This window comes from Sus scrofa, chromosome 8 (assembly GCF_054392235.1).
Source record: "Sus scrofa isolate SSC_HxYL_T2T_F1_AM1 chromosome 8, Sscrofa_HxYL_maternal_Yorkshire_Landrace_v2.0, whole genome shotgun sequence".
NCBI lineage: Eukaryota > Metazoa > Chordata > Mammalia > Artiodactyla > Suidae > Sus > Sus scrofa.
In genome coordinates, this window is record NC_139390.1 from 45,022,105 (window position 1) to 45,166,283 (window position 144,179).

Consider the following 144,179-nt stretch of genomic DNA (forward strand, 5'->3'; position numbering starts at 1 on the left):
CAATGAAACAACATAATGGAGTTGTTTTTTTTTTAAGTCAGGAAGGTGACTTAAAACATTTATGTAAGAACTCATTTTTCTGTGCTAGGATACACACACACACACACACACACACACACACACACACACACACACACCCTACTCACCCAAAAAACAGAACCAAAAGTTCTGAAGCAAGCAGAAGCAGGACCTTACTGGAGAGATGAAAATGATCTGCAACCATAGAATTGCATTTGCAAAAGGAGTAGATTGGTTTTAACCCGAAAACCGGGACAAGAAAACCATCCATGCAGACATCAATTTCCCAGCAGGAATGTCGGAGTTTCTAACTACAGTAAACCACAGTTTTTCCGGACCAGTGCACAGTGGGGAAAAAAAAAAAAAAAAAAAAAAAAAAATTAAATCGGCTAAATTTCCCTTGAGTCCCCTCCCTCCTTTTCCTTTCTTTTCCAGTGTCCCTGTCCCCTGGTCTCTTTCTCCACACAGAAACTGCTGAGAAGGCAACTAGGCGGCTGGAAAGCTCAATGCCCCTGCCCTAGTCTGGTCGCGGTGGGTGGGACTCAGCATCGAGCTGGTTTTCCACGAGTAGGTTTCATGCAGTTTTCCTGCTCTTTGGTTGCCCTAGACTTTAGGCAAAAAGCAGAGAGTCGCCGCGGGAGCCATACCAGGCCATCAACACCTGCGGGGAAGGGCGAGCCACGAGGGGGCAGGGGACTGTGTCCAGAGTGACCTCGCCGTGGTGTGTCTCAGCCGCTACTTTCTTTTTCAGTCTTTCGGTGCTGGGAAGGGGAGGGGTTCCCAATAGAAGTCAAAGGCAGCTGGGAGAGTCTCTGCGGGGGATCCTTGGGGCAGTCCAAGAGGGAGGGAGGAACGGACGGAGAGAGAGAGAGGAGAGGGAGAGACCAGGGCCAGAGCTGATTGAGCCTGGGGCGCAGCGCGGGAACCGGGTTTGCTGCACGTCGCGTCGCGCCCCGCCTGTTGAGCCGGGAGACCGGAGTAAGCGCCAACGCCGCACGGGCAGTGGGGGCACTGGCACAGAGACTGGCAGGTGCCACCGCAGGGTCCCCTTTCCCGCCCACCACCTCCTTCCCTTGCCGCCCACTCTTCCTGCGTTCTCAGTGCGGATTTGCGGGGTGCGTCCTGGAGCTGCTGGCGGTTCAGGAACGAAGCCCAAGGTCGGGGAAGCCATAGGGTAAGCAGTCGCCGCGTACCCACGAGGGTCGGGGCTTCCCGGAGGAGCGACCCACGCCGCGGAAGCCCGGCCGGAGCATACCCCCCTTTCCCCCGGGAAGCCCTCCTATGCTCCCAGTCGCCCAGCCCGGGGGCCGGGCCCGGTTCCCACGCCGGGGAAGGGCGAGGGAGCAAAGGAGACGACGCCGGGGGCAGCTCAGGGCCCGGGGGACCCGTGGCGGCTGAGGGCGGAGGGCTGGCCGGGGGTGGGCGCCCAGCAGCGCCGTGTTGGCGGCTGCGCTTGCGGGGCCCGGGCGTGAGAACGTTGGGAGCCGGGACTCTCTTCTCCCACGGCCGGGGCGCTGAGGCCTCAGGGAGCCGGGGCCGCTGAGGGCCGCCCGGAACTCAGAACCCGTGGGGACTGAGGCCGCACCCGGCGTCGCCGCAGCTTCGTCCTGCAGAGCTGCGCTGGTGAGTGAGCGCATCTCGCTCCTGGAGAGCAGAGGACTGTGATCGCGGCGGCACTTAGCCAAGGCAGCCTGCAAACTTCCAGTGGGGCTGCTTGGGCTCCCCAGGTGTGAGACTGTGTGCCTGTGTGTATGTATCTGAGCGCGTATGAGCGCGCGTGTGAATTTCTGCTTGGCGGTCTGATTTCTCATTGTGACTGCAACACTTTGGAGAACGGCGAGCAGAGGGGGCACCACCATCTCTGCGTAGGGGCTGTGCGGGGAGATTGTGCTTGGTGGGCTGAGCAGCCTCGCCTGGGCATTTGTTTGGGGGCTGCGTTGCCATGCGGTCATGTGATTTCAGGCTCTGAATTTTTGTGCATCATTCTTTTGCTCACTCATTTCACAGGGTTGTTCCTGCATTCTTCATCCGTGCACTTGATAAACAGTTTTTGTTTTCTAAAGTAAACCAGAAGGTTGAAAGTGTCGCTTAATTATGACCGAGGCATCTTGGCTTCCAACATACTGAAAAGCCCTCTGAATTTTAAATAGAACACGTCTATGTGTAGTTTACATTAAAGCTTCATGTATAACATATCAGAGGGGAATTTTCAGGGTCTGAAAATTGGTGATGATGGAGATTTCATTAAATGTTTACCTACTTACTAGAACTGGACTTAATAGGAACGTCGTTAACCATCTGATGACACATAGATAAACGCTGGAGCGTTCAGTGATGGGTAGAAATTTTTGGTTTGTAGTGTAGAAGTGATCTGCTGCTTTTCCTAAAATGGCTATTTTTTTTTTCTTTCAGGAGTTGTTATTCCAGGCACTATATTATAAAGAGTGGTAAAAATCAATAATAGTAACAATATAACAAAAATATCAATGTCTAAAGTTTCAAAGTGAACCTTAATTTGTCAAAAAGCTGCATAAACTTTATTACGCTTTCAGTTGGAGGTTGCCCCTGTTGACTGTACTCTCTATCTGAGCAATTATTAAACAGCTCCGTCTGTGGATTGCTTCAAGGGGTCCTATAGTCCCTAAACTTTTATTTGAACATTTGAGTCACTGCATTTTTAGGGAGATAATCCAGAGTTCTCAGATATCCAGAGAGATCCTTGACTCAATAAGAAAATAAGAATCACAGCATTAAAATATGTAAGCTATACTTTCTCATGTCAAAAAAGTAGGCTCTCTCTATAAAGCCTGTAGACATAAAATAGTATGAAAATTTAGAATAATGAAAATATTGTTACAGTAATTAAACATCTCATATGTAAAAGATCCACTTGTATTTTTTTCCCTGCACTCTGGGCCAGAGATGGAACCCATGTGGCCACAGAAACACCAGATCGTTAACCCGCTGCTGTACAGTGGGAACTCCCCACTTACATGTTTTTAAATGTATCAGGAAACTTATGTGGCTGAAGTTTATTTGATAGAAATTTGTAATGAATAGAATAGTACCCTCTTTTTCTCCTTGTGCTGTAAGATCTTTTTTTTCTAGTGTATGACAGAGAAAGTAAGAATTTTATTTTTCTCTTTAAAATCCAATACAAATACTTATGCTTGGTGTGGTGTTTCCTAGTGTATGCATACAAAAAGCCTCTTAGAGTTCCTGCTACGAGATATCCAGGTATAAAATAACATGTCCTAGATAGTTTTCTGTCATTTATGAGCATGCCGAAGGAAATGTAGCTTCACAAAGTTTGGTCCTCCTATCTCTTATAACTATCGTTTATTAAATAATCTTCTTTTAAGGTACTATTTTGAAAAACCTTTTGGCATTAATATTGTACTAAAAAGTAAAGAAGAAAATGATAAATTGTTATTTCCATTATGACTGTCAGATTTGCCAGGAAGTAGCTTAGTTTTCTTTTCTGTTTGCGAGGATATTTAACTTTTATGTCATTGATTTTTATACCACTTAATTATAAATAATTACCCAAAACTTTTCTTAAACATTACTGTTTATTAACTTTCTGCATATTTGTAGAAAGCTATTTTTCCTTCCAAAATACCAATGCTTTCAATGGTTTTTAGTTTCTAGCCACCTAGATATGTTCAGTAAATATTTGTTTGGTGTCTGTACAAATACTTTTAGTTGAGTATCTCCCTCTTGATACAAGAAGAACTTTTGGTAATTTGTAGTTATTTAGTTGAACAAATTTAGTTGCTCTTAGATTAGCTGACTTATTTGGCATTGGCATTTTTTTGTTCATCCTAAATCACATTTGTTTCTTTTGTTTCTCTCAAAAAGTTTGGAAGTGTCTGACCTACTTCATCTATTTTTCTGTCCTCTGAGTGCAAGCCAACAGGCTTTTTCTTCCTATAGCCTCGAGGCTTGCGGAATCTGAATAGGATTATTATTTGTCAGGAGTGAAGAACATTAAGCCAAACTCTCTTGGCAGCAACAGGAGAGAGTGACTACCTTATAAAACTAGAGGGGCTCTGGGACGTAATCCACCCCCACCCACCCTGCCACAAAAATCTAATTCTCAACTGCTTGTAGTTGCTTACCTGAAATCCTTTCTGGCCAACAATATAATCTTTTTATTAAGATGAACTCTCCCTTTCAGAAACTCAAAGGCAAGTCAAGTTAATTCACTCTCATACAACTAACTCCTTCTCATCAAAGTGGCAATTAGCAAGAAGCCAACAGGAGACAGTGGCTTTGGAAGTGAACACCCAGGCAAAGGGATCTGGGTAGTCTAGGGAAAGCCTCTTAATCCTGAATTGTTTTCCAGGCCTAACATAACTTCACGTCCTCTTTCTCTATGCCACCTTACATTAAAAAGACCTGCTGTATATAGCACAGGGAACTCTACCCAATATTCTCTGATAATCTATATGGGAAAAGAATCTGAAAAAGAATGGTTGTGTGTACATGCATAACTGAATCACTTTGTACAGTAGAAATTTTCAAAATATTGTAAATTAACTACACTTCAATAAAATATAAAATTGAAAAGATGAAAAACAATACTAATCAATTAAAAAAAAAAAAACTTGTTCAGATGTCTATATCACTACCAAACTCTGTTTCAAGATATTTATCCCTGGAGTTCCCGTTGTGGCACAGTGGTTAACGAATCTGACTAGGAACCATGAGGTTGCGGGTTCGGTCCCTACCCTTGCTCAGTGGGTTAACGATCCGGCGTTGCCGTGAGCTGTGGTGTAGGTTGCAGACGCGGCTCAGATCCTGCGTTGCTGTGGCTCTGGCGTAGGCCAGTGGCTACAGGTCCAATTCGACCCCTAGCCTGGGAACCTCCATATGCCGCGGAAGCGGCCCAAAGAAATAGCAAAAAAAGACAAAAAAAAAAAAAAAAAAGATATTTATCCTTGTCTGGCACAGAGTGGGTGTCTAATAAGCTTAATTGTGTTTGTAATTATTGAATTCAGTTTTTGATGTCTTGGTGCTGTAGGTTATTCTGTTCAAGCATATCATCTTGGCATCAGTATTTGTTTTGCAAGAAGCCTACGTGAGCTCTCATGATCTTGGTCCTATGCACACTCCATGGCCTGCAGCCTGTTCAGAACCGCTTGTAACTTACTCCTTTCACCATGGCCTAACTACCATTTACCTTTCTACATTTATACCCTTCACTAGTGTCACCCTCTCCCTGGGACCAGTGCTTATTGACCTCCTGAATATTCTGCTTCCCTTGGGAATCTAAATTAACAGAGGGTTTTCTTTCTACACTTTCATCAGCCATCATTGCTTAGAAGTTCACTCAACATCTACACATTAGATCCACAGGACCTTAGCCTATGCTGTTTCCCTCTGGGAATCCATGGGTATTCACCCACCTGGGCCTTCGCATCATTTAGAACTGCCCAGCTGAAGAAGCTGAGAATTTCAGACTGTCTTTCTGACCACCACCTCCTGGCCTTCCAGTAAGTTCCCTCCCTCACCACCCTCCTCTCCTGTGACTGCTCCTCAGCCATTCCCACATTTCTCATGCTTTTCTCTCTTTACTCACCACACTTACTTTGGATAGCAGTGGCTCAGATCTCTTGCCACTTGACCTTCCAGAATCTGATTCATTCTAACTCTTCAGCTGCAGGGGTGGTTAACAACACTAGGCAATTCCTTTATTCTTTCTTGGACAATTCCTATCAAATTCTCCATAATACATGTTCCAGAGTTTCCCAGGTTAGCCACTCAAAATTATTTTTATTTTTCCATTCTTAGTAGATGACCTTGTTTCTAAATTCAAGGAAAATATTAAGATCAATTTAGAAAGCTAGCACAGGGAACTGTATGCAATCTCTTGGGATAGAACATGATGGAAGATAGTATGAGAAAAAGAAGGTGTGTGTATGTATGACTGGTCACTATGCTATACAGCAGAAATTGGCATAACACGGTAAATCAACTATAATTTTAAAAAGATTAATCGGGAACATGGGAGCCATTCCTCTATTTGATTTGTTCTGAGCATAAGAACTCTTTTCTTATACTGACCTCTGCTATTTGCCTCAATAATATTCATATCCTAACTTTTGCCTCTTTGAGTACTTATACAGAAAGCTTTTATAGATGACAGCTGAGATATAATATGAATATGATATCAATGGTAATCTTCAGTTCCTTCAACTCATCCTTAATTGGCATAGTTTGAGAAGGTTATTATCATCAGTAAATTTCTCCTCTGGCTGCACTCCTGTTTTTCTGAAAGTATGGTCCAAAGAGCTGAACAAAGAAGAGTATCCTACCACTTTTGGTTATACCCAGTTTTCTCCTCTGGGTGGCAAATGGTAAATCATCCTAAAATCTAACCTGTCCTCATCTCATTTTTTTTTTTTTTTGCATCTATTCTACACTTTAATTATGCATCTTTTTGCATACTCTTCTGCAAATATGCATCTTCTCAATTTGTCCATTTGGCCACTAGATTTGGGACTTTTAAAAATACCTACTGCAGGAGTTCCCTTCGTGGTGTGGTGAAAATGAATCTGACTAGTATCCATGAGGATGCAGGTTCGATCCCTGGCCTCGTTCAGTGGATTAAGGAACCGGAGTAGCCTTGAATTTTGGTGTAGGTCACAGATGTGGCTCGGATCTCGCGGTGCTGTGGCTATGATGTAGCTCCGATTCAATCCCTAGCCTTGGATCTTCCATATGCCTCAGTTCATCCCTAAAAAGCAAAAAATAAAAATAAAACAATAAAGTACCTACTGCAATTGAATTTAATCTTTACTTTCAGTTAGCCTCTTGTTCCAGAAGGTCAAGATATTTTTGGATTCTGATTCTATGATACAGAGTAACCATTCTTCCCACTTTAGAGGCATGAACAGATCAGATCACAGTATAGGTAATATCCTCATCCAGTAACTGTGCAAAATGGTGAACAGGAAGGCTGTTTGGCATGATCCCTGCTTTACAGGAGCCCATGAATTAGTCGTCTTTGTAAGGCTGTTCAAGAAGCTTTTAGTCAAAGAGCTCTCTTTCCTCAGAGTTTATATTCCTTTGTGTGGCCCAGGCGTGTATTGTGACAGACTTGGTCAGATTCCTTGCTGGAATGCACTTCCACTTTCTGCAAAATAGCTGTCAAGTAACCCTGTAGAAATAAAAGCAAACAATCCCCCTTTCTAGATTCCCTTGCCCCAGCTCCATCTTTGAAGAGCCTGAATCTACTCAGCCTTTAAGTCTCAAACAAGGCTCTCCTTCTCAGAAAACTTCTCTGCTCTTTAAGTCTGAATCGAGGGCCTTGTCTTGTTTTCCTGCAACTAACTCCCCTTGGGAATCTATCCCATTATCATCCTATGCTGTAGGGTAGTTTGTAATGATAAGGTCCTTGTGACCTCTTGCTAGCTGGTAGGTAACAACACTTCACACACTTCACATTTTGAATGCTTACATACTGCAATTTTAAAAATCTTTTAGGAATTGTGTCTGGAGTCAGTGTTAAGCTCTCTAGGTAAAAGTTGTTGGAACCCACCTTTTCTGTTTTGAAAATTAAGACCAGGACTGGATCCTTTGCTCTCTATCAACTCTTTATCAGAATATTTTAAAAGATGATTTTGACTATTTTCTTAGCACATCTGCAGATGCTTTAAGTGCTTTGTAACGAAATGTCTCCAAATTAATGGACTTAAATTCGTTTAGAATAATATTTACCATCATACTGTACCTTGGGCCTTGAATTTGTTATTTCTATTTTTGTCTTGCTTTTTCTGATCTAATAATATTTTCTTGAGGAACTGAGATTAAGCCAAGCCAGAATAAAATAGTTCTGCATGTCTAGTCAGGTGCTTGAATTTGAATTTCTTCATCCCCAGCAACCAGTGGTTTCTTCCTATAGCCAATAAATGCTGTTATCACCACTGTATCTGGAAATAATAACAAGAATTAAAAGAATACTTTTTTTTTTTTGCGTTTGTGATCTTTGAAAGCCTCAGCTTACTTTATATTTTTTGATACTCCTCAGAGGCTGGTCATTTCTTTGTCCTTCTCACAACGAAGTTTGGTATGGATTGTGCTTATCACTGAGGAAGACATTTCCTCAGTTTATGACATTTCCTAACTCGAAGGAGTTTAAAGTCTGTGTATAGAGGTAACAGAACCCAGAAACAGTCTCAGAATTATATATGTTAACACTTAACCTTGAGTGCAATATTTGTGGTGCCATTTTAATAAGTTTTCAAGAACTTGAAAGGCCAGAGTTGCACAGAAGGGAACTATGGAGGAAGGCTTTCTAGGGACTGTCTGGCATTTAGCCGAGATTTTCAAATAGCACAAAGATGATGGATTTGCAGGACCTTGGGATTTAACAACCACAGAGAAGAGTGGAGAGTGTCCTAGATGGAGGAAAGGAAGAGGGTGGTGCAGGAAGCCTGTGAGTGTGTGTGAGTGAGACCAACCTACTGAGGGGGAGCTGGCAAGGCTATCCCTTCTCACCCCCCACCTCTGTAGCGTTCCTTCCTGGGTAACAAAACCCCCTGCCTTCCTAGATTCCCTTGCCCTAGCTCCATCTTTGAGGAGCCTGAACCTACTCAGCCTTTAAGTCTCAAACTAGGCTCTCCTTCTCAGAAAACTTCTCTGCTCTTTAAGTCTGAATCGAGGGCCTTGTCTTGTTTTCCTGCAACTAACTTCCTTTGGGCATCTATCCCATTATCATGCTATGCTGTAAGTTAAAAAATGTGGTTATTAGAGTATAGTCGACTTATAGTGTTGTATCAATTTCTGCTGTATAGTAAAGTGACCCAGTCATACATATATGTGTGTGTATGTATATATATATACATACACACACACATACACACACATTCTTTTCCTCATATCATCTTCCATAATGTTCTACCCCAAGAGATTTTTTTAAATTAAGTATAAGTTAATTTATAATATCATGTTAGTTTCAGGTATACAGCAAAGTGATTCAGTTATACATATATATCTCTATTCTTTTTCGGAGTCTTTTTCCCTCAGAGGTTATTATAAAATATTGAGTCTAGTTCCTTGTACAGTATACAGTAGGTCTTTGTTTATCTACGTTATAGATACATAAAGTGTGTATATGTTAATTTCAAACTTTTAATTTATTACCCCCCTTCTCCTTTGGTAACCTGTTTTTTTTTTTTTTTTTTTTTTTTTTTTGTCTTTTGTCTTTTTTTTTGTTGTTGTTGTTGTTGTTGCTATTTCTTGGGCCGCTCCTGCGGCATATGGAGGTTCCCAGGCGAGGGGTTGAATCGGAGCTGTAGCCACCGGCCTACGCCAGAGCCACAGCAACGCGGGATCGGAGCCGCGTCTGCAACCTACACCACAGGTCACGGCAACGCAGGATCGTTAACCCACTGAGCAAGGGCAGGGACCGAACCCGCAACCTCTTGGTTCCTAGTCGGATTCGTTAACCACTGCGCCACGACGGGAACTCCCAGTTTGTTTTCTATGTCTCTGAATCTGTTTCTCTTTTGCAATTAAGTTCATTTGTATCTTTTTTTTTTTTTTAGATTCCACATATAAGCCATAGCCGGTGATATTTGTCTTTCTCTGTCTTATCTCTGCTATAATTACTTGCTGAGTTGTCCGCTTTCCCCAACGGGAAGAGATGCCATTTCTGTTTAGTTCCCATCCCTTTCACAGACGTAATAGAAGTGCTCCATGCATCATGAAACTCTGGTAAAAATGTGTGCTATGACTTGGACTGCTCAGAGCAGTGAGGCTGTGCTGGAGAATATTTATAAAAAGATTTAAGGTAAAAAGGGGTTAGGTAACAAGGCCATGATGTCACCTGAGCCTTTCTTATTTTTTTTAATTTTATTTTATTTTTATTAAAGTATAGTTGATTTCAGTGTTGTATCAATTTCTGCTATACAGCATAGTGACCCAGTCATACATATATACACATTCTTTTTCTCATACTATCTTCCATCATGGTCTGTCCCAACAGACTGGATATAGTTCCCTTTGCTGTACAGGACAACCTCCTTGCTTATCCATTTTAAATGTAGTAGTTTGCATCTACTAACCCCAAACTCCACCCACTCTCTGCCCCCTCACCTGGCAACCACAGTCTGTGTGAGTCTATTTCTCTTTTGTAATTAATTTGTGCCATATTTTAGATTCCACATACAAGTAATATCATATGATATTTGTCTTTCTCTTTCTGACCTCCAGTATGAAAATCTCTAGTTTCATCCATCTTGCTGCAAATGGAATTCTTTGTTTTTATGGCTAAGTAGTTACTGTTTGTATGTATGACATCTTCTTTTTTTTTTTTTTTATTTTCCCATTGTACAGCAAGGGGGTCAGGTTATCCTTACATGTATACATTACAATTACATTTTTCCCCCAGACTTTCTTCTGTTGCAGCATGAGTATCTAGACAAAGTTCTCAATGCTATTCAGCAGGATCTCCTTGTAAATCTATTCTAAGTTGTGTCTGATAAGCCCAAGCTCCCGATCCCTCCCACTCCCTCCCCCTCCCATCAGGCAGCCACAAGTCTCTTCTCCAAGTCCATGATTTTCTTTTCTAAGGAGATGTTCATTTGTGCTAGGCCATTCATATCTCAGTGGACATTTAGGTTGTTTTCATGTCTTGGCTGTTGTAAATAGTGCCTTTATTTATTAGGAAATGTGGAACCATTTTGTTCTTTTGAGTTTAGGGGAAAGGATGTATTGCGTATTCATTACTTTTAATTAGAACTTCATAAATCACTTCCAGCTATTCAGAGTTTGATATGCATTTCTAGACTTTGCCAATATTTTCTATCATTATTTCTTTTTTATCGAAGTATAGTTGATTTACAGTGTTGTGTTAGTTTCAAGTGTGAAGCAATGTGATTCAGGTATATGTTTCATATTCTTTTCCTTTATAGGTTATTATAAAATATGTACTTCTAGGCTTAACATGGAAATTGTTTTGTTCCTCACCTTGCATAGTGTGTTTCCATCCACAAAGCTGACAAACCCTTTAATATAGTGTGTTTTTACCAGAAGAGTTTTGTTATGTTACTAATCTCATTTTATATGTATACACTGAAATTGTTAGTTGCTTATTCTTAATTTTCAATCATTCTGCAGCTTCAGTTGCTCTATTATAAGTAGTTAAATGACAGGTGGTTCATATTGTTAAGTTAGTTAAACATAGACCAAAAATTTCAGTGTTTCATTAGTATAATATGAACTTTTAAGTTGTATAGTTGTGAATATAAAACTTAATCCAGTATAGGTGAATTCTTCCTGTGGGTGAAGAATTTAGAGGATTACAGATGTAACATGGAGGATGTTAAGATGAATGTGCTAATGGTGTCGAGACTTCTTTTTTTAAAAAATTAATTAATTTATTTATTTTCCATTGTACAGCATGGGGACCAAGTTACACATACTTGTATATATACTTTTTCCTCCCATTGTTGTGTTGAGATGTAAGTATCTAGACAGTTCTCAATGCTACACAGCAGGATCTCATTGTAAATCCATTCAAGACTTCTTATGTCAAGATTCAAAGCAAGAGATTCTTATGCTGGGTCAGCACTGGGACATTTACAAATGTGATTAACAAAAGGCAGTCCTCCCATTGAAAATTCAGGATAAAATTTCATTTTTTCAATGTCTTAAAATATTTGCAGTCACTCATTATAATTAACATTCTTCTTTATTCATCTTTACTTCAGATAACAATTTAATATGCCGTTGCACCTGTTTCGGGTTCTTTTCTGTGGGGACTGTTTAGAGTAATATTCCTAAGCTTTTGCTGTGTCATCTTACACTAAAAAGTTTTCATAGTGGTATGTGAGAGAGCTGTGATATTTGACAGTCTGTTGAATAGCAGGTCATCCTAACTGATTTTGCTCTTCTTCTCCCCTTCCTCTTTCCCTCTAGCTTCCCCTTTGAGGCTGTAAGGGTTTATCCTGACTTTAGGCTGTATTATCACTTACACACACCTATCGGCTTGTCCAGGAACAAGAAGATTGAATATCATGGGTATCATAAGGCCATGCATACTCCACCCAAATTTCCCTCCCATTGGACCTGCCCAACATTTGTGTATTGACACAGTCCTTTGGAGGGTACCTCTAGGAAGCCACAGGATAACTCTTTTACCCAGAAGAGTAACACAATCTTGTGTGTCCAAGAGAAAAATTCACTTTTATTATATTGCTGTCTGCCTTCAATCAAGAGCATGGTTTTACGGGAAACCCTAGCATGTGGGGCTTTGATAAGAAAGGTAAGGCACTTTGGATTAACAACATGGCACTCAAACAGGAAGGAGGAAGTCAACAGGAAGGAGAGAAAATCCTGAAAAGAGCTATTTGCTCATACTTTTGGTTCCCTCTTATTTTTCCTCATTGGTGACGAAGAAGTATCTTTACTGGAGTTCCCATTGTGGCTCAGCAAGTCAAGAACCCAACCTACTCTCTGTGAGGGTGCAGATTCAATCCTCAGCCTTGCTCAGTGGGTTAAGGATCCTGCATTGCTGTAAGCCATGGTGTAGGTCAAAGGTGCAGCTCAGGTCTGATTGTCTATCTCAGAAAAAATGGAGTAATATCTGTGTAGTTATTCTTAATATTGGCTGTCTCAGTGGTTAGTGGATGTTGGGAACTCTGTGCTGTTAGTCTATTTTATACATAATGAAGTGGTATTTGGCTATGTAAACATTAGCTGGCCTTGATAAATGATCACTGGTCGTTGCATGCATACCATGAATTTTTGCTACCTGCTGTGTCACACACCATTTTAAGTGTTCACAACTTCAGGGGGGTAATCTGACAGCCCTACTTTACTGTCTAATTTGCTCTCAATGTCTCAGTTATTTTCCTACTTGAATTCTGTGTTATTGCCATTTGTCTTTGCTGCAATTTGCCACCAAATTCTTGTTTTGCCTTTCTTTTTGCACATATTTTTCTGCCCCTTGGAATACCCTTTCTTCTTTTCTTTACCTTATTATTTCCTACTTATTCAGTAGGGCTCGGCTTAGTGTCATTTATTTCAGGAAGCAATACCACTGTACCATGTCAAGGTTAGATGCAGATTTTTTATGTCACCATCGCATGCCATGATAGATCACAGTTCACTTAATTTGTGCTTTTTTTTTTTTTTTTTTTTAGGGCCACACACAAGGCATATGGAGGTTCCCAGGCTAGGGATCGATTCAGAGCTGTGGCTTCTGTTCTATTCTACAGCCCCAGCAACACAGGATCTGAGCTGCATCTGTGACCTATAGTACAGCTCACAGCAATGCTAGATCCTTAACTTGAATTTGTGCATTTTTATTCTCTCTACTCACCAACCCCTACATGAGACAGTCTTTTAGGGTCCACTGTTGGCTTGTTTTTGTTTATCTTTGTTTTTAATTCCTAAAAACAATATATAATTGTTTGAAATAAAACATAACATGTTTTCAATATTTAACACATTCACTTTATCTTGTTTGAAGCATATGAAAAAACTCAGCCTTACAGCAAACAGGTAGGAGTGGCTTAATATGTTTCAAGACAGCTGTAGATATTCTTTTGGTACAAAAATTTCAAAATTTGATAAGTGCCCATTTTATAAAGGTTACTTGCCATACGGGATCTGAAACCATTAAAATCCATTGTTCTGGAGTTCCTGTTGTGGCTCATTGGTAACAAACCCGACTAGTATCCATGAGGACATGGGTTTGATCCTTGGCTTCACTAAATGGTTAAAGGATCTGGCATTGCCGTGAGCTGTGCTATATGTTGCAGACACAGCTCAGGTCCTGTGCTGCTGTGGCTGTGGTGCAGGCCAGAAGCTACAGCTCTGATTCGACCCCTAGCCTGGGGACCTTCCATATGCTCCAGGTGTGACCCTAAAAAGACAAAACAACAAAAATCCATTGTTTTGTGAATGGATCCTTTATCTGTGCATGAATTTGTGATACCATGTTCATTAGAAGATACAGGCTCAGCTTGTTTTGCAGATCTTCCAAATGTTGACAGATTTTGTACTTTATTATATGGTATTAAAATAATCACATTAATTAATATCGTCACTACTCTCATCAAGAAACCTTTGAGTATTAGCTGTCAAACTATCATGGTAGATGTAGATGGTGTCACTATGGATTGAGCAAGTTTTCCAGTTCTCTCTTTTTAAGCCAAAAATCTGTTCTTAAATATAAGGGAAATATAAATAAATTTTTCTTTGAAGTAAAATGTATATTGTTCAATTTTAAAATCATAACTGCTGAAGTGAAAATTTAAAATTTAGAAGAGTTACTATCATTTAATATTACTGCAAAACAAAACACCAAGTGTAGTTATTTCTCGTGTTTACAAGTAGGTATAGTATAAAAAAAACTTGAAAATTCAAAATGGTGATTTATTGGACAATAACAAAGTTACAGAGATCATAGCAAATATAACCAATGATAGATAAGCAGAGCACAGTAAAAGTTTTGAGAACAAGTTGAGTTAGTCCCTGAAAATACATACATTTAGACCCTAAACTTATTGCCTTAGAAAATTCTACCTGTGCACACATTACATTGGCTGTTGGATGAAGACAGTGTAGAACTTCTGCAAGGCTAAACTGTAGACTTTGAGAATGAGCATGGAAAGGGCCCATAATATCTGAGTGCTGTTATGAAAGTAGTTCTTACCTTGCACATCCTATGAAAGAGTCTCAGAGCATACCCCAAGCCAAGAGCGTGCAGTGCTTTGCACAAGTTGACAACTACTGCTTCAGAGTTAATCAGGCTTGAACAGAGCAACAGCAAGGTGCTAGAATAATTTACACTCAATTTCAGGTAATTATAACATTCATTAAGTAAATACTATATTCTAAGCATTGTTAAAATCTAATTACCTTTATTGAACCCCTCTAGAAGTGTTTTACATTTATTATTTAATTTAAAGATGAGGAAACAAATCAAGAAAAAGTAATTTGCCTAAATGTCATATATTGCATTGGTGGCAGAAACAGTATTTTAGCCAGGTAGAGTTAACCTCTATGAAACTATGCCTTATCACCTTAACTGATTATCTACAAATTTTTCTGATGGTTTATAAACAGTTTTGTATATGATCAATAGCATTTGTTTTTACAATAGTCAGATGGGACTCTAGCACAATATTTTAAGGTTAGGTTCAAATGGTCTGTGAACCTCCAAATAAAATACATAAAACAAGAAAAAGTAGTTCCTGGGAGTTCCAGAACTGTTGTGGCTCAGCAGTGGGTCAAGAATCTGACTAGTATTTATGAGGATGCAGAGTTGATCCCTGGCCAGGGAACTTCCATATAGCATGGGTATGGCCATGTAATTTAAAACAAACAAAAAAATAAGAAAAAATAATACGTTTAATACTAATTTAGTTAAATTAAAATAAAGTATTTTAAAATTCTCCACCAGTCTAAAGTTGTTATGAATGTAATGTTTAAGGAATTTCTTTTCTTCTTTTTTTTTTAATTTTTGTTTGTATTAACTCATGAAGAATGTTTTGTTGGATATGTAAGGTAAAGAGGTTTGTTTTTTCTTCTTTCAGCCCATACATTTTTGTTCCATTATCTGCTAGCTCTATTGTTTTGATGAACAGTAAGTAAAAATCATATCATTTTCTTTCTCTTTATTCCCCCCCCCGATGTTTTTTAAAAGTTTTCTTTTTATCTTTGAATTTCAGTGGTTTGATAACAATATGCCTAGGTGTAGTTTTCTTTGTATTTATCACATGTAGGGTTTAATTAGCTTCTTGGATCTGTGTGCGATCCTATCCTCAAATATGGAATATTCCCAGCCATTATTTGTGCAGATATTTTTCTGCTTCCTTTTCCTCTCTTTCTCTTTTTTTCCTGAACTCTAAATACATGTATGTTAGACCTTTTGATATTGTTAACAGATTTCACATGCTCTCCTATTTTATAACTCTTTATTCTTTGTGTTTTCATTGGGGTTATTTCCATTAACCTGACTTCATGTTCATGGATCCTTTCCTGTCATGTTAAATGGAATTTTTTATTATTGTTGTTGCATTTTTCATTTTTAGCATTTCCAATTGTTTTTTTTTCTTTACATTCAATTTCTTAATAGAAACTCCTATTTATGCATACTATTCAACCATGCCACTGGATTCTTTCATATATTTATCATGATCGTTTTAAAGTTCCCGTCTGTTAACAACATCTGGGTCATTTCTTGGTCTGTTTCTGTTGACTATTTTTTCTTGACTGTAGGTCAGTTTTTTCTTCCTCTTCATGTGTCATCTATCAGATGTGCATGTGTTTTATTTATATATTAGGTGTGAAAGAAAAGTCAGTCCTCGCTGTGGGGCTCTTCAATGTTCTAATCTGTCATGCAACATCTAAAAGTCTGATAAATGTTTACCAGCTGCTCTTGACCCCCGGATTCTGTTACCTTCTACCCCTTCGTCTTGGATGAAAAAGTCCGGGTCTCATTTCTCCATGGGCTTATTATTTATGTATTTTGGAATTTATTTCATTTTGGTTCTTTTAGTCCTCCAAATACAAAAAAATATATATAATTGGAAAAGATTTTACAGATGTATACACCTATGAAAGCACCACCACAATCAAGATAAAAATCATTTCTATTACTCTAAAAATTTTCTCTATCCCTTTCCAGTTAGTGCCTCCATTCTATCCCCAAGCAGTTGTTGATCGGCTTTCTTTACATATAAGTTTGCTTGCAGTATCTAGATTTTATGCAAAGTAATATTACAGTGTAGACTCTTATATGTGTAGCCTCATTCACTCAGATAATGATTTTGAGAGTTACTTTCTCTGTTGCATGTGTCTGCTGGTAACAGTTCTTTGCATGTATGGCTATACAACATCTTTTTCATTCATTCACTTAATCAAATACATTTAAATTTTTTCCAGTTTTTGCTTATTACAAGTAAAGCTGCTTCATAGATGTTTGTGTGAAAGTCTTTGTTTGAATTTATTTATTTATTTATTTTTTATTTTTTTTAATTTTATATTTTTAATTTTCCCACCGTACAGCAAGGGGGTCAGGTTATCCTTACATGTATACATTGCAATTACAGTTTTTTCCCCCACCCTTTCTTTGTTTGAATTTATATTTACATTTCTCATGAGTAAATACTTAGAATAGCTAGGTGGTATGGTAGGGTATGTTAAACATTTTAAGATACCACCAAACTGCTTTCCAAAGTCTTTTTTACTTTTTACATTCCCACCAGCAGTTTATGAAAAATTCCGTTTATTCCCCATGGTCAAGCCTTGGCATTGTCAGATCTTTAAATTTTTGACATTCTAATGAGATTTTATGTCATGACTAATATTATTGAAATTAAAGAAATGTTCATTGGCTAGTATTAAGTTTAGATGAGGTGATGAGGGCAGGACTATTATCAAGTCTATAGTCATACTGCTCACCACAGAACAGGCCAGTAAATTGAGAGAGAAGTTGTTGGGATAAGGAATATTGACTTTATTAAGAAAGCCAGCAGACCCAGAAGATGATGGACTTGTGTCCCAAAGAACCATCTTGCCAGGGTTTGGAGGATATTTTCTTCTATAAAACAAAGAGGGGGAGGTGAGGAGATAAAGTAAAAAAAAGATGTTGCAATATTTCCTAGTTACTGCCAGACTCTGAGTGGGGATGTGCTAATTTGTTCTTTCTGCAGCGAGTCATAGGTAGGCCTGGTCAGGAGGTTTCCTGTGTGCTAAGCAAAGCAATTCTGGCTTAATGCTCAGGCATGTGAGGCAGGGTTCCCAGAGATGGGCCATTATGTGTATTTTCAGTTATAGGCAACATCCATTTAGTGATTAACTTTTAGCAAAAGCAGTAGAATACAAAAGTTAGAGCCAAAGAAGCAGATACAATATGGAGTCAGATTTATTCTTCCCTGTTACAAGACCTCATGATGGGATTAGTGCCCTTATAAGAAGAGACACTGAGAACTAGTGCCCCTCCCTCCTCAATACCATGTGAGCATACTGTGAGAAGGTAGCATCTGCAAGCCAGAAAGACAGCTTTCACCAAAACTCAACCATGCCAACTCCCTGACATTGGACTTCCAGACTCCAGAACTGCAAGAAAATGAGTTTCTATTGTATAGGGCACCTAGTCACCTAGTTTATGGTACTTTTATGGCAGCCCTAACTGACTAACAACCCCCTTACCCTCTTCAGGCTCCCAAAACACACCACTTTTTGAACATGTGTCTTCTTCTTTTTCATTTTCATCATATCTTTCTGATTCCTGCTTTTTCACCCGAGTCATAGCATCTCTCTTCAATTTTTAAATGTAAACATCCCCCAGAGTAATCAATATGACCATCTTCTCTCTTTTACAGCCCTTTGACATTAAACAGTTTGAATTAAATTGATTTTAATGGCTTGCTTTGTGTGGAGGACCACAGATTCTTCCTGCTAACCAGTTCTTTGCTCCTTAATTAAATAATACAATTTTCAGATACATCACTACCTAGCTGTCCCACTAACAATTCAGGATCTGTGTATACAAAGCACAGTTCCCCATCCCTTTTCTCAAAATTAACTTCCTTCTGCTGCCTCTTTCTATTAATAGCACATCGTCCTTCCAGATGGAACCTCAAAGTCATCCTCGTCCTCAGACATAGTCAGTCACCACTGATGCCGGCTCTAATTTTGTAATTATCTCTAGCACCATCCTTTCCTGCCCTTCCCACAACTTCTTGCATCCCTCACACTCACTTACACTGGTCTTCCCCATGCCATGCCCTTCTGTTCATGACTTGTGTATTCAATTTCTCTTCATTGTCAAATGACCTCAGTGAATTCACCCATTTCTGTGAATAGTGAGATTTTTCTCTGCCCCAAAAAGGTAAATAAATAAATAAATAATAAAGTAATGAAAATGATAAAGGGGAAAAGAAAATAATCGACAAAAATAATAAAAATCAGTGGAACAGCTTAATTCAAAATGATAAAATAGAAAAGGAAAATATAGAGGAAAATCTTTTGGAAATTATTTCTTCTCAAGTTGTGTGTTATCTCCATAAGTGCATTTGTACTACACATACAGAAGATCCAGGGGAAATAACGGAAAAGTGAACTGTGTAGTAAAAACTTAATATATCTCTATCCCATCCATGTTTATACCAGATGGCTTCAAGCTGGTAGTCCTGTCTTTCAATTTCAGTATAAAATAACATACTGCAAGTCTAAAGTTGGATAAATTGTGATCTGCATTGGGTAGATAGATTAAGGCTGGAAACATACTTAACTTTCATTTAAGTGGCAAAGACAGGATAATGAGGATGGGGATTTAAAAAATATGTTTAGAGAATTTAAAAAGGACTAAAGATAGCTTCTTGAGAAAGTGCAAAAGATGATGATAAAATCATGAAAAAGAGCCTGGGGAAATGTTTTAAAAACCGTGGATGGCCAAAACCATGTTACTGGGCATATTAATATTAGTATAACATGTCCATGAATTCTAAGTCTCCAGTTGGACTAAAATAGAGCATGTTTGATAACTCTTGAATGATCAAGGATGGAACTTTAAATTACAAAGGGTAAAATTTTTATCAAAGAAGTTGCAGCAATTGTGGGGAGGGGGGTCCACAGAAGGGAGGGCTTCTCTGCATCTCTGTTGAGGAGGCGATTGAGAATGTGGGAGTGAACTCTAAACTCAAGGTCAAATTAATTGCCTCAGTTTCTGTCTGACCCCTGTACCTCAGGAGCCTTGCAGTTTGGGCCAAATCATAAGATTTATGTTCTGCCATCTGCCAATGGGAAGGCTGGCAATAAACAGTCTCTAATGTCTCTTAGAGTTTGAAACTTCTGTTATGTCAATGCCCATGTCTTCATGTTGACTTTGATGTAAGAGGTACTGAAACAAGGAAGAAATATTATTTGGGTTTTCTCTGAGCAGGGAAGTTTCTTTGAAAGCTCTGTATTTTCAGTCAGAGAGGAGAAGCCAGTAAAACAATATGGTTGTGGTTTCAGAGTTAATGGGAAAGAACTCAGCCTTCTCAGCATGTATGTTGTGAGTATCCAAATATATGTTCCTGCAGTGTCTATGTTCAGAAGCCAAAATGGCATTGCTGGTAATGATTTCTTCTGAACTAATCACCATATAAAAATTCAGAGTGAATTGAATTTGTATCTGAAATTGTGGCATTTCTTTTGCTGGCCTAATTCCAGTAGAGGCTTCAAGGATCTGTCTATGTCAGCCACAAAATACATTTCTGATTCTGTCTCAAGAATCAGAAAGAAAAGAAAAGAAAAAAGAAAAAAGGGATCAGAAAGAGCTGTACTGTTGAAAACTCAAGAAGGATCCTGACTGGTTAGCCTGTAGACTGGTTAGCCTCTAACCAATCAGAGTCTCCTTCCCCCTTGAGCTGCTGAGAAACTTCTTCTCCTGGGTCTCCTGTTGAAGCACTGAGTGAATTGTAGGAGAGGTCTTACTCAAGATGTAACTTTCTTCTGTGTAAGTGTTATTCTAATCCAGCTCTTCTTTTCACTTTCATTAGCCTTTTCCCTAGGATTTTAAAGGAAAATTTCTCAGAAAAATATTCTTTCCCAGAATTCCCACTGTGGTGCACAGGTTAAGGAGCTGGTGGTATCTTTGCTGTAGCTTGATGTTCAGTCCCCTGCCTGACACAGTAGGTTAAGGATCTGGTGTGGCGTAGGTTGTAGCTGCAGCTTGGATTCAGTCTTTGGCCCAGGAACTTTCATATGCTGCAGGTGTGGCTGAAAAAAAAAATATGTATACTTTCCCATAATGTATTCCTCTACCATAACCCTCCTTTTAAATATGTCACAAACACCCACAGTCTTTCTAGTTTTCTTCTTTGATTCCTAAAACCAGAGAGGCTTAAAGTAAAATTTTGTAAAAGGGGATCTCCTTAAGAGTTCAGGGGGAGTTCCCGTTGTATCTCAGTGGGTTAAGAACTTGACTAGTATCCTTGAGGATGTGGTCCAACCCTTGGCCTCGTTCAGTGGGTTAAGGATCTGGTGTTGCCACAAGCTGCAGTGTAGGTGGCGGATGAGGCTCAGATCTGGTGTTGCTGTGGCTGTGATGTAGGCTGCAGCTGTAGCTTCAATTCGACCCCTAGCCTCTAGCAGGTATGGCCATACATTAAAAAAAAAAAAAAAAAAAAAAAAAAAAAAGATGGTTAACGAATCCAACTAGGAACCATGAGGTTGCAGGTTCAATCCCTCACCTTGCACAGTGGGTTGAGGATCTGGTGTTGCCATGAGCTGTGGTATAGGTTGCAGATGTGGCTTGGATCTGGCCTTGCTGTGGCTGTGGCTGTGGCTGGTGGCTACAGCTCCAATTAGACCCCTAGCCTGGGAACCTCCATATGCCATGGGTGCAGCCCTAGAAAAGACAAAAAAGACCAAAAAAAAAAAAAAAAAGGAAAATGAAAAGAAAAGAAAAAAGAAAAGAAAGGAGCTCACTGGGATCCCGAAAGGGCCTCTAGCATCTGCCCTTCTGAAATATCTAGGTTCATTCCCTCAGTTCATAGGAACAATAATCTGACCTTCTATTTTAGCAGATAAATTTAATCCTTGTTTTCCAGATTAAATTTATTGGTAGAGGAATTGGCATAATAATCCTTATAGTATAAAAACAGCCCCCATATTTCAAAGTCAGTAGAATGTTGGCCTTATTATCAGACAGGCTCCTGGGTTTACTTCCTATTTCTGCAATGACCAAGGATGAGTTACTTAATCTGTGTTTTAGATTCTTCTGTAAAAAATACACACTCTCACTCCCCATAGGATGGTTGTGAAGATTAAACAAGATAATGTATGTCTTATGAGATCATAAAGTAAAGACAGTAATATTTTAGGCTTTGCTGCACCTTGGGGTCTCTGTGACAATTACTCAGCTCTGCCATTGCTGTTCCAAAGCAGCAGCCTTCAGCCACAGGCAAATGAATGAGTTTGTAGAACCTAAGAACTCCTGTTTTCCATCTACTCTCAGGCCTTCACTGCTGACACCAAATGTGTATTTTCCTCATCAAGCAATCCCAAGCACCATCTGGGTGTCCTACAATTTAATTCAGTTCTGAGACCCCACACCTAGAATTACTGTCTGATCACATGGATTAAGGACTCAGTCCCACAAGACTGCTCCCACCTCTGATCCTAATCACAAGTCCACAACCCTGGTCCTTCTAACCAACCAGCTATAAATGGAAGGTTCCTACGACCTCCTCCTTGGGTTCAATAATAGACTAGACTTCAGAATTCACACAGGATTCGGGAAAGCAGCTTACTTACTCTATCATCCGTGAGAATAGCCAGATAGGCGAGACACATAGGGACAGGCATAAATTAAAGGATACAGAACTTCCAAGCCCTCTCTGGGAGTACCACCCTCCTAACACCACCTTGCATTCACCAGCCCAAGAGCTTTCCACAACCCCTTAGGTTAGGGTTCTCTACGCAGGCTTCATTGTATATGCATGGTTGATTAAATCATCAGCCGTTAGTGATTAACTTACCCTCCAACCACCACCCCACAAAAATCTGGGTAGGAGGCGAAGTTCCAACCCTCTAATCCCATGTTGGTTCCCCTGGCAAGGAGGCCCCATCCCAGGCTATTCAGGAGTCTGAAGCCACCTGTTGCCTCATCAGCACATAAAAAGACCATCACCTTGGAGATCCCCAGGGTTTGGGGAGCTGTGTGCCAGGAAACAGAAAAGGGAGAGCGTGGGCAGGGACCAAATATATCTTTCTTATTATGGCACAATATGGCTGTGTTCCAGTGAAAGTTTATTTATGGACACTGAAATTTGAATTTCATACAGTGTATTTGTATCATGAAACTTTTTTTTTTAATTTTCCTTCACTTCATAATGTAAAAAATATTCTTAGCACAAGGGCTGGACAAAAATGGGCTGGATTTGACCCATGGGTCATTGTTTGCTAGCCCCTGCCTTAACGTGTCTCGAGTGCCCAGAGTCCTCCTCAGAGGTGTTTAGCTTAGCTGACCCTCCTGGTTGGCCCAATGCCAGCATCTCCTCCGCTGCCCACACCTTCACCACTGATGCATTGGTGCATTTCTGCCTATTCTCCTGGGTTTTCTCTCTGTTGTTTCCTGAGTGGCCAGGCCTACAAGTCTTGATTAATTTGTTCTTGGTTAGGGTGGATAAGGTTCCATCTCCAGCACAACTTACCAGTCTCAAGTTTTCGTGACTCTTAGTGTGTGGTCTTTTTCTCAAGGATCTTGGGAAAAGTTCCAAGGGCTGGATTAGAAGAATAGAGGGCCACTATCGTGTCTTCTTCCAGAGTCTTCCTCGCAAATATGACAGAACAGAGCCCAGATATTTTGACTTTCCTCTACCATAGAATGAATTCTGTGTTCACAAGATCACCCCTTCCTTCCCATCAAACAGAAGCCACCTTGATTATATCTTTATTGTTCAAAATGTTAATTAACATTGCAGTGGGTGTCTCACATCTCCCTCACCACCCAAACCTTTCTACAAAATAAGGAAAGTTTGAGAAGGTAAGTAGATAAAAGGGTTAACATTGAATCAACTTTGAGAATAATAGATAACTTATAAAAGCAGTGACTTGAGATAAGATCCCTTGTATAACAAACACTTAATCATGTGTCAATCTAGCATTCCAGGAAAAGAAAATCAGATGCCATGGAATTTTATTTCAGCTCAGTGGTTATGAGTTTATTATGTTTAAAATTTTTTCCACATTGGGAATAATGTGGATTTATAGAAAATAGTATGTACTCCAATGACATACAAACTGCTTGACTGATGTGAGGAGTTTGGTTTAATGAGTGGAAAAAGAAATTTAAAATCTATCGTAGTTCTTCAGTGTTTATTCTAATATTTTATTAAAGAAATTTGGCATGCAACTTATTTGTTAATAGAATTACATAAGATGAGACCAAAATAGAATCTTAGTGCTCTGGGCTGTGCTGTAAACTCTATTATTTTGTAATTCAATAAAAGAAACCCTAACTATTGGCATAGATACTACTTTCTTGGTATGCAGTCATGTTCTTCAAGTGCAGAAAGTTTTTTGTATTTGTGGGGCACCAAACACCTGCTATAAATCAGAGTTCCCTTGTCTTTGAAAAGTAATGAGAAAAAGTGTCAGAGATTTAAAACATGACCAGATCTTTCTGAGAAGATAGGATACATTTGTCAGTCATTTATTCAGTGACCTGCTGTGAGCATGAATGTCTTACAGGATGCCTTTGCATGCACATATTGTCTCTAATCCTCCATGTATCCCTGTTTCATCACCATTTTACCATTTTATGGGTAACAGAAGCTCGATGAAGTTAGAAAACTTGTTCAGTGTCTCACCCCTGCTGAGAAGTAATTTGATGGTTGGCATTTATTCATCACATCCTGTGCCAGGTGCTCTCCTAAGTGCTTTCTATTTATCGATGTTTACTTTCACAACACCTGTAAGAAATAGTTGTTGTTAGAATCCCTATTTCCAGGTGGAGATAGTTGAGGTAAAGTTAGACTCAGAATTTGACTTAAGTCACAGAGCTGGTAAATGGTAGAGGCACAAGGCAAACACACAGCCTTTTGTCCTAGAGCCTGACTCAGCTCTTTACATTCTGTCCTGGAGCCTGACTAAGCTCTGCCGTGTTGTGCTAACTACTTCAGAGAACAACTGCATTTATGCAAGCTGATCTCTCCAAGTCATGAAGTCTCTCTCATACTGTACTAATCGTCATCTGCAGAAATCAATCAATCTAATCAATCTCTCTATCCACACACACATATGTATCAGATACTTAAAAGACCATCATTACAGAACAGGACAAATAAATGCAGATGTGTGTATGCATCCGTATGAAGTCAAAGATGTGCTTCCAGGATTTCCTGTTGGGCTAAAATGCAAAAGAAGAGAACATGCAAAGGTTATGATGTCATTAGTCATTACTTTATCTTGCCACTTAATGAAATTTATCTCTCAGTCTACTTGTTTGATCATCATGGATTTGTTTTTGTTTGAAAATTCCGGCAGGGTATATTATGACCTAAGTCATAATGAAATCTGTAGAGTCTTAGAGAAAGTGATCTCATTGGGTGTCTTTCCCAGATGTTTAATTAGCCTTTTCAACTTTCTTGTAAATCAAGACATTTTTAAGAATACAGGCATTTCTGATACAACAAGATACAAGTGTTCCTAAAAAATCTTCTATACCACAAAACTATGCACTAAAAATAAAAGGACTTATGGGAAGAAAATATATTGGGGTGCAACCAATCAACACTTATGACCACTAACAAAAGCTGTAATAATCCTAACAAATATATAAGCTCAGTTAAGAAGACAGGATGAATTCTGATGAATACTACACTACTGTAATTATAGAACTGATGTAAGAGGGAAAAGGTAGCTCGTTTGGAAGGATTATAGGGAAGTTATAGGAAAGTGCAGAGCTTGCTGAGTTACAGAGACAGCACATAAAAGAAAACTGGATAGCAGGCTCTTCCAAGACAGGATGTATGTTCAAACTGAGCTGAGAGGAAGGACAGGGAGTGGATGAAGGTCTGTGTGAATGCCGATTTACATTGACATTATTCCCCCATTTATAACTGAGTACAAACCAAGTCACATTAAAGAAATGTGCGGTATTTACCTGCAAATAAAAACAAAATGGCCTTTTTTCTCCTTTTTTAATTAGCGTATAGTTGATTTACAGTGTTGTGCCAATTCCTGCTCTACAGCAAAGTGACTCAGTAATATGTATGATGGTTTGTTGAAAATAATATATTTTTAAAAGGAATGTCTGTGTGTGTATATATATACTCATATGTATGCACATACATAATCACTTTTTTAAAATATTATTTTCTATTATGGTCTATTCGAGGAGATTGGATATAGTTCCTTTTGCTGTACAGTAGGACCTTGTTGTCTACCTATTCTAAATATAATAAATAGTTTGCATCTATTAACCCCAAACTCCAAAGCCAAAATGGCTTTTTATAGAGTAAAAAGGAATTATCTTCCCCCCTTAATCTTTTTCATAATAATTAGTACATTTTTAGTAGATGTATTTTTAAATGATTAAGTGTCAGCAAGAAACCATTTGAGCAGTACAACTAGGGTGGGAATTATAAGAATAGCTGAAAAGTAATTTCATATATTTCAGAAATAAAATATTAAAAAGTTTATCTGATTTCCTCATGACCTGCATGACCTACCGTAAGTGGTAGTGATATTGAATTTAAAAAGATACTAACTGTATATATTCAGATTTCAGTGATCATCATTCTAAAGAGCTTTAAAAACATAGATATTTAGGATTTATAATCCCAAAGGTTTTGGTCCTTAATGAGTTATAAAATACTCTATAAATATTTCGTTGCAAAAAATAATCAGGAGTTCCCATCATGACAGCAGAAATGAATCCAACTAGGAAACATGAGGTTGCGGGTTCGATCCCTGGCCTTGATCAGTGGGTTAAGGATCCGGCATTGCCGTGAGCCGTGGTGTAGGTTGCAGACGCGGCTCGGATCTGGCATTGCTATGGCTCTGGCATAGGCCAACAACTATAGCTCTGATTAGACCTAGCCTGGGAACCTCCATATGCTGTGGGTGTGGCCCTGAAAAAAATGAAAGACAAAAAAAAGGAATCAAAATACGGTAATTCTGGAGTTCCCTAGTGGCCTATTGTTAAGGATCCAGCGTTGTAATTGCTGTGGCTCAGGTCACTGCTGTGGCTCAGCGGGTTAAGGACCCAACATATTGTCCCTGAGGATGTGGGCTTGATCTCTGGCCTGGGAACTTCTGCATGCCACCAGTGGCCAAAAAAGATAATTCTTAGAATTAAAACTCCCTACTAAAACCTTTCTATTGCTTCAAAGTTTTCACTGAATTGTCCCCTAAACCCAATGAGAAAAGTATGAATCACATCTTTTCTTTAAGAAAGAATTAATGGGGTTCCCAATGTGGTGCAGTGGGTTTGTGGCTCAGGTCACTGCTGAGGTACAGGTTTGATCCCTGACCTGGGAACTTCCATATGCCATGGGTGCTGTCAAAAAAAAAAAAAAAAAGAATTAATGTAGTGTATTAAACACAATTTTTGTCCAGTACTGTAGCTTTAGTGAGGCAGCTGTTATTAGGAGGGTTTCCTGGTATTCCTAGAGCTGGGTGGCCGTGGCCTTCAGAGCTGACCTCTTTGTTTGGGGAGGGTGATCAGTACAGGGTCAGTATGGGATCTTAAGGTAAGCACTCTCCACTCTTGATGAGAGCTGGGGACTGATGTGCACCAGTGGTCTTTTGGGAAGATGAATGCTCCAGTCTATAATCTAAATCAGACTTAGCTCTCCTGTATCTGAGCTTTAGAAGAGGGAAGAATTGCTTCCCCAAAGGAGGTTTCACTAGGAGGATTGACGTTTTCCAGCTTCCACAAGGTGTTATGTAATATTGAAAACCCCACATCTGGGCTTAGTTATGACTGGATAACCAAAGTCCTGGGAAATGTACTGTGGGCTATTTTGGTTGTCTTCCATGTCCCTAGTGTGTTCTCTTGTCTCTTAAGAAGGAGAGTCTGGGGCCATGTGAGGCCCTTTCCTTCAGCCTCACGTCCTCATATAGTGAAAGCCTGCAGATTCTCTCTCTGAGATGCTTCGGGGATTGATCCACTTTTTATCCTCAGGGTCACTTTTATTTTATTTTATTTTTTTATGGCCACACCTACAGCATATACAAGTTCCCGGGCTAGGGGTTGAACTGGAGCTACAGCTCAGGCTTATGCCACAGCTACAGCAATTCCAGATCTGAGCCATATCTGTGACCCAGCTTGTGGCAATGCTGGATCCTTAACTCACTGAGGCCAGGGATTAAAACCCTCATCCTTAGGAACGCTATGTCAGGTTCTTAACCCTCTGAGCCACAATGGGACCTCCAGGATCACTGTTTAATTCCAACCCAGATCAGCCTCCTGTCCCTCTCTGACCCATCTCTCATTATGCCTTCCAAATCATCTTTCAAAAATGCAATCACATTCTCACTTCTTAGTCATTTAGTTGATTGGCTTCAAAGATCGTTTTAGCTTATTTAGCATGTTTTACAGAACCCTTCTGTCTGTAACATCCTGACCTCAGCCTGTCTCACCTCTGCTACCTTTCTCTGGCTCTCCCTGACCACACCCTGCAGCCAGGCGGGGGTTATTTCAGTTCCTAGAACGTGACTGGGTCTGTCCTGGCCTCCAAGCATGCTGCATGCCTCTTGTTCTCCAAGATCACTCTTCACCAGGCTCCCAGTCATTGTTCAGCTTGGATGTTTCTTCCTCCTGGGACTAGGTTTAGATCCTTGATATGCATACCTGGAGCACTCTGGATAGTATGTCACACTTGGAACTATCATGTCAGAAGTTGTTTTCTTGCTGGATGGTAAGCTTTACACGATCCTTTATGCATTTCTGCCCTTGTGTCTGGAAGAATGTCATACAAGTAGTAGTACATCCATAGATCATTGTGAGTTAACAAGTGGAGGGATGACTGAATGAAGCAGGAAGCAATCCAGGGTATCAGAGAATCTAGGGGAGTGGAGGTTATGAAAAGAAAAATGCAAACGGCATGGGGAAGTCAGGTGTGTTAAGAGACTGAACTTTCAAGAGCTCATGGTTGAATTCAGCCAGGAGGTTTGGGTGACACATTGGAACCAAAAGCCAGGGCCTTGTAGGTGTAGGAATAACTATTGTCTAAGGGAGTGAACGCAGAACATGGGGCCTGTGACTAGGAGGAGTTGCAGAGCCCAGTGAAGCTGAGAGGAGTGACAGATGAAGGAGTGTGACCTTTGCCCACATTTTTCCTCCACTCTGGTGATGGAGAGACTTCATGTTCTCACCAGTTTTCCTCCTACTTTGTCCTGCTTTCCCAAAAGGGGGAAGTGTGACGAACATTTCTTACTGCCAAGGGAAAAGAAACACATTTTAAAGGGCTGACGTATGAAGTTTGTTGTTTTTTTTTTTTAATTTTTTTATTGTTATTTCCCCAATGCAATTTTTTTTCTACTGTACAGCGTGGTGACTCAGTTATACATACATGTATACATTCTTTTTTCTCACATTATCATGCTCCATTTAATGTTTTTTTCACTTTTGAGGAATGAAAATGTTTGATTTTCAGACTACCTGAAAATGAAACTGTCTTCTTGACATTTGTTTATGAAAATGGTTGCTCTGTTTTGGGCTGGAATATACACACTTTATCCTACAGTGTGTTCTGAAATTCTCTTTTCTTTCAGCTGCTCTTCAAAATCTGGACTTGGGATTTTAATTGGAAAACACAGTTCTTTGAATCACAGATTTCAGCATGGATGGGTGCTAGATCTGGTGTATAAACAGCTGGTGTAAAATAGCTTTCTCTGTTAGAGAGTACCTCAGGGTGCGTGTTGCCTCAGGATTTTTTTACATGTGGGAAACAAGGATTTTGTGCCTAATTCTTTCTTAGTGTTCATTACCTGAATAGCAGTGCATCCTGGTTATTAATATGAGGCGGGTGGATGAATCCTTATTCTCACCATTGAGGAGTTAATCGCTTACCAGTAAAAGGGAGAGAGCATTCAGTATATTTGGAGGCTGTTTAATCATCAACCTTGGGGATGACAAATACCTCCCGAGTTTCTGAGAATATAAAGCCTACTGCCTGCCAAGGCTTTGTCACCAAATTTATCACTTTAATTAATTTGTTTTTTCCTTACTACCATTTCTCCACTCAGCCCTGTACTGGATTCAGGAACTGACCAAACCATTTCTGAAGTTACTGCTAATGTTACACCTAAAAATCATCACTCATTCAGTTGAAGGACGTATTCTGTCTTCCTGGCAGGCAAACCCATGACAAATGCAAGTTTCCAAGGTATCGGCACTGGGTGCATCTGTTCATAGTGTAATTTCATCAGCTGAACAGATGAAGACTGCTAATTAGTTTGTTTATACATATGTGATTTAATGAGACTAAACACTTAACTGATCTTGAAGTAAGCACAACTTGTTTCCTGTTGCTGTTTTTACTTTAATTAAAAAAAAATGGTAGGCACATTTTCTGGAAATTCAAGCACTGTGCAATCTAAAAGAAGAAAGAATTTCAGGGAAGATTGACTGGCAAGTTGTATCTATCCTGCTCTAGGGAGATTCAAGAGGAAGATGTAAATTGAAATATTGGGTTTGGGAACAAGGGTTGAAATTCAATTTAAATGAGAAGATTAAACATCATGGAAGAATTTTCATAAGCTACATTATGCCAATCTTCTAAGTTCAAGGCTAAAATTATAATATGTATGGAGTTCACTTTGTGGCTTAGTGGGTTAAGAACCTGACATAGTGTCCGTGAGGATGTAGGTTCAATCCCTGGACTTGTTCAGTGGGTTAAGGATCTGGCATTGCCACAAGCCGCATAATAGTCTGTGGCCCCAATCTGATTTTGCCATGGCTGCTCGCATCTGCAGCTCTGATTCAATCTCTAGCCTGGGAATTTCCATATGCCTCAGGTACAGCCCTAAAAAAAAAAAATATATATATATATATATATGTGTGTGTGTGTGTGTGTGTGTGTGTGTGTATTATTAATTGACCTGTGATTATATCAGAATAGTTTATTTTAGGAAAAAGTTCCAGGCCTTCATCAACTCCAACATATAAACTTCTATTTTTGTAATGCTTTCCTTTTTTTTGGAGTGCCCTCTTTCCTAGTTATTATATTTTTATGTCACTGAAATCATGGCATTTAATTAATATAGTTCTTAAAATTTATATAAAATAACAGTACTATTGTTTTTATAAATATTTACTTAATATTATCTAATGTGCTTTCCTTGATTACTTTCAAGTTGTACAGACCTGAATGCACAGAGAGAGGCTCTGTATTTGGGGATGAGGTGGGTAGAGGAGATCAAGAAGTAACTCCCACAACAATTGTTGAAATTATATTTGGATTAAAATGCTTCCTTTAATTTGCTCTGCTTTTTACAAACTGGAGTCAGCACACCATGGCCTGTGGGCCCAATTCAGGCAGTTTTTTTGTGAACACGTCCATGGCTGTTCCTTTGTGTGTCAGCCGTGGCTGCTTTCCTGCTGCAGTGGCAGAGCCGAGTCTTGGACTGCAAAGCTGGTGTGACCTACACTCTGGTCCTTTACAGGAGGGTTTCCTGACCACGGATCTAAGCCATGGATGAGGACAGAGATTCATAAATAGTAGTAGTTATGTTGAGAGACATCACGACTAAGAAACAGACATTGGTAGAATTGAATCTTAACTGAATCCTGGTTGAGAGCCTTGGATTTCTAGGTCTTTCGGAATCCAAGTAACCATTCCTCCATCACCACATTACCTCTGGACTGGTCAGTAGTCTGCTGCAAGAGACAGCATCGTATTCTATCCTGGCAGAATATGTGTTTTGCTCATGAGTGCATAGAATCTTCCTTAGTACCTTCCTAAAGATTCATAAATTACTTGTGATCACAGATTTGGGGTTTGACATTAAGTCAAAGAGGGTCTTGGCATCCATCATCTTCCCCAAACCTGATAACCAGGAACTTCCCAGGGGCTGTCAGAGGCAAATTTAGCTTCCTTGTTTGTCCCAGTTTGATGAATTGACCATTGTTCTAAACTTATTAGTAATTGATCTGGAATAAATTACAGTCTGTTACCTTTATGTGGTAGGAGCATATTGAGAGTATTGAGGTGCATAGAGAAGAAAAAAGACATAATTGAACTCCGACTCCAAAGACTGAAATACAAGTCTTTATCCTAAGTGATTCAAGTGCCACCAGCCAATGAGCAGGAGAGTTATATGTTCTTGCTCACTTTCTTTTTTTTTTTTTCTTTTCTTTTTTTTCTTTCTTTTTTTTTTTTCTTTTTTTTTTTTGTCTTTTATCTTTTTAAGGCCACACCTGAGGCATGTGGAGGTTCCCAGGCCAGGGGTCTAATCAGAGCTACAGCTGCCAGCCTGTGCCACAACCACAGCAACGCCAGATCCGAGCTGCATCTGTGACCTGCACCACAGCTCATGGCGATACCGGATCCTTAACCCACTGAGCAAAGCCAGGGATCGAACCTATAACCTCATGGTTCCTAGTTGGATTTGTTTCCACTGCACCATGACGGGAACTCCTGCTTTCTAATATAAACTTAACCATATCTTTAAGAAAAAACTAATCCTAGTGTATAAGCTGAGCCTGATGATTTAGAAACTAGTCTAACTAGCTTATATGAGTTTGGGTTAATAGAAGCACATTGGCTGTGATTCATATGTGATTCAGATGGATTCAAACCCTAGTTCTGTCACTTTCTAGCATTTCAAAGGAAAGAAAATGACCTAAACTTTGAGCCTATTAGAGATAATAATACCTATTTCAAAAGGTTGCTATGAGCCTTAAATGTAAACACAGAGCTTAAAGCACTATACCAGGCACTTGCTAGGGGATAAGTAAATGTGGGTTCTTTCTCCCCCTTTTTTCTATGCTTTTTTATTTTACCAGTATGGAAAAAGTTGGTGGATGCCGTTAATTAAGATGATTGTATTGGTGATAGGCTGGAGTTGTTACAACCACCACTGAAAGTAACTAATGAGATAGGGGCTGTGAACTGTGAGGGAATCACAACATCAACAAAAACAAAAGTACCAGGAAAGGTGAGCCAGAACGGCCAGGCATGTGACTTTAGGAGACCTCTAGGAAGGGGGGCCTTCCTGGTCTCCTCCAGGGTTGTCTGAGTTCTGATGACATCTTCTTAGGAATCAGATGGCATTTTCTTAGAAATATATATTATGTATACATATATACATACATATGTACATACACATATGTATGTTTTTTCTTTCAGTATGTTTAGGAGACATTAGTTGGGCTATTCTGATTGTTCAGAAAAGACAAAGATTCTGAGGAGAAAGGAGTAATGATAGCAGTGATATGACATAGGCTGAAACTGGCTTCTATCATAAGACCATAGTGTTCCACTTTTGTGGAATCAAATTAGACCAAATGGGGTAAAAAAGAAAAAAAAAGTGGGAATCAGTAGTTTGTGCTAAAATCATTTTGAAGAAAATCAGACATTCCATTTGAAAACTATTAAAATACTCAAAGTAAGTATCTCACTAGTATTCTAGAATACATATATTAAATAAAGATCTTTACTAAAGGCCCCGTGCAGCATTTTTTCCCTTTTTAAATTTAATTTTTTTATTAGAGTTTAGTTGATTTATAATGTTGTGTCAGTCTCTGTTGCACAGCGTAGTGATCCAGTCACACATATACACAGATTCCTTTTCTCATACTGTCTTCCATCATGTTCTGTCCCAAGAGATTGATTGGACATATTTCCCTGTGCTGTACAGCAGGGTCTCATTGCTTACCCATTCTAAATGTAATAGTTTGCATTGGGCATTTACAACAGAATTTTTTTTTTTTTTTTTTTTTGTCTTTTGTCTTTTTGTTGTTGTTGTTGTTGTTGTTGCTATTTCTTGGGCCGCTCCCGCGGCATATGGAGGTTCCCAGGCTAGGGGTTGAATCGGAGCTATAGCCACCGGCCTACGCCAGAGCCACAGCAACGTGAGAATTTTTTTTTTAACTTGAAAATGACATAGGACTCTATGGCCTTGGCTTTTTCACACCTGTCTTTTTCTGTTTTCATAGGCGGACAGAGTCACTCCTCTTTCTGTTCTGACTTTCCACTGCCTCTGGATGCCCCAGTCACAGTGCCCCTGATCCCATAGTAGTTTCTGTCCGTCCGTCCCTGTACGAAGAACAGCCCCTGGGAGGCGATCACCATGTTCTGTGCGAAGCTGAAGGACCTGCATATCACAGGGGACTGCCCCTTCTCCCTCCTGGCCCCGGGGCAGGTCCCTCAAGAGCCAGCGGAGGAGGTAGCAGGGAGCTCCCAGACCACAGCCCTGCCTCTGGGTCAGAGTGTCCCGGAGAAGAACCCACGAGGACGTCTTCCTCAGAGGAAGACCAGCCGCAGCCGGGTCTATCTTCACACTTTGGCAGAGAGTATTTGCAAACTGATTTTCCCAGAGGTAAGTGCCTGCCCTTTCACGATTGTACTGATATTTTGAAAATGGTGGAAGAATATTTTCTTAAGGAACATGTGAACACTTGCTTTCTCACTTTCCAGGCTATAGTAGATATATAATATTTTCTGGAAACATTTAAAAACATGTTATTTTCTTTTTGGCTGCACCCGCATCATTAGGAAATGAGGGATCAAACATGTGCTGCAGCAGCCACCCAAACTCCTGGGGTGATGACGCTGGATCCTTAACCCACTCCTAAGTCCTCAGGGAACTCCATAAAAACATTCTTTAAAGCAATCATATTCTTTAATTGTGTTGAATCTTAAAATGCTTAAGATCTTGCATTCTTTCCCAAAGCATCCTGAAGTCTGATGAGCTTTATGACTTTATGACTTAACCCCTCTTAGTCTTGGCATCCTTACCTGCAAAATGGGAAAAAAAAAAAAAATCGCAACACCTACGCCCTAGAGCTTGAACATGCATTCAGTGAAATAATTTGTAGTTGTAGCCAATTTTAAGTACCCCTTCGCTGTTGGCTAATTTTTTTTAGAACTAAATTCCTTGAAGAGTAACTATTTTCTGCTGGGTTTTCCTCTTCTAATTCCAAATAACATCATATATTCCCTGCCAATTTGTTAAGGTGGGAAATCCCCCCTTGTCCTGCTGGCTTTGAATCTGACATCTCCGCTCACACCAGGCTTGAGCTGTTTCCCAGGTACAGGGTCATGGGCCAGTGCTTGCCCATGACACCCACATGTGGTGAGCTGGGTCACGTCTGGAGAAAGTTCTGCCAGCAGCACATCCTAATGTCCTTTGGAGATCTGGAGCACCACCTTTACAAGAACTCTGGAAAGGCAAATCCTGTATGATCTCACGTATATGTGGAATCTTAAAACAAAAAAATCAGAGAAAAAGAGAGCAGGAGTTCCCACGTGGCTCATAGGTTAAGCATCCAGCATTGTCACTGCAGTGGCCCAGGAACTTCCGCATGCCATGGGTGGAGAAGGAAAGAAGGAATGAAGGGAGAGAGACATGAGTGAGAGAAAGAAAGAGAGAAAGAAAGAAAGGAAGGAAGGAAGGAGGAAGGAGAGGAAGAAGGAAAGGAAGAAGGAAAGGAAAGAAGGAAGAACAATAGATAATTGAATTTCTGTTGTGACTCAGTGGGTTAAGAAACTGTCATAGTGTCCATGTGGATGCAGCTTTGATCCTTGGCCTTGCTCAGTGCATTAAGTATCTGGTGTTGCCACAAGCTATGATGTAGGTCATGGAGGTGGCTCGGATCTGGTGTTGCTGTGGCTGTGGTGTAGGCCTGCAGCTGCAGTTCAGATTCGGCCCCTAGCTCAGGAACTTACATATGTCACAGATGCAGCCATAAAAAGAAGAAAAGAAAAGGGAAAGGAAAAGAAAAAGATGTCATGCTTGTGGCTCCTACAGGAAGAGGGTGTGGGAAGGGAATTCAAGGTGAAGAAGGTAGTCAAGAGTGATCAGAAGGTACAAACTTGCAGGTCTACAGTAAAGGAGCACTAGGGGTGTAATATACAACATGATGATTGCAACCAACACTGCTCTATGATGTGGAGGAAAATGTTAAGTAAATCCTATGAGTCCTCATCACAAGAAGACATTTTTTTTTCTTTTTCCTTTTTTCCTTTTATCGTATCAGATGTTAGCTAAACCTATCATGTAAATTATATGTAAATCAAACCATCATGTTATACCCTGTAAACTTTTTTTCTTTTATAGTATCTAAAGACAGATGTTAGCTAAACTTATCATGGTAGTTATATGTAAATCAAACCATCATGCTATACCCTGTAAACTTTTTTCTTTTTCAAAATTATGGTGGTTTTTTTTTTTTTTTTTTTTTTTTGTCTTTTGCCTTTTGTCTTTTTAGGGCCACACCTGCAGCATATGGAGGTTCCCAGGCTAGGGGTCTAATTGGAGCTGTTGCTGCCGGCCTAAACCACAGCCACAGCAACGCCAGATCTGAGCCACATCTGCAACCTACAGCACAGCTCATGGCAATGCCGGATCCTTAACCCACTGAGTGAGGCCAGGGATCGAACCTTCAACCCCATGATTCATAGTGAGATTTGTTTCTGCTGCACCATGACAGGAACTCCTAAAATTATGTTTGATTTACAATGTTCTGTCAATTTCTGCTGTACAGAAAAGTAACCTAGTCATAAACACACACACACACACTCTTTTTCTCCTACTGTCTTCCCTCATGTTCTATCCCAGGAAATTGGATATACTTCCCTGTGCTGTACAGTAGGACCTCATTGTTTATCCATTCTAAATGGAATGGTTGAGTCCACTAACCTCAGTCTGTCCCACTCCCTCCCTTGTAAACTTATACTGTGATGTATGTCAACTTTCTCCCAATAAAAGTGGAAAAAAAAAGGGGAAAAAGAGAACTCTGGGAAGAGAGCATAAACCTAATTCAGTCAAATATCTTTGGAATAGACATAGCAGGTGGGGAGCTCCTCTCCCCGTGCGGCTAAAATAAAAAAGCCAGTGAAAATGTTCATGGTGTGTCTTCCTTTGTCAGTATTCACAGTTTCATATAAAGTCACTTAATCTAAGAGATGGGGCATTGATAGAATCAGACTCCAGCTGTTATAATTCACTGATGATTTTTAACTGTCCCAACGCCAGCCCTCTCCCTGGTGTGATGCACTGAAGAACCAGGGAGTGGAAGGAACATTAGAGGTAATCTTGTTTCACTCTCAAGAAGGACTAGAGAGGTTAGTGACTTGACCAAAGTCACAGAGCTTTTGAAGGACAGGGTGGTTAGTGTGTCAACAATAAAGGCTCAAGTGAGGAAAAAAGAGGCTTGAATTGAAACTTGAAGGGTTGGTAACTTAGAAATAGCAGGTGAGGGACTTTAATGCAAATATATTAGCACCCAGTAGTACTTTGGTTAATGGGTTTTGAGATGGAACTATTTAATTATTCTCTTCCTACTCTAGTCACTCACCAGCCAGCTTTGCTGGCATGAGGGATGCAGCTCTTCTCAGGCCATGAGTTGGCATCCCAGTCTGGGAAGCAGATGGTCCTCTCATTTCCAAGGGCAGAGCAAGGTGCACAGGATGAACAGATGGTGGGGATGGGGAAGCTGGAGAGCACCCAGGCTTTCCCTGAGTCCTGTCATTACCATGGTGGCTTCGTCATGCGGTTTGATAAATGTTGGGTGCCTACAATACAAGTTGTACACATGTCGGAATCTCTTTAAAAAAATTATGAATACCGGAATTTTTCCCCTTTTTTCTTTTATTTATAACCCATGTTGTTTGTTGGTGAATTCACAGGGATAATCGTTAAGATTTGCAGTGCCACATGGTAGGGAAGGCGAGGCTATGGGAATTTTGGGAGGTGGAAGGGGTATAGTTGATGGATGAGGACTCTTTCCCACGGCTGAGGCCATTTACACTAGAACAGTAAATATCCCAGTGCTGGATACATTTGGGCAGTGGAATGACATCTCTAGCAACATAGATTACTTCATCAGCAGTCCATACATCTGTGTCTTTGATTAAATAGGGCTTTTTCTTTTTTAACTGAATCTTTTTAAGTGGTCATATTTCATTCTTCACCTACTGTTCATTAACTCAAAGGAAGAGACTCCAAATAGAATTTTATGACATCGTCATTCTTTTTTTTTTTTTTTCTTTTTTTCTTTTTTTCTTTTTTGGCTGCCTTGCGGCTCGTGGTGTTCCTGGGCCAGGGATAAGATCTAAGCTGCAGTTGTGACCTATGCTGCAGCTGCACCAACATCAGATCCTTTACCCCGCTGTGCCATGCTGGGGGATTGAACCTGCATCCTGGCACTGCAGAGACACTGCCAATCCATTGTGCCACAGTGGGAATTCCCATAGTTCTTATTTTAGATAATCAGACTTAACTCCCCAGTTATGTTTTATGGGGCCCAAGTATTATTCATTATTTTTAGCAAATATGGAGTGGGAGATGTCATTACAGTGTCATGGAATAGTAGGTTACAGAGGCCTTTTTGCTCATCTAATGCCAACTTTTCATTGTTTTGAGGCACTTAAAAGGCCACTTGCTTTGAGTAAGAGATAACTGGAGTGCTGCAAAGGTCTCTGCAGCTCATTGATAACCCATCACTCTTTTTGTTATAATGTTAGCTCATTTTTCATGGATTCTCTCCAATAATCCTGTAAGCTCCTCAGGCACAGTGTCCTTAAAGAAATCACAGTATGATATTAGCCACAGTAGCAAATCAGAACCCACTTACTGAATTGAATGGAGTCAGATATGCTTCTATAGAGGAGATTATCCCAAATCAGACCTTGTGACACTAAGAAGATCTGAGAAGACTCCAGGAGTCTCTAAATGCTGCAAAATACTGGACTGCAAAAAGAACAAAAGAAGCAGTGTTACAGTATCCTTATGAACTGAAATACCCTTGTTATAGAAAAACAATAAAAACTGTAGAAAAGGGAGTTCCCATTGTGGCTCAGTGGGAACAAATCCTACTAGTATACATGAGGATGTGAGTTCCATCCCTGGCCTCTCTCTGTGGATTGGGGGTCCGGCATTGCCACGAGCTGTGGTGTAGGCTAGCAGCTACAGTTCTGATTTGATCTCCAGATTGGGAACTTTCATATGTAGCAAGTCAGCCATAAAAAGCAAAAAAAAAAAAAAAAAGAAAAGCAAAAAAAAAAAAAAAAAAAAAAAGAAAAAAAAGGAAAAGGAAAAGAAAGCAAAACTGTAGAAAAGTAAAAAATCAACAGAAATCACTTACACATAAGCCATAGCAAAGAAATCCCATTCAGAGTGTTCACAGCAATATTTTGTCCAATAGCAGTTAGTCCTGAAGGATTAATAAATGGTATATTTGTGTGACAGTGCTTGTTTTAGCAAGGAATATATATCTGTCTCTATCAAGTGAAAAGATAATTAAGTAAAAGTGTTTACCTGGTGCTTTAACCAAAAGGTCAAGAGAACAGTGGTCTCTACTGGTGCTAAGGGTAAGGAAGGAAAATATCTTTAGTGGCAGAACTGGATGGATTTTCTTTCCTCATTGCTCAGCAAAAGTTCCTGGCCAGGAACAATTGGAAACAATCTAAATGTATCTGTGAGCAAGCTGAGAGAGTTAACACCTCTGTACTGGGTTGTACTGCTTCACTGATATAACTGTTAAAGACCAAGCCTTCAAGACATAAGATAGATGATGGGGATTAGGGGGCAAGCAATGCTTATCCGCACAGCTATTCATTCATTCATTCACTCCTTCATTCCATCAGTATGTTGTGAGCATCTCCTGTGGCCAGGTACTGTCGAGGTCCCAAACATGTAGTGGTGAGCAAAACAGGTATCCCCTGCCCTTTTGGAGCCTCTATTCTAGTGGAGAAGACAGTTAGTAAGAAAAAGAGTCTAGTAGCAAATGCTTGAAAGACATCTGAGAGCTCATGCAGAGGCAGTTATTCTCACTTCATTGCTGATCCCTCTACTGCATGAGTATGTTTTACAGAAATACACATGGCCCAGAAATCCAGGGTTTCATAGGTTTTAATCTACACTGACTTGCTGGTGTTAGTAAAGGCAGAGTAACTTTATACAAAATAAAAGGCCCTTGAGCAATTGAAGCTTCTTAAGTTCACCCCAGGCCGATCTGCCTCCTTTATGGTCTCCAGTTTAATGTTCTCTTCCTCTCCCCCTGATATAAAAGACTGCTGAGAAACAGGCTAGCGTTTCCCTTCCCAACATGATCCCCACCTGCCAGGCATCTGGCTCTTTGTCATTGCACACATCCCCAGGGCCCTTGCTCAGAATCTACCCACTGGCCCAGCCTCCTGCCAACCTTTTTTTTTTTTTTTTGCATCCTGAGGCAGATGTATCCTACCCATCTTTATCTGAATTCTAACCACAAGACCACCAGGGAAGGTACCATCCTTATCTGAACTGTCAGAAAAATTTTTCTATGTGCTCAAAGAACGTTCTCTTCTTTTTGGCTCTTGCACTTTCAAGAAATTTCACATTTCTTTTCTAAGCTCCAATGCACTTTAAAAATCAAAAGTTCTTTCATAACTCATTTTATTAAAACAGGAGCCTGGTCTATTTTGCTTAACTCTACTGTCTCACTTGACCGGTTAGAAACTCCAAGAGAGATATAAATAGTTCTTAAGGAAAAAGGAATTTCACAACTTGGGACAGAGCCAGAGAATTCTCCACTGTCCTCTGGGTAAACTACAGAAAGAATCAGTGGCTGTATATACACATAGATGCATATGATTTTTTTTCATGGAATGCAAAGAAATTGGCAGCACTGCTTTACTGACAGTTTACTTCCCACTTATCAACTGGTTAGAGAGAACGAGCTGTTAAGAGAGATTAATGGTCAACCAGTATTTGAAACTATGCAGGCTGACATACAACTATTTTGCAATCTAGGAAAATTCATGAAATACTCACAAATCAATCAGAGAGAAGAACACCGTAAGTATTGGGCGAAGACTATTAGTTCCAAGAAAGGAAATTAGTACAAGTTTGGGGAAATCCAGGATTCATTTCAAATCAGTGATCAGCGGACCTTGGTGACAGATTGGATTTAAGGGATAAAAGAAGGGAAAGACAGATACTTGGGAGATTTCTAAAGCAAACGTGAATGGTACGTGAGAGGTAAGTGTGCACTTAGGGGATGGGTGGTCTGTCGCTGGGGTGGCTGGTGGAAGCTCTGTGGAAGGATTTGGAGTCACTTGGCTAGAGCCCTGCTGAGACTGAAGTACTTGGCAGTGCATCCAAGGGATTTCCTGACCCTGAGGAAATGATGCCCACAATCCGTCCACAGAAAACGTGACTTTACCAAACAGAGTCTCCTATTTGGGCTCCAGCTCAGCTTGATTCTGTTTTGTTGTTCATCGAGCCCGCCCCTGCAAGGGCCAAGCCTGTTAGCCACACACCCCACATCCCCACTCAAGTTAGTCTGAGCGCTTTGCTTCTCCCTGAGCAGGAATATCCTAGAGAAAGTCAGTTCCCTTCTCCATAGTGTCAAGCCTCTACACTTACCATTAAAGTAATAACACTTCTGCTTCCTTATAAGAAGGGTACAGGACAAATTTTTATAAAGTTATGAATCTTCAAGAAAATAATTATTTAAGGGAACATATAAAACTTTTCTTTTCGATTTGCAGTTTGAGCGGCTGAACCTTGCCCTTCAGAGAACACTGGCGAAACACAAAATAAAGGAAAGCAGGTAAATTGAATCACTTCAGTTGTGTGACTCTCCTGTTACAATAGCTGGCACAGCTACTGATAACCAATGCTTAATGATGTATCAGTGTAATTTGTTTTTTTTTTTTTTTTTTTTGTCTTTTGTTGTTGTTGTTATTGTTGTTGCTATTTCTTGGGCCGCTCCCTCGGCATTATTGTTGTTGTTGTTGTTGCTATTTCTTGGGCCGCTCCCGCGGCATATGGAGGTTCCCAGGCTAGGGGTTGAATCGGAGCTGTAGCCACTGACCTACGCCAGAGCCACAGCAACGCGGGATCCGAGCCGCGTCTGCAACCTACACCACAGCTCACGGCAACGCCGGATCGTTAACCCCCTGAGCAAGGGCAGGGACCGAACCTGCAACCTCATGGTTCCTAGTCGGATTCGTTAACCACTGCGCCACAATGGGAACTCCAATCAGTGTAATTTGAATCACTTTGGTGTACCAGGAACTAGCCTAAGTGTTTTAGCTGCCACTAGTCTGAAAGCAGGTGAATTCACTTTTTACATTTTATATATCAATAAACCCATGGTTCTATAAAATGTCTGGGATCATATAGCTGTTTAGGAAAAGGCAAAACTGAATATCAAGCCTGGATTTTTCAGAGCCCATGATTTTAACTTTATTGCCCTGTGCTGCTGCTTTTTAGTCAGCTCCCAGATGGCCTATTCTTTCCCACTAAGGGGTCATTTCTGAAATATTTAACAAAGGTAAGGCATGGATCAGAACAGACTCCTCGATTGAAGAGCACTGCCAAGAGATTGGGGCCGGATCTCAGGGCTACCTTCATCCTCCTGTTCCCCTCCAGCCTCCCGGAAACCCTCTCACCTCAACCGTAGGTTAAACTTTTAGCTGCTGGATCAGGAGAAGGGAAAGGGTGGGGAAAGCAGGAGGAGGGCAGTTCAGGGAGATTGGGCAGCAGCTGTTATCAGTCCTTAGGAAGGTGTTTCACTGTTTTCCTAACTAGTCTGGTTATACTGGTTGCACTGGCTGAATATCAGTTCCATTAATACTTTTTCCTTCTACTCTGTCTGAAATTTTCTTTAAGAAAGCTTTTTGTAGAGGCATCATATATAAGGTGATTTTTTGTAAAGCCTGATTTTTTTTTTTTTTTTTTGGTCTTTTTGCCTTTTCTAGGACTGCACCCACGGCATGTGGAGGTTCCCAGGCTAGGGGTCTTATCGGAGCTGTAGCCGCCCGCCTACGCCGCAGCCACAGGAACACCAGATCTGAGCTGTGTCTGTGACCTATATCTCAGCTCATGGCAACACCGGATCCTTAGCCCACTGAGCGAGGCCAGGGATCGAACCCGCAACCTCATGGTTCCTAGTCAGATTCGTTTCCACTGCACCACGACAGGAACTCCTGTAATTATTTTTTTTAATTGCAAGTTCCTATGTGGTGCAGCAGGTTAAGGACCTGGTGTTGCTGCAGCTGTGGCACAGGTTGCAACTGTGGCTCAGGTTTGATCCCTGGCCTAGGAAGTAATTTCCACATGCCATGAGTGCAGCCAGTAAAACCAAAACTATATATATAATTTGTATGTATACATATATTTATGTGTATATATGTATATTTATATATACACATTTGTATATATACATGCATTTGTATATATATATTTGTATATGTACATATACTTGTATGTATATGTATTTGTGTATATATATATATATATATATATATACATTCGTCTATCTCTATATATACGTGTATGTGTGTGTGTGTGTGTGTGTGTGTGTATAGCACATTTACTGCTGGTGGATAACTTGATTTGCCCTCATTTTTGTTTTTCTGAAATCAAAGGATTATTTCATTTGCAAACAATAACTACTTGAGTTCCAATGTTCAGAATTAAACTTTGAAGCTTTGCAGACTAGTACCATTGTTGGGAATATTGTATAAATTCATTCATCTGTCTACTGCTCAGGAGTGGATAATCTGCTCTCTGGATTATCTGTGTTTAATTTTGCTTGCTGACTAACTGGTCCCAGACTTTAGGCAGCAGGCAAGCTAAGAAGGGGTCACAGACAGGGCCAGAAGGAGAGAGTGTGAATCTATGTGTCTGACAGCAGCTTTGTTTACAGAGTCATCTGGAAAGCATTCCAAAACGCCTCTGACCTTAATTCTCAGTCAGTCTGATAAGATAGCCAACGGGTCCTGCAGCTCTGCTACTGGGTCTGTCTGCCTAAGTCCTTGGCAGACAGTTTACCCAAAATTCATTCTCAGGGATTTGTGTCCTGAAAACGTTCCTAAGCTAGATGCAGATATTCAATTAGGGTGTGTTCCCAGAGATGTAGCTCTTAAAAAAAAAAAAAAAAAAAAAAACCCTCAAAACTCAAAAATAATTGGAAATCTTGGAAAAGATTTTGTCACCTTCCTGACTCCTTAAAGAATTGATCATACTTTGAAATTATCCTAATGATGATTCCACTGTTGAAGTAAGAGGAGGCATCTTTTTTCTTATAAAAAGAAAACATTCTGCTGATGTGCTAAAGGGCTTCTCTGCTTTTTTTCTCTAGTTCTTGGTTATATTGGGCTTTTTTCCCCCATCCTTTTGGCAGGTTGTCTGAAATTTCTCCTCCTGTTAGTTTGCCCAAAGCCAAATATACTTTATTCCTTTTTCTACACTGCTTATTATTTTACATGACTTAACAAGCAAAAAAGCCAATATGTTAAACAATAAACTGCCCCTAAGGAAGGACTGGAGACCGTCCCCCCTTCTCCCCCACCCTTTTTTTTGGCCACACCCACAGTATGTGCAAGTTCGTGGGCCAGGGATCAAACCCACGGGCATCACAGCAGTGACCTGAGCCTCTGCAGTGACAGCACCATATCCTTAACCCACTGCATCACAAGGGAACTCCCCCACACCACCTTTTCTAAGTGAATGAGTTTTAGTACAGTTGTGATGATACCTCTGTGGGTTGGTTACACAGAGAGCTTTTGCTTTTCTTCTGTTTTTAGGACCTTTTGGTCATATCACAACATCATGTATGAACTCATGTCTGGTATGTGTGTGCCTGTGTGCACAACACACCACACATTTGCTGGTGGACAGGCAGGCTTACACCTTCTCCTTTTGAGAAAAAATTTGAAGGTAGAGATAGGGAACTTACTTTGAAAGGCAGTAGGATTAACAAAGCTTTCCTGGAATTGGCAAAACAGTTCTCTAAGCAGATTTGCTCTCAGTCTTTAGGAAAAAAATCGAAGTTACTGAAATGAGAAAAAGAAGCAAATCTAAAGACTAACTAATATAATATATAATGAGGGGTTTTGGGATAACTAGATTCAAACTAGACGTAACACCATATCATAATCCTCAGCCTATTTAGATAAGGATACATTTTAACTAGTATTTTATCCAACAATCCCACTCCTGGGCACATACCCAGACAAAACTATAATTTGAAAAGATACATGGACCCTTATGTTCATAGCAGCTCTATTAACAGTAGCCAAAACATGGAAACAAATGTCCATTGACAGATGAATGCATAAATATGTGGTACATACATACAATGGAATATTACTCAGCCATAAAAAATGAAATAATGTAATTTGAAGCAACGTGGATGGGCCTAGAGATTATCATACTAAACAAAATAAGTAAGAAAGAGAAAAATACCATATGATATCACTTATGTGGAATCTAAAATACAATACAAATTAACATATCTACAAAACAAAAACAAACTCACAGATATAGAGAACAGAGTAGTGATTTCCAGAGTGGAAGGAGGTATGGGAGAGAAAGTTTGGTAGTTAGGGATTAGAAGAGGCATGCTATTTTAATATATAGGATGGATATGGGGGGTGGGGGGATGTGCTTGGGCTGTGGGATGAAAATCCTGTGAAATCAGATTGTTATGATCATTATAAAAAATTTAAAAAAAATAAAGAGATGTCAATTAATATAAAAAATATATATAGGATGGATAAGCAGCAAGATCCTACCATATAGCACAGGGAAATATATTCAATATCCTGTGATGAACCGTAATGGAAAAGAATATGAATACAAATATATATAATGTGTATATATATATATATGTATGTGTGTGTGTATATATACATATACATGCATACATAATATAAAACTGAACCGCTTTGCTGTACAGAAGAAATTAATACAACATTGTAAATCAACTACAATAAAATTAAAAAAATAATAATTATAAGAAATATACTTTTTTTTTTTTTTGTCTTTTTGCCATATCTTGGGCCGCTCCCATGGCATATGGAGGTTCCCAGGCTAGGGGTCTAATCGGAGCTGTAGCTGCCAATCTATGCCAGAGCCACAGCAGACATCTCTTTATGAGACATTTATGAGAAGGAAAATTGCTCTGTTGGCTACTTAACACATAAAGGTATATTGCTGGAGTTCCCGTAATGGCGCAGTGGTTGGCGAATCCGACTAGGAACCATGAGGTTGCGGGTTCGATCCCTGCCCTTGCTCAGTGGGTTAAGTGGGTTAAGTTTCCTTTTGAAACTTCTCTAAATGTATCGTACTGTACTGAAATCTGTTTAATATTTTAAATTTATGCTTATTTGTAATCTTAGCTTGTCTAATAGCAAGCTGAAACACAAATAGAACTTGGATGTCTTTCAATATGCTTTAGTAGTTTGGCAAATTTGGTCATAATCAGTTATCACCATCAGAAATCATCAAGTGTCTTTTTGAATTATAGTTTTGTCCAGATATATACCCAGGAGTAGGATTGCTGGAACATATGGCAACTCTATTTTTAACTTTTTGAGGAACACCATACTGTCTTCCATAGTGGCTGCGCCAATTTACATGTCTACCAACATTGTAGGAGGGTTCCCTTTTCTCCATACCCTCTCCAGCATTTATTATTTGTAGACTTTCTGATGATGGCTATGTGACCAGTATGAGGTAGTACTTCATTGTAATTTTGATTTGCATTTCTTTAATAATTAATGATTTTGAGCATCTTTTCATGTTAAAAAAAGAAAGGAATCATCAAAAAACAATTAGGCAGGAATTCCCGTCGTGGCACAGTGGTTGGCGAATTCGACTAGGAACCATGAGGTTGCGGGTTCGATCCCTGCCCTTGCTCAGTGGGTTAACAATCCGGCGTTGCCGTGAGCTGTGGTGCAGGCTGCAGACGCGGCTCGGATCCCGCGTTGCTGTGGCTCCGGTGTAGGCTGGCAGCTACAGCTCCGATTCGACCCCTAGCCTGGGAACCTCCATATGCAGCGGGTGTGACCCAAAGAAATAGCAAAAAGACAAAACAAAACAAAACAAAACAAAACAAAAAAACAATTAGGCAAATGTGAATCAAGTTGTCCAGATGAAATTACTAAAACCTTCTATCAATCAAAGTGTATAATAATATACTGTCAACTTCTATACTACATAAAGCAGTGCGGTAATTGAATGAGGAATAGATTTCATTAGTTACTAGTTTTTATATAAGATCAAGAGTAAAAGTTTAAGGTAATGATGTCTGAGAGTTAAATATATAGAACCTGAAACTCAAAAGCAGGATATACTATGTATTTGGTTTAGAAAATAAATAAACTACTTAAAAGTGAATCCATCAATACAGTGATGCTTCTGCATGGCTGGGTAATCAGAAAACCCTAGGATGTCTTATTACAATCCTTTTTTAGGCCATTTCATACCCCTGGTTTTCTGCCAGTGCAAACTTCTTCTACCTTTAGCCTATGTAAAGCTAACTTAAAAGGTAAATATACTTTATAAATCTTTTTGTTTTTTGTCTTTTCTAGGGCTTTACCCACGGCACATGGAGGTTCCCAGGCTAGAGGTCTAATTGGAGCTGTAGCCGCCAGCCTACGCCAGAGTCACAGCAACGTGGGATCCGAGCCGCATCTGCAACCTACACCACAGCTCACAGCAACACCAGATCCTTAACCCACTGAGCAAGGCCAGGGATCGAACCCACAACCTCATGGTTCCTAGTCAGATTTGTTAACCACTGAGCTACGACGGGAATTCCCCTACTTTATAAATATTGATAAAGGAATCTATATCAGGTGTATTTGGGGGTTTCCCAACATTATTTTGGGTTCGTACTGTCACTGCTCCCTTTCCTGTGAACTTGACACTCAAAATTTGCCTCTACAGAAAAGGTAATTTAAATTATGTTCTGTCATCATTTCTATATGTTATAATCTAAAATTTTAGCATTCACTTGTCAGTTTATAATTTGAGATATTGAAATAATTTCAGGAAATCTTTGGAAAGAGAAGACTTTGAAAAAATAATTGCAGAGCAAGCAACTGCAGCAGGTAATAGAGTTAAATGCATGTGATTAGGAAATAATTATACTTGTAGATCTAACATTTTACCCTTAAACTAAGATTTTTCTATTCCTGTAAAATATTTACCTGTAGAACTAATATTTTCTTCTAGAATATTCATATTTATTTGTTGGTAACTTCCGATGAGAATTATTAAATATCATGTTTTGTGTTAATGTAAAGAATAACTCTTTTTCATAGTATATACCTTTGTTTCACCTAAAACATTTCCTCTTCCTATAATGTTTATTTGCTGAGAAGTAGATAAAACTGACTCGGAGGCTGACTCATAGACATTCACATGCTTTGGTCTTGAACTTAACTAAATGTCCCTCATTTATGCCTGAAAAATCCTATGAAACAAAGTAAAATAAGTAAATTTTAATAGGTTAGAAGCATTTGTAGGGAAAAAGGGTGAGCAGTGCTCTCATATTAATAATTAGTTTCGGGGAAACAAGCAGGTGAGTGACTTTTTCCTACTGTCTTTTTCAAAGTTTGATTTCGAGAGGTTAAATTTTTCTAAAAGTACAAAATATTAAGAATTTGATAATGATGATGATGGCTGACTTATACTGAGCCCTTCCTCTGGGCTGGGCACGATTCTACAGGTAGACCCCAGGAACCACAGCAGTGCTGTGAAGAAGGCACTCTTGTTCTTCATGAGTCACAGATGAGAAGGGTATGGTACACACAGTTTAAAAAATAAAGGATAGAATTAAAAATTTTTTAGATAAAAACTATTAAAAAATAAAGGAGACTAGGCAAGGAGAAATCGTAGAAAGAAAATAATGTATTCCAAACACATGTTCTTTCAGGTAGCACTGATCAATAAGTATGCTATTTTACTTGAGAAAAATTGCTTTATACCATCGCTAAGGAAAATTACAAAATTAAGTTTCACTTCCAGTGATTTCAAATTAATTCCTGTGTCTGATGCTTATACACCTGGAAGCTCTCCAAGGGGGCCAGTACCTCTTCACCAACATGCACTACTAATTTTGTTGTTAACAAGATAGGAGAGCTTTTTCTGAAATGGACTTGATCCTATAATTCCAATTGTTTCATAAAGTTTCAGGGAGATAAAAAGTCATATACTATCTCCAATTTATCATTCTTTCATAAATAACTGATTTGGGATTTCTATTCAGACTTATTAGAATTTTAGAAATTAATTCAGGAGATCATTTGAATATAGGTGGTTAATTTTGGTTCAAATTCTTATTAGCAGATAGAAGGCAAATTAAATCGTCAGATAAAACAATATTAAAACTAGTAGTTAACAGCACAGCCCTTCCAAAATGACGCATTTGATATGGCAGAAAATGTACTATATACTTTCAGGAGTTCCAGTGGAGATCATCAAAGAATCTCTTGGTGAAGAGCTTTTTAAAATATGTTATGAGGAAGATGAATACATCCTCGGTGTGGTTGGAGGAACCCTCAAAGATTTTTTAAATAGCTTTGGCACCCTTCTGAAGCAGAGCAGTCACTGCCAAGAAGCAGAAAAGAAGGGCCAGTTCGAGGATGCGTCCATCCTCTGCCTGGATAAAGATCACGACTTCTTAAATGTTTATTATTTCTTCCCTAAGAAAATCACTTCCCTGATTCTGCCGGGCATCATTAAGGCAGCTGCTCACATACTGTACGAAACTGAAGTGGAGGTGTCCTCCATGCCCCCCTGCTTCCATCACGACTGCAGCGAGTTTGTGAATCAGCCCTGTCTGCTATACTCTGTTCACATCAAAAGCACCAGACCGTCCCCATCCCCCGGGGGGGCCCAGTCTTCGCTGGTGATCCCTGCCTCGCTCTTCTGTAAGACGTTCCCCTTCCATTTCATGTTTGACAAAGACATGACAATCCTGCAGTTCGGCAATGGCATCCGAAGACTCATGAACAGGAGAGACTTTCAAGGAAAGCCTAACTTTGAAGAGTACTTCGAGATCCTGACTCCAAAAATCAGCCAGACCTTTAGCGGAATCATGACCATGTTGAACATGCAGTTTGTTGTTCGGGTGAGGAGATGGGACAACTCTGTGAAGAAATCATCAAGGGTAAGAGAAACAGAAAACTGTTTTGAATAATATGGAATAAATGATTTCATATTTAAAGACTAGAAGCAAAAAAAGCTCAAACTGTATGTATCGCTTCAAATGTTTTAATAAGATGTTTCAGTTTAAAACAACTCTAAAATACTTTTAAGGCTGGAATAAATATAAAACATGATTATTTTTGTACTCATTGCTTACTTAACCCATTACTCCCACAAATATTTGTTGAATACAGTCTACCTCTTAAAATCCTTATGGAGGAGTCCCTGTTGTGGCTCAGTGTGTTAAGAACCTCACTAGTATCCATGAGGATGCAGGTTCACTTGCTCAGTGGATTAAGGATCCGACATTGCCCTGAGCTGCAGTGCAAGTTCCAGATGCAGCTTGGATCCAGTGTTGCTGTGGCTGAGGTGTAGCCTGGCAGCTGCAGCTCTGATTCCACTCCTGGCCGGGGAATTTGCATATGCTGCAGGTGGACCCCTAAAAAGAAAAAAAAAAATCCTTATGGAGTATTTGGTAACTGAATCAGAAAAAAAAACTTTATAAAAATAGGGTTTCAATCATCAGGAAATAGCTGACTTAATTTGGAATAATAGGAGGAGTTTTACAGCAAACAAGAATGTCTTGTTTCTTATAGGAGGCAACTAAATGGATTTTTGTAGTCAATATTTAATAGACATAGAAAAAATCAATAACTTGTTTGATTAACTCTTAGAAAATATGGGGAAAATGTTATGCTCTCATCTTAAAATAGAGTACCATGGTAATTAATTAGAAAGTTTGCAAAATCATAGTCAATAGTACAAGCAGAGCTCAGAGAGAGGCTTAATACACATCTAACTTTTAGACACACGTAACCCAGCAGAGACACTGTTTTGTTACTTTTTTATCAAAAAAAGTACAATTAAATGTTTAAAAAACAGGGAACCCTTAAAGGTCTTCATTGCAAAATCAAAAACTTTAATTTTATACATTTTCATTTAAGACAAAAAATGCTATTTACGACTTCTTTTTTTAATCCATGAACAACATATTTGGGCATCCTTCCATGTCATCAGATACAGACCTGGTTCACTTTTTCAAAGGCTGTGTAGTATCCCGTTGTATGGTTGTTCTGTACTTTATTTAACCTTTCACTACTGAAGGGTTATCTGGCCTGCTTTTGACTCTCTGCTGCAGTAAACACACATATACACATTTGCTGCACTCATACGAGTAAACCTTGTGATCCAGGATGGTCACATGAAGCTTCCCCTTGCTCTGGGCTCTTTGGTACAGTCCTTTCTGCTATTGTTGCTGACAAAAGAATGTATTACGAGAGGCGTCAGTGTGCCACATAGTTAAAAAGCTTTGAAGCAGGAATTTTTTGCATCGTTGATCAAAAATCATGATTTCTATGTAGTGTATATTCCAATATATTCTTCAAATGTCTGCATGCATTTTATTTTATTTTATTTTATTTTTATTTTTTACTTTTTATGGCTGCATCTGTGGCATATGGAAGTTTCCAGGCCAGTTGTTGAATTGGAGCTGCAGCTGCAGGCCTATGCCACAGCCATAGCAACACCAGATATGAGCTATATCTGTAACTTATGCTGCAAGTGTGGCAATGCCAGATCCTTAACCTACCAGGGATCAAAGCTGCATCCTCATAGAGACTACATCAGATTCTTAACCCACGGAACCACAATAGGAACTCCCCATTTTAAAACTCATAGTAAATTCGAACTATAAGGAAGCATATTGCTTTTTTGTTGACAAGTAGAAAAAAAATCAGGCTTAAAAATAAAAGGGTTATCACTGTATCTACTTCCTCACTGTCTCAGAAAGACATTGGAAACTTGAATAAGCCACAACAGTTGGTTCTGCTTGGCTACACAGGTGATGGACCTCAAAGGCCAGATGATCTACATCATTGAATCCAGCGCGATCTTGTTCTTGGGGTCGCCCTGTGTGGACAGACTGGAAGACTTCACGGGCCGAGGGCTCTACCTCTCTGACATCCCCATCCACAACGCGCTGAGGGATGTGGTTCTGATTGGAGAGCAGGCCAGGGCTCAGGACGGCCTGAAGAAGAGGCTTGGCAAGCTGAAGGCCACACTGGAGCAGGCCCACCAAGCGCTGGAGGAGGAGAAGAAGAAGACAGTGGACCTGCTGTGCTCCATCTTCCCCAGCGAGGTGGCCCAGCAGCTGTGGCAGGGCCAGGTCGTGCAGGCCAAGAAGTTCAGGAATGTCACCATGCTCTTCTCAGACATCGTGGGTTTCACGGCCATCTGCTCCCAGTGCTCGCCGCTGCAGGTCATCACCATGCTCAACGCACTCTACACCCGCTTTGACCGGCAGTGTGGGGAGCTGGACGTCTACAAGGTAGGGGGCAGGGCAATGTCCCTGTACAGGCCCTTAAGCCCCATGCTGGGAGCAGGCATCATGCACTAATCATGCGAGTGTTCTCCGGCCAGAAGTCACTCTGAATCTGCCCAGAGACGGATATGATTGTTCCATGAAAGGACTGCCACTTAGTCTTCCCAAAAAGTAAGCACAGAATGGAGGGGGGTGGGCGGTGACAGAGTGAGACCCGTGGGAAGCTGAAGTTTAAAAGTCAGTAAACCTCACACGACCTAACGCTGAGTTGTGTTACTAAATTTGAAACTGTTCCAAGTCTGACTTAGACAGGAAAGATGTATAGCCTTTCTGTCTGCAAAAGTGCAGAAGTGTGAGGGTTATACACATTGCCTTTAAGCAGATTAATTAAGTACAGAGTAATGTGACACTTTTCATGGCCAGGTAACAAATCCAAACCACCTGCTTAAGAGGTTGTTGTACAGAGGCCAAGGACAGAAGGAAGCTGGTCTTCAAATTTTGTTTTCTGCCTTCCAGCTCAGTAAGGAAAGGAAGTTAACTTCTCACTTGTAAAACTGAGAAAATAGGAGTGCTCTGGTGGCTCAGCAGGTTAAGGATCCAGCATTGTCACTGCTGTGGCTCTGGTTATAGCTACGGTACAGGTTCAATCTCTGGCCCGGGAACTTCTGCATACCATGGGTACAGCCAAAAAAATAACAATAAAAAAGATACTAGAATATCTACCCACAGAATTTATCTGCATGAATAACATGTATTATAAACCATAATCTCCATAAACAGCACTGTTATAAAAATTATGGTAAATAATATCTGTCATTCACCAGTGGCAGGATTTACTGAGTCCCTACAGTGTACCAGGCATCATTTTAATCACCGGGGGTGCAGAAATTGTCCCTGAAAGGTAATAACGTATTTTTTTAAAGTACATTATTTTTTAATGTAACTTGTTAATAGGAGAACTAATGAAGAGATTTTGTGTTCGCCTGTTTCTTTAGAAGTACATTTTTTTACTGATATATTTTGCATTGTCCCACGTATTGGCATTAGGAATAAAGCATGCTTCTCATTTATGTGGCTTGAATCATCTTTTAATTTGCCACATAAAGATCTAACATTTCAGAGCCTAACCTGATATGACATGAATAAATTATTGAAAAGGAAGCAAAAATTATTTATGGGAGTACATAAACCCCTGCTTGGTTCCAATCTAGATGCTCAAAGTAAAACTTTCCTTTTTAAAAATCTCTAACAGGAAATTCCAGACAGAGCTATGATTCCCTTGTGGGGGGAGGGGTGGGAAGAGGTTCATGTATAATTACAGATAAAATAATTGGCTTCAGTTAGGTTCAGCTGGATGGCCTCTTGTGGAATTCACTCTATTTATTTGTAGACAGTTTACATCTTGAGATGTCTCCTCCCTCAGAATTGTGAGAAGGAATCTTCACTCTCTTTTTTCCAAACTGCTGTGACTGCTGGCAGAGGCAGCTCACTTCTACAAGTTTCACTGTGTTGAAACTGAAACATTGAGTTATTCCTCTCAAGTGCTCAGAATCTCTGCTTCTCATTACAAGGCTGGGAGCACACAGGTACCCTGGGTAACCCAACTGCCACTCCACTGAGTGGGTCTGAATCCTCACTTCATGAAGAAAGCATGAAAAAACCTGGAGATGCTGTGAATACACAAGGAAGGATGCTCACCATGGAATAAACTTAAGATACAAAGAATGTTTATCATGGGCTGACCTGTGCATGCTTCAGCTTCCAGTGCATAGCCAGGCTTATTTATTCCAGGCCCTGATTGTACCAGGACTTTACTCAGTTTTGTTTTCTTTGTCTCAGTCAGTCGTTTCCGCTTATTTTAGTATTTATTTATTTTTTAAATTTAAAGTATAATTGATTTTCAATGTCGTGCCAGTTAATGCGGTACAGCAAGGTGACATGTACATTCTTTTGTTTAATGTTATCTTCCGTCATGGTCCATCCAAGGAGGTTGGACATAGTTCCCTGTAATGTATAGTAGGACCTTGTTGTCTATCCATTCTAAATGTAATAGTTTGCATCTACCAACACCAAACTCCCCATCCATCCCACTCCCTCCCCCCTTGGCAACCACAAGTCTGCCTTCTGTGTCTGTGAATCTGTTTCTGTTTTGTAGATAGGATCATTTGTGTCATATTTTAGATCCCACGTATAAGTGATATCATATGGTATTTATCTTTCTCTTTCTGACTTACTCCACTTAGCGTGATAATCTCTAGTTGCATCCATGTTGCTGCGAATGGCATTATTTCATCCTTTTTATGGCTGAGTAGTTTTCCATTATACATATGTGCTGCATCTTCTTAATCCATTCATCTGTCTATGGACATTTAGGTTGTTTCCATGTTTTTTCTATTGTGAATTGTGCTGCTGTGAATATTCAGGGACATGCATCTTTTTTATTATGATTTTTATTACTCAATGAATTTATTACATTTATAGTTGTACAATGATCATCACAATCCAATTTTACAGGATTTCCATCCCACAACCCCAGCGCATCCCCCCACCTCCTGCACTGTCTGCTTTGGAAACCATAAGTTTTTCAAAGTCTGTGAGTCAGTATCTGTTCTGCAAAGAAGTTCAGTCTATCCTTTTTTCAGATTCCACGTGTCAGTGAAAGCATTTGATGTTGGTGTCTCATTGTCTGACTGACTTCACTTAGCATGATAATTTCTAGGTCCATTCATGTTGCTAAAAATGCCAGTATTTTGTTCCTTTTAATGGCTGAGTAATATCCCATTGTGTATATGTACCACATCTTCTGGATCCACTCCTCTGTCCATGGACATTTAGGTTGTTTCCATGTCTTGGCTATTGCAAATAGTGCTGCAGTGAACATTGGAGTACATGTGTCTTTTCGAGTCATTATTTTCTCTGAGTCGATGCCCAGGAGTGGGATTGCTGGATCAAGTGGTAGTTCTATTTTTAGTTTTCTGAGGAATGTCCATCCTGTTTTCCACAGTGGTTGCACCAATTTACAATTCCCCCCAACAGTGTACTAGGGTTCTTTTTTCTCCACACCCTCTCCAGTACTTATTGTTTGTAGACTTTTGGATGATGGCCATTCTGGCTGGTATAAGGTGGTACCTCATAGTGGTTTTGATTTGCATTTCTCTAATGATGAGTGATGTTAAACATCTTTTCATGTGTTTTTTGGCCATCTGTATGTCTTCTTTGGAGAACTGTTTGTTTAGATCTTCTGCCCATTTTTTGATGGTTTTTTTTTTTTTTTTGGTATTGAGCTGTAGAAGGTGTTTATAAATTTTGGAGATTAATCCCTTGTCAGTCGATTCATTTGCAAAGATTTCCTCCCATTCTGTGGGTTGTCTTTTCCTTTTGTTTAGGGTTTCCTTTGCTGTGCAGAAACTTTATAGTGGTACCTCGCTATAGTTTTGATTTGCATTTGTGGAGCAAATTACGTGGAGCATTTTTTCATGTGCCTGCAGGCCATCCATATGTCTTCCTTGGAGAAATGTCTCTTTAGGTCCTCTGCCCATGTTTTGATTGGGTTATTTGTTTTTTGTTTTTGTTGAACTATATGAGTTGTTTGTATATTTTGGAGATTAAACCTTTGTTGGTTGAATCCTTTGCAACTGTTTTTCCCATTCTGTAGGTTGTCTTTTTGTTTATGGTTTCCTTTACTGTGCAAAAACTTCTAAGTTTTATTAGGTCTAATTTGTTTATTTTTGCTTTTATTTCTATTGCCTTGGGAGACTGGCCTAAGAAAACATCTGTAAGATTGATGTAAGAGAATGTTTTGCCTAATGTCTTTTCTAGGAGTTTTATGGTGTCTTAAGTCTTAAAGCCATTTTGAGTTTATTTGTGTGCATGGTGTGAAGGTGTGTTCTAACTTTACTGATTTACATGCAGCTGTCCAGTTTTCCCAGCACCATTTCCTGAACATACCATACATTCTTTTTATATCATTCTCCATCGCAATCTATCCTAAGAGATTGGATGTAGTTCCCTATGCTTTACAGTAGGACCTTGTTTTTTATCCATCTCACTGTAATAGTTTGTATATACCAACCTCAAATTCCCAGTATCTATTTATTGATTGTTTTAGCTAATATTTGCTGGTCCTCCAGCATTTGCCACTGTGAGTGGGTACAGTCCCTCTGAGAAGAGTCCAGTGGTCGTGGGCAGAGGAGGGACACATTGACCAATGCACAGGACATATTCCCTATGACATGACAGGTGTGAGTCCATTCTCACCTGTGTAGGGGCCATAGCAGCACAGAGAGCAGCACCAAACACCTAGCAGAGGTGATGGTACCCCTTCTCCTAGTAACACTTACTCAGCCTCTAGGACATGTTACCCTGCACTGAGCATGTCTCTCATTGCTCCTGGGAAGCCTTGCTGCTGGGTTCACCCACCCATGAATGTTGTGGGCCCCAGTGATGTAGAAGTCAATAAGACAGGCAAACACCAAGAGCTTGCATTCCACTGAGAGAAAGGAGGACGACAAGTGTATGTGCAGATTTACACACTCTGGTTGCCGTGCTATTCTGGAAGGATTACAGAGCAGGTGAAGGGTGAGATAGGAGGGGGCATTTCACACAGGCCAGCCCCCAACAGGCCTTTCTAGTGAGGTGAGCTTTCACAGAGCCTGATGAAACCAGGGACAAGCCAAGTGGTTATCAGCAGGGGGATTGTTCCAGGCAGAGCAATAGCAAATGGGAGCGTGTTTGGTATGTTTAAGGGGAAACAGGAGGCCAGTGACACAGGGACAAAGTGAGTGAGGAGGAGGATTAGGAGATAGAATCAGGGAGCAGTAGGAAGGCAAGGAAGGAGCTTCAGGGGCCTTTTAAGGGCCCCAGGATTTATTCTGAGTGAAATATCACTGAAGGATATCCCCCTTTCTCCGTCCCTCCCTCTCCTCCTCCCTCCAGATTGGAGGCTTTGGACAAGAATGATGATTTGATCCAATAAGTTACAGTAAATATTTAGAGGAGAAGAAAAATGCACCAATTGCAATTGGGTGGCTTATTTATGGATTTAACTTAACCATTAGCTTTCTGTACTCAGTGTGCCAGACAGATAAAAATCACTCATAACAACAACAATCACAACAGTGATAATAATTGTACATGACATTTATATAATTCTTTAATTTCCAATAGCTTCCTGACACAGTTGTTTCTGCTTCCTGGTTGATATCTTGGTTTCTATACCCATGATTAATATTCATGCAGATGGATTATTCATGCAGATGGATTGTTGCCAGGAGAATCCCAAAAGTTCTCTTGAAGGAGCTCCCACTGTGGCACAACAAGCTTGGCAGCATCTTGAGAGCGCTGGGACATAGGTTCAATCCCCAGCCCAGCACAGTGAGTTAAGTATCTGGCATTGCTGCAGCCTCAACTTAGTTTGAGGCTGTGTCTCAGATCTGATCCCTGGCCTTGGAGCTCCATAAGCTGCAGAGCAGAAAAAAAAACAAAGTTCTTTTGAAAATCTCAAATATCAGTTTTAACCTGGCACATCCTTACTAAGTTCATAGGACATTGATTCAGTAGTGACTTTGTTTGAAACATTGCTTCATGCTGAGAGGATATAAAAGCATCCAGTATCTTAAACAGCTTATTTTATTATTTTATTTTTATTTTATTTTATTTATTTTTATTTTTATTTTTTTGCTTTTTAGGGCTGCACCCGCAGCATGTGGAGGTTCCCAGGCTAGGGGTCAAATCTAGCTGTAGCTGCTGGGCTACTCCACAGCCACAGCAACACAGGAGCAGAGCCACATCTGCGACCAACACCACAGCTCACGGCAACGCCGGATCCTTAATCCACTGAGCAAGGCCAGGGACTGAACCTGCATCCTCATGGTTGCTAGTCACATTCGTTAACTGCTGAGCCATGACAGGAAATCCTTAAACAGCTTATTTTAAATTCAAAATTTATCATTCACTTCTACAAAGCCACTTTACATGGTAGAGAAAAAAGGGGATCGAGTGTGAGGGGCCACTGGCAAGCCAGGGAGCAGAAACCCCTCCTGATGTTGTGTTCATAGGACAGTGATGCCTCTCAGCATAGAAACCTTGTGGATCTCCTGGAAAGGAAAGTTGTTTCTAAGAGTCTGTGATTTACTGATATTCCATTGCCTAATGCTGAGATCTCTGCTGTCTGACTTTTAATTTCTACTCTATGATATACACCATGATGCTTCCTCGGCTTCTATTTGAAATGAAAAATCTGTTGTGTGCAGGTGGAGACCATCGGTGATGCATACTGTGTGGCCGGGGGCTTACACAAAGAGAGTGACACCCACGCGTTTCAAATCGCACTGATGGCCCTGAAGATGATGGAGCTCTCAGATGAAGTCATGTCCCCCCACGGAGAACCCATCAAGGTGAGGCAGATCACATGCTGTCCAGGAGCTGTCCTGAGAGTAAATGCTGGTTTCTTATTTCTCAAAAGAATGGTGCGACAGTCAGGGTTTATTCAGACAGCAACTTCCAGCTTGTATAAACAGGAGGAAATTTATCACATGGGTTTTTGTTTTTTGTTTTTTGTTGGTTGGTTTGTTTGTTTTTATGGCCACATCTGCAACATATGGAGGTTCTGAAGCCAGTGCCACAGCCATGGCAACACCTGATCCTTAACCCACTGAGCGAGGTCAGGGTTCATACCCCGCATCCTTAGGAAGACAATGTCTGGTCTTTAACCCGCTGAGCCGCAGTGGGAACTCTAGTACATGGTATTAAATGTTCACTTACAGGACCAAATAAGCCATCTGTGAGTTGAGCTTTCAAAGAATGGCTCCCCAAACCACATTTCAGAGTCAGAGCTTCCTCCTCGAGCTGGAAGCTGGCTCCAGAACTTTACAGCCACAGTCAGTGATGAAACCATGGTGTTGAGAAAACCACTGTCTCTGGACTGGCTGCAGAACAGAATTTCACCTACTGTGATTTCAATCAGCAACGTGGAAATCCTGCATCATGACTCTCAGAAAATGAGGGACTGGAAACTGGGCTCCCTGCTGAGCATGTGATGGGAAGCACCAAGGCTTTCCCAGCTATGCTCACACGTGTGGGCAGCGGAAGTGCAGGCAGGAATCCAGACTACCAAAACTCATGCAAGGGTATTTGATTCACCCAGCCTGAATACAGCTAGAAACTTCAAGGGAGTTTGGAAAATGTTATGTTTACTTTTCCAATCCTTGCAGGGGGGAAATTAGACTAGAATGAATGTGGACTGCTCATTCGCCAGTGCTTTCCAGAACACATAAAATTCCAAAATGTGTAGATGAGCCAGATCCCAGAATAATAACATCTTATTGCAGATGAGAAAATAGAATTAACGTGCTAGGCATCGTCTTAATAGATAACACATGAGCAGAATATCTTTATTTGTCCCACGTGTAGGGAATCTACCACTTAATTTTTGTAAAACAACCAATGACCTTTAGAAACAGGCCTTTGAAATAATACAGACTCCTAGCTGCCATGCTATAAAATGTAAAGAAAAGAGGGGGAAAAAATTTAGAACTTTAGCCTAGGCCCTCTCCCATGTTAATAGAAGCCACATGTGTAAGCCTTCAGAACTATTTTCTAATCCACTCTTGTCCCAGTTATACTGATATGTGACTCGCTTCCTTAAATTGAATGGTATACAGCCACAGAGCTTTTATTATGCGTTGATTCTGTGCATCCAAATTTGGATGAGGCATGGCAGTAGCACCTTGTCGTTCCTCATACTATCTGGTACATCAGCTGGGGATTCGCAGTGTTTGAGGGTGAGTAGAATAGCTGGAATTACCCCCGCTTGAAGTGGAGGACCAATTTCGAGATGCTGCTTCACTCACTTACCTGGTGCCATGGTTGGAGATAGCTGGGGGCGAGGCTCAGCTGGAACCGTCAGCTCAGGTCCTTACATGTGGGGTTCCTGCTGCGCAACCTCAGAGCCATCACACTTCTTGGGGATGGGAGGTGGGGATTCTGTCCCTGTGAACAAGACTTTTATAGGCTGCATGGCCTTTTCTGACCAAGCCTTTGGAGATATATAGGGACATGCCCATTTTATTTTAGTAGTCAAGGCAACCCTAAGCCTGCCCAGAGGGAGAAGACTGAGACCCCATGTCTCAATAGGAAGAGTATGAAATAATTCCCCGCAGTATTTTAAAAGCATCACACCACCACATTTTCCAGATGCTTAATTTCTATATTTTTAACAGGAGAATTATGGGGGGTTTTTGTTTGTTTTGGTGAGGAAACTCATAGCATCAAAGTAGATGCCTAAAGTGTCTAGATCAACAATAACACAAGTGATTTCCACAGATGTGGCTTTTGTAATTAAAAGGTGAATGTTGTCCTGGCTGTGACCTAGGCCTGAGTTGCAGCTCCAATTCGACCCCTAACCCAAGAACTTCCAGTATGCTTCAAGTGTGGCCATAAAAAGAAAAAAAGAAAAAGAAAAAGTAAAAACAAAGACCTACTGTATAGCACAGGGAAATCTACTCAATACTCTGGAATAACCTATATGGGAATAAAGAGTGGATACATGTATATATCTATAACTGATTCACTTTGCTGTACACCTGAAACTAAGACAACATTGTAAGTCAACCTGTACTCCATTAAAATTAAAAAAAAATAAAGTCCTTATAACAGCATTATAAAGAGGAATCCACAATTCATCAATGAACAAGAGTAGTCAGGTCTCTCAAGCAGCTGGATTTGGAGTCATGTGTTTCTGGCTGCATAGCCTAGGCTTTTACCACGTTTTACCCTCCTGCCCCCTGGGATGGAATCAAAGTGAAAGAATAGGAAATACTTCCCTTTTTTTTCTTTTCAAACTCTGTGTTTTCCTCCAGCATGTCTTATAGATAAATCATCTGCTCACTTATTCCTACTAGGAAATTCCTAGCAATTTCCTCACTAATGTCCACTCACTGAGGCTTAGAAGCAATGAGGTCCTGCTGTACAGAACAGGGAACTAATATCCAATCACTTGTGATAGAACATGATGGAGAATGATGTAAGAAAAAGAATGTATATTTTTCTGTATAGCTTGGTCACTTTGCTGTACAGCAGAAATTGAAAGAACATTGTAAATCAACAATAATAAAAAACTTAAAAAGAAGAAAAGAAAACCATAGATGGACTTTGTCTTATGAGAGGGACCAGTAATCAGGCAGTCAGGATCAGGGAAGTCAGAAAGTATGATGTGACCTTGGAACTTGCTCTGGAAAGATCCTTGTCCAAAACACCTGTGATGAGGGCCTGCCATGAAAAGATCCTACTGTACCACACAGAGAAATATATCCAGGCTCTTAGAATAGAAGCTGATGGAAGAGGGTATGAGAAAAAGAAATGTATAAATATATATGTATAACTGGATCACTTTCGTGATTTGATATTTTATAAGGAAATAAATGATTCTCGAAAGTTTCTGGAACAGATCTGAAATTAGCTGTAAAACTAGAGAGATCTGGAGTCTTCTGGATTCTAAACTACATACAGGTTTCTGAGTACTTGGGCTTTGTTTAAAGTACACAAATCTGGTAAAACTTTTTCTAAATGCTCAATTGAACATAGAACTTGAAAATAAGGAAGATAGTGTCTGATTGTCATTTACAATATCCCCACTTTAACTTGCTTTGTTATAGCAGTACAAATAATGCAATAAAAAGAAAGTATATGTATTTATGTATAATTGGGTCACTTTGCTATACAGAAGAAATTGGCAGAACATTGTAAACCAACTATAATTTAAAAATTCTTTTGGAGTTCCCGTCGTGGCGCAGTGGTTAACGAATCCGACTAGGAACCATGAGGTTGCGGGTTCAGTCCCTGCCCTTGCTCAGTGGGTTAACGATCCGGCGTTGCCGTGAGCTGTGGTGTAGGTTGCAGATGCGGCTCGGATCCCGCGTTGCTGTGGCTCTGGCGTAGGCCAGTGGCTACAGCTCCGATTCAACCCCTAGCCTGGGAACCTCCATATGCCGCGGAAGCGGCCCAAGAGATAGCAACAACAACAAAAGACAAAAGACAAAAGACAAAAAAAAAATAAAAATAAAAAATAAAAATAAAAATTCTTTTAAAGCAAAAAAAAAAAAAAAAAATATGTAGGCACCCCCTAAGATTAGGAAGTATTCAGATCTTCTAGAAGATCCCAGTTTAAAATATTGTCTTAACTGTTCTCAAATTGTTGATAACTTTCAGAATTCCTAAATTCTTACGTCAACATGTTCCAGACTGCTTCTTATATCCAGATATGGTATCCTTCTGGTTTTCCATAGATCCAGATGGTTTTGACCAAAGCATATATGGTTGCTGTGATCCATGCCTCAGTGACTCCAGATTTCTGCTTCTTCTGCCATTTTCTGCTTAAATATTATAATTTTCTTTCCCTACTTGTTAGTCATTTGAATAGTGAGTAGTGTTTGGCACAAAGTTCTGTTAAAGCAAAATACTAAAAACCCACGTTTATATCCTAGGAACTGGCTTCTTTGCCCCCCACCCCCAATAGTGTTTTGGGAAACAACTTCTCAGCTCTCTCTCTTAATGGACAGGGCAGTTCACATTAACAGTCCACAGACACTCTGTCTTGTTTCTGTGTTAACTGTGATAGGTACATATGTGGGACATTGATTCAAATACTGAAGACAGTTGAAATAAAGATGATCTGTGTAATAAACCAAAGTGCATCCATGAAGAAGAGTTAAGAGCTGTGACCCATGCTGCACAAGTGATTTTTAATTGAAAGTGAAGAGTCAAAGGAAGCTGGCTGGAGGTTTTGAGGAAGGGAGGAAGGTGTGGTGAGAGCAAATAGTACAATAATTTAGACAGGGCATTCAAATAGGAGACAAGTGGGAGTGTTTTACCAGTGACCTGGAACATTGCGTTACTTTTCCCTTTCAGATGAGAATTGGACTGCATTCCGGGTCTGTTTTTGCTGGAGTTGTTGGAGTTAAAATGCCCCGTTATTGCCTTTTTGGAAACAATGTCACCCTGGCTAACAAATTTGAGTCCTGCAGTGTACCACGGAAAATCAACGTCAGCCCGACCACATACAGGTACCATTTGCATCCAGCACCTGAATTCTATTATTTTTATTTATATACAGTTGTCATTTTTGCCCATTGGCTTTTTTCGGTCTTCGCAACTTTTTCTTGCTTAGATAACCTTAAAGGAAAAGAAGTATGATAACTTTTATCATCCTCACTTTAACTTTTTTGAAACTACTCATTAGCTTCAGGGGAACAACCTTTCTGAGAAATTGGCTACGTAGCTGTCATCTTTGACACCTATCCTGTCTTCCCCATTATTATTTGTTGCAAGGTGTGTTTTCCTTCCCACAGTACTTGGACAGGTATTCTGACACTATCCAGTGTCCCATAGTTCAGCTCTTTCACCAACTACCCAGAGCTGGCACATAACCCACAAGTTAAAGGGCATGGTCCCCAAGAATACCCTTCAATCAGGTGTCAACTGTGTATCAATTGTATCTTTTTTTAAAAAAAAAAACAAAACTCCAATTACAATGGAAATCCTTAAAGAACATAAAAGTGTTCCAGATCCATATGGTAGCTTAGCCCAAGCAAACTAGGGATTCCATTCTCAGAAATGACTTTTTGTAGCATCTCCTGTCTCCTTAAAACTCCAACCTTTCCTGTCCAGCTCTGACTCTGAGCTGATAACCTTGCTTTGTATTTCACAACAGGAAACAAGGCAACTTGCTAAGAGCTATGCCACCTTCATGCTTCAGGTTTCATGGACATAGGTCCCCACACCTGTGACTTGGGTCGTGGCTCCCATTCCAGTGGGCCAGCAGCCCTACCCCTGTTTGAGATCACCCCCTCCAGTTTTACCCTGAGTGCCTTTTCCTCTTACCTTCTCAAAAACTTTTCTCCCCAAAATATTCCTTTCCTTGGTATCAGGTTCTTCAGTGAAATGATTATTCCCATCAAAATGTAGACACATTTTATTATTGAACGTCCTTAAAGGTAACATCTTCTTTGTCTCTTGTCTCAGCCATCTCCTTCTTTTGACTACGTGCACTCAGTGGCTTGCTTTCTCACCTCCCATTTGCTCTTCTGCACACTCTGATCAGTGTTCTTCCCTCTCATGCTGCTCAGTGGTCCTGGTCCTTATTGAGGTGGATAGCATTCCTTGCTAAAATGAGGGTTGGTTTTGTCTCCTTATCTGTTTCAACATTTTGGAGTTCATTGAATGACTTGGGTGTTTCCTCCTTTAAATATTTTCCTCTTCGGACTTCCTGGCTTTCTTTTCACCCCATTGGCTATACCTCGTTATCTTTTCTTGGGGCCATCTCTCCCCACAAAACCTTGGAAGGGTGTCCTGCCCAGAGCTCTGCCCCTGTTCTCATCTGTGCCCAAAGTTTTATTATCCACCATTTTTATCTCCAGCCAGTCCTGTAATTCTCCCCTGAACCACAGACTCTTTGATGCTGTTCCCTATTTCTACTTGGATGACAAATTGACAAATTACAATTAACGTGGTCATATTAGAACAAATTACTTCCCAACACCCCCAATCCCAGTGAAATCCACCTCACGCAGTCAAGCTCGGGCAGTCTCCTGAAAAGGGCATCACCATCTGCTAGTTGCTCAGTCCACGAACCTCGACTGCTCTTTCTTTCTCCTACTCAGGGTCCCCCAACTCCACCTGCAGTGATGTCCTACACACAACTTTTTCACCCACTTCGCTGCTACAATCCAAGCCCACTGGATGTTGCACCTGAACAGTCCAGTGACACCCTCACCCTTCTGTCCACTCAATTTCCTGTGTGCCTCCACCCCAAGTTCATTTTGCACACAACAAGGTTATCTTCCTAAAGCATAAGTTAGATCTTGTCATCTCTGCATTAAAAGCCCTCCATTAAAAGCCCTCCAATGGCTTCGCATTGAGACCAGAGTAAAACTAAGTTTGTAGGAGTTCCCATTGTGGCTCAGCAGGTTATAAACTTGATATAGTATCTGTGAGGGTGTGGGTTTGATCCCTGGTCTTGCTCAGTGAGTTAAGGATCCAGCATTGCCGAAAGCTGCAGTGTAAATTGCAGATGTGGCATGGATCCGGTGTTGCCATGGCTGTGGGGTAGGCTTGCAGCTGCAACTCTGATTTGACCCCTAGCTTGGGAACTTCCATAAACCGTACATGCTACTATAAAAAGAAAAACAAAAGCTAAGCTTGTACCACATTCTCCTCTCTGATCAATGTCTTGCTAACCCTTGCCCCCTCATTTTCTCCCACTTTCCCCTTATTTCACTGATCTTCTGAAACCCCAGCCTTATTTTTATTCATCAGACTTGCTCAACTAATTCCTAAGTTGAAGATGCCTGTTTTCCATTTCTCTTCCTGGTCATCCCCTATCTTCCTTCTTCTCAGAATTAGGCCTTAAGTAAGATGCTGCCGATTTAAAGAGACATTCCTCACCTGCCCTGGCTGAAGGGACACCTCTACTCACATGTCACCCTCATCTTCTCAGATTATTCCTATGTCTGGAATGGTTTCTTAAGTTAAGGACGAGCAGTAGATTCTATGAGAAGCTGTACCAATATCAATATCATTTAGGACACATCATGCATACCCACACCCCAAAATAGCCATTACTTTTCAACTTCCATGTCCAAATTCTAATCAACCATTGAGAATGTAGCAATATAATGACAAGTAAACATCCCTTTCTTTGAAATGTCATGAGGATTTCTTTTCTAGGGGACAGTTGTCTGCCTTTCTATTTATTTTTTACTGAAGTGCAGAGAACTAACAGAGACTAGGTTCAGTACTGTTTGATGAGTTTCAGGTCAGGGGGTAATGAGAGTGGTTTGTGTGGTGACCCAGGAATCATTAAAGACAATAATGACAGATGAGGTTATAAATGAGCACTGCCCAGTGTGGGCAGTTGGTGGGGGTAAGTTGACCTAGGAACGGCTATAATGACACAGAAGTAGGACTTAAATTCCCTAAGGGAAAGAACAAGAACAATAAAGGGAAAATGGGAGAGATGACAGACAGACTTAGCAGAGTTGATGCAGCAATTTGGAGGAAATGGTGTCCAGTCAGGAGGGAGTGAAGAAAAACCTCCCTCCACCTGTGAGCATCTGCCCTGGGATTATTGCTGCTATTCTTGGATCTCACCACCATCAAGCTTTTATCCAAATGGTTTTATTTTTCCCAGCTGTTTTTCTTATAAATTTGGATCTTTTAAAAAAGATGATTTAATGAATGTTTCTAACTCCATGGCACTCTAATTGTGTTTATCTGTAAGTTTCTTTAAAAAGCATGGTATTTATAGTCAGAAGACAGGTCCTACAGCCCCAAGTACAGGGCTTACCAGATGTGTGATCTTGAGCAAGGCACTTAATAAATTCAAAAAATATGCTTTAAAGCCACTTGTAAATGATCCAGATAGAAAAATAAGACTAGAGAAAAAATAGATTCCCATGCAAACTGTACATATCCTTTTACAACTTGCCCTGAACCTGTTCAACATTGTTTTCAAGATTTTTTTCTAGATGAAAAGTAAATCTAGTTCCTATAAATCTAGTTCATTTATTTACAGTAGTCCTGGAGTTTCTTGGTGGCCTACTGGTTAAAAGATGCAGCTTTGTCGCTATTGTGGTTCAGGTCACTGCTGTGCATGGGTTCGATCCCTGGCCTGGGAACTTCTGCATGCCATAGACACAGCAAAAAACAAAAAACAAAAAACAAAAACACCCTATTCCTAATGCAGCAGTGTACTAGCATTTTCCAGTTTTTAAGGTGTAAATACTATTGCTGTGGCAGATTTCAGGCTATCAATGGTTTAACTGGCTTGCAGAATTCCAGAGTGTTTAACAGTTGTTCTTACAAGCCAGCAAACCTAGTATGGGTGCGTGTCATGTAATATGTATTCTAAAGTGTAAGTAAACCAGTCTGTCTTCTATCCATGGTTAATTAGAAGGGAGCCAGTTTCTCATTATTATCAAACATGATTTGGTAAACAATTTTATACATATGCCTCTAGTTAATATACCCATAAATGGTATTTCCAGATCATGGGCTAAACCCGGTTTCAGCTTTACTAAACATTAATTAGCTATTCAGATTGATTTTACCAATCTATATTACACACTGTCTGAAGGCTTCTTTTCCCAAAGCTGATATTATCAGAATTATTAATTGTTATCAGTATGATGAGTGTTAATGTGATGCCTAAATTATACTTAATAAATCTTGGTTTTTTTGCTTTGTTTAATTTTCATTACTGTCCTAAGAGACATACGTTATTATTATCCTCCTTCAAAAGGCTAGAAAACTGGCATCTTTGCTATTGTTCAAACTTAGATCTACCAGACTTTGACGTTATACTTTCAATTCTGTAGAATTCTGTAATTTTTCACTATATATTACTAAATACTATGCCTTATAAATAATAGATACTCAAGATATTTATAAACCTATGACTAAAACGTCATTTCATTAATTTTATTATTTTGCAGATTACGTATTTATTGACATTCTGATAAAAATTAGTTAACTGAACACTCACTGGTGTTCTACTCAAGGTCTGTAATTCTTGAGACCTGCATTTGTACCCAGCAGTTTCCTCAGTACACAGGAGGGTATCACGGTATCAAACTCACAGCATCACTCTATTCCACTTCAACATGACATTGCAGACTGCGAGTGGGAAGGAAGACATGAATGATTTTCTGTATTAGCTGATTTAGAGCCTATTTCCATCTATGGCCTGAATAATAGGTTAAAGAGATGCTTATTAAGTTTGCATTTGACAGGAACCTAGGGAAGCTAATGGGAAGAGGAGCCAGTAACTTAATCAGTATGCTTAGAATTTAAAACAAGTTTATCATGATGGACAACTGTAGCAAATGGTAAAAGTCAGTAGAACATTTGCATTTAAGAATAAATTTAATTAAGAATTTAAAAAGAAAAAGTATTGCAAATATCAGATAGTGTCAATAAACCAAATTTCACTTTAGACCTACTAACCTAGAATTCATAAAAATTCTATCGAGAGATCCAAAACTTATTCTCACAGATTTTTATATATGATGTATCTTATATATATAGAACTTTTCTTTCACAACTTCTTTTCCATGATTACTTCTCAGTAATATTTATAAAATGAATGAATGAAAGACAGTGTCTTATCTCTTTCAACTCCTTCAATTCTATAACATTATCTTCATTTTTTTTGTTTGTTTGTTTTTTGCTGTTATCATACTTTTGTATTGTTTGGGTTGTTTTCCTGCTACTATGAATTGTACTGTTAGATAGATTAGAGATTTTATCTTTACAAAAATATTTTATAGTTATTTTCCTAATATGAAATACATTATTTGTATTTGGTAGAACATTCTGTTATTGTGAATTGATTTTTCACTGTTCGCTGAAGATGTTTGTAAACATCGTTAGGATTTTTCTGTCAATCACACTGAAGATGGCTGGTTTATTAATATTGATGGGACTATTCATTTAGTTTTGTTTCCTTTTCTTGAATAGACTGTTATGTCAGTATTAGATTTGATTATAAATATTTGGATTTTATTTTTTTCTAGATTGCTCAAAGACTGTCCTGGTTTTGTGTTTACACCTCGATCAAGGGAGGAACTCCCACCAAACTTTCCTAGTGACATTCCTGGAATCTGTCACTTTCTGGAAGCTTATCAGCAAGGAACAACTTCAAAACCGTGGTTCCAAAAGAAAGATGTGGAAGAAGGCAATGCCAATTTTCTAGGCAAGGCATCGGGAATAGATTAGCAAAATGTATACCCGGTTGTAAGTCTTCGGGGTTTGACTCCTTGGAGTGTATGTGAACCTCTGAAAACATATTGGGATTGCAGAGGGCTGAAGAATAGTTTTAACATTTCAGGAACAACATAGTGATCTACTTTTTCTTCCACTTAACATGACAAAAAAATGTATTCACTTCAGTACTTCAACTCTTCAGTGGAAAAAAAAACAACAACAAAGGAAGAAACCTCAAAAAGTGACTTTGGGAGAATAGCTCTGTTACATAACACTTATTTCCTGTACTCAAAACTCAGCACATTGTACATATGTCAGGTAATTGTAGTACCTGGTGGAGTTGCCTGCAGTCTCCTGCCATGGAAGAATGCCTTGGTTTCGTGCTTGTGTTAGTGTTGCCTTAAAAAAGCTCTTCCAATAGAAATGATAGTCTTTGATACCTGAAGCTCCTTGAACCTTTCAACTCTGCATTTTATTACATTTCCTCATTTAACTGTTAGCATGTATAACAAAGTAGATTAAGTTCTTTTTTCTGTTGCGTCTTTTTTTTTCTTTTTTGAGAAAATAAGCCATTATGGGTTAGATGCAATATCAATCTAAAGTAGTTCTTCTGTAAATATCAAGGATTATTTTATAAAAATATTCTCCACATGTGTCATAATAATAAATATGTCCTTTTTTGACATTTTAAAAATTCTACACATGGTAAAGGCTATTTTAATTCATAGGAGCAATTTCATTTCTATTAATTCATTTTTGTGTCATAATCTTCAAGATAAAAGAGGCTTACAGTCTGTATTAAAATGCAATATAATTTAACCAGAAACTACATGGAGGAAAGGAAGCATTCAGGGAACACACCATGAAGTACAAAAGTAAAACATTGACACATACATATACACACACATGCGGGAGTAATTTGGACTTATTTCAGCAGATATCCTGCATTGCTATGCTGAGCCATAGAAAGTTCCAGTAAGCATGATAATGTGAGGAAAAGGAATATGTACATGTATGTGTAACTTGGTCACCATGCTGTATATTAGAAAAAAAAATGTATTGGAGAAATAACAATTGATTACAATTAAGACTACTTGATAAGAAAAAATAAAAATTAAAAAAAATTAAAAAAAGAAAATCTAAGTTCATAATTGACAGATAAGACTTGTTCATTAAGCAGATAGCTTATTCTTAAGTGTGTTAAACACTGGTGTGTATATATGTCCTAAGAATCATCAAGTTTTTTGTCTTAAATACACATCTGCAAATTTTTAAATTCTAGTTGAAATAACTCTATGATTTTTTTAAAAGGAGAGGTTAGTATTGATGAAGAAAATGATGCTGTGATTTCATTATGGAAATTTTGAAACATTTTGCTAAGCTTGAACTTTTTAAAATGATGTTAGTCTTAAGATCCCTGGTAAACCAAATAATATCAGGTAAGGATCTGATATTAAAAAGAACTCAATTTCAAAGCAAGAGAAAGATGAACATTATATTTTTAACATGATATATTAAAATATACATATATACTGTGTTGTTAGTATTTGGGATTTGACTCCTTGGAGCACATTGGGATTGCAGAGGACTGAAGAACAGGAGGGCTATAGATATGTTGAACACTTCTGAGAAGCAACTCAGTTTAAAATTTTTTAATTATCTCTTTTAGACCCCAGGCTAGTCCATGGTGACCTCAGGAATAAAAAGTCATTACTGATTGGACTCTAGTATCTCTGGTGTACTACTGTAAATATTACCATAGCTACCATTAACTAAATGATACACCAATGTCTTGAAGTACTGAATGTATCTCATTAAATACTAATGCTATTGTTGGAGAGTACTGTAGGCCTTGGGAAAATATAGTTACAGTCTCACAGTTATGTGAAGTTAATAAAAGTATTTAAAAGAAGGATAAAGACTTAAATACATTTTTCTTTCTGGAAATGAACCCTTATTACAGGGAAAATATTAGGAATTAAGGGCAATTTAAAAAGCATATAATAAAATGTGTTATTTGTCACATGTTTAAACAGACCCAAATTTGGTAATAACTAAATGTTACAAAAGTTCTAAATTAATTATAATGCAAAAAAATATTATCTTTGCCTGTGTCTATATAAACACACACACACAAAACCAATGGAGGGAAATGGGAACAGATTACATGGGGATTCCTCATACTCGTCCTGCAATCTTTCTATAAGTTTGACATTTTATCTAAATAAAAAGTTACCCCAAAATGTATTTTCCTGAAGACATTCAATCATGTGTGATAGATTCCCCAGGCTAGGCTGTGAAGGCTCATTAACTGTGGAATACTGCTTAGACCTCAAGCAAGATGAACATTCCATGATGGAATGCACTCAGAATGCACAACTGGGATGCTAAAAGCTTTAAGGAATCCCTTTTCTATCTCTGTCTTATACACTTTGGAGGGTGAAAATGACACTGACATATTCAGGTCCAGACCACTGAAGGTAGCTGGGGACAGAGAGCCTGGGGGTAAGTTCACAAGGTCAGTGAAGGACCAATACAGGAGCTTGAGGTTGGCAGTGGAACTGAGGATGGAGAAAAGATCAGACAGAGAAGGTCTGTTGCAGAGTTTGGGGCCAGGACTTCTGAATATTATTTCTAGTTTAACTGTCCTAAAATATAATATGGGATCCCAAGACTGCTTCCCTATCAGCCTGTCTCTCCCAAGAATTCCAGGAGCTGCTCTCCTCTTCTGGTTATTTTGTTTCCAATGCTTCTTGTTCAATTATTTTTGTGTCTAGTACACAAAATAAATTCACTTGTCATATACACTTCTGAAGCAAGGATAGACTTCCATCAACATCTAAAGATATTTGCATCAGGAAGCAAAGAGAAATGTATGGAGTTCAAATGTCTCTTCCCATTTTGCCTTATCTTTCTATTTCCTACTGGACTTTGTAAGAAAATGCAGTTTGAACCTAGAACCAAAGAGATTCATTTATGTATTTTCATTTATTTATTTACGGTTTTTTGAATGACTACTGTATGCTAGGAAGAATGCTGTTTTGGGAATTCAAAGCATGGCCCGTTCTATCAAGAAAGAAAATTGAAAGGTAAACATAAAAGTAATTGCAAAATGCTGTGGGACCACAAAGTAGGAGACTTGGTCCCTGCAGAAGTGCCTGGTTCTTAGAGGAGCTCATCAGGCTAAGGGGGAAAGACATGGTCCAAACAAACACAAGTGCACACAGGGAAGTGGAGCCTGGGGCATGCAGAGTGTTATGAACAGCAGATGCCTGGCGTGAGTTGGGGATGAAAAGAATAAGGACAGAAAGATCATTTGTCAGCGTGTGACTACCATTATTACTAATCCTCATTTTTCTTATTATTCATTTCCATGGAGCCCTTTGTTCAAAATGCCTTAAAAAGGAAAAAAAGAAGCAGAATAAGCAGACCATTGGCTTCTGCCTCCTTTCCCCACAGTTTTAAAACTGCTCGGGAGGAGCTCCCACCCTGGTGCAGTGGGATCAACAGCATCTCTGCAGCTCCAGGACACAGATTCAATCTCTGGCCCAGCACAGTGGGTCAAAGGATGTAGGTCATAACTGCAGCTGGGATCTGATCCCTGGCCAGGAGACTTTCATATACAGCAGAGTAGGCAAAAAAGAAAAAAAAAAAAAAAACTGCCCAGTAAAGGAGACGTCAAGTGCTAAATGAAGAAATGGGATGATTAGACTTGCATTTGTGAAAGGCACTGTCAGAAATAGCATGAGAGAGGGTGGATATTTACTAGCACAGATGACTAAATGAACATCCATCTATAACTCAGAAGAAAATGATTCATGCTATATCCTGAATATTTTACCACAAGTATAGATAAAATGCTGGGATGCCTGGCCTGGGATTTTCATATTGCTCTTAGAGCCATTTGTCTTTCAGATCCTTCAGTGGGAAGGATAGAAGAATTGCTTCAATGCTTCACTAACCTTTCTTCCAATTTACTTCTCCCTGACATTGCCAGTTACCCCGGAGCAGATCCTGTCCTGCCTGTTGTGTGGTGTGGTTAGGAGCAGTTGCAGAGACAGAGCAGGCAGTTCTGTGGGAACTCGGGGGGCGCCTAGCAAGGGAAAGAGGAATGATGCCAAGGGGAGAATGGCTGGGAGACAGATACAGCCCTCTGAGAGCTCTAGATGAAGAGCCCCAAAGAGGTCTAGGGCTGGGTAAAGCCTAAAAGCCACAGTCACGTCCCTGGTAAAGTAACAGGAAAGAGTCCCAAAGAGAATATGTTAATAGATTATTGTGGTTGTAAGTCCATGGGTTTTACCAGCATATGTTTTTATTCAACGGTGGAAAGGATGTGTATTTCTTGGGTTGGCATGATAGAATACTGCCCTTCACCAAAAAATAAAACATAAAGAGCTGGCTTTAGCTGACTGTGGGCTTTGGTGCTATTTCCCTCTATAGATGGCTGTGCTTGGAAAGTTAAGTGAAGGCAGATTTGGGGGGTGGAAGAAGCGGGTGAGACACACTGGAAGGTGGTGGGGCAGTCGGGGTGGGCAGAGGTGTTGCAATGTTGGTAAAGAAGGACTTAGCATCTCCTGCAACACCAAACCTCTTTGCTCCAGACTATAGAAAAGTTCAGTCCCCTTGTCTAAACACAGGCTAAGAGCAGGGACAGCTTGCTTTATTAGGCAGAGAATACAAAAATGTAAATGTCAACCAAAGTTTACAGTGTTGCCATCCGTGTACGTCCTCTGCTGTAATTCTTCTCAAATCCTGGGAAATCTCTGAAATTCTCTCGTGAGAAAGGGAAGAATCCTTCCTATTCCAAGAGCTTGGAGCTGCTGGAAGTGATTAGTCCTGGTAGCCTTCAGTTTCCCTCTGCTCTTTGCTGGTTTACTTCCAGATTGCAGATAAAGTGTGGCTCCCTTTAAATGCTTCTTTTATGATGTTGACGATGTGCAGTCACTTGATGTTCTGACTTTAAGCCACATCAAACATTTCACACTTAGCCACCTATATTTCTCCTGAAGCAGCTTTGTCCTTGATTTGTCACACCTGCATCTGTTTTGACTAGCTCACACAATCCGAACACTTTTACCTCTAAAACAATTCCTCTGCCTATGCCAATCCTTCCTGCAGTCATTGCCTGCAATATATATATATTTCATAAATGCACAGATTCTAAATTTTTAAGTGCATAGATTCAAAAATGCAGAGATTCCAATTTTTTAAAAAACTAAGCAAAAAGGGGGGAAAATGACATTCTCTAAGCTAGCCTTCTTTTATTTTTTAGTGAAAACTCTTTTCCATCATAATAAACTTAGTTTCAGGAGAGTGTTAATATTTAAGATTTAAATGTTGGAATAGAAATCAGGACCAAATTTAAATTCCAGACCTAGGAGTTGATCTCAGATATTTTGGTAGAAGATTTTAGAGAAGGTGGTGCTGCTGTTCATTTTTGTTTTAGTATTTGATGTCAAAACACTAAATTGCCATCAAACCTTATAGATTGGGAAGAAAATGACTTGGCAGAAAATGACTGCCCATAATGCCCAAGTATCAGCTAAGATGTTTGTTTAGTCTGAAAGATTGCCAAACCCATCTGTGTTGAGGAAAGAACTTTGAGGTTGTCCCAAAGAAAACTAAAACAACACAAAGCAAAACAAAAAGGCTCTTCCAGAAGTTGGAAATTCAATGTATTACATGCCCAGAATATGAAGGGTAAAGCTGAAGGCTTTTGGAAAGTTCCAGTGACAGTGCTTACAGAATTCTGTGCCTTTGGAAAAAGTGATGGCCAACAAAGCAGCATTAGGACGCTGTTCAATCACAGTGAGCTGCCTTCTCCCCAAATAAATTGTACCTTGGAAAATTGAGGTGGATAAAAATATTTTAGTATTTGAGAATGTACTGTTCCTTCACCTCCCACCACATGTAAATCAAAGATGCTCTGCAACGTCTTATGACACAGCTTGATAATCATTAATCTCAAGACTATTCTCCAACCTTTTGGATTCTGTACACCATTAGTAAAATACTTAGTACACTGGCAATCTATTATAAATACATAAAAATAAATTTGATCATGTAAGTATTATTAATATTTATGATTAATAAATAGAACATACTTCTGTCAATCTGATATGTATGCTACGACATAATAGTAAAGTGGATTTGTAAATGAGCATGAATATAAATAGAAATTCTAGTATTTTCTTCACTCACTCTAGTGAATCATCTTTGTATTACACTCTGGAAATTCTTACAAAAGGCCAGTGGGTCATATCACTTTGAGAACTGGATAAAGATAAGGGACATAGACCACCATGCTTCTAAACATGTGCACACGCCTCTACACGCCAGGACAGATGTGCATTTCCAGAGGTTTGGGGTTCTCTGAAACCAACTCCTAGGCCACCCCAGTGATGTCGCAGTGACCCTCACATTAAGAATTTATTCCCTAGAAGGGAAAAAAACAGCAAATCATATTTGAAATGAGAAGAGAATGGATAACTAGAAGATGTCTGTGAATTTTGGTTTACATGTGACCATTTTTGATTTCTGAGGAGTAAAAGGAATTTGTTCTTTTGGTCTTGTTCTGTAGAATGTTACATGGGGTTTCACATGTGGGCAACTAAAATTTTCTTTTCAATGAATATTTAACATATCTCTCAATATAGTTCCTCAAGCTTTTGGTAAATGTGCATTGTTCTAGGTATCACAATTTTTTTTCTGGTTTAAATACTTTTCATTTTTCCTCCATGTAAAATAGAATAGTTGTTGAACTTTGCATTGAAAATCTTCTTGATGTTAACAACACTTCTTTTATTATTACTTTCCCTGTTGCTTTAAATAACACATTTATTTTGAATTCTGCTTCTGGTCGAGTTGCAAAATCTATCAGAAAGTTATCCTGGGTCTCAGCAGTTTGTTAGATATTGCTGCCACATAAATATTGTAATGGAAGTTAAATAAAAATCTTCTTAACATTTAAAATGAGTTCTGTTTAAAAGAAAGTGAACAGTTGAAACAAGTAAAAATACTATTTAATGAAATTGTTCTTCTCTATGTCTTTCTGTTTAAGAAGAAACTTTCAACACCACATTGGGGAGAAACAGGACCAAGACTACAGCTCAGGCTTTTGCAAAAACTTATTGTTAAATATGCTCTTAATGTAATCAAAATACATTTCTTTGGGTATGTAAAACTCCTGTTTTCAACAATATTCATATTCAGCTTTTTCAAATCACAAATAAAAATTAAAAATTTAAAAACCTAAATTTAGGAATAAAACTATACTCAGCTTATCCAAGTATAACAGTTAATAGTACAAGCTCTGGGGTCAATTTGTTCTGGCTACATGCTGCTAGGACACATGTTTCTATCAATCCTTTGCATTTTGTAGAGAAACAGGAGTACTGACTGCCTTTATTCTACATGATCTTTTCAAGAATGTTTGTATAGGGAGCTCACACTGTGGTTCAGCGGGTTAAGGACCCACATTTTCTCTGTGAGGATGTGGGTGTGATCCCTAGACTTGCTCAGTGGGTTAAAGATCTGACATTGCTGCAAGTTGCTGAGTAGGTCATAGATGAGGCTCAGATCCTGTGTTGCCATGGCTGTGTCATAGGCCAGAAGTTGAAGCTCTAATTAAACCACTAGCTAGGAAACTTCTACATGTAACTGGTGTGGTCATAAAAAATAAAGAATGTTTGTACAGCCTTAGAAAATATAGATAATGCCTTCTACAGGGCAGAAGGGCAGGCATATTTACTGCCCATTATAAAAGATTTGTGTTCCTAAGCTCAGGGCTTCTGTCCCATGATGCAACACACTGTGTAGGCAGAGGTCACATTGTCCTGTGGAAACTGGGTTCCAGAAAGTCAGGGCAAGATAAGGCTCATTCTCTGTGTCTGCTGGCATACTTGTGAGTAATGAAATCTTCTGTCTCTGACCCAGGGGTCTCGTGTTTTCTGCCATCATTCGTAAAACCATGGCAGTTTAACCTGTTAATTTGCAAGGAGAGTAAAACTCACTTTTCATAGTTTATTGACAGCTTGGCAATGAGAATGGGATGATGACAGAGAAATGGCTTCCTGGAATAGAATGGACAAAGGTCTTGTGGGCTGATCAAGAGAACTTGAAAGAAGAGTCCATTGGAATTGGTAACAAAGATGATGACCAAGTTATACATTCAACAAGGTGATAGATGGTCTTCAGTTTTATTGTCTGCTAGTGAGGAAAGGTTAGGGAGAGTTTCATGTCAAGTTCCAGGTAGGAGGTTCAAATTCAGCAGTCTGTACAGTAGTCCTGGATACCATGAAGAGTTTGGTTCTTTTGTGAAGATTCCCTGGAGACAGACAGACTCCTATGGAAAACACCAATAAGGTATTGCTGTAGGTTGAATTGTGTTACCCCAAGATCCATATGTTGAATTCTTAGTCTCAGGATGTGTCCTTATTTGGGAATAGGGTCATAGCAGATGTAAATATGAAAGAACCAGTCATGCAGAGTAGATAGACTATACCCTTAATCCAATATGAATGGTGTCCCTATAAAAAGGGGAAATTTGGACACAGAGACATGGAGGGAGAGGCCCATGTGAAGATGAAGGCAGAGATCAAGGTGATGCTTCTACAAGTCCAAGAAAATTAATTATCCCCAGAATCAACCAGAAGCTGCATGAGAGGCATTGAACAGATATTTCTCACAACATGCAGAAGTAACCAACACTGCCGAAATCTTGATCCTGGACTTCTAGTCTGGGAGTCAGTAAATGTCAACTGCTTAATCACCTGGATACTTTGTCTTGGCAGCTCTGCAAACTAATGTAGGCATTGACCTATATTTGGACATTTAATGCCCTAAATTGGATTTACAATATGATTAAAGTGGCTCACCAGAGAATGAGAGATAAACAGAGACAAATTATCAAAGTCAGATCTACCAGCCCTAGAAAATACCACAGACCTTGAATGCACATTGGGTGAGAATTTAAGGATGCTTTCTTGGTAATGGGGCAACTCACACCCCAGATTAAAGTGATGATCTCCTTAAAAAGAATTTGTGCTATGCAAGTCATTCCCTTGTCAGCTGAAGTGAGCAAGCCCCATGCCCTCACTTGGAATTCAGCATTGCTGTAGCTGCTGAGGCAAGGGTACCCAAGCTGAAATAGATGGTGTCAGTGATGAAGACCCTGCCTCCCGCTCTAAAGTGCTGGGCAGCCTGATGAACTTGGATGTTCATTTTCCTGAGCCATGACTTAGTGGGTTGGGCCACCTTCTCCCTCTGTACTCCTTGGCCTATCCCACTCTGACCTCAGCTGCTTTCAGGAGAAAGACAGGGGTGAGGTCGAGTTCTCCCTGCCACCACAGGTTATCACAGGTCATAAGCACCCATCTGAATATTAGGGGGAGAGGTTGGGAAGGGAGAAGGAAGGGAATTGAAATATTACAACTATTGCTTTCTAAGTCAATTCCCTACCTGGTTCCTTGCTGGGATTAAATTAACGGGATTTAGAGAAGAATGAGTGGAAAAGGGAAGTAAGCCTGCCTTGTGCTTGGGGCCTTCTAAGCTAACTTAGTGTATTGTACTGTGGTTACCTCTATATCTGAATGTATATTTGGGGTTGACCTGTTATGTGCTCCTTTTCCCTTGTGTAGACACCCGATCAGAGAAGGACCCCACAACTCTCAGGACCTGAAAATCTTGGAGCTACAAGACTCTGGTCTGATAATTGGTGATTAGATCCCCTGGTAAAGTTTTCCTTGAAGTTTAGACTTATCATCTCCTTGACACAGCTACTAATCAACTCTTAGAGTCCAGCCCCATCCATCTGCTAATAGGCTTTTGTCAAAGCTGAATGCGTGACCTAAGATGGCCTTGTGACTCTCAAGTATTTTTGTTTGGGGTTATTTGATTTGGACTCAGTGATTAACAAGGTAGGAAGGGCACATAGCCTCCCTTATAAATGGGAATGGTACATTCAAAAATGCAGCTTGCTTGGCCCCAGCAGCAACTCAGCTCTACAGGAAAAAACTGGCAGCTGTCAATTTTGGGGAAGCTTTATCTCACCCCCAACCACTGTGGGCTCAATGGAGTCCTTGGTTCACTGAGTTTCCAGCATTTCTGGACGAGATTCACTGAACCCCAGGGTTCTGCTATATTTTCACTTTTTCTTGGGTTGTTGTTAAGGTTCTAGATCCTTCAAAAACTATACATTAACAGAATAAAGGCTCCCCCCTTGGTGTCACGAAATGTGGGAACAAATCACAATTGCTGATGCTGTTTGCATCACTCATGTAAATGCCTATGACAAAGGCCTGTTCTCCAAAGATACTGACTGGAATCCTGGGGCTAAATGAGTCTTCACCACTCAGAGTCCTACTATCACTACCTGGACCCGTCACGGTACTGAACATAACAGATTCACCATCACACTCCAGGCGCTGATATTGTTCAGATGCTGAGATTACCACCACCCAAATTTGACCCATTTGTCTCATGGTGAGAGTGGCCAAATGGTTGGAGCATTCGCTCCCCAGTCCTGGCAGACAGACCACACCAGAACTTCATTCAACCCCTCTTGAGGGTATTGGGCTGCACCATCAGTGTTGACAGCTCTTCAGGTCACCCATCAGCTAAAGGTCCAGACAGATCAGCTCACTGAAGCCACATTATTGTAGCCCTTGAAAATAGGCTATATATTGTTTTCAGTTTGGGGGGTGGGGAGACAGTGTCTGACAGTGATATATATATATATATATATATATATATATATATATATATTTTTTTTTTTTTTTTTTTTGCAAAAGCCACGCAACAGTGTGCTGGTAGTTGAGTTATTCAGCTGACCTTTCATGCTTCTTACCACCCACAAGCACCTGGGATTGATGACTTCTAGAAGGGACTTCTCAAAATTGACTAAAATGTTTTGGTTACACCCTCATCACCTCTCGATTTCCATGCCATAGCAAGGAAGTTTGTTACTGAATACAGCTGTCTTAAGAAAGGAATCACCTCCCCTGGGTTGCTTCCTGAGTAATGAACAGGATGAAAAGGATAGATAAAAATAGAGCTACCATATGACCCAGCAATCCCACTCCTGGGCATATATCTGTAGAAAACTATAATTCTACAAGATACATGCACCCCAGTGTTCATTGCAGCATTATTTACAGTAGTCAAGACAGTGAAACAACCTAGATCTCCATCAACAAAGGAATAGATAAATAAGGTGTGATGTATATATGCAATGGAATATTACTCAGTCATAAAAAAGAATAAAATAATGCCATTTGCAGCAGCATGGATAGACTTAGATATTATCATACTATGTGAAGTGAGCCAGACAGAGAAAGATAAGTATCACATGATATCACTTATATGTTGAATATAAAACAAAATTGATATAAATGAACTTATGTACAAAATAGAAATAGACTGTAGACATAGAAAATAAACTTACGGTTATTGAGGGGAAAGGTCGGGGGATGGATAAATTAGGAGGTTGTGATTAACAAGTACACATTGCTATATATAAAATAGATAACCAACAAAGTCCTACTATATAGCACAGGGAATTATGCTTAATATTTGTAAAAATCTACAAGGGAAAAGAATCTGAAAAATTATCTATTTGCTGTAGACCTTAAACTAACAAAACATGGTAAATGAACCATACTTCAATTTTTAAAAAAGGATAATGGGGTAAATAGGCCTAATTTGAAAATTTTGAATTTTGCTCTAAACTTTTCTGCACATGATGCTTCTGTTTCCCAGTAGAAACCCCAGGCCGATGGGTTTGGCGGCCCAGATACAATGAGACTAGAAAGTTCAGACTTAGTTCTGGTTCAGCCACCTGGGCTCCCTTGTTGGAGTGACATCAATCTAGATCATAGGGAAGAATACTTCTTGGTTGAGTATCTCTTTCTTGAGTTGCCATACAGTGGCCACTTAGGCTCAAGTGGGAAATATAATCAGTGTCTCTAAATTTTATTTAAAAATCCCATTGTCTTTCATGTACCTGGTTTTTCCAGATAATGGTCTGGGCAAAACTAGGGGAGAATCTCTAGTTGCATCCATGTGCCTGCAAATGGCATTATTATGCCCTTTTTAATGGCTGAGTAGTATTCCATAGTATGCATGCACCACATCTCCTTAATCTATTCATTTGGAGATAAAGACAAATACCTTATGATATCACTTTTATGTGGAATTGAAAATATGGCACAGATGAACCTATCTACAAAAGAGAAACAGACTCACAGACATAAAGAACAGACTTGTGGTTGCCAAGGTGGAGGGAGGAGGAAGTGGGATGGACTGGGAGTTTGGGATTGATAGATGCAAACTATTATATTTAGAATGTATAAGCTGTGAGGTTTTACTGTACAGCACAGGGAACTATATCCAGTCTCTTGGGGTGAACATGATGGAAGATAATATTAGAAAAAAAATTCGTATATATGTATGACTGGGAGGGTCACTATGCTCTATAGTAGAAGTTGACTCAACACTGTAAATCAACTATACTGCAATAATTTTTTTAAATTAGGGGAAAATTGGGGGAGGGAGAAGCTAGTCATTTCTGCTGAAATAGGGGCACAGATTTGCTGTTGTGGAGAAGGAGAAAAATCCTGGCACCTGGGGAGGGAGGAAGCACCTCGAACCCCAGGAGATATGGCAGGAGAAAGAATATTCATGATCTTTATCATCTAGAGCCACCCCTGGAGCCTATATAAGGAAAATGCCTATCAAAGGAAAATGCCTCAGTATGGCTCCCCATACTGCTCTAAATGCCTCAAATTGTACTGACTCCTAGACCTGCCATTTCCTGCCAGACAAGTCTGAACATGATTTAATTACTGTTTCCTTCAACCTGACTGATTCTATCAGGCACAGCAGGACATGGCTCCAGTTCCTGCAGCTCCTTCACAAGCTGCCTGTCTTTCCCACCCCCTCCTAGCTGCTATTCACTCATTCCAGGCCCTAATGAATGCCTGAAAGCTGGCAGACATCAGGGTCCCCTTCTACCTGCTGCTCACTCATTCCAAGCCCTAATGAATGCCTGCAGTTGCTGTGTGAATCTATAGCTCACCTTGGACCAGCTGCACTCAGGCACAGTCTCCACTAGCAAAGACCAGGTTCATTCATTCAGACTAAACTGGAAACCCTGATGTCTACCAGCCTGCCTGGTAGGGAGATAGGAATAAGGAAGAAATAGGAGATCTTCAATGCAGCACCCCAAGAAGATGGTGAGACCTGGGGATGGTGATCAATCTCTCCAGAGTGAAGCCACCCCTGGTTACTCAGGGAAGCTTCCTGGAGGGATAACTGACTCATTATTTATGTATCCACTGTGCAGGGTGTTATCCCGTGATGGGAATGGCATTATGAAATTTTTCTTCCAGTTGGAGACACTACCCAGGTCTTGCAGGCATTTCACTCAGTATCAACCCACTGGGCAGCGTCCTTCCAAAAGATGGTAACATTATCCTGGGCTTTCCCCCTGAGGTCAAGGTAGGGTCTGTGTGACCACTAACACAACCAGGTGAAGAGGGCAGTGAAGAACCTTGAGGAGAAAGCCTGGCTTGTACCATAGGATTGGAGGTCAATGGCACTTGTCGGGCTGGCTGGGTTCAGAGTCATGGGGGCAGGGTGGAATAGGTTCAGTCCTGCAGGGTGGCCTCCTGATGCTTTCAGTCCTGCTGGCTGTAGTTGTATTTAAATGCTGGATGAGCCAAGGTGGAACAGATTTAGGCCCAGCTCTTTCAATCAAATTAAAGTGCTGTACTCGTAGAATTCACCAAATGCCAAGATGGTGTAGAAACTAGGGGTAGATTTATGTGTGTCTTATGACCAGAGGTTCTGATTGCCTTTGGTCCACACCATCTTTTCAAGGACGTTGATACAGTTAATTGCCTTGGAAATAAAAACAGTATCTACCTCCAGAGAAAAGATAGGCATGCTTACTGTTCAGTATGAAAGTGAATCTTAGGAGTCTCCCTAAGCTCAGGGTCCTATCCCATAATACAGCCCACTGTAGGCACAGCTGTCATCTGGCCCTCTGTGCATCACCCTGTGGGAACTGAGACTTGGGAAACTAGCCACTATCTAATGCTGTTGCTGTGAGGGATAAAGTCCCTGGTGAATATCCCAGGAGTCTTGTGTCTTCTGCCAGGCTCTGTGAAAAAGCATCAGGCTAGCTTGTTTTTTGCAAGTGAGATACGGTCAGGACAGGATGCCAACATTTAAAAATCCAGATGACAGACCTCATTAGGGAATTTCAGTACATTTGTCTTCACTGTCCTATCAGGGCATGGCTGTTCCTGAGTCACAGCTGCCTCATTTGGGCTGGTAAATCTTCATCAATTCACTGCATTCACCAAAATTCCCTTTTGTCTTAGACCTGTAGTAGGAAAGAACAAATCTGACTCCATACTGGATCTGTTTCTTTTTCTTTAATCTTGGTATTTTATTGCTTTTGCTTCAAGTTAAGAATTTTGCCTATAACTTGAAATATACAGAATTGCCCATTCTCAAGTCTCTGCCCTTTAAGAGTATGACACTTTTCCACTCATATAGAGATAAAAAGTTGCAGAACAGAGAATAACATTTGTCTTGTTGAAGGCTTACAGGAACATAGTGACCTGACCTACTGGATAGATACAAGAGCAAAGGATTCTGACATCAAGCAGTTTGCATCAGCCAACCACATCCCTTCTCCTTTTAGCATAAAAGAAGCCAGAATTCTAACTCTGGTAAGATGTTTCTTTGGGACACTAGTCCACCATCTTCTTGGTCAGTTGTCTTTCTAAATAAAGTTTCTATTCCTTGTCCCAGCAACTCATCTCTTATTTATTGTCCTGTTGTGCAGCAAACAGTACAAGTGTGGACTTGATAATAAACTTAGCCAAACTGTGTCACTTTCCATTTAGAGCTATGGTTCTTGTATATGTTCCTAATATAGCAAAACTTGCTCTATAAAACTATGACACAGGAGTTCCCATCGTGGTGCAGTGGTTAACGAATCCGACTAGGAACCATGAGGTTGCGGGTTCGGTCCCAACCCTTGCTCAGTGGGTTAACGATCCGGCATTGCCGTGAGCTGTGGTGTAGGTTGCAGAAGCGGCTCGGATCTTGCGTTGCTGTGGCCCTGGCGTAGACTGGCAGCTACAGCTCCGATTCAACCCCTAGCCTGGGAACCTCCATATGCCACGGGAGCAGCCCAAAGAAATAGCAAAAATACAAAAAAAAAAAAAAATTTATGACACAAAGGATTGTTCACTGTGTCAAAAGAGTCTTCCTTTATGGACCCTCATAGCCTGTAATCATATTAGGATTGCATTAAATTACTTCCCTTAGCACATCTAAATGTGACTTGATCCATGGTCTTAAGAACAATATGTAGTTGTCAAGAATACAAGTTCTGTAAAGTGATGTTTGATTTAAGATAAATCTGCCATAGTTCTGATAGGAGATGCCATGTGTATATCTTTTGTACATGACACAGTGTTGGTTGGGCTGCCTGAAGTCCAGACTTTAACAGCTCTGGGTTCTAGCCACAGAGGGTCCTTGTATTAATAGCTCAATTACCGTGACCCATTATGAGCCCTCTGCCTGATGATTCTGAGACCAGATAAAGTCCTAGATCACACCTTCGCTTCCTGTTTATGGAAAGAGTAGCCCTCTTGGCTGGAATCTGGATTCCCAACACAAGGGCAAGGCATAGGTCCACCACAGTTTGGATGGACAGCATTTGGAGAAAATAATTTCTTCAGCTTCCTGCCCTTGGAAGGCTATGTGTGATGCAGAATACAGTGGCACTGTAACTGAGCAGGACCCTATGGGGCTTTCCAGGGATAGGCCTTTCCCCCATATCCCCTTCCTTAACTTCTCTCTGAAGTATAACACATGTCTTTTTGGAGGTAATAGGAACATCATGACCTGCCCTTTATGGACAGCTTTCAAGAACAAAGGATTTCTGCATCAAGAAATTTACAACAATCAACCATGGCCCTCCCTCACCTTGCCTTTAAAAATGCTTTGTGGTGTTCCCATTGTGGCTCAGAGGGTTAAGAACCTGACATATATTCCCTGGCCTGGCTCACTGTGTTAAGGATCTGGAGTTGCCACAATCTGCGGTGTAGTTTGCAGATATGGCTTGGATCTGGTATTTCTGTGGCTGTGGCATAGCTGGCAGCTATAGTTCTGATTTGACCCCAGCCCAGGAACACTCATATCCCACAGGTCCCACCTTAAAAATAAAATAAAATAAATAAAATAAAGTAAAATAAAATAAAATTGTTTTGCAATTCATTTCGGGGATTTCAGGATATTTTGTGGGCACGAGCTACCCATCTCCTTGCGTGGCCCCAACAAGCAACATTGTTCTGCTACAAACTCCAACATTTCAGTTTGTTTGGCCTCACTGTGCATTGGGCACATGGACTTGTGCTAACAGCATTACCAGGGTAAGCAATCTTCAGTCTGCAAGGCTGCCAGCCAGTACTGTGTTTATTGAGATAAGCTAATTCTCAAACACAAAAACCCACAAATTTTGGTGCCCACATGAGCAGTTTATTTCTCACATAACCAGTCATTCAAGGCCTGGACCAACAGAACTCCATCAGCTGCAGTGTCTCTCTGGGCACAGACATCCATCTCATTGGGCAGATGGGAAAGAATATGGGAAAGTACATATACCCAGGCCTGGAATTAAACATGCCCCTGCATTGGCTTGAACTATAGGACATGGCCAGCCTCACTGCTAGGGAGATTAAGGATAAAGGGATTCACTTGACTGATCATCTCTAGCTCTGGCCCAAGTGTTTTTTGGCAGCCTTGATCAATACCAGCCAGTATCTAAACACCTTGACACAGGTTACACGAAATTTCCATAGATTCAGGATACTGAATGATTTTGGCCAGATCAAGCCTGTCATTTGCGCTGCCAGAAGTTGAGTGTAGGTGACAATGAAGGGAGAATCTTAATGCGGCAACCCTCATAATTCTCCATAGAATGTGAGGTACCCCGTCCTCCCCCAAGTCAGGGCAACCTTGGAGAGTACTCTCTGAACCGTGCCCATCATCTGGTCCATCTTTTGGAGCAGAGTCTGGAAGCCTTATCTCCAGAGAGAGATGAAGCACATCTATTATAAATCTGGTGGTTCCCAGGTTGGGGGTGGGGGAGGGCATCCCTGAGAGGACACAGCCAAACAAAGAGCCTATCATCACCTGGAAAAGGCAGGAAAGTGCCTCTGACAGGCTCTGGACTGTGGATGAGGGCTGTCACATCTCTCTGGATGCAGTACAGGCTGAAAAGTGACGCTGGAGGTGTTTATTCCCTCTTAACCACATGCTCTGGATAGTCAGTTTTTGCAGGCTGGCTGTCTCCCACCTGGCCAACCACACACTAAGGATGTGTTTTGTGTTAAGAACAGGAGCCTTGCCAAATGTGCAGTAACCAAAGCTCATTACTTCCAGGGCTGCATGTAATCTGCATAGAACTTTCTTATAGCTGATAACACCTGTTTGAGAACCTCTTTTAATTTTCCACGGGGAGTTCCTGCTATTCATTTTCCCGCCTTGGCATCAAAGGAGAGGAGGCCAGGAGAACTATACATGAGACTTACCCTGGGAATCGGACTGGGCAGTAGTGGTGGGGGTCCCTAAATGTGGATGACCTACTTTAGAATCTCTGTAGGAAGGGGGTGCTTATTAACGTTGCAGGTTCCTGGGAACAATCACAGACCTATCAATTAGAATGGCAGCATCAGGGCCCAGGAATCTACATTTTAAATAAATGCCTCAAGACATGTTTTGTTTTTAATCAGAATTTTCAATTTTAGAAGACTACTTCTGTCCCTCTCAAAGGGTTGGGTAACTCTGTGTTTACCCACTAAATGGCAAGGTCTGCTGACTGCAAATACCTCTCCAATCACGTGGATTATGAGGTAAGCATTTCAACCCACAGTTTCCTACTTCCTGGATCACAGCCACATTCATAAAGGCAGAGGAACATCTAGCTGCCTCTTACACATTCCTCTCCCAGGCTCTGTAGATTAGAGGGATGTTATGCCAGGTCTGGTACTCTGAGTCTAGAGCAGAAACAATAGCCAGCCAGGACATACTAGACCATACACCATCCTTTACATCTGGGACTAAGAGAAAATGACAGTCACTAAAAATCTGTGCCAAGGGTGGTCATGAAGCAACAAGACCAAAGAGGAAATAGTAGAATCAGGATCTAGAAATGCCAACCAGTTGGCCCACAGGGGTTTTTTGCATTTGTTCTCAATTGTAAACTCTGTACCTTCAGTGCAGTCCATGTTCTGATTTGTATTCACAAGCTCATCCCTGAAATGTGACTCACTTCCTCTGGGTTTTTCTCTGCCCCTAAGATGAAGAGTTTCATCTGCTGCTCCCCTTCTTGTTCCCAGCCTTCTAGCTTCCCTGCTGGCTCTTCCTCAAACCACATTCTCTACTCTCGGTGGGAACCATCTCCCTTTACATATTCCTGATGTTCAGATGTGATGAAAAAAGCCTGAAAAAATTTGTTAGTGTTGGGAAACAGGCCAAAGATTTTTTTTTAAAAAAATGTCATTATAGTCGATTTACAGTGTTCTATCACTTTCTTTTGTACAACAGAGTGACCTAGTCATACATATATATATATATGACCTAGTCATACATATACATATATATATATATTCTTGTTTTCACAATATTCTCCATTATGTTCCATCACAAGTGACTAGATACAGTTCCCTGTGCTATACAGCAGGATCTAATTGTTTATAAACTCCAAATGCAATATGGTGGAAGGAGGGTTTCTAACTGTGAAAAGGTAGATGGGAAAATGCGTGAGACCCTGTAATGCACCTACCAGCACCAAGAGCTCCCCATGTCCAAACTATTAAATAATGTTACTCCTGGTAAAAAGTCACCCCCTCCAAATCCACATACTTATGTAATATGTGCAACACAAGTGGCTCTTTTAGGTCATTTTTCATGGAGAAAATAAGTAGAATTATACATAATTTATGCTTTTCCCAAGATTCTCCTAGTCTTTCTCAAGATTTTGTGAGTTATTGGATATTCCTATTTCTTTTCTGTTTAAGTCCACTACAGCTAGCTTCGTCTGCTTGCAGTGCAGAACTGAGATCAAGAGAACATCAATTTCCAAGACAATTTGTCCTGGGGAAAAATTCTTCTTTCAAAGAAGGATATGGCCATCCATTGGAGAAGGGAGTCCTACATTCTATATAAGGTAAATCAGTGTGATATATGTGTTAAACAGCAGAGCCAAGAGGAGGAAAAGAGATGGATACACTTAGTAATAGGACATGTGGAATAGAGTGGGAGACTTTCCACGGTGATTGACATTTCTCTTTTTTTTTTCCATTTTTAAAAGATTTATTGAAGTATAATTAATTTACAAGGTTGAAATAATTTCTGCTGTACAACAAAGTGATTCAGTTATATATGTACACATATCCATTATCTTTCAGACTCTTTTCAAATAGATTACCACAGAATATTGGGTAGAGTTGTCTGCACTAGACAGCAGGTCCCCACTGACAAATCATTCCATATGCCTTGGTGTGCATATGCCAATCTCAGACACCTGGTCCACCCCCTCCCATCCTCTTTGATAACCATAAGTTTTTCAAAGTCTGTGAGTCTGTTTCTATTCTGCAAATAAATTCATTTAGTCCATTTTTTTTAGATTCCACCTATAAATGATGCCACATGACGTTTGTCTGACCTCTGCTCCTACCATCACATCTCCCCTGGCTTTGACATCCCTGCCTCTCTCTTATAAGACCTTCATGATGATACTGGGCCTGCTCAGAAAACCCAAGTACTCTCTCCAGATCAATATTCTTGACTTAACTACATTGCCAACTCCCATTGGTCACATAAGCTGACATATTTTCAGTCTATGGAGATGAGAACACAGGCATCTTGAGGCGGTGAGTGAAGGTGGAGAGGGGCGGGCAGTGTTCTGGCCGCCATGGTGCAGCTGATGCTATAGATGTGAGGGGATCCATGTCACAGCTCAGGATCCCACAGCTTTCTGACTCCACCATTCTTCTTCATGTGAGAAAATTCTTGGTTTCCCTAAAACCACCTTTACCTGGGTGAGTCTAGAAAAGCCGCAGATGTCGGTAGCAGGCCAAAAAAGTAGGTCTGGGCAGCCTTATAAAGTATGGCCAATTATTTGTGTTTTTTTTTTTTTTTATTGGTTTCTTGGCAGGAATGAAAATGAAAGCAACAGAGTCCAAAAAGAAAGAAATGAGAGCAGTTCAATAAAGTGAATGCCCATTATTTTGGTGGCTAGAACATAAAAACATACCCCAGGGTGGCTTGAATTTCATTGACTTAGGATAATAGAATGGAACCAATCTAGAGCTGCTTCATTCCGCTGACTTTGGCTCCTATCCCTGTGGCTGGGTTGATAATAAAAGAGGGATCAGAAACCATGGCTGACACTTTCTATAACGCCCACATGGGATTTAAGAATTATCTCACACACAGCACATGTGAAAATGGACTGTTTATATTTTTAGAAACATATTTCTTAACTGTAAAGTTTACATTTGATGAGTATTTGCCAGGTGTCAAGCACTATAAGATGTCCTTTATGTATATTTTCACATTTCGACTCCATGACTGCCTTCCTATCACAGGTTTAGTAACTTGTCCACAGTAGGGCCAAAGGCCAGAAGTCTTATAACTCCCCTTCTCTTATCCCCTTCATGGTATTTTCTTACATGAAGAAGGTTCAAATTTTTTTTTAATTCAAATGGAGAATGATGTAATAAAGATAGCAAATCCAACACACATTAAATTGTACTGCATATAAAATGCATTGCTATATGTTAACTCATTTGATTCTTATGAAAACCCTACAGAAGGTGTAAATGTTACTATTTATAATGTCCTTGTTTTACAGACAAGCAAATTGAAGGGCAGTCACTTTTCCCCTAATGTGCAGAATTCCTAAGCTGTATATAACTTCTCCTTTGATTTCTATTTACTCTATTAGCATTTTAACAACTAAATAAACAATCAAACAAATGAACCAATGGTTGATTCTCCAGACACATAAAGGAAAAGAATTACATCATAAGGAAAGAGCTATAGGTTTGGGAACAGGATTTTCAATGGGGTCAATGCATGGAAAGTTGAGGGATACCCCTTATCAGCTTGTGATCCTGTCTCTCCCATGGCCTCAGATCCTCACATCTAAAAATGAGCCAAACAATATCTCCTGCATAGACAATGAGATCAAGTACAGGAAATAACCTGGGTGAACGTACTTGGTACACTGCAAAGATTATTCAGAGGTAAGACTTTTTTTTTTTTTTTTGGCCGCATCTGGTGCATGTGGAATTTCCTGGGCCAGGGATGAAACATGTGCCACAGCTGTAATTAGAGCCACAGCAGTGACAATGCTAGATCCTTAACCAGCTGAACCACAGGCAAACTCCAAGACATGCTTTTTTTTTTAAAACTAAAAAGCATAGACTAAGGAAGTTTTGTCGTGGCTCAGTAGTAATGATCCCAGCTAGCATCCATGAAGACACAGGTTCAATCCGTGGCCTCGCTCAGTGGGTTAAGAATCCAGTGTTGCTATGAGCTGTGATGTAGTTCATAGATGCAGTTTGGATCTGGCATTTCTGTGGCTGTGGTGTAGGCTGGCAGCCATAGCTCTGATTGGTCCCCTAGCCTGAGAACTTCCATATGCTGCAGGTAAAAAGCAAAAACCAACCAAAAAACAAAAGAGCATAGACTCATTCCAGTGAAACAAATATTGTTTCATACTCTAATCTTTTCAATAAGGTATTAGTGCTTCTCAAGTGAAGCATCCTTAAGGCTCTTTGAATCTGGTTAAACCAGGTTAGGGTAGGGTTTTTGTTTCTGTATTTCATTTTGATGTTCTTTGTCTTGTGAAGGAAGACCACACTGAGATAAAGATCCTTCTAATGCATTCTAAATGACACTTTAGTAAATACATGTTTGATAAACAAACTAGCGGGTACATTCAATGCATTTTTTTTTTTTTGGCTTCAAATGTCAATGAAAATTAGGAAGATCTTATCACATCAGCACAGGAGAGTTTCAACTTTTCATGTCACTAATAAAGCGCCCATTCAGCAAAAGAAAAAGCTCATGCTCTATGTAAATGTGTTGACTGGACAATTTGTTTCCTTTTCACTAGTTTTAACACATGTTTGTTAGAAAATGCATAATATGGTTGTATCACTTAGGTTTTGATTTGATTTTACACAAAAAAAGAACAGGATCCTGAAGAGGAAAGTTAGATGCAACAGATATACTGTTAGATTGTCACTTGTCACCAGTACTTATGTAAATCCTCAGTTTATTCACTCACTGGCTCCAGACAATAAGGAACAGAGCTGGGCAGCTCTTTAAAGTGTGTGAGAAGCTTTCAGATATCTCTCACTTTATCCTCCTAGTTGCTTAGTTGAGGAAAGTGGACCAGTCGCTGTTATCACAATTATAAAATGGGGGATTAGAGACTCTAGTTAATTTACCAAGCAAGAAACTGACAAGGCTGATCCAGATTGTGAAATTGCCAGCTTTCAACTCTTTTCATTGTGCATTCACAGCCAGAGGATATATCACATCTCCACAAGGGGGACATAAGGAGCTTCATCATGTTAGTTGTTGAGTCTGTTGAGTCTAAACACAGCAATAACAGCAACAACCTCAAAAACAAATGAACCTATCAACAAAACAGAAACACTCATAGACAGAGAACAGACTTGTTGTGGCCAAGGGGAAGGGGGAGGGGGAGGGAGTGGGATGGACTGGGAGTTTGGGGTAAGTAGGCACAAACTATTATATTTAGAATGGATTAGCAATGAGATCTTACTGTACAGCACAGGGAACCATATCCAGTCTCTTGGGATAGATCTTGATGGAAGATAGTATGAGAAAAAGAATATATATATAGTATGACTGGGTCACTTTGCTGCATAGCAGAAATTGATACAACACTGTAAATCAACTATACTTTAATTAAAAAAACACTATCAGCTTACAGTTTCTGAGTACTTAATACATGCCTTTCACTGCTTGGAGCACATCGCTTGCATCAAACCATTTGCTGTTCAGAGTAAAACTGTCAGGTAGGTAATATTTTTAGCCTTCTTAACCCTGGAGTGTATTGGTCAGTTATTTTTCCCATTTGATATATGAGAAAACTGTAATTCAAAAAAATTAAGTCACTCGTTCAATGTTACTCCTCTACTAAATTGTGAAAACTGGGCAGTCTGACAAGAGAATGTGTATAATTAACTATAACACTCTATCATCCCCATCGCTGACTTTGTTCTTTGCTTTTTCAATCAAGAATAGATAAAAAAAACATTCCAACAATTACCTGTGAGGCTCTCATTCTCCCCTCTTTTCTTCTGTATCAGCCATACTCAGAATGTAATGCCTCACAGACTAGAAAAGAGTGATTCCTTTAAGTATCGACAGGCTCCTTAGGAGCTGTGGACTGTTTTGGGCAGACACTTGGAGCTCAAGTGCTGGATTCCAACCTCTACTGGTGAGACTGGAGGAAAATACATTTACTCTGGCTTCACAGGAAAGTTAAAATCTTCCAGGGTTTCTGAGGACAATAATTCATCACTTTGCTAATTAGTACTTCTCGGCTAAGATATTTAAATTTTCATTGTTCCCCCAACAAAGCGAAGTATATAGAGGCTTCCTGATATAGAAAAATAAGGTTTTTACTAAATGGCCTTTGAAATACCTTTCAGAGTTCAAAGAGATGAATCTTTGACATATGCATAATAGCTCTACTCTTATAAAAAGGTCTGTAAATGTGGACTGTGGCCAAGCTAAGATGAATTAGTTTCTATTTTAATCAGTTTAGCAGAAGAAGTATAACATAATAGATGAATATGGTTTCCATAAGCGTTTCTCAGAAATAGAACATATTTTTACTTAATCACACATATTCCAGTGTAAATATAGATGATGAATTGATTTACCTTAAAACTGCTAATTATTATAAATATGAAACACCATTTTAAATTCCCTTTTAATTTATTTCCATTTACTTACAGAGTTCAAGCTTTATATATATACACATACATATATAATATATAATTATATATATAAAATGCTTGAACATATATAGATGTATATGCATGTGTGTGACTGCATTTTTTTGTTTGTTTATAAATTGTGATGGCAGGATAAATATTTAATGGAATTTGGTACAGAAGAGTAACTTCAGAAAGTGATCCTTTTAATATTCAATAATAACTTTTTTTAATGGCTGCACCTGTGGCATATGGGGGATCCCAGGCCAGGGGTTGAATCTGAGCCGCAGCTTCAAATTGTACATCGGCTATAGCAATGCCGGATGCTTTTAACCCATTGAACTGGGCCAGGGATCAAACCAGCCCTTCTGCAGTGACCTGAGCTGCTGCAGTTGGATTCTTAATAATGTCTTTTTTCATGTGACTAAACTTTCAGCTAATTTGTAAATTAAAAAGAAATCTGAATGTCACCTCTTTAGGAATCTGAATTATTGAATCCTTTTTTCCATTGTTCAGAACCACGTCACATAACATGTCACCTAGAACTCACCCTTTTCTCTTCGCTCATAAGCATTCCAAATTATATGATGTTAAGTATTGAGTGACTGTATTAGTTAAAATCACAAGAGGTGTCATTACTGTGTGCTTACCCAGCACAAAGCACCAGAAACCTTACGGAGAAAAAATAATGATCAGACTCTAAGCCATGTAGATTAAAGAAGCATAGGAATATCAGCAAAACATTGTATAAGGAACTGTTGAAACTGAAGAACACAATGCTTTACAACATGATCCAAAAATAGAAGCCTTAATTCTGTGATAGAAAAAAATCTGGCAAAACACCAAAGCTTTGAAAAACAACGCACAGACCTGAGAACAGCCCCAATATATTTCCTCTTTATCCCCAACTTAAAGTCTGTTATTTTTCCACCACTGGAAAAGCCTTGAGAACAATGCTTACAATACACTTAATGTTTAACTTATCCAACAAATTTATTTTTATTAGCTGAAAATGTGAGTCATTTCAGCTGACATTTTGGAAAGCCGCATACTGCTTTTTTACTTATTTATTTTTCATGCATTAGACTGATCTTCAAATAGTTTGTGTTGACTCGTGCTGGCTAAGCCATTCCCTGAGCACCTCCTTTTCCTTGGTAACTGGTTCTCCTCAGTTTGGGCCATCCAGGGGAGAGGGTGATAATAGATTTGTTTCTGAGAATACAGGATAATCTATTTGTGACCTGATTGCTCTGCTCCTTTGTCAGCAGTGGGTAGGGTGCTTGCAGAAACAAAGTCACGCCCTCTTGGGCCCCACATGGCTGGCAGGCACTCTTCTCTCCCTAAACAGCATTCTCTCTTATAGAATCCATGGGACATCAAAGTTTCAGTGATGATTTCCTTTAGATTCAGGTGACTATAAAATCATTAGAAAACAAAACAGTAAAATATACTGACAAATGCAATTAGGTGTTGGAGAAAAATGTCAGTGAGGGCAGAAGTTTGAACTTCAGAGAGAAAAACATTGGTGGGGATGGTTATCCTTCATTTTTCTCATCTTCGTCTTTTTCCTGGCAGACTTTCCTCATTTTCCATCTCAACAGAGCAATGTCTGCCCCCTGCACCCTTTTACTTAGTGCAGGTGCAGCATGGCTCTATTATTGTTCAAAGGAAGATCGGTGGAGATATGATTAACAGTCTTTTTAACAAGTTAAAAAAACATTACATCTACATAGAAAGAAAATAAAAATGTACAGGTCATGATACAAAAAACAAAAGTCTTGGTTCCTCCAACCACCGGTTCAATAGGCATCTCAAAACTTCACTATGCATCTCCTCAGGAGGTTACATTTATAGCAATGCATGTGCTCTTATTATTCAAGTAGCACCTTACTCTACACAACCATTTCATATACCAAAAAATTGAAGGTGATTGCACAATCTGTCACCTGTTTTTTTTTTAACAATGTATCTTTCTGTATGATTATATAGCCAGCTTTTTTTTCATGGCTGTATAGTGTAATGGCCTATTTTAATAGTTAAAACTAATAGTTAATATTAAATAACTGTTTAATATTTTAATGATTATATAAAGTGTTGTATGAAAGCCTCTAATTTATTTAAACATTCCACCATTGGTAATAGAAGGTCGTATTTTGATAGGTTATTTGTTGTCATTTGTTTGCTATATAATATTTCTGTATCAACTATGTCTATAATATTTCTTTGTCAACCATATCAACTATGGTCTCTGGTACAGAAGCTGGTAGTTTTACTGGTTTGACATTTTCTCTATTTGCATCATAGAATACCTTCCTGACTTCTCAGCTCCACTGAGACCTAGAAACCAGGCTTGTCTTTCTTTCCTCATTTTTGGCCTAATAATAGTCAACAGTGTCCATGTACCGCATAGAGTTTTAATCAACAGTTTCTGCTCTATCATCTTCTCCCTGTGATGGGGCTCAGGGCATTAACTAAACTAAGTGCTTGGTAGAATGGAGACCCAGAGATTAAATTAAAAGTCTGCTCATTTTGTACTGGCCGTTTCCAGTTCAGCAGTTCGCTCTGAGAAACAGTAACAGAAGCCAAATTACAGACAGTTGAAGACTTCCTGGAGTGTAGTTCCTGGCTGTGCATTCGGCTCAGGTGTCACACCAGAATCAAGCCCAGAAGGTCCATGGTTCTGGCGGGGCAGTTTAAGTCATGGACAGAGCTGGTTTTGACATGACCTTCCTCCAAAGTATTTTAGCTGGCACACCAAACTAGTCTCATTGACTAAAGGTGAAATATGTTATGCACAGTATTATTAGCTTTCAGAATGCCATAAACTGTGGAGGGACCAAGCCACAAAGGAAGTGTTTATCTCCAATATGCAACATGAGGGTGCTGCCCACGAGGGTGTATTCCTTTTAAGGCTTGTGTATTGCAAGGCACACACAGACACACAGACACACAGACACACACACACGCGCGCGCGCGCATGCACTTCCTTAGTTTTTGCTACCCCTGAGGGCAGACCTTTGGATAAGAATACATTTGTTGGGACAACAGCTGCATTCTCCCTGCCCCAGAATTTATGCCAGGAGCAAGGCTGTGGCTTCTCTGCAGTCACTGTGGTGGCCTCAAATGAAAGCCCTGTCACCAGGGCCGGGGCGGGAGGGCACTGGAGCGCGGCTGCACCCAGAGCATCCGAATTCCCTCCTCGGCTGCCGATTGGTTGGAAGCTGGGAGGCGGTGGCCAGCCCGGCGGCTCGACTCTTGGTTGCTGCGAGGAGGTGGCAATCAGGCCGGGCCAGGCCGGGCGCCGGTTCCAGCTCGACGCGGCGCCTCGGGCTCCTGCCCGGTCGCTCCAGAAGCCGCCGCCCGGGTTTCTCCGCCAAGCCGGTGAGCAGACACCATGGTGAGTGCTCTCAGCCGGTCAGGCTGTCTCCCATCCGCCCGGGCCTGGCTGCCCAAGGGACCCCGGCCGACCTCCCGGAGACGCGCTCGGGGGCCAGGCGAGCGCACTGCCTGCTGCGGGGGCAGCCTACAGCTTGCACCTAGAGCGGGGAGGTGGGAACGTCGGGGGTCGCGGAGGGGGCGCTCGTGCCTTTGCTTCCGGGGGTCCACATCGCGCTTCGCTGCACCTAGCTCTGGAAGGGAGTACAGCCGAGGCGCCGGGGCCCCCGGCTCAGGCCCGCCCGGCTGGTGGGGGAGCTGAGAGTTGGCGGCCGGCCGAGGAGGCGTCGGACTCGCGTCCCCTCAGCCAGTCTCTACTGGATGTCTCTGCATGGTGACAGGTGAGCGGGTTAGGAGGTGGCTTGGGGGTGGGGCGGCGATGACGGAAAGGATCCGACCCTGAGTGGGGCGTGGGTTGCACCCCTGTGCGGCGGGTCTTAAGCACCAAGGACCCCCAAATATGGTGGAAGCAGGGGGCGAGGTACAAGGTCCAACCAGCGTTGGGGCAGCAGATAAGGCCGCCTAGCCCCCAAGCTCCATTCCCACCCATGGTTTGGTCCCTGACACTCGTCTTTCCTTGTCCCCGCAGTACGGATTCGTGAATCACGCGCTGGAGCTGCTGGTAATCCGCAATTATGGCCCGGAGGTGTGGGAAGACATTAAGTAAGTGACCAGCTCCTCATGCTCACACCCGCGCTGGCGGAGCGTGTGGGGTTCCCTTGCTTTTCCTGCGTTCTCCTTTTCTTGGCGGGGTCGCGGCGCGCATCCTCAGCACTGCCTCCCCCGCTCTCTCGGTTGCAGCTGCGCTCCCACGCTCCGGAGCCGGACCCGGAGAGGGGGGGTGGCGGGGCGGGGCTGCGGGGCAGAGAGCCGGGGAAGGGGCCCCTGGGGTCATCGCGGCCTCTCGACCCGGCCTGAGCGTGGGAACTAGCTGCCTGCGCCCCGGCGGCTCCCAGGCTCAGCAGGCCGGGCGGCTCCCACGCCGAGAGGGACCTCCGGGACCACAAAGGCCTCCGCGACTCTTAGGCTCCCAGAGACCTTCGAAAGGATGGAAAGACCGGCTAGCTTGCAGTTAACACACCTTGCGGACATATGCAATAGTGAAGCCTTTTTCTATATGCTGAAACTCACTTTTGAGACTGTTTATTGAGCCTCTGTGAATCGAGTGCATTTATTTATCTAAAATGACCCCGCCCAACCCACTTTTTTTTTTTTTTTCAGTTTCTACTGTGGTAAAGGCTGTCAGTTGTAGGAGGGCATCCTAGTTTCAGTCCAGACATGTGAGCCCAGTACTCTGAATGTCAAAGCAAATACCGCAGCCACTTGAGAGTTTAAACCTGTGGCAATGGTGGGTCCTCATCTCTGTGGAGGCACTGAGCGTTTCAGTCGAACAGTGTCCCTTTTTACTTCTCTCCCTCTGGTGAAATTTGCATTTAACGTGTGCAAATGACCACAGCCAAGTATCCACACCAAAATCCTCTACTGTATGGATTTGCATATTGGGACAATAATATAACTGCCACATTCAAACAGAGGTGGAGAGCATGGTTACCCGAGTGGGCAGAGACCACATTGTCGTTATTTAGTCTTATTTCCTGTACTCACTGATTTCATTTTGTTATATCCAGTAGGTGATGCTTCCGTGCCGTTCTTTCCTAAATGTATTACAATTAGTAGCAATCAATTCTAATAGGCTTTTTTGTGAAGTTACTTGGCAGTGATTTCTTATACATATCTGTTTCCATGGCAATGACTAGGATTAAATATTAAGCAGTAGAATGCAACTTTTCCTTCCCTTGGGTCTGTATCTCTGAGTATTGTTTCATGTTCCATAAGCCATTTATGTTACCCACAGAGCACATCTACATATCATAGAGAGAAGTGGAGATTTGGCAATTATGAGGTTCAATCAAATGAGAATCCAGGCACTTAAAGCTTACTCTGGCATTTCTTTCTATCTACTTTATAAATAGCTTCCTAATTTTTACCTTGCTTGGTAGACAGAGTTATAGAGAAGGCAGACATCAAGAGAAAGACTTTAAAGAGTATAACCTACGTATAGGACTATTTTTAAGCTCCTTTCTTTGTGAATTTATGAAAACATCATGTATTATCCCTGGCGATATTTTTCTCAACTGTGAGAAATTCCCAAATTTCCTGGTGGCTGCGTGTTGACAATGAATATGTTTAGAATTTTGAAAGCACAATAAAAGATCGTTGTTATGTTTCAACACTCTTATGTAGGTTAACTGGATTTGGAACATGTGTCTTACCCATTATCAGTGTAGATCATTGTCAGATACAGAGATGAAAAGGTATACTTCATAGAGAAATGTGTTGGAAATTAAAATTAAATTATCAAGTGATTTGTTTATATTGGCCATATTTCCCACATGGAAAGTTAAAATATCCAGACATTTACAAATTCCACAAATGTGAGAACTTCACCAAATCACACTAAGAATATTGTTGCATTCTACTTAAAAAGTATATTAATTTTTAATTGGACATCATATCTTCTAACTCATGAATTGATTTTTAAGTAACATCAAGCAGTATTCTTAATCTATTTAAGCACTAATAATTTAAATCATACAAAATCTTTTTCTGATAAAATGAAGCAAATCATTTGGATATTTTACCTAAAAAATGACCGCAGAGATTATGTGCCCCTGCAAGAGAAATGTGGCTAGTTATACTAGCATTTGCAATCCAGGTGTTACTCTTGATTCTTTTTTGTCTAAGATCCCTTTTGGTGGAGCCCATCTTGCCTTGGATATAGTTTATAGAACCTTGCTCAGCTTTCTGCATTGAGGGTGCTAGAACAACTCATTGTCAGGACCCCTGAGGGATCATCACGTGCTCCCTGGAGGGGTATTTGCTTAGCACAGCAGAGATCTCACTGCTTGGGGGCAGGAGAGGAGAAGTCAGAGGGGTTTAACTTTAAAATGCTCCTTGGGAGATTCTGTGCCCCTCCAATGTCACCATCTTCTCCAGAGTGGATCAGTGCAGTCACTGGTCCAGGATACTTTCAGTTTTCCCTTTTTATGAAAACTGAATATATGAACAAAAAAATTGTCTCACTAAATACCCAAACTCTATCTTCCTTTTTACTCTGTGAGAAACTATCTAAATTGATGTTTATAAAATTTCCTGTAATACTTTTTTCCTGTAATACTTTTTTGGTTTAGGAGAAAATGGCCATCTGTCCTTCTTGAGAAAGGATGCCAAACATTTAATGACAAATAAAATCTGAAGTAACAGATTCCAGAAAGAAAATTTTAAGTGCGTAAGAGCCAAAAATGTTTCACTGTAAACTCCACTTCCACTTCCACTCTTACCAACAATATAACCATTTCACATGAGCTTCAAATTCCTCTTTTTAAGAAAAAGAATTGTCAAGGCTGAGGGTCAGCAAACATTCCTTTGAAAGGCCAGATAGTAAATATTATAGGTGCTGCAAGCCCAGACTCAGTGTTGAGGATAATACATATACCTGTATAACCTTAAAAATGTAACAATTTAAAAATGTAAAAACCATTATTAGGTTCCCAAACAGCAAAAACAGGTGGTAACTGGGATTTGACCCAGAGTTTGTAGTTTGCTGCTTTGATCTAGGCCATAAATACATATAAAAAAGCCAAAGAGATGTCTTTGGCTTTACTTTAAATCTTGTATCATTAATTTCTTTTTAGTTTTCAGATGGCCCTTTCTACAAGTCATGGTTCCTGCTTGATGAGAATGTCAATCATCATTTCAGAAAAAAAAAATGAAATAGGATATACATTAGAAAAGCACCAAATATTTGATTTAATCATCTCTGTTATCCTCTCATCAGCCCTAGGTAAACCAACATTACATCAAATAACTGAGTTCAATTTTAGATTTCCTGACTTTACTAGAACATAAAGGTGGATATAAAAACTGAAAAAAATCTAAAATTATTAAAACTCTATTAAAAGTTCAGACTTATGGTTGCCAAGTGGGAGAGGGGAGAGAGTAGGATGAACAAGGAGTTGGGGGTTGGTAGATGCAAACTATTACATTTAGAAGGGATGAGCAAGGAGGTCCTGCTGCACAGTACAGGGAACTATATCCAAACTCTTCAGATAGAATATGATGGAAGATAGTATGGGAAAAATAATGTATATATATGTATAACTGGGTCACTTTTCTGTACAGCATAAATTGACACAACACAGTAAATCAACTATAATAAAAACTATAATAAAAACTGCCTATTAAAAACAAACAGAAAACACTTTCCTGAAAACTAATTTTTTTTTGTCTGGAGTTAAGCAGGCCAGGGAACAAATTAAAAATAGATTTAAGATGCTAAAGTGCCACACAATGTTTTGCTTTACTGAAAGAATTGAGACAAATATGTGCATCAAAATCTTGGCACAAGATTTGAAAATGAAGTAATGACACTGATAGTTGATAAATATTGTAATAAGTTCCTCTACAAGGTTGTCAGGAATCTTTCCTGTGTAAAGAGTGCATGTAGGAGTTCCTGTCGTGGCTCAGTGGTTAAAGAATCCGAGTAGGAACCATGAGGTTGCGGGTTCAATCCCTGGTCTCACTCAGTGGGTTAAGGATCTGGCGTTGCCGTGAGCTGTGGTATAGGTTGCAGACACAGCTTGGATCCTGCATTGCTGTGGCTCTGGTGCAGGCCAGCGACTACAGTTCTGATTAGACCTCTAGCCTGGGAACCTTCATATGCCACGGGAGCAGCCCTAGAAAAGGCAAAAAGAAAAAAAAAAAAAAAGAGTGCCTGTATATTTGGTATGCTTTTATGTGAATTACCAAATAGCAAGTTGGGATACTTTTTTATTTATTGACTCAAACTTTCTTTCACTATATAATTAAACTTATTTTAATGAGCATAGTCTAATGGTTGGATACTGAGAAAAGTGTATGATATCCTTGCTTTCAGACAAAGTTTAGAGCTATTGGGCTACTTCTAATCTTACTACATGTTGGTTTTTCTGTCTATAACTCAACATGGAAATGTTGGAAATGTTGGATGGTATATTCTCATCTTCTTTTGAAATTAATGCTTCTAGTTGAATTTGCTAATCAGGAATTAATTGTTATGGTTCATATAAGCAAATGCTTGGCTGTAAGCTAGTTAAATGACTTTCCAAGTTGCCTAAACTTTCTGAGACTCAACTCTGCAAGGAAAAAATAACTACTTTGCAGGGTTGTAATATGTTGAAGGATGTCTGTAAAGTGCTTACCATAGGTCTTGGAAAATAACTGCTTAAAATCGATGGTAAATGTTACTAATTTTACTCTAGACCTAGAGTTTCTCAGCTTTTCCCTTCCCCAGCTCCCAGCTAAGGGCTCCTGATAGTAACAGTAATTCACTGAATCTATATACTTCACCCTTGTACGTGTGTCCTCATTGCTCCAGGATAAGCAGTAACTCGGAGTCATTTCACTGTCCCTTCTCCTCTCTCCATCCTGTGCAGTGAGTACCAGTGCTTTGAATTTAAATTGCCCCCTAGGTGCTCCTTCTCTTCTTCTGCCCAGTCTCTGAGCATGTTCCTTTTCACCCTGACAACCCCCACCAGGTTCTCTGTGGCTGACTTGCCCCAATCCTCTATGTTCTACAGGGTATGGGCAGACTTACTCTTATGATGCTGTTTTTCTGCTCAAGTTCTACTTTGGAATCAATCTTACATTGTGTTCTTCTAGTCTCCCCTCCACTAATCCCTCTTTGTTATTTGAAAATGCAGCATAGACTGTTTTAAAAAATATTCATTAGTTTGCTTTATTTTTTAGATTCCATGTATAAGTGATAACATACAGTATTTGCCTTTCTCCGCCTGACTTATTTCACTTAGCATAATACCTTTCAGGTCCATCCGTGTAGCTACAAAGAGCATTATTTCATTCTTTTGATGGCTGAGTTATATTCTATCATATATATGTATCACATCTTCCTTATCCATTCCTCTGTCACTTGACACTTAGATTGCTTCCATATGCTCTTAATATTCATTTTATCAAAACAATTTAAAACCAAATAATGTACAAGATTTTGCTGTTTTATCAGATTTCCATGTTCATGAGGCTATGGAATTAAATTTCTACACCTTGCTGTGTTCTTGTTCAAATAGGTTTTAAAATATTAGCAGTAATTTTTGTTATAAAAGCTATTTAAAATTTCCCAGGTTCTTGCCTCTCTAATTTTTCATGAATGCCACAACATCCATTTGAAATAGGAAAGGCCTTTCTAGCACAATTTTTTCCATCTTTATTGAGATATAATTGGCACATAACATTGTGTATGTTAGAATGTACGATGTGTTAGATACATTTGTAAATTGCAAAATGATTTCCATGATATAATTAGCTCCCACCTCCATCCCTTCAGTTACCTAATTTGTGTGTATGTGTGTGTGGGTGTCGAGAACATTGAAGACCTACTCTCTCAGCAACATTTACATATGTGATGCAGTATTAGCTATAATCACCATGCCATTGATTAGACCACAGAACTTGTGACTCTTATAAGTGGTTATCGGTACCCTTTGAGCAACATCTTCCTGTTTCCCCCACCTCCCAACCCGTAGTAACCACCACTGTGCTCTCTTTCTCTGAGTTTGTCCATTTGGGTTTCCACATATAAGTGAACTCAGTGCTTTTTCCTTTAATGAAAAGTTGGGTCCTCAACAGTTTAAATGATATCCTAAGGAATTATATCAGGCAATTGAAGAGGCAGAACTCCAACTCTGCTCTTTTTTTCTATGTATTTTTTTAATCGAAGTATAGTTGATTTACAATGTTGTGTTAGTTTCACGTGTATGACAGTGATTTAGTTATATATGTGTGTGTGTATATATATAAACCATTTATATAACTTCATATATATATTCTTTTTCACATCCAACTGTGCTCTTCTGATGCCAAGTTTACTTCTCCTTTTAAGAGAGAAGCTAATCTTAAGGAGCTAATGTATTATACGTACAAAAATGAAACCATATTAATTTTCATACCCAGAAACTTGCTCAGTACAAATAAACAAATGAATACATAGATTTTTTAAAATAGGTAAACTAGATCAGGAACCTTTTTCCATAGAAAGACTTGACAGTTAGCCTGAAAGAGAGGGAGGCAGAGTTAGTTGACAGACTCTCTAACCTTTGAAGCCACCTGTGCTGGTGGAACTAGATGTCCAGGGACAAGGCCTTCACTTTACCCTCCAGGGGGCTTCAAGCACAGGGCTAACCCATGACCTGGGCTGTGTGATGAGCAGCTGGGCACCCACATGAGAAGCCAGCTCACGGCCTTATCTCAGGGCTTTTCTTCGATGGTCTGAAGTGATACTTCATCATGCTTCATACTTCCATCAAGCTGGATCTTTGTTTTCCTTGCATTTGGTCATCTTTGAGAATTAAAAAAAAAACCGTAGACACTTATTACTTAATTAGTGTCAGAGAAGGAGCTTTGTACATTGAAACAAGCTCCAGAGGAGAAATCAGAAAACCCGTGTATCCTCCTTCCTTCATCCCAGACCTGCTTTCAGCAAGCATTGACTGTTGACTAGACATTGGTCCTCTTCACAACAAAGTGTCCTTTCGATTCTCACTTCTCTCCAGAATGAGAAACTTTAGCAAATGTTTCTCTTCAGTGTGTTGGGAAGTGATAGTTCAGAGTCGATATTGTGCAGACATCAAAAGGAAAATACACTTAAAGAAATCTATAGAACTGGCTGGCTCAGAGGTTGACACCTGCTGGGATGACTTGAGGCTTTTCTATTTGCTGTTTTGCCTCTTTGTTCATTAAAGAGAAAAAATTCGAGGAAACAGAATCTCAATGTCTCAATGTCTAGCAAAATGGAGCACCTTTTTTTCTAAATGGATACTGGGATTAGAGGTTTCTACTCCAGGTAAAGGGTGAACATTCTGATGTATTTATTGTTCTTTTTGTTGCTGTTCCTTTGGTTGGTATTTTGTATTCTGATCTGTTTGCCACTAATTGTTGAGTCATGAAATATTAAATTGTTCCTCTATTGAGATTCTTTGGGGTCCATACTCAAACATGGTACCTTTCAGTACCTTTCAGTCCATGTGTCCCCCTTGCTCTCAGCACCCCAGCCTCAAGGCCTGTTTTAGAAATGCTGTGAGCCAGTGTGCTCGCCAGGTAAGTCAAAGATGAAGTCTACACAGGATTGAGGGAATTCATTATTGGAATTGTCATATGGAAGTTCCTGAGCCAGGGACTGAATCTGAGCCACAGCTGCAAGCCTATACCACAGCTGTAGCAATACTGATCCTTTAATCCACTGCAGTGGGCCAGGGCTTGAACCCACACCTCCACAGTGACCTCAGCTGCTGCAGTTGGAGTCTTAACCTACAGTGCCACAGTAGGAACTCTGGGAGGTTTTAATTTAAATAATGGTTGGACACAACCCAGCCTTTGCGATGTCCTTACATCTCACTGAATGGACCATCCTAGGATTTATCATCAAGATGACATCTACATACCGTCTTTTAATATAGCATGAGCTATGGTCATGGTTTTTACAGGATCAGCACCCCTGGGAGCAGTCACTGGTCAGGTTGATTGTTTGATGTATGATGATCTTTTCTGCCTGAGGCCAGACCGTAATCTGAGATGTCATTTTCACGATGCCTCTATTCAGGCTTTCTGATCTTAGAACACCCATTTTCATACCTCCCTGGGAAGTTTCTTTACCTAGAAGCCAGTATTCTTTGTAAATAGACTAAAATTACTTAAAGGGCGTGTAGTAACTGGAATTCATTGTCAGAATAGGAATTCAGATTCTGTAAGTCATATTTTGTAGTTAAGGGGGATATTGTCTTAAGTATGCAGTTATGAGAAATACTGAATGGATATTTCTGACAACTTTTTTCCTGTTTAAAAAATAATTAGCGAAGTTCCCCTCATGGTGCAGTGGGAACAAATCCGACTAGGAACCATGAGATTGTAGGTTCAATCCCTGGCCTCGATCAGTGGGTTAAGGATCCAGCATTGCTGTGAGCTGTGATGTAGGTCGCAGATTGGCTCGGATCTGGTTTTGCTGTGGCTCTGGTGTAGGCTGGCAGCGACAGCTCTGATTAGACCCCTAGCCTGGGAACCTCCAATATGCCGCTAGTGTGGCCCTAAGAAGACAAAAGAAAAAAAAAGTTAATAATTCCTAAGTTTGAAAACAGACATTTAGAATGAATAAGCAATGAGTTCCTGTTGTATAGCACAGGGAACTATATCCAATCACTTGTGATAAAACTTGATGGAAGATAATATGAGAAAAAGAATGTACACATATGTATGATTGGGTCACTTTGCTGTACAGCAGAATTTGACAGAATACTGTAAATCAACTATACTTTAATGAAAAAATTCAAAAAAAAAAAAAAAGAAAACAAACTATGGACTTTGCCAGTAATGTCTGATTATTTGATTTTTGGTAGGGAGTTGGAACTGCGTGGAGGAAATATATTTAATTAATTAATTCATTTCTTTCAAAACATGCACCTGCACTGGTGCATTCCAGGCACCTGCACTGGTGATTAAAAAAACCAAAACAAAACCCACAAAACTCCACCTTAATAACAATACCTACTAACCCTTTTGCAGGCAGGTAATCAGTGTAAATAAATGATCAGTTTAAATTCCAACAAATAGACATCTCTGAAAGTAAGTAGGAAATGAATTGCTACTGAGGAAAACATTATATATTCATAGTGAAATTTTAAGCACTAATTATGGCTACAAATATATTTGTTGTTTTGTCTCCAGGTCAAAGTTAGGACTTTATTTTTAAAATTCTTAGAGGAGATAGAAATTGTTTGTTTTTGGCTGTGAAGTAATAAACTCTATCAGCTAATCAACACATTAAGAGCAACTTAATTAATACTTAGCAAATTAAGTATTTTTATGCTGAATGGAACCCTCCCCCCTCTTATTCCACTGCGATTTCCTTGTCCTCCCCTGGTGCCTGCTCCTCTGTCTTCTTCAAGTTTTGACTATTGCCAGTTAGGCATTTGGGGCATTGAGTATGGAAAGCACTGTTGTAAGCCCTTCCCTAGACTGGTTCTTGGCCAACATGGCTCCAGGTGAATGCTGCTGTTACTCGGTTCTTCCTGTGAGAGAACTGGGGCAACTGTACTTGGAGTTAGCCTGGTTGCTTCTTTTCCACACTCTGCAAGAAAAGACTGAATTGTGACGGGAAAGCACTGAATCCCAGCCACTAGACCACCAGGGACCTCTGACATATGATGAGAATGAAACCAAGTCAGTACCTTTACATCTGGGTTTACTTGGTAGTCAAAGAATGTGCCTCTTTACCTTGTCCAACCTCACTTAGGCCAATTTAAAACTCAAAATTGCTTAAAGACCTAAACATAAGATACCTCAAAACATTCTCTGATGTCAACCATGTAAATATTTTCTTAGGACAGTCTCCCAAGGCAATAGAAATAAAAACAAAAATAAACAAATGAGACCTAATCCAAACTTATAAGCTTTTTCACAGTGAAGGAAACCACAAACAAAAGCAAAAAGACATGTAAACATTGCAACTGATGAGGGCTTAATCTCCAAAATATACAAACAATTCATACAACTTAACAACAACAACAACAAAAAAACCCAGTTGAAAAATGGGCAGAAGGCCTAAGTAGACATTTCTCCAAAGAAGACATATGAATGGGCAGCAGGCACATGAAAAAAATGCTCCACATCACTAATTATTAGAAAAATGCAAATCAAAACTGCAATGAGGTACCACCTCACACAAGTCAGAACGGCTGTCATTAATAAGGCTACAAATAACAAATGCTGGAGAGGGTGTGGAGAAAAGGGAACCCTCCTACACCATTGGTGGGGGAGTACAAGTTGGTATAACCACTATGGAAAACACTATGGAGGTTCTTCAGAAAACTAAATATAGATCTATCGTATGATCCAGCAATCCCACTCTTAGGCATATATCTGGACAAAACTACAATTCAAAAGGATACATAACTCCTATATTCACTGTATCACTATTCTCAATAACCAAGAAACAACTGAAATGTCCATCGACAGATGAATGGATTAAGAAGATGTGGTACATACACACAATGGAATACTATTCAGCCATAAAAAGAATGAAATAATGCCATTTGCAGGAACATGGATACAACCAGATTTTCACACTAAGTGAAGTACATCGGAAAGATAAAGACAAATACCATATGTTATCACTTATATGTGGAATCTAAAATATGGCACAAATGAACCTATCAACAAAACAGAAACAAACTCATGGACATAGAGAATAGACTTGTGGTTGCCAAGGGGCAGGGGGAAGGAGTGGGAGGGACTGGGAGTTTGGGGTTCGTAGATGCAAACTATTGCATTTGGAGTGGATAAGCAATGAGGTCCTGCTGTATAGCACAGGGAAATATATCCAGTCACTTGTGATGGAACATGATGGAAGATATTATGAGAAAAAGAATGTATATATATATGTGTGTATAACTGGATCATTTTGTTGTACAGCAGTAGTTGCCAGAACATTGTAAATCAACTATAATTGAAAATTAAAAAAAACAAAGTCAGTAGAGAACCTTCAAAAATTATTCGGTAATAACATCTTAGTTAATAAACCAATTAAAAACAAAAAAGAAAATAAATCAAATGCATTGAAAAATTCAGTTTTATATATATACACATATATACATATATACACACACATAGGTGTATATATACATATATATACACACAGATATATATACACATATATATATATATATTAATTTTCAGATTCTTTTCCCTGTAGGTTATTATAAAATATTGAGTTTAATTCCCTGTGCCATACAATAGGTCATTGTTGGTTATCTATTTTATATATAATAGTGTGTATCTGTTCAGCCCAAGCTCCTAATTTATTCTTCCTCCATCCCTGTTTAGTAAGCATAAGTTTGTTTTCTAGGTCTGTGGGTCTAACACAACACTGTAAGTCAATTACACTTCAATAAAATAATAAATTAAAAAAAAATAAAATACTGTTAGAAATGTTATATCGATATAATGATTCATCCTTTGTCTTTAAGAAAAAGAAACTTGAAAGTTATGGGATGAGAAAGTGAGGGATGGAGAATTATTAGGTAATAGTACCTGCATTACATATGTTGTTTATGTAATCTGAGTATTAGTTTACTTCCCAGCTTTTCTTACATTTGTTGTTCACCCTCTATAATTTCAGGTAGCTGGTGAAAGAACATTTTAAAACTAAGGAAAGAGGAAAGCATGTAATGTCAGAGGGGAGGCCTTTTGAGCTTCTAAGAACAGGTATATCTGAGAGATTGTTATTATCACATACATAGTCTCTGGAGGTCAAAACATTCTGTTACCATCCTGGGCTCTTGGCCTTCTTAATCAATGGAAATCGATAAGATGCCAGACGGGAAAGAAGCAAGGCTTTCCTGGGGACCCTGCTGCAGCAGGGGATAGTGAAAACAAACAGGTTCCTCTCCTTACTCACTGGCTGGGGTGGATGTGGGGCTGGGGGTGCAGAGGGAGGTGAGCTTGTTCCTTACATGGCGTGAGAGTAGGGGTGGGTCCAGGGATCTGGCCAGAGGGGTAGCTTAGGTGGTATGCCCACCCATTGGTGGTGGTGTGTGCAAGGGCCGTGCCTAGTACCTTGCTTTTGCTCTTGGCTCTTCAAAAGTGACGGTTGGGTTTTTAGGTTTTATTGTATCTTCTTGCCCATAATTTGCCCCAACTGCTCATACCTGCAGTTATTTTCAGTCTTTTATAGTTTCTTTGTATTTTGTTGCTGGAGGAGACATTCGTTCAGCAACAAGCATTGTAGCAAAGGGTCCCAGGTCCTAGCTCCTGGACGGTCTTGATTTGACAGTGTTGAGTCTGAACAAATCTTGACGTTAAAAGAAAAGCAGTGTTGAGAATTGAGAGACATCAGGAAAGCTGTATTAACTCAAAATGTATACTGCCTTCAATGACCATATTGTTGGAAATTCATTTTTTGGATATTTCTGCCTTTGCATTGTAAATTCTCCTGCCCAGCTATCAATAAAGTGTTTGTAGTATCTCTAGTTACCTTTTACCCTGGAAAGGGAACAATCTGAAGAATGGGTTACATAAAAAGGTGAAGTGGTCCAGAGAGATTAGATCTCAGACATAAATTTGGCCTCCTAGAGTCTTTGCTCAGGTGGAACTTCTTCAGGAAGCCTCTCAAGGTCATTGCATTTACCCTTGTTTCCTGCCACCTCCTCCCATGCCCCCTTCTCTTTCCTTTATCATGAGCTCCTTTCTTTGGTAGCATCATTCACCTTGTAATAAATTATTAAATTTGCATATATAAAGTAAACACTGTCATAGATAAACATAATATTATATGCTTTTTTTCATTTCTACCAGCTAAAATGTAAGTTCTGTGAGAGCAGAGATCTTTATCTGTTATCTTCATTGATATATTAAAAGCTCAAAAAATTGCTTGGAGCATAATAGGTATTTAATTATTTGCCGCAAAACTCCTCCCCTGGGGGTGGGGTGGGGGATTAAATGGTGACTCAAAGTTCCCAAATATTTCTAAGACAAATATAAATAAGGAATTTTAAGTATTTTGAATAATTCATTGGAATTCAGTGTGAAATTTTTAAGAGAAGATGATCATTTCCTTTCATGTACTACTAATTTATATTTCAGCCTTCCTCCAGGGAGAGTGTTGGGCTGTTCATTTCAGGAAGTAAAGCTTAAAAGATAAAGACACTTATTTTCTGAAAGCAAGAGAAAGAAAAGAGGGAAAGCATTGACTCATGGTTAGGGGATTTCTAGGGAAATGGCCATTTCGCTATTTTATGCAGAAGAACTTTGCATTCTGTTTGATGGATCCTGTGGATTGGTGACTATTTCTGAAAAACTGAGTTTATTGCAAAATCTGTGTCATTTGACTTATCCTAGTTGGAAGAACAGGGTACAGTGAGAGCATGAGTTAATTTGTACTTTATTATCTATTTAATTAATGCTTGTTTATATTTTATTAGAATGCCATAAATCAGAGACTTCAAAATTCCAATCTGTAGACCAGTGCTATTTGATAAAGAAATGCTAGTGGCAAAATGAGAAAATTTAGGCTCTCCATATCCTGAAAATCAGCAATTCTATTTCTAGGAATTTGTTCTGTTTTTATAGAGAAATATAAAGATTAGTTAGAAAGATACTCACCTCAACATTCTGTTTGGACTTGCGAAAAAAATAAAAGCAATTTAATATCTACTAAAACTTCAATACTCCTAACCAATGCAATTTTATGTAGTCAAAGTATAGAAATATATTTACTGACATTAAAAGATGTCCATCAAATAGTAAGTCAAAAAGGAGGTTTTAAAGCAGTATGATCTGGTGCGTGTTATGTATACAAGTATGTTCAAGTGTAAGGAACTTGAATATAATATCAGCCGTGGCTATTTCAGAATAGCAGATGATTTTTTTTTAGTTTTTCATTTCCTATACTTTATATTTTTATACAATTAGATGTTAGAATTGTAAGATACACAGTAGCATTTATTCAAAGTCATTTATCCAGGGTTTTTAATTCTATCTTCATAATTTGGGGATAGTTCACTGACTTTTGGTATTTAAAAAAAAAAATCAAAGTTTTGAAGGTTTATTCCTTTCATTGAACAGCTGTGTACATTCAGCCAAAAGGAGTGTTTCACAGCTTATACATAGCTCTTTGATTTTTTTAAAAAGTATATGGACATGGGAAGTGCTACAGTGTCAGTAATACATATAATGTTTCAACAGCTTAGAACATATTTTTGCACTCTTTATCTTTCTACAGCTGTGGAAGGTGGGTTATATTATTGCTCCCATTTTAGAAGAGAGAGGTTTTAGTGCTCAAATGTTTTATATGCTTTGTCCAAGTTCATTTAGCTAGGAAATCCTGGACTCTGAAATTCAGATCTCCATGCCTGCCAAAATCATGTTCCTTAACCACTACCTCTCCCCGCCCCCCAAGCCCCATGTGCCTCCACTCCCATGCACTGTTATGCATAACTGCAGGCAAATAAATAGTCTGCCTTGAAGAACACAGGGTATTTGTAAGAACTATCCATCCTCCCTGTCCTCCCTTTGTCCTATATGGATTTTGTCCATTCTCAGCACAGCCGCAGGACTTGTCTGCTAATGGATATTGGCTCAACTCACTGCCCCTGTTACAACCTCCAGGACCCTCCATCTCTTACAAGTAAACACCAGAGTCATCCGGATCCAAGGTTACCTCCTATCCGTCCTCTTACGGCTACTCTGCCCGGCCTCTCTTCCAGTCATGTCGCCTCTGCTCTTCCTCCAACATTCTAAGCTGTTTCTGCCAGCGCTTTGCACAGGCTCATCCGTTGGCCAGGAACACACCTCCCCAGGCTGCTTAGGGCTCTGTCTGCACAGCTGCTTCAGACTTGACTCAGTTGCCAGATTCTTAGTGATGCCTCTGGCTGTTGTACTTGAGTTTCCCAACACCCCCCCACTTTTACTTTTTTTCAAACTACCTATGGAGGATCTATCTATCTATCTGTCCATCTATTTATCTAAACTTAGTTTTATGCCTCTTCTGTCTGCCCTCCTAGAATACATTTGTTGCAAGAGGTTGGTATTTTATCTTCCTAAAGGCCATATCCATAGTGCCTGGAACAGTGCCTAATTCATAAAGGGACTCAACAAATATTTGCTTTTTAACCAAAAGTTATTTCTTGATTATATTTAATACCAGGTATTGTACTGGGCATTAGTACATTATAGAAATGTTAGGCTTGCTAAAATATACTTAAATATATCATTTTTTTTTAATTTTGGAAGGGGGAAGTGAAATAAGATCTTAATCACTCAACTTTTAGGTACATGTCATTGATTGAAACACATTTGACACAAGCAAATTCTGTTTCAGATATAAGATTTTTTTATATGATCATTATAGCTATAGTACCTCTTCTTTTATTTTAACTTCTCCCCCATCTGTCTTGTTTTTGTTTTCTAGAAAAGAGGCACAGTTAGATGAAGAAGGACAGTTTCTTGTCCGAATAATATATGATGATTCTAAAACTTATGATTTGGTTGCTGCTGCAAGCAAAGTCCTCAGTAAGTTGAATGTGATTTTCCTTCTTTGCATAAGCTACACATAGATGTCAAGGTCACATTGTGTAGTTGTGCAGGTTGTGCACTGAACAACCCTGGTGGGGAGGGACAGTCACACGTAATGTTAGGGTCAGGCTACACTGAGTCTTCTTGTTCTTTTTACAAACTCTCCAGAGAATAGAAGAGTTCTTTGCCCCTCCCTACAAAAAGCCATGTGCCAAGGAAGGAAAAAATATTGATAATTAATTTAGTAAGTTCACAATGTAATAATAATTTTGCAGTGTCAACAGTGCATTAATTACAATTTCCAGAATGCAGAAAATATTATCTCCAAATCTCCTTTCTTTTTTTTTTTTTTTTTTCTTTCCTAGAGCCACAAGTGCGTCATATGGAAGTTCCCAGGCTAGAGTCGAATTGGAGCTATAGCTGCTGGCCACAGCAATGCAGGGTCCTAGCCATGTCTGCAACTGACTCCACAGCTCACAGCAATGCTGGCTTTTTAACTCACTGATCAAGGCCAGGGATCAAACCCAATCCTCATTGGATACTAGTCGGGTTTCTTACCTCTGAGCCACGAAGGGAACTCCTCAAAATCGATTTTGTAATCATAAGATTTGTTAGTTTTGGTAAAAGAAACAAGAAACACAGATATATATTAGACAAAACTCATGCAAAGAAAGCAAAGTTCCCCCTCCCTGCCAAAAAAAAAAAAAAAAAAAAAAAAAACTTCCTGGGAATAAAGTAATTCTCAAAGTAATATCTCTTATTCTCATAGTATTTAATTTGTAGCTAGGGTAGTTTGGATCAAATAGAAGCTTTTTAGCTTTATCAAAGATAGCTAGAAAAGCAAATACTACCTTTTGCAGAATACAAGAATTACCAGAAAATACGATAAATTACTAATAAGAAAAATGCCCAGCCTTATTAGTAATCAAAATTGACACAAATATGAAATAATTTTTAAAGAAATTTGTCAATTAAAAAATTAAATATCTAGTGTAGTCAAGGGTAGAGCTATGGGAGTTCCCGTTGTGGCTCACTGAGTTAAGAACCCAGCTAGTATCCATAACAACATTGGTTCGATCTCACTCAGTGAGTTAAGGATCCAGCATTGCCAAAAGCTGTGGTGAAGGTCACAGATGCAGCTAGGATCTGGGTAGGCTGGCGGTTACAGCTCCAATTCAACCCCTGGCCTGGGAACGTCCATATACTGCAGGTATGGCCCTGAAAGGAAAAAAAAAGGGGTAGAGTTAAAGGGGAAATCATACATATTTAAAATCTAATGGTAAAATAAGATAGCTTTTTTGGAGAATAATTTTGCATAATCAGTCAAAATCTTTTAAAAAATGTTCAAATACTTTAGAAAATTTCCTTAAAGAAATGATTAGATTCATTTACATTGGGATTTATGTGTTTTCATTTCAGAGTTATTTATATTACTAAAAATCTGAAAAGCATACATTTGAGCAAGTAGGCATTGAATAAATAAATTGTTGCATATCTACATTGGACAAGATGCTGATTAAAATTAACATTACAGAACTTTTTTTTAATTTTGTGAAACCTTAAGAAAAAAGTAGGATCTTAGGGTACATACTATATGCAACCAAGTAATTAAATATGCATATTTATATAAATAAAAATCATTTTGTACCAAAATATCATGTGCCTTCTTGATGATTTTCAAGATCTTTCTTATTTTTCAGAACAGATAAGTTTTACCTCAAATATATGTTTAGAAGAGCTCAAAAGTTAGTCACAGAATCCAAGAAACTAATAGCCTTGCTTAAGTACAAACTTAATACTGTTAACACGTCATGCTTTGTTCTCAGATCTCATTGTATTTTCCTGGCTAGATGTTTTTTCCTCTGATGTGTGTTCACTCTGCACAGAAATTGAGGCTATTAACATTGGTTTATTTTGCACTTATTTTCATCCTTCCCACTAACAATTTTCTACCTCTAATATATTTTATTTCTGTCATTTTCCCTCAAATCAATAAAATAGATCTCAATGCTGGAGAAATCCTCCAAATGTTTGGGAAGATGTTTTTTGTCTTTTGTCAAGAATCTGGTTATGACACAATCCTGCGCGTCCTGGGATCGAATGTCAGAGAATTTCTACAGGTAAGCAATTTGCGATCCTGTAGCTAAAACTTTTGAGTTTTTGATTCTCAAACATAGGATGAGCGTCTAGCTGCTGAAATGGAATTGTAGTGACATTTTTTTTCCTAATTCACACAAAATAATAGTTATTGGATGATCTTGAATACATTTTAGCATTTTTCTTTCATATATTTTCTTTAATTTCTGGTTACTGATGCTGAGTATGGCAATTGTAAACTAATGTTCTCTCAAAAACTCAACATGGCCTGTTGTGATCTATTCAACTACCTTTTAAAAATTTTTAAATTTATTTTTAATTAATTTTTTTATTTTTGCAAAGCAAAATACTGATAACTTTAATTGTATTATCTTCTTGTGTTTCATACATACACTGGTAACAACTAAACATCAAGGCAGCAGTTATTCCCTTAGGAATATATCTGTATTTCTGATACTACAGAAAGAAGATTGCTAATTTATCCTTCCTTCCCCTCACCTTGGTAACCATAAGTTTGTTTTCTAGGCCTGTGGCTCTATTTCTATTTTATTTTATTTAAAAAAATTTTATTAAAGTATTGTTGATTTACAGTGTTGTGCAATTTCATACATAAGTACATAAGTACATAAGTGTACATAAGTATACATAAGTATATGTATGCATATACATTTTTTTTCTTGTACTCATCATGGTCTTTTCCAAGAGACTAGATAGGTTCAACAGCTTTTTTTTTCTTTTCTTTTTTTTTTTTGTCTCTTTGTCTTTTTGTCTTTTTAGGGCCACACCTGAGGCATATGGAGGTTCCTAGGCTAGGGGTCCAATTGAAGTTGTAGCCGCAGGCCTACACCACAGCAACACTGAATCTGAGCCACGTCTTCGACCTACACCACAGCTCACGGCAACGCTGGATCCTTAACCCACTGAGCGAGGCCAGGGATGGAACCCGAGTCCTCACGGATGCTAGTTAGGTTCGTTAATCCCTGAGCCATGACGGGAATTCCCTCAGCTGCCTTTTTAAAAAAATGGTTCTTAGTGCTGGTAGTTGTAGGTTTTTTCGTTTTTTGTTTTGGCTGCCCCAAGGCATATGGAGTCCCCATCCAGGAATCAGATCCGAGAGGCAGTTGTGACCTAAGCCACAGCTGGGGCAATGCCGGATATTTAACTCATTGTGCCAGTCAGGCATTGAACCTGCATCCCAGTGCTCCCAAGACGCTGCTGATCCTATGTAGCCACAGTGGGAACTCTGGTAGTTTTATGTATATGATTTATTTTCTATATGTAAGTTTATTTTCTATATGTAAGTTATTCTGAGTTTGTATAGAGTAATTAAATAGTATATCAGTAGCTACGATGTTCTACCTGAAGCTCCTTGTGAAGAAAGCACCTGCCACCAAAACAAATATGAGCATCATTGCTCCAAGTTACGTATTAGTTAATCTAGTCTGGGAAGGAAAATAGGAAATCTTCCAGTCAGTCTCAGATAAAGTCAGAGATAAATAATGTAGCCGAAGGCCTTTGTCTTATTATATATATATGTATAAAATTTTAACTAGTAAATGACACATTAGATGGGAGACTATTTCTGGATCCACTGTCCTATTTTAAGCACAGGCATTTGTGAAACCTTCTTCTTCAAAAGTGTTAACATTGAACATTATGTGTTGCTTGTAAAGGATATTTCTAAACTGGCCACTGAAAGCAGCCAGATCTTGCTGGAAAATGATGTCAGTACAATACTAGCTGAACTGGAGCCCAGTTTGGAGGGAATGTAAACTACTTTCAATCCAGCTGCATTATTGATTTAACAGCCAAAATAAGAACTTTGGTGTTTAATCAAAATGTCTGTTGTTTACATAGTGACATTTTTCTTATAAACTTAAAACAGCATTAAATCAGGATGGAAACTGGTTTGCAGTGCCTGCCATGGATTTACCAAACTACTGGTGTCCAAAAAAGCTGCCATTTCCAAATGAAGTAGTTGCCAGGAGATATTTAAATTAACCTTTAATAGGCTGTATTTAAATGAATTGTGTTAAATGGATTAAAGTTTGAGATTTACAGGTATTTTGGGATTTGGGTGTCTGAATACTTTTCCATTTTTAATGCTTCTGTTGACTCCTGTCACCTGTTCACTTAAGTTTCAATTGCAATTTTTCTCTCTTAATTTTAACTTTCTCTTTCAATGACCACACCTATATCAGAAAACAACTATGCAGATTGAGTTTTTGGTTTTTTTTTTACCCTTTACTCATTGTGATCGTCTGCCGAGTTTGTGATGGCAGAGTACCAAGGTGTAATTTTCTGGGTTCTAGGGCTGCGCTGCCCAGTAGGATGGTCTCCACGTGACTGCACAACATCTGAAACAAGGTGGCCTTCATGTAAAACACATCGGGTTTCATCAAGAATGCAAAGTGGCTCCTGTGTATTTTTTTTTTTTTTTTGGTCTTTTTAGGGCCGCACCCTCAGCATATGTAAGTTCCCAGGCTAGAGCTAGAGCTGCTGGCCTTACACTACAGCAACAGCAACGTGGGATCCGAGCTTTGTCTGTGACTTGTACCACAGTTCATGGCAATGCTGGATCCTTAACCCACTGAGTGAGGCCAGGTATCAAACCTGTGTCCTCATGGATGCTAGTCAGGTTCGTGACCACTGAGCCATGATGGGAACTCCCGGCTCCTGTGTATTTTATATTGATTACATGTAAAAGTGGTGATATTTTGGAAATATTGAGTTGTATAAAATATGTGATTAACATTAATTTCACCTGTTTACTTTTCCTTTTTTACTGTGGCTACTGGAACATTTAAGATTACATATAGGACCAATATTTGTGATTTGCTTTAATGACTTCTTTTCTTTTCTTTTCTTTTCTTTCCTTTCCTTTCCTTTCCTTTCCTTTCCTTTCCTTTCCTTTCCTTTGTCTTTTTGCCATTTCTTGGGCCGCTTCCACAGCATATGGAGGTTCCCAGGCTAGGGGTCTAAACGGAGCTGTAGCCACTGGCCTACGCCAGAGCCACAGCAACTCAGGATCCCAGCCGCGTCTGCAATGTACACCACAGCTCATGGTAACGCCAGATCCTTAACCCACTGAGCGAGGAGGCCAGGGATCGAACCCAAAACCTCATGGTTCCTAGTCGGATTCGTTAACCACTGAGCCATGACGGGAACCCCTGTCTTTTATTTTCATTAGACATCATTATTTTAAATGGTTCTAAACCAGAGTTCCCTGGTGGCTCAGCAGGTTAAGGATTAGGTGGGATCTGAGCTTTGTCTGTGACCTGTACCACAGTTCAGGTGTTGTCATTGCTGTGGCTCCTATCACTGCTATGGCAGGGGTTTGAACCCTACCCCAGGAACTTTTGCATGTCACTGACACAGCCAAAAAGTAAATGAAATAAAGAGTTCTAAGCCATTAGGCAGTTTTGTTTAATATATCTTTAAATTATGTATGGTTTCATTTTATGTTTTTTCAGTGTGAGTGTGAACTATAGGAAACTGGAAAGTTAGAATACCTTAAAGTTTTCATCAGGATTATATATTTTTGATTGAGTTCTTTTTTTCCTCCAGTTTTGAAATGGCATATCCTAATGGCAAATTGAATTATTAAAATACTAATTTTCTTAAAAGTAGATATTTATGTTGTGATTAGGCAAATTACAAATAAATGGACTTTAAGTGACTATAAAATAAAGCAACTGATTTTCATAAATTGTTTTAAGATACTAGCCTACATTTTAAAAATACTCCTTATGGTATACTTCAACCCTTCAATAAAGATTAAGATTTTTTTTCATCTTTTATCACCTGATTTTAACATAACTCAATCCTTAGAGTCTATTTCCTAAATAATGAATTTTCAGAATTCTACCACTTTTCTTCATTTCCCCTACACTTCTGTGGGGCAGTCTACCATTATCTACAGAAAGAAAAATTTTCCCCAATTTCTCTCTTCATAACTCCTCCATCTCATCTCCATTCTATAACTAATCATTTTTTTCTGAAAGCATCCTATCATTTACTTGCTTAAACTCTCCAGTGATTCCCAATTGCTCATCAGAAATGTAAAAAGTAATAAAAATAATTGAAACTACTTACAGCCTCAACTATCTCCACTCTTTCTCCTGATCGAGCAAAATAGAACTTTTTTAGATTTTTTTTTTTTTTATCTTGCTCTCTTTATCCTCAGAGCTTTTGCACCTGTTGTTTCCATTGTTGGGAACACTGTTTCTTCTCCTTTTCATCCACATCAGCTCTGTTCATCCTGCTGGTCAAATGACTTCTTCAAGGAAGGCTCCACTCTGCTCTCCAGTCTCTACCATGTCTGAGTCACAGAATTGATGTTTCTTGTGTTTTCAGAATATGTTCAATTTCCCCACCACAGTAGTTCTCACACTGTAGATCTTTTCCTGCTTGAGGGCTGGAATGTAAACTTCATGAAGCCAGAGATCATGTATAATCTCCTAACAATGGTATCGTTACAGATAAAGTCTGCATATTTAGGAACGGATGAACATTTTTTAAATGAGGTTTTGCTGTTTGTACACAAATATGAACATTTTTTAAATGAGGTTTTGCTGTTTGTACACAAATAGGAAATAAATACCCCAGTAGCTCAAGATTAATTCTTTTGAACTGACAACTCACTGTTCTTTCAAATTTACTGCTATGAAAATCATTAAACTAAATTTTAATCATGAAAGAAAGATTCATCATTTCATGAAGGATAAAAAAAATCCATTCTGAGTGGGCTATTTAATTTTATTTAGAGATGGATTGTAGGTTGAAACACAGAAGAACATGCACACATTAGACCAATTTCCTTTTCATGTGGGTGTGGCAAATTACTGTTAATTAATTGTATCTATTGAAACTTTTTTAATGTTGATCATAATGTTTTCATGTGAAGCTCTCAAGCAACAATAAAATAGCTACTGAAATCGTGGCGTGTAAGACCACCGCCATACCCTAGGTTGAGCACCTTAGACAACTGGCCATCCTCCCAAGGATGGCTTCCTTGGAGTTGTCTCTCCCAGCCTCTCAGTTGGATACATTATTAAGAATGATTGCTTACTAAATATACATTATTTTCTTGCCTTAAGATAATTTTAAAAAGTTTTCTGAGTACCAGGCACAGCATGATAGCAGGCAATCAGTAAAGAATCTTTGAAAGAGTTAGTTAATTCTGAGTTATATGTATTTCTTTTTTATTTGGCCCAGGCTGTTTTGTCCAGATAATAACCTCTGTTCCTTCATAGAAATATTATACTCAAGGAGATGCTGTGTAGATAGGATCTGTAGTTTAGTTCCAGAAAAATATTTGTTTCTCCCATGGATTTTGTCATTTCCTTTGATTAGTGAATTCAAACAATTTAACAATTTAAACAGCTTAAAGAATGGACAATCCTCTTTTGAAATGATTTGCTGCCAATATCAAATTCCAAGCCCTGCCTATCCAATCTCTCTTGTGTTTTCAGAGTCGATTTAAAAAAATTTTTTTTACATCACACTTATTTTTAATCTACCTTGAGATTTTTACAAAAAAAAGGTAAAAATCCTAAATGGATAAAAGAATAAAATAAGACACATTTTTAGAGGAAATTTTTTGAAACACAACGTTTCTCTAGTATTACACAGTTTGAAATACATTTTTCTTAAATATCCTATGAAGCCATCAATTTGTGGACTATTGATAAAAGTAGATAATCCTTGCCATTTATTACTAAACTTTTGCTGATTTAGTAATCAAAAACATGATTTATCAAAAAGAGATAAACACGGGAGTTCCCATTGTGGCTCAGCAGGTTACAAACCTGACTAGTATCCATGAGGATGAGGGTTTGATCCCTGGCCTTGCTCAGTGGCTTAAGAATCTGGTGTTTCTGGAAGCTGTGGCATAGGTGGCAGGTGAGGCTCAGATCTGGTGTTGCCATGGCTGTGGTGTAGGCTGACAGCTGCAGCTCCGATTCAGCCTCTGGCTGAGGAAGTTCCATATGCCACAGGTGCAGTCCTAAAAAAAAAAAAAGAGAGAGAGAGAGAGAAAGAAAGAAAAAAGAGAGAGATAAATACAAACAGGAAGACATTTTGATTTAGATTTTTGGATTTTACACATTTTATCTGGATTTATTGTCTTAAAGATAAGACTGTATTTCAGCAAGAATTTTTTTCTTGGAGTTCCCATTGTGGCTCACTGGTAATGAACTCGACTAGTATCCAAGAGGATGTGGGTTCGGTCCCTGGCCCCTCTCAGTGGGTTAAGGATCTGGCATTGCCTGGGAGCTGTGCTGTAGGTAGCAGATGTGGCTCAGATCTGACATTGCTGTGACTTGTGTAGGCCAGCAGCTATAGCTCCCATTAGACCCCCTAGCCTGGGAACCTCCATATGTCACAGGTGAGGCCTTAAAAATACAAAGGAAAAAAAAAAGAATTTTTTCCTCTATTTTGCCACTTTCCTAATCTTAAATTAGTAATAAAATGTTCTTTTATGCTGCTGCTGTAGTACATTTCTATCTGACACTTCTGTTATATTGATTAAAACAGTGCAGAGAATGTAGGATTTGAAGGCTCCATAAAAAATACAGCTGAGGAGTTCCCATAGGGGCTCATTGGTAATGAACCCGACTAGGATCCATGAGGACCTGGGTTCCGTCTCTGGCCTCAGTGGATTAAGGATCAGGTGTAGGCCAGCAGCTGTAACTCTGATTTGACCCCTAGCCTGGCAACTTCCATGTGCTGCAGGTGTGGCCTGCCCTAAAAAAATAAAATAAAATAAAATAAAATAAAATAAAATAAAATAAAATAAAATAAAATAAAATAAAATAAAATAAAATAAAATAAAATAAAATAAATGCAGCTGATAAGGAATATCCAATCTGATAGTATCCCCACCCTAATCCATGCTCACCTTCACTTTCTGATGTCCTAATGCATTATTGCATTGTTGCAAATTGTCTTTCCCCCAAATTACTGCACTAATATCTCCCATCTCACATGACTGTTCTGCAGTATGATTTTACCCCCTCACCTACTCATCAAGGTGTGGAGTTCTCCTGCCCTTAGATCTGGGTGATTATTTGACCCGTAGAGCATGAGAGAAGTAAATTCCTGGGACTTTGAGGCTAGTTCATTAGGACTCTTGAAGTTTCCACCTGAGTATCTTGGAGCACTTGAACTTGAGATGTTTCCTCTAGGAATTTCACCTCAGGAGAGGCTGTGGGAAGCTCTTAGCCAGCAGTGCTGGCCATACTCTCAGCCACTGGGGGAGCGTCTTGGTACACCAGCCTGGTGGAGCTTTGTGATGACTCCGTCCCACTCCAACATGAGAACTTCCTCCCCAAAGGGGAGGGCAACCCGCAGAACCATGAAAAATAATATTACTGTGTTAAGCCAATAAGTTTGGGGTGCTTTGACATGCAGCAGTGGATAATTTGTACAGCACTCTATGTGTTATTTTTTCTTCCATTTTATATGTCTGTGTTAGTAAGTGTGTATACAGGTGTACACATATTTATGGATGAATCAAGAGCTTTGAGTGGTCTGTGTTTGAAAAGATAAGGTGTATATGAACCCAAGTCAGTCCATAGCAGGGCTAGCAATTTGTTTTCAGTGGTATTATGTTATTACTATGTTATATATTTTTTAACCTTCCCGGTAATTTTACAGAGGTAAAATGAAACCCAAAGGCACATGGGAGGCTGTCAGGTTTACTATTGAAAAAGAGAGGAGACACATGCAATCTTAGAGACCAGGCAGAATTTTAGTTTTGAGTCTGCTTAGGAATCTCAAGTGAATAAGCAGACAAATATGCTGCCATAGTTTGCTGGAAACACCGGCTTCTTCCACTAATTTGGGTCCCATGGCAGTTTAACTCATTTTCTTTTTTTTATGTATATAATGATTTTTTTTCAATTTGTATACACAAGAGTCCTCTACCAGGGCCTCTATTCAGCCTGCAGTGGGATTTTCTTCAATTCGTGTTGGTTCCAGGTCTTGGCTTCTAAAGCACAACACTGTACTTTGGCTAGCCTGCCAGGAGCAATCTGGGATTGATGACTGATCTAAAATTCTTAAATGTTTGTGCAAAGTGTTATTTTGGGAAATATGAGGATTTTCCCGAACAGCTGTGACATTCTAATACTTCCCTAAATTATTTATAATATTTCTTTCTAAAAATTTACTGTTCATTTTATATGCAACTTTTGAATTTCAAAAGGAACTTTTCTCCACATCTGAAATGCCAATTTCTATAACCCATGTCTACCTGAGGGGGAGGGTGGGAAGAACATAAGATGTTAGTTCAATTTATTCAGTAGCTTACAGAGGACTATAGCCAGGGAGAGAGCCTCTCAGATGACTCTGAGAAATGATTCCAAAGATGTAAAGGGTGGAGGCCAGCACATAAGTGATTTTGGTAAAGGGGTACCTGCAGTCAGCACACATCTTGGTAGAAGGCTGCTGCTAGTCACAGATAGCCTAATTCATGGTTTTAGTGCTTTTCTAAGCATGGAAAGATGCAAGGATCCAGGTTCATAAAAAAATGTCTCCTGAAAATAGCTAAATATCTGAGGGCTGTTCTAACAGTTCTCCTTCATTCTTGATTTTCATACTGAATTCTTTCCTGGATGTCAGTGACTATGGTGGCTGCATTCTTGTAGAACTAGGTGGCAAGCTACATTCCTTAGTTGACATCTATAATTTTAAAGTAGACAAGTTAGAACTTTTAAAGGAAGGTACATGTTTTAGAATATTAATGGTATATATAACATATATATTTTCACAATTTTAAAAAATAGTGATTGCCAAATGTAGCATATTACTGAGACTTCTTAAAACAGGAATTTAAAAGCAGTATAATAAGTGAAATATTTTGCACAGGTAATTCTATGACTATTTGCTTTTTTTTTTTCTTTAATTAAAACTTCTCTGGAGAGGATGGTAAAAATAACTACAAACAGTTTTTTAAATATTACCATATAAATAATTTTAGTGACTCTGGTACAGTTTCTTTCTAAATAAGGCCTTACCTTATTTCTTCTAAAAAAGATTTTCTGTATCTTTTCAGTGGGAAGACTTTTTCTCAAGGAGTATCTTTAAAAAGAAAAGGCACCAAAGTATGGCTAAAATTGACTTTTACTTGCTCGACCTCATGCTATTCACCTGACCTTGACACTTCCCATTTACATAGGGTTGAATTTTCCACTTTATCTACATCTTGCTTGTTTACATTCTTCATCTTCAAATTCCAAAATGACTCTTTTTTTAGTGATTTTTCTTTTTTTTAGAGTTGTTTTACAGTGTTCTGTCGCTTTTCTACTGTAACAACAAAGTGACCCAGGCACACATACATATATACATCCTTTTTCTCACATTATCCTCCATCATGCTCCATCACGAGTGACTAGATATAGTTCCCAGTGCTATACTGCAGGATCTCATTGCTTATCCATTCCAAATGCAATAATTTGCATCTAGTAACCCCAGATTCCCGGTCCATCCCACTCCCTCCTTCTTCCCCTTGGCAACCACAAGTCTGTTCTCTATGTCCATGAGTTTCCTTTCTGTGAAAAGGTTCCTTTGTGCCATATATTAGATTCCAGATATGTGATATCATATGTTATTTGTCTTTCTCTTTCTGACTTACTTCACTTATGAGTATGAGAATCTCTAGTTCCACCCATGTTGCTGCAAATGGCATTATTTTGTTCTTTTTTTAATGGCTGAGTAGTATTCCATTGTGTATATATACCACATCTTCTTAATTCATTCATCTGTCATTGGACATTTAGGTTGTTCCATCTCTTGGCTATGGTGAATAGTGTGTCAGTGAACATGTGGGTACATATGTCTTTTTCAAGGAAAGTTTTTCTCATTTGTTCCTTTCTTTTTTTGGTTGGATGATATCCATTTATTTTATGCTTGTGTACTTTTCTTTTTTTTTTGTTGTTGTTTTTTTTTTTTTTTTTTGTCTTTTTGCTTTTCTTAGGGCCACACCCATGGCATATGGAGTTCCCAGGCTAGGGGTCTAATCAGTCTAATCAGAGCCATAGCCAAAGGCCTACGCCAGAGCCACAGCAATGTGGGATCTGAGCCACGTCTGCAACCTACACCACAGCTTATGGCAACACCAGATCCTTAAGCCACTGAGCGAGGCCAGGGATCGAACCTGCAACCTCATGGTTCTTAGTCAGATTCGTTAACCACTGCGTCACAACGGGAACTCCTCTTTTTAGTTTTTGTGAATGTAATGTTTGGTTTTGATTTGTGTTTCCCCTGTTTTTTAAGTATGTTAACCCCTTTCTAGATCTGCTTGCTTTAGCCTGATAGTCATATAGGCTCAAACACATTCTAAAATTAAAAAAAAAATAAGTCTAGATTTTCTTACTTACCTTCCCCACATTCTATGATTTTGAAGTCCTTTTTTAACACCTTAATTTTTTTTTCATGTTTGTTCTTTTACTGTTCCTTGTGTTTATCATCACTTTTACAGTAGTATAGTAGGGTTGTTTTTTTTGTTTGTTTGTTTTTCCTTTTAGATTTGTATTCTGACTTATTTAAGTGATTGCTTTCCAACTGTGATTTCCTTCATCCTGTTTCTTCTTACTTCTTTTTTATTTAGAGAAGCCCTTTCAGTATTTCTTTTAGAATGGATTTACTATTGCTGTACTCTGTTAGCTTTTGTTTGTTGGAGAAATTCTTAATTTCTTCTTCTATTTTAAAAGATATTCTTGTTGGGTAGAGTATTCTAGGCTGAAAATTTTCCCTTTTAGAACTTTCAGTATATCTTGCCACTCTCTTCTGGCCTGTAGTGTTTCTGTAGAGAAGTCATCTGATAGCCTTATGGGGGTTCCCTTATAATTAATGCTTTGTGTTTCTCTTGCTGCCTCTAGAATCCTCTTTTTATTTTTAACTTTTGCCATTTTTATTATAATATGTCTTGGTGTGGGCCTGTTTGGGTTTAACTTTTTGGGGGCCTTCTGTTCTTCCTATATCCTGACATCTGTTTTCTTTAGATTTGGAAAATTTTCAGCCATAATTTCTTCAAATATATTTTCAATCCCCTTTTCTTTTTCTTTTCCTTCTGGAAGTCCTATTATGCATAGATCAGCATGCTTTATATTATCCCATAGAGCTTTTATGTTGCTTTCATGTTTTTTCATTTGGTTTTGTCTGCTGTCCTGATTGGGTGATTTCCTTTATTGTATCTTCCAAGTCACTAATTTGTTCCTCTGCATTATTCATTATGCTCTTTGGTGTCTTTTGCTCAGTTTGCATCTCTGCAAATGAATTTTCTAATTTTTTGGGCTCCTCCTTAGGTTTTCTAGTTCCTTCCTAAAGTAATATGCATTACTATTTATATTTGCTCTTAATTCCTTCATATTCACCCTTAATTCCTTCAGTATTTTCATTATCTCCCTTTTGAACTTGGTGTCTATTAGACTGCAGAGGTCTGTTTCATTGTTTTGCTTTAGGCGAATTCTCTTATTCTTTTAACTGGGAATAGTTCCTGAGCTTCTTCATCTTGCTTATATTTTTCTCTTTCTGTGAGTTCGGAGAAACCAAACTGTAGTCTTTGAGAGCTGTTTCTATGCAAGAGCTCCCCTTTGTATTTTGCGGAGGGTTACAATTCATTTTTGGCATGGGAGTTTGGATATTTGCTATCTCTTTCTTTGGTGTGAGCGGGCGGTTATCCCCATGGTGCTGAGTGTGTTTCCAGGGAGAAGGAGGCAATGGGTAGGGCTAGTGGTCAGTGCCTGGTTGATGGGCCCTTGACAGTAGCAAGGACCTGCAGGAAGGTGGCACAGACTACTCCTGGTTACAGGGCCCTGGGAAACGGTAATGAGCCTCAGGCTGATTTAGATGGTGCCCAAGGCATTTGGCAGTGGCAGTGGCAGGGTGTGTTAGTTCCCAAGTGAGTGAGAGCAACAACAGGTGCTGTTTGGTCACAGTGGCCTCCTCCTTGTGGGGCTGCAAGTGGTGCCTGTTCACAGACCCCTAGTGATGGTTGGCCACACCCACATCTCGAGTCAGAGATAATTGCAGTGGTTTGCTCTCGCCACCTGTATACCACACAAGAAGCACCCTATCCCACTTAGCCCATGCAGGATGTGCTGCACAGGCTTCTCTTAGTTGCAGGGTCCTGGGAAGTGACAGCACTCAGGCATGTGAGCACTGCCTGGAGCGTTTGGCAGTGGCAGCAGCAGGGCAGGTGTGTTCCCAGGGAAGTGAGAGCAACAACAGGTGGTGCTTGGTTGTGGTGCCCTCTTTTTTGCTGACCTCTGTGGTGACTGGGGCCACAGGTGGAGCCTGTTCACAGATCCCTAGTGGTTGCAGGCCACACCTCCCTCTGGTTTCTGAGATGACTGCTGTGGTTTGTCCCTGATGCCTGTAGATCATACAAGAGGCACCAAATCGTGCTTAGCGCCCTGCTGCCCTTAGCCCACACAAGAGGTGCCCAGACACCCATAGCCCTCACAAGAAGTGCCTGGTGTCCAGTAGCCTGAGCAAGTGGCCTCTTGCCAACTGTAGCCTGGGCCAGAGGCGCCCCTCCATCCAAGAATCTGCAGGTGTGTAGGGAAAGAGATGCCTATGGTGGTGTGCCCCTCCTCCTCTTTCCCTCCCCAACAATGGCACCTTGCTTCTCCTGCAGTCCCAGACCCCCTCCTGGGTTCCCTCAGCTGTGGCATTCTGCTTCCCGGCCTATGGCACACTTCTCCCTAGCTCCCAGGCTGTCTCTGCACAGCCAATCCTAGTCTTATTCCTAGAACTGACCTTCATAGCCTGAGTCACAGCACTTAGCTCCCACCTGAGTGTCTCAGGTTGTGGTGTCCTGGTAGGTGGTACAGATGATCTGTGCAGCTCTTACTCTCCTTTCCCCTCCTCAGTCCAGCTGCTGTACTTTTCTTGGTGACATTGAGGTCCCTCCATCTTGGCTGATCAGTTAGGTGGCTCCAGGCTGTGGGTTCCTTTTCTCTTTCACAGATCCCTCTCAGGAATGCTAATCCCATCCCGATACCTTTTTTTCCTCTCTCTCTTTTTCTCTTTTGTTCTACCCAGTTATGTGAATGGTATGTTGCCCTTTTTGGAGGTTTATATTCTTCTGCCCATATTCAGTAGATATTCTGTGCAAATTTTTCTGCATGTAGATGTGTTCTTTTGATGTGTTTGTGGGAGAAGTTGAGCATGATGTCTTACTCCTCCACTATCTTGAGCCTTCCTCCCAAAATGACTTCTTTCTTCTAAATCTTAAGATGTTTTTCAAATTACATGACTTTCATAAATGCTGGTGTTGGTCTTGCTTTTCAGAAATGTAAGGAATACAAAGAAAGGAAATTCATCCCCTTTCCTTAAAAAAAGAGAGGTTAGGAGTTCCCTTTGTTGCTCAGTGGTAACAAACCTGACTAGTGTCCATGAGGACTTACATTTTATCCCTGGCCCTGCTCAGTGGGTTGGGGATCTTGGCATTGCTATCTGTGGGTCACAGTCTCAGCTCTGATCTGTGTCGCTGTGGGTGTGGCTGTGGCCAGCAGCTGCATCTCTGATTCAACCCCTAGCATGGTAAATTCCAGATGCTGCAGGAGTTGCCCTAAAGAGAGAGAGAGGGAGAGAAGAGAGAGAGAGAGAGATTTGCAGTGACTATGTTTAAGACTTTTTCCAGATCAAAACTTGAATAAAGCTCTCAATAACACAGACGACTAACTCCCTTTTCCCTATTCACTAGAATAAAGATTCTTGGAGACTACAGAATCTCTCTCTCTCAAACCTTTCAAGGCAAAGTCTTACTATATTCTTTTATGTGCATCACTTATGAATTTTTAATTAGACACCCTTGAAGCAGGAAAATGAGTAGTTAATTCCCAGAAACTTTGCCTCTGTAATTAGTTTATTTTTTGCCATGCATATTACAAAGAGAAAATGTATCTTTATTCAAAAACATTCCAAGAATGTTAAAAATGTGGAACTTCATGGTATTTCTCAAAGGATCAATTGGTTCTCTTTTGTGTCCTAAATCTGTGGATTCTACATCTAGAACCTCAGTTTCCCAACATGCCAGCACTAGTCTTTCTTCTGGAAATGATAAATGATGGGGAATAAGATGAACTGGACTTACGGGTAGCAGAATTCCTGAGGAAAAGTATATTCATCTTGCTTGTAGAAAAAAACGGTAAAATTGTATCAGAGCATAAAGAGAAATGAAGTGAAAACCTCAGACTAAACTTTTGGCATCTTGAGACAAAATTGATTTATGGACCTGCTCTCCTTTCTTGTTTTCTAGTGTCGTAAAATTAATGAGAATGAAATGAAAGCATATTTGAGATTTTCTTTACAATTTCCTAGGACTCTACCTATGCTGAAATACACAGCTCTTTGCTTTGTATACCTACCTCCATGGGTATATTTAGAAACAAAACAATACCAGTTTTAATATGAAACTCTTGTTCTCCAGCATATGTTGCTACAACCAGGTGGATGAATAATTAGCTTTGGATAGATGGTACTATAAAATGTAAATAAGGTTTTCTCCTGGTATTTTAAGTATATCTTTTCTGTGGCCTTTGAGCTTTCCACAAACAATTATTGTCTGTGAAGAGGTCATAATTTTAGCAGTATAAATGTACTGAAATGACAATAATTTAATTTTTAATCATAAATGCCATTTCTCATAGTAGACAGGCTGTGGTAATTAATTTTGAGAGAGTGAAACCAAGTAAGGAAAGCTGCAACTAAAGAAATCCCAAGAGTATTTTTTATGGTTAGATGGTATCTAAAGAAAATCAATATTACATTAAGTGGTGTTAAACTTTTTATGCTCCAGGAAAGCACTTTAGTAGTTCATTTAATGAATAGCAAACCCAATAAAACAGTCAATCTCAGGAGAGTTACTTACCACAAAGATTTCAAAGATTAACATTTGACTTTGTGTGTTTTGGTTTCCTATTTGCTTTTGATTGATTAATTTAAGCAATATTTTATTATGAATATTAACATCCTAGTATTATCAGTATCTTTTTTTCCAAGTTTTATTGAAGTATAATTGTTTGACAATGTTGTATTAATTTATTCTGTACAGGAAAGTGATTCAGTTATACATCTACACATATCCATTCCCATATAGGTTGTCATAGAATATTGAGTAGATTTTCCTCTGCTATACAAAAAAATCCCCATCGACCACCCATTCCATATACCATAGTGTGTATATGCTAGTCCTAAGCCCCCAATCCATCTCTCCCCCTGTCTTTCCCTTTTGGAAACCATAAGTTTTTTTTCAAAGTCTGCAAGACTGTTTCTATTTCGTAAATAAGTTCATTTAATCGGTACCTTTATTTAAATTAAAATGGCTCCCCACTTAGGAAGCAGTGCCTCTGTATGACTCATGGCATAGAGGCTGGAACCATCCTGGTCCATCTCTTGTCTTCCTTAGTATCAGGGGTGCAGAGAAGGTAAATGGTGCCATTGTTACCATCTCTTACCATCTGTTCAGCTGACCAGAGAAATGTGATAAAATATGACACAAGATCAAAATAGATGAGTATGAAAGTGATATAGACATACCGACTTACTATATACTATATTTTAACATGTTATAGAGGAAATCTTGACTATATTTCAAGTTATTGACATATTTCAAGTTATTGTTTGACTCGTGTTTAATTTTTTTTCTTTCAAATGAGCCATCACATAGTATCTAGGCCTGACTGCATTAGGAGATTTCCTAACTGTAACAAGCTACATTTTGACTTTGTGGGAAAATGCAGATACAGATAAAACTATTTTGGTGATTTTTTTTTTTCTCCCCAAATTTTCTCTCACAGCCTTTTTTTGCAACATCAGCAGAAGTGTAAGTGATCTGGTAGGGTTATGAAGAGCAGTCCTCATGTCTTCCCTTCTCAGGGAAGAATTCCCTTGAGAAGAACTTGTCATAGGAAAACTGTTTGTGTTACTCAACAAGTGTGATTGTTGGAGGCCTTCAGCTGCTTGTGGTTTATACAAACTGTCAGCTCTTAGTGTCTGCCATATTGGATTCCTTTTCCATGGCACTAGCGTCCTCTAGAGGCCATCAGAATCAATTGATATTTTCATTAAGAACTGTCCTGACTTGATTGTAACAGGTATAATTTGGGGGACGAAAACAAAATTTTAGCACTAGGCATGGAGGCATTTAAAAAAGGAACCAGATTCACTAGTCGAGGAAATGTGAAACATTTATCTGAATCAGAATGTTGGCCTTGGCGACCTCAGCTCTAATCTTTACTTTGATGTCTTTGGACCCTGTTTTTTAGTCTGAGTTGCTGACTCCCTTTTATGCATCCCAAACCACTCTTGGTTTAGTGATTTAAGCCGTGAACTGTTTACAATCAGGGTGTGAGTCATACAGAGCTGTGTCCCCCTCTAGCCTACCCCCAGCTTGCACCCTGCATCACATTGACCTGTAGTGTGCATGTGGTCACAGTGAAGGGAGGTGTGAATGGTGGGATTAGAAGAGTAAGCAAACCATTGTGCCACAGTGCCTCCAAGGAGACGTGCTTGGATTTGGACACCCATATTCCTATTCAGCAGGGCTTGCTGAGGGGGGAGTCCTTTCCTTGTTCATTCAAATGTTGGTGGAATCCAGCTACATGTGGCCATAGGGCTGCAGGCTGGTTTCCTTCCTGGCCTTACCGGCCATCAGCAGGGGCTGTGAAAGACCCTAGAGGCCTCTCCCCAGGCCTTACACACACTGTCCTGTACCTCAGAACCTGTTTCTTCCTTAGGCTCCCATCTCTCCCTGTAACCAGGAAAGGTTCTTAGCTTCTAAGGTCTCAGTCTCATGGGGTTAGGCTGGTTTTACCTGGCTTATCTAGGATAATATTCCCAACTCAACTTTCCATGTCAAACTTCTCCCCAGCTTTGCATAACCTTAATCCCACCTGCGAAGTCACTTTTCGACATGATGTTAACATATTTGAAGGGGATAGGGCTGGAAATTTTAGGGGTACCATTATTTCACCTTATACCTGCAGTGTGCTAAGTGCTTTATATACATCATTTTAGTTTTTTCCATTTTATCAGAAGAGATCAAGTCTTAGAAAAGTTAGGTAAATTGGCTATATTTATCATGAAGTAGTGTCATGATTTAAAACTAAGTCAGCTTGTTTTGAAAGCCACCTTGCTCTTAAGTCCTGTGACACACTGTGCTATGTGTGTCCTACTGTATAAGTGCGACACACAGGCACAAATACCTTACGAGTTAAGTGTTGAAAAGCCATGCTGGACCAAGTAAAAAGTAGAGTTTGCACCATCTCTTCTGGTGATCTTTATTTTAAAGAGTGGTCTCAGATAATGGGGAATTTGGTATGCTCAAAATTAATCACAAGCTGATAAAAAAATATTTATTTGCAAATTTATTATGTTTCTAAGACTGCACTTCTAAAAAGTTAAATTTCGTAGGTTAGTTGTGAAGCTGTACCTTGACTGGAGACTACCAGTGACCATTAAGAAATTATACAGACTTAATTTCAAAAATGATTTTCATTTCTAAAACATTATTTCATAAAAGAATATGTATATACTTTCACATGCTCATAACTCTAGTTTTTTTAATGCTTGAGATGGGCTACTTGTTTTTAATTAGAGTATAGTTGATTTACAGTGTTGTGTCAATTTCTTCTGTACAGCAAAGTGACCTAGTCATACATATATACACATTCTTTTTCTCCTATTATCTTCCATCATGTTTTATCTATACCAAGAGATTGGATATAGTTTTATGTGCTGTACAGGAGAACCTTATTGCTTATCCATTCTAAAAGTAATAGTTTGCATTTACCGACCCCAAACTCCGTGTCCATCCCACTCCCTCCAACCTCCCCCTTAGAAACCACAATTCTGCTCCCTATGTCTGTGAGCCTATTTCTGTTCTCTAGATAGGTTCATTTGTGCCATATTTTAGATTCCACATATAAATGATATTATATGGTATTTGTCATTCTTTTTGACTTACTTCACTTAGTATGAGAATCTAGTTGCATCCATGTTGCTGCAAATGGCATTATTTTGTTCTTTTTTATGGCTGGATAGTAGTTTTTTGAATTAATGGTTACATTTTAGGATTTAAGTGGAAACAAAGGGTAATACATGATCACTTGGGGCCTTCTGTACTGTTTATCAGAACACAAATACACAATTGCCTCGAATTCCTGTAAATATGCATATCTTTACTTGATCTCAGAATTGTACTTCTCCTTTCTGTTTCAGGCATCCGTTTTACATCCCTCTTCTTCTTTAAAATATTTCCACTGTTAACAGTCACAGATGTTTTTCTTTTTTTAAATTATAGTTGATTTATAAGGTTGTGTTAAATACTGTACAGAAAAGTGACTCAAGTATACATATATATATATGTATATATATATATATATATATATATATATATATATATATATATATACACATTCTTTTTAAAAATATTCTTTTCTGTTATGGTTTATCACAGGATATTGAATATGGTTCCCTGTACTATACAGTAGGTCCTGCTGTTTAACCATTCCATATATAGTAGTTCACATCTACTAATTCCAAACTCACACTCCATCCCTCTCCCACCCTCCACCCAGGCAAATACGGTCTATTCTCTGTGTCTGTACATCTGTTTTTGCTTTATAGAAATGTTGATCTGTGTTGTATTTTAGATTCCATATATAAGTGATACAATATGATATCACCTTCTGACCACTCAGTATGATAATCTCTAGATCTGCCTATGTTGCTACAGATGGCACTATTTCATTCTTTCTTATGGCTGAGTAATATTCCATTGCATATATGTACCACATCTCCTTTATCTATTTACACAGGTGTTTTACTCAATGACTTTACCTTAGTTTCAAGTTTTCTGTGGTCCTTGCCTTACAGTGGCTGGATGCAGCCAGGGGAAGGATGTGCTCTGTGAATATTCCTGTGGCCTGGCTGCCTCCTGAGCTCAGATCTGAGTCCTGCTTCCTGAACTTGTTCTCTTAAGTTGGCTGCCCTGTGGATGCAGTATTTACTCATCACTCTCTCCTTGCAGAACCTCGATGCTCTACATGACCACCTTGCCACCATCTACCCAGGTATGCGGGCACCTTCCTTTAGGTGCACAGATGCAGAAAAAGGCAAAGGACTCATACTGCACTACTACTCAGAGAGAGAAGGACTGCAGGATATTGTCATCGGAATCATCAAAACAGTAGCTCAGCAAATACACGGCACTGAAATAGACATGAAGGTAATGGTTAGTAAAGGGGACGCTTCTGAGCACAGATGATATGCACAATATGAGAAAGGGTGCGCTGAGTTTGCCTTTAGTCAACACTGCTCATGGACCTCAGCAGAGGTATATATAAGCTGTAATAGTGGCAACAAGGGCAATCTTCTATATTTGGCCTTGGAATGCATGCATTATACAGGATATTTTTTCCTTGCAGGAGCAGATTTTTCTTTCTAATTATACATTGCTCAAGGCAACATAAAATTTAGTTTGCCTTGCCTGTGAGCACACACAAGCTGGGAAGCAGTAGGATCTGAGACTGGCTTAGCTTAGCTATGGCCCTCAGGACACACACACACACACAAAAACACCTGTAACATATACAAATTCTAAAAACATGAAATGAAATATGATTTTACTGTTCATTGTTTTTTTTTTGTGTGGATATTTTTGTCTGTCCTTGAAATGTGGTTAGACTATCTCATTTTGTGAGCTAAAAGTTTTTCTTTAAAAAAAAGTTAGATTACTTGATAAAAGAAGCCCGGTCTCATACTTTTTTTTTTTTTTTTTTTTTTTTTTTTAGAGCTGCTCACATGGCATATGGAAATTCCCAGGCTAGGGGTCAAATCAGAGTTGCAGATGCTGGCCTACACCACAGCCACAGGAATGCAGGATCTGAGCTGTGTCTGCAGCCTACACCACAGCTCACAGCAACGCTGGATTCTTAACCCACTGAGTGGGGCCAGGGATCGAACCCGTATCCTCATGTACACTAGTCAGGTTTTTTTACCACTGAGCCACAATAGGAACTCTTATGGTCTCATACTTAAAAAACACTGCTGTTGATAATACACACTGTTTTGAGTGATAATTTCAAGATATTGATACAAGAACTGTGCAATAACAGGAACCATTGTTTTTCTATATTTCTTACCCAGTGTCACCCCCATCAGCTGTAGTTTGTGTGCTCAGTGCAGTCAGCCCCATTTTTCAGTGGTCCTGTGTCTGAGAAAAGTGGGGAGATGGGGGGATCTATTTCAGTTTTCTTTCTTTAATCTAATAGGCAGTGACTTTTTAGATATATAGTTATAACATATATGGGAAGTCCAAACTGTTAAGTACAGTATTATACAAATAAAAATTATAACACTTAGTTAGATTGTATTCTGTAACACTTAAATAGATTCTATCAGAAAAGTATTCCATATATTTAATCCAGTAATGTCACATCAGATTTCATGATATTTTCTCTTTCAGGAGTTGGTGTCAATCCTTAACTGGTTCCCAGGTGCATCCTTAGTTTTTCTACAGCTAGAAAGTGGATCTATGCATATCATGACATTATCAAATCCAGAGACATTTAAAAATTAAGAACTTGGGGGATTTCCTGTTGTGATGCAGCGGAAACGAATCTGACTAGAATCCATGCAGATGTGGGTTCAATCCCTGGCTTTGATTAATGGGTCTGGGATCTGGTGTTGCTGTGAGCTGTGGTGTAGGTCTAAGACACAGCTTGGATCCCATGTTGCCATGGCTGTGGCATAGGCTGGCAGCTACAGCTCCAATTTAACCCCTAACCTAAGAATTTCCTGATGCTGCAAATGCTTCCCTGTAAATCAAAACATAACTAAACTAAACTAAAATAAAATGATAAAAATTGAAGTTGTGCAAAGATTGAAATCCCTTCCTGATTAAGACTCTCACTGGAATGCAGTTAAAATTGTATATGCCTTTCATTTCCCATTTTTGATCCTGACACCAAACTGACACTTCATATGGGGAGGGATCCTGTATCAAGGGGTTCACACACATTGAGTCAACTCTTGCTTCGCTTTTACTTAGCCAAACTGAGAGGGAAGCAGGTGTGTAGAAACTTCAGGGGGGAAAACACATAAATTAGGGCTCACATGGAAACTGCAGTTGCCATGGTTATTAGAGCCTTTGGCCTGGGATTTGACAGCAGTGGCACTCTACATAAAATTCACATTCTTGCTTAATTGTGGGGTTCACTTTATACAATGCAAATTGTCTAGTGGCCTTTATTTATTCAAGTGCTCTGATAAAGACTTCTGAAATGTTTTCATTTGGTAATTATATTTTGTGTATTTAATTTTTTTCAAAGTAACTGTTTTAGTTTCCTGAGATATTCTTACGTTGAATCTATAAGTTTTAATAGGTCCAGAGCTACCAGACAACTTAACCACTTGAGAAATATTAGACCATGTTATGAGTGATATACCAGTTAGAAGGTTAAAATATGATCCAAAAAGCTGTTGTTTTGCTAATTTAACCAAAGCAAAAGAGTAGAACTGAGGAATTAATTAATAAATTTAGATTGGATATGACCCAGTTTCTCTAGCTGAAATGGAAACATAGCAGAACATCAAAATTTCTAAGATTGATTTGTTTTCCTATGAAACTTTAGGGAAATCAATCTTTATGGGGAAAATTTTTCATATCATAAGAATACTAATCCTTAACCACTGTGGTAGATCAGTGTGACAGTTTTAGTAACGATATCCTAATTTCACTATGAAAGTATTTTTGGGAGAATATATACAAGAGCATTCATATTAATAGTGATTTGTCTTTAAGTGTCAGAGTTTGCTGAAGTGAACTCTTAAGAGAAAAAATGAAAAAGAGCAATGTTTTGCCTTCATTTAGCTGCAAATGAAGAAATAATTTCTCAACTATTTCCTGTTTTGATCTGGCTGCAGATGAGGTAGGGTTTTTCCTTTATAAGAGGACTTTTTTTTTTTGTTTGTTTTCTTTTTACAGCCACACCTGCAGCACTTGGAAGTTCTCCAGCTAGGGGTGGAATCGAAGCAGTAGCTGCCAGCCTACACCATAGTCACGGCAACGCCAGATCTGGAGCCACATCTGCAGCTTATGCTACAGCTTGTGGCAATCCCAGATCCTTAACCCATTGATCGAGGCCAGGGATCAAACCCATATCCTCATGAGACTAATCTGCTGAGCCACAATGGGAACTCCAGAAGAGGTTTTGATTGCAGTTTCTGAAACTCAAACAAAAATAGCTCATTTATATTTTAATTTTGTATCCACCTGTGAATAATATTTTAGAAATGTTATTTCTTTATAAATTATAGAGCTTTGCTTGGAATTATGATCACTTCCATAGAATAAATTCCTGAATTTGGAATTAAATCAAAGAATGTAAGTTGGGAATTTTTTGCATATTTGCAATCTATCCTTCAGAAAGATTAATCAGAATACCCTCCTGTTAGTAGTATGTGAAATGACTCTTTTTCTGTATCCTACCTAATTTTGGTACTGTAATTTTATATACTTGCCAATTGATAGATAAAAAGTTACATTGGGTATATTTTTAAGCATGTATTTTATCATTTCCTTTTCCTCTATTTTCACATGTCATTTTTGATCATGTTAAACTATGCCACTTTATATGATCTATAAGTTGTTTACTGTATGTGTGTACCTGGCTGAGGGGGGCTGAGCCCACTAGGACAGGGGATGCTTTTTCCACAATTTTTAGCAAAGAGGCTATATGGACAGACAGGGAACTGGTACCAGATTTGATATTTTACTGTGAATGATTATTCATTCTTTAAATTTCATAAATCAACATCCAGAGATAGTTTTCTATTTTAGGCATTGTATAGCATTTGTACACATTACAGTTTTAAAATTAACCTTCTTAATGCAATTGTCATAATCAGTTTCTTAGGTATTTAGATATTTCAACTAAATGGAAATGCTGACAAATTAACACCCCCCCCCCATTGGCATCCAGGTTATTCAGCAAAGAAATGAAGAATGTGATCATACTCAATTTTTGATTGAAGAAAAAGAGTCAAAAGAAGAGGATTTTTATGAAGATCTTGACAGATTTGAAGAAAATGGTACCCAGGAGTCACGCATCAGCCCGTATACCTTCTGCAAAGCTTTTCCCTTTCACATAATATTTGACCGGGATCTAGTAGTCACTCAGTGTGGAAATGCCATATACAGAGTGCTTCCACAGGTAAAGGGACATCCACTTCCTTGGAGCCTGAGACAAAAGGCCACAACAATGATATTGTTACACGTGTCTGTTCATTCATGCAATTCTTTGATTATAAATCAGGCAGCATGGAGCACATCACATATCATCTAATTTGTGTAAATGTAAACTAAGTGTATTTGAGAATACTATGACTTTCTCTCAGACAGGGTTTTTTTTTTGTTTTTGTTTTTGTTTTTGTTTTTGTTTTCTTCCTGTTGTAATCACAAGGACAGTGAGAAAATTATTTAAGAATAGTGTACTTGTTTTGATGAGGAAGTGAGTGACTGTCTAGTAATCAGTTTTCACTTCATTTATGCATCATTGAGAAAATAGTCACTGGATATCTACTGTTTAAAATAACTTTCAAAATCAACCATTGACATTTTCAGGGAAAAAAGAAGAATTTAAATCCTCTACAGAGAAAAGCATTAGAGATGACCATGGGGTTTAGTAGAAAAAGCATCAAAGGACAGCATTTGGGTGATGCTGAGAAAGTACATTTGACCTGTATTGTTCAGACCCATTTGTGAACTCCTTTCTATTTTCTCTCTCTCTCTCTTTTTTTTAGGGCTGCATCCATGGCATATGGAAGTTCCCAGGCTGGGAGTCAAATTGAATTGGAGCTACAGCTGCTGACCTACACCACCGCCATAGCAACATGGGATCTGAGCTGCATCTGTGGCTTAATACCACAGCTCTTGGCAATGCCGGATCCTTAACCCACTGAGCAAGGCCAAGGATGGATCCCACGTCCAAATGGATATTAGTTGGGTTCGTTTACCAGTGAGCCACGATGGGCATTCCCTCTATTTTCTGTCCTCTTCTGACTTTTGGAATTGCACATGGCATGTGTCTAGAGATACTTCTTAATGTAATTAAGGAGGCAATAATTTGGGATTAACTCAAATGGAATCTGGCATAAAGCCATCAGTCTGTAGTAGAATAGAGAATGGGCTAGGCCCTTACACTGACCCTGTCTCCCCCATTGATTACCTTAAAAGTGTCACTTCCTTCTCTTTGCCTCTTCTCCCTTTGTTATAACAGGATGCTAGAGGGTGCACGAAATTTAGTCCAGGGTCCAGCCCACTGTAAGCATTCACTTTACCTGTTATGATTAATTAGCCATCTCTTGATAAAACTATTAGTATTTGTGGGTGGTTTTGATATGTGTAAATTTCATTTTAGCCATAGATATTGGACAGCTAATGGTACATTTTAAAAGATAAATTCCACCCTGTTTTTTTTTCAAAGATTCTTCTCTTAGCTTAGCTGATGTGTGAATATTAGTCATCTGAATCCATATTAGGTGGTATGTTCATGTAGCAACTTGATGTCCATTTAATCACTGAGATGCATAGATGACGATGTGAGTTCACTGCTAAGGTAACTTTCCTACAGAATAGCTGTGATTTTCTGTGTTTAAATATTCTTGAGCTGGTTTAATCTAATAACTAATATCAGATCATAAGAATTAATTTTGACTCACTTTTTTTTTTCTTTTTTTGGCTGCACCTGTGGCATATGGAATTTTCCGAGCCAGGGATTGAATCTGAGCTGGGCCGCTGAAGACTCAACAGCAGATCCATAACCCACTGTGCCACAGCCGGAACTCCTTATTTCGACTCATTAAGTGCTCTTCCCTTGTGATCTACATTTTAGCTCCAGCCTGGGAACTGCAGCCTTCTGTCTGTCTTCTCCCTGGTTCGTCCTCACATCGACATCAGTTTCCATGGGATCCTCTCACACATCAATACGGTCTTCGTATTGAGAAGCAAGGTAATCAAGATCTTAGTTCAGTAAATATGAAGAAGTGGGTTAGAGGTGTTCCCCAGGGATAATTAGCTCCAGTACCATTCTGTGCAGTGGAGAAGGCACAGAGAGATCAAACCTGATCCCAAAGGTAATCCTATTTCAAAGCCAACAGTGCTAATTTTGGCATTGCCTGAGGGGGTCAAGGATTTCTACCCCCTGATTATGATGAACAGAAGTGAGTTTTGAGAATGCCTTGCCCCGACAGCCCAGTTGCCTCTAATGAAACTAACATCTTTTACAATGTCCTGTTTTAGAAAACAGAAGTTTGTTTGTTTGTTTGTTTTAATAAACAGTGAGGTCCTACTGTACAGCACAGGGAACTGTATCCAATCTCTTGGAGTAGACCATGATGGAAGATAGTCTGAGAAGAAGAATGTGTGTGTGTGTGTGCGTGTGTGTGTGTATGTGTGTATGTGTGTGTATAAAACTGAGTCACTATGCTTTACAGCGGAAACTGACACAACACTGTAAAGCAACTATACTTTAATAAAAATAAAAAGAAATAAAAAGAAATGTAAATGGATAACTGGAAAATCATATTCATCAAAATAAAATAAATTACAAGTGAAACAAGAACAAAACAAACAAAACAAACAGCTGTTTCCACTGGAGTTTTTTCAGTATTTTACCCAATCAATTTCTTTAACTGATCCCTTCAGATTACAGCATTAGTTTGGAAAGACTATACTGATAAAATAAATCATGGGTCCTCAGAAACAAATAAAGATTTTTTTAACTTTACCCAAAGCCATTGATTTATTATTTCTTAACTTATCTGTTGCTCTTCATGTCATTTTTATGGGGAAATAAAGGTGATAACATTTCCACCCAGTTGGTAATTTAAGTAGTCCCCAGATCTTCTGATTTCTGTTCTTAAGACTAATGTAGCCAAAGTGCTCCACAGCACGCATCTCCTCCTTCTTCCCACCTCCCCCCACAACCCATACACGGTATTGGGAACCAGCTACTTTTAGCTGCTCTGTGAATATAGGGGTGGGGCGTGGGGATACTTGGTCTTTGCTAGAGCCTGGAATTCCATGTTGTAGGCATCCTGGAAAATCGGAAATAAGATTCGCAGATACTTTCAATGAAAATGTGAACGTGGCACAGCTATTGTCTTTCTGGGTTTGATGGAGGTGGTCAGTTGGTCCTTCTACAGGATGTAAGAGAGCCACTCTGCCTTTTACATGATGGCTCTGGTGAAATTCCCTTTGCTTGGCACTTGTATTCTCCCTTATGGTTTGGTGGACATGAGGTCTGTGTGTCCTTCTTGGCTGAATACTTAGAGAAGGAGAAGGACATGAGTTAACAGTTGTGTCTTGCCTTTTCAAGGAAGGATTGTTGGATGTGGAGAAATCAGAGTGTGAGGATGAACTAACAGGCACTGAGATCAGCTGCTTACGGCTCAAGGGTCAGATGATCTACTTGCCTGAAGCAGACAGCATACTTTTTCTATGTTCACCAAGGTAATCATTCCTAGATTCATTATAATGGCTGTAAGTACCCATCTTTTTCTAACAAAGGAATTCAGTAACATTGTTTTTCTGTTCTACAAAGCATAATTTGATTTTACAACTTGTTATACATCTCTCTGTGACAAGGATAACTTCATTTAACATCTGTACTAAACTCGGAAGAAATCTGGAATCTGTTTTATCTGTCACATCTTAATTTGCAGAGTACTTGTGCCATCAGACCATGGGATGTCTAATCTGAAGTTAGCTAAGTCTGTAGCTTTTTACCTCCCAAAGAGGCAGCATGTAGAAAAGCAATTCTGCAAAGCATCTGATATGCTGGCATAAATACATGAGTGTATTTGGTGCCCAGAAATTACTTTTATAATTATTTCTGTATTTAAGCTATTTTATATTTAAGTATTTAAATATTAAAATAATTCACCATTTTACACTATTCATACTACATTATTAGGTTAAAATTTATGTAAATTGTCTTATTCATGATAAACACCAGAGGGAAGTAAACCGTAGATTGGTATTTTCTCAGTCTGACAAAGCATTTTACTAACTCTGTGTGGGAATTCAGAATAAGTAACATATATCCAAATTTACTTTAGAACAGTAGAAATAGACAACTATAAAATTGTTATGTTATATTTTGTGTATTTATAACTTTGTTTAACCAAAATATGTACATATTATATAGTAATACTCAAGAAAGCATGTTTTGGTAGACTATTGATTAAAAATTTAATTTAAGGAGTTCTTGTGGCTTAGCAGGTTAAAAATATGACACAGTGTCTGCAAGGATACAGGTTCAATTCCTGGCCTCGCTCAGTAGGTTAAGGATGTGGTGTTGCCATAAAGCTGCAGCATGCAGATGTGGCTCTGATTTGACCCCTAGCCTGGGAACTTCCTATGCCACAGGCGTGGCCATAAAAAGAATAAAATAAAATAAAATAAGTCTAAATGATCACTTTTTATTTCAAGAGATTGTTTTAAAATTTCTAAAAAATCTAATGAATTTTGGAATAATGCCCTTGATAATAATTAGCATGGTATTAAGGACTACATAAGACTAATGATGATATTTTTCCCTGAGAATATATATTATGAAAATAAAAGAGACAAAGATAGGGAATAAAAACATTTTTATTAATAGCATACTGATCTAACTATATCTTCATCTGCTGTCAATAAGTGTTTTTTCCTTCTGCCTCTTTTCAAGGTGAGCATCCTTAGAATGACAGCTTCTCAATAGGAATAATTCCTATTCATGGAGAGAAAGGTTTCTTCGGAAGCATAAACGGGAAATTTGGAGTCTATTTGCTAATTACCGTATGCAGAAATATGGTTACATAGTGACACACTCACAGATTGTCATATAGGAACCTGCTCATGTGTATAGAAAAATCAGTACTCACATTAAATAAGAAATCGACCAAAGAAGTTTTACTTATAAAATGAATAACTCCGAAATGGAAGTTTAAATTTAGGAAAAAGTTAATGTCTCATTAAAGTAATAATACATTTTTAGGACAATGAGACATAATTTAAGTTTCCTCACACAATATAAGCATTTTAACTTTAAGCTTATAATCATTTTTTTCTCTGCTCATTGGTAGGTCTTGTAAACCATAAACCATTTGATGGATGATCCAGGATCTTTCCTAAGGGATGTACATCAGTAGTAAAATCTGATCATTTTATTTTTCCCTATGGGCATGCTAATTTTTGCTCTGGTTTATGAACATTTCTGCTGAGTATGTATTGCAGCAAGACATTTTATTTTATTTTATTATTTTTTTTTTGTCTTTTGTCTTTTTTTTTTTGTTGTTGTTGTTGTTGCTATTTCTTGGGCTGCTCCCACGGCATGTGGAGGTTCCCAGGCTAGGGGTTGAATCGGAGCTGTAGCCACCGGCCTACGCCAGAACCACAGCAACGCGGGATCCGAGCCGCGTCTGCAACCTACACCACAGCTCACGGCAACGCCGGATCGTTAACCCACTGAGCAAGGGCAGGGACCGAACCCGCAACCTCATGGTTCCTAGTCGGATTCGTTAATCACTGCGCCACGACGGGAACTCCAAGACATTTTATTAATCTAAAATTTTTCAGTAAAGTCATTATGTCATTTAGGGAAATTGTTACTATGAATGACCAGAAGTAATTGCTTAGGTTTTAAGAATTCAAACCAATAATATAAACTTAAGACACTTTAACCAAAGAATAAATTTAAGGTCCTTCTGTATTGGCTGATCTCTATAATGTGAAAAAAAAGAGAATAAATTTAAAAAAAATAGTCAACTTTTTACTTACCAGATCACCACTGAGTCAATAAATATTATGCTGTTCTAAAAATGACTTATGTTGTTCTAAAAATAATCTGTTACAAAGACACATAAAATTCATCAAGAACAAGTAATGTTTCAAATAAATGAGAAAAATTAGTTAAAGAAAATAAGAGTAGAAGAAATTAGAGCCAGGAGTGCATGTTAGAATGTCATGAGTACGTAAAATTCATGTTGAAGATGGGTCATAAATCTGGTTGTAAACTTTTAATCATTGTGTATGAAAGAGAAAACGAGTTACAAGAATCATAGAATCCATAAGGCAGCAATGAACTTATTTCTCAAAAGAAACACTATTATCTCTGTTAAAAAGAGTAAATATCTGGAGTTTTCACTGTGGTCAGTGGGTTAAGAACCAGACATAGTGTGCCTGAGGATGTGGGTTCACTCTCTGGTCTCTTTCAGTGGGTTAAGGACCTAGCATTGCCGCAAGCTGTGGGGTAGGTTGCAGATGTGGCTCAGATCCGGTGTGGCTGTGGCTGTGGCTGTGGCTGTGGCTGGCAGCTATAGCTCAGATTCAACCCCTAGCCCAGGAATGTCCATATGCTGCAGGAGCAGCTATTAAAAAAAAAAAATAAGAAAAACAGAAAAGAGTAAAATACAGCATTTTCTTCATTTCTTTATAATGATGAAAAACTGTGGCAATAATAAGCAACAGCCTTGTGTTAAAACCTGAGCAAGTTTCTTGGGCAGCTTTTCACATTATCTTTCAGTTTAGGCTTATGCTTCAAAACATGCAATTTGGCAAAATTTCAAGTTCACTGGTCTTTGATAGATTCTTAAATATCGACAATGAAATAATACCCCTCTTGCATTTTTTTTTTTTTCATCTTTTTGCCATTTCTTGGGCTGCTCCCACGGCATATGGAAGTTCC

The 144,179-nt window shown here is 39.3% G+C and overlaps 2 protein-coding genes across 26 annotated transcripts in view; both read left to right on the top strand.

The window, feature by feature from the left end:
* Positions 1 to 444: 444 nt before the first annotated feature.
* Positions 445 to 69,857, top strand: GUCY1A1 (guanylate cyclase 1 soluble subunit alpha 1). Of its 12 annotated transcripts, none has more exons than XM_084971078.1 (10): positions 836 to 1,192; positions 33,644 to 34,026; positions 40,444 to 40,671; positions 41,184 to 41,245; positions 47,482 to 47,540; positions 48,894 to 49,603; positions 51,482 to 51,967; positions 58,213 to 58,356; positions 62,867 to 63,021; positions 68,530 to 69,857. In XM_084971078.1, the coding sequence occupies exons 6-10, from the start codon at positions 49,223 to 49,225 to the stop codon at positions 68,729 to 68,731; spliced, it is 1,368 nt and encodes a 455-aa protein (XP_084827204.1). In that variant the 5' UTR covers positions 836 to 1,192; positions 33,644 to 34,026; positions 40,444 to 40,671; positions 41,184 to 41,245; positions 47,482 to 47,540; positions 48,894 to 49,222; the 3' UTR covers positions 68,732 to 69,857. The 12 variants fall into 12 exon arrangements, 7 of the variants coding, with proteins under 7 accessions (XP_020956166.1, XP_020956169.1, XP_084827204.1 ...); XM_084971079.1 differs by lacking the exon at positions 836 to 1,192 and adding an exon at positions 1,435 to 1,641; XM_021100507.2 differs by lacking the exons at positions 836 to 1,192; positions 40,444 to 40,671 and adding an exon at positions 445 to 585.
* A 26,204-nt stretch (positions 69,858 to 96,061) lies between these two features.
* GUCY1B1 (guanylate cyclase 1 soluble subunit beta 1) overlaps positions 96,062 to 144,179 on the top strand; it is a 60,323-nt gene continuing 12,205 nt past the window's right edge. For 3 of the 14 annotated variants that reach the window (XR_014811960.1, XM_084971064.1, XM_084971065.1), the window contains exons 1-9: positions 96,062 to 96,184; positions 96,812 to 96,885; positions 108,446 to 108,531; positions 112,235 to 112,335; positions 114,340 to 114,458; positions 133,478 to 133,675; positions 137,433 to 137,663; positions 139,344 to 139,460; positions 140,829 to 140,962. Coding sequence is in view for 9 of the 14 variants with exons in the window: in XM_084971064.1 (XP_084827190.1) it covers positions 114,366 to 114,458; positions 133,478 to 133,675; positions 137,433 to 137,663; positions 139,344 to 139,460; positions 140,829 to 140,962 (773 nt within the window). In the remaining 5 variants the exon portion in view is untranslated. 14 annotated transcript variants of the gene reach the window in all.

Bases quoted from the DNA above. Each gene is read 5' to 3' on its own strand.
- GUCY1A1 (XM_021100507.2), top strand. From the start codon at position 33,778: ATGTTCTGTGCGAAGCTGAAGGACCTGCATATCACAGGGGACTGCCCC. The intron at 41,246-47,481 runs GTAAATTGAATC...AAATAATTTCAG, and splicing joins CACAAAATAAAGGAAAGCAG to GAAATCTTTGGAAAGAGAAG. The intron at 47,541-48,893 runs GTAATAGAGTTA...ATATACTTTCAG, and splicing joins AGAGCAAGCAACTGCAGCAG to GAGTTCCAGTGGAGATCATC.